The following is a 137,607-nucleotide window of genomic DNA, read 5'->3' as shown; positions in this document are numbered from 1 at the left end:
TCTTTTTCTTTTCCTATTGAAATGACAGGAGTTTCAGAATAATGTTTAATAGGATTGATGAGAGCAGAAATCCTTATTCATTCAGTTTTAGTCTTTTGCCAGATTAGTTGTAGTTTTGTTGTTGTTTGTTTGTTTTAATAAACCCTTTGTCAAATTAAGGAAGTTTCCTTCCATTCCTGGTTTGCTGTGAAATTTTTTTTAATTGTTTTTAGTTGTAGTTGGACACAATACCTTTATTTAATTTATTTATTCTTTTGTGCTGCTTAGGATCAAACCCAGTGCCCTGTACGTGCTAGGCGAGCACTCTACCGCTGAGGGGTAACCCCAGCCCATTGCTGTGAATTTTTATCATGAATAGTTGTTGTATTTTTTCAATGCTTTCTGTTCATCTACTGAGAAGATCATGTGGTTTTTTTTCTTTACTCTGTTAATGTTGTGAATTACATTGATTATTGCATGTTGAACTGGCATTACATTCCTGGAATAAATTCTTCTTGGTCAGGACGTACTACCTGTTTATAAGTGGCTGGATCTGATTTAATAATCAAATACTGTTGGGAATTTTTGTGATCATGTTTATGCGGACTACTGGTCTGTTGTGTTTTCTTGTGAAGTCTTTTGTTTACTTTAGGTATCAGAATAATGCTCACCTCATAAAACAAGTTTGGAAGTGTATCTTCCTTTTCTATTTTCTGGAATAGTTAGTGAACACTTCACATTAATTCTTCCTTAATTTTTTGTATAATTTGTCAAAGGAGCCATAGTTTTCTTTGTTCATGGGTTTTTAACTATAATTTCAATTTCCTTAATAGAAGTGGGACAATTCATATTATATCTATTTCTTTTGGGATGAGCTTTGGTGATTTGTGTCAAGGAATTTGTCAATTTAATATAAGTTATAGAATTTATAAGCATAGAAATGTTTACTGTATTATCACTCTTTTAATTTATTTAGGGTCTACAGAGATATCAAATTTTATTCTTGCTATTGGTAATTTAGATATTTTCTCTTTTGGCCCCTTGGTCAGTCTTGCTAAGGTTCATCAATTATAATATTTTCAAATTGGATGCATTTTAAACCCGAGCTCCCCAAATTCTGATATTAATTGTTGCAGATGGGTCTTTAAGAAGCCTCAACTTACAGCATACAAGGTACTCACTATCAGTATGGGGTAGTAAATTTCAAATAGGATTTAAGTTTGAATAAAGCTCTTAGAATTTGTGTAATTCAAACCTGTCTCATCATCTATGATATCATTTTACTATGCTAACTCAAAATCTTTTTTACTATCTAAACACATTTTGGCTGTTTGGGAAACTCAATAACTAATTCAAATGAGAAAAACAGTGCATCTTCATTTTCCTGAACACACCTTTATAAATCTCTGCTTACATTTTTAAATAGTTATATTTTCAGAATAATATATTAAATATCCTATTGAGTTTAATCAACAGAAGTTATTACAGTTCACAAAATTATGGAAATTTCAGGAAATATCAAATGCTTTCCATATGTCCTTTAATACTGACGACTGATTCATTTGCTCATGCTGACTTGAAAAAAATAAAATAGGGCTCAAGAAATGATTCAAGCATATAAGATACTAAAATCAGTTGCCCATTGACCCCAATATGCTAAATGCTAAGATAAATGAGTTGGAAAATGATCATCTTCTTTCTGAAGGCCCTAAAGTAATTTCTGTATGTCTAAGACCAATTTCTTCTTCTGTTTCCATAAAGTTGAAAGCAATGCCACCATTATATTAGATTCTAAAGGATTCATTTGTATTTTAAGCTATGGCTATAATTATCCAAATCAAGTCAAAGATAAATGTGGTGGAATACAAGAAGTTTTAAGAAATGTTTATTATAATTCCACTTTTATTTGAATACAGTTTTATTTACAAAGAGAAATTTACCTTGAAGTTTCATGAGATTTGATTAATTTTTCTACCTTTTTATTGCTTTTTAAATATCCTCAAAGAAGCTATATACTGCAGTATAAACACACCTTCTCTAATACACCACTTAAAGTTAAGTTGTACATAAATTTCATAAATTTCAATCTAGATTATAAACTACAATGCTTGAGTTTGAATGAAAGCAGTTAACATAAAATCATACATCCATGAGAGCAAGTACTAACTGCACTACACTAAATGCACAGCAGTTGAGAGATAAAAAGAAGTAATGTCTTCTATTTTTAAGGAAATTATACTACCAAAAGGTTATATACATATATATGTTCTACCAAGTTAATAGATGGCTTTTTAGAAGTATCATTATAAATATGTCTAAGAGAGTATAACTTAAAGAAGAAAGTTCCATATAAATTAGACTTTTATCAGAAGAAAAACCAAAGCATGTCTGTTTTGGCCTTTATTCGTCCTTATTACCTAACAGTGCCTAGAATACAATAGATACTCAATAAATACTTACTTACTGATTGTAAGACCAGTGGTTAAGTACATAGTTTTGGAAGTCAGAGAGATTATGGTCAATATCCTGGCTCATTCTGGGAGACATATACTAAGACTTACATTAAAGGCAGTATTATCCAGTTTATTCTATCATGTAAGTCATAAGACATGATTATAAAAGACTTCTATTTCTAAAATGAAATCTACTCTCAAAAGTTAAGATTCCACAAGTGAAAATAGCAAGAAGGTTATGCTTCAGGCTTTGAAGGGAACTTTTGAAGAAGACTCTCAGTGTTTGGAGCATGTTACATAAACATTCATCTGTATAGAATCAACACATTAAGGGGTGATACTTGGAGTATATAAACTCTAATATATTTGTTTAAGTTCAGTCCCAGTCACTAATGGTAAAAGAATAAATTTAATAAAAAGTGGAATTATATATCAAAAGCCTTATTGTAAATGTTTGTATACTTTGACTCATTAATTCCTCTTCTGAGAATTTATCCTAAATGAAAATCCAGAGAAATTCATTGGATATCTTGAAACAATTACAATAAAAGGGACAATCCAATGCCTAATAATAGAAAGTTTATGGAAAAATTACACTATGCCAACATCATTCACTATAATTATGAGAAGAGTTTTAACAAAGAAAACTGTCAAAATTCAGAATATAATAAAAATTATATATGCAGAATTCATTTAACTATATAAAAATAGACATGTAAAAAACACTGAAACTACTTCAATTTAAAAATAAAGACAGATTAGTTAAAAACATAATAGACAAATTCTTCAGACAAGGGCTGGGGATGTGGCTCAAGCGGTAGCGCGCTCGCCTGGCATGCATGCGGCCCGGGTTCGATCCTCAGCACCACATAACAACAAAGATGTTGTGTCCGCCGAGAACTAGAAAATAAATATTAAAAGTTCTCTCTCTCTCTCTCTCTCTCTCTCTCTCCTCTCTCACTCTCTTAAAAAAAAAAAATTCTTCAGACAAGAGGAACAACTAAAAAAATTAACAGATGATTAAAAATGTATGAAGCAAGTATAAATAAAACAAGTCTCAGGATATTATTTAATAAAAAGGGAAATTCATAAATATAATAAATGGACAAAAGATAAATATGTGTATGTGGGAGGGGCTTAATACATTAAAAAGACCAATAACAACTATAGAAGTGTACATATCAAATTATACAGCACCAAAATTTAAAAATAAAAACTGTTAAAATATATGAGAAATACATAGAAATAAAATTTAGATAGAAAATTTTAACATGCTATTATAAATTCAGAAACATATCAAATAAATAGAAAAACAAATAAGAGCAAAGAAATTGAATCAACTTATTAGCCATTGGATTACCTGCATGATCCTGCTTGAAAGAAGTCAAATTCACAGAAGCAGGTAATTATCAGGGGCTGGAGAGAGGGAGGAAATGGGTAATATTGGTCAAAGTGTACAGTTTCAGTGAGAAAGGATGAATAAATTCTGGAGCTCTATAGTACAGCATGTTGATGCTAATCAATATACATTGTATATACACTTGAAAATTGCTAGGAGAGCAAATCTTAAATATTCTCAACATACACACACACAAATTATGTAAGGGCATGGATATGTCAGTTAGCTTAATTGTGATAATCATTTCACAACACATACTAAATCCATATGTTTTACACTGTAAATATATACAATTTTTATCAATCATGCCTCAAAAAAATGCAAAATATTTAATTACCTATGCACTCCACGAAGAGTACATACTATGTATTTATTTATCTTGTTTGTTTTTGCAGTACTAGGGGATTGAACCCAGGGGCACTGTACATCTGAGCTATATTCCTACCCTTTATAAAATTTTATTTTGAGATAGGGTCTTTCTAAGTTTTCCCACCTGGCCTTAAACTTGTGATCCTCCTGCCTCAGAGTAGCTGATATTATAGGTGACACCATCATACCCAGCACTTCATACCATTTTTTAAAGTACTGAAGTAAAATTAATATAAATACATTCTGCAAAAACAAGTCACATCAGGATAATTTCTAAATTACAAAGCAAAAAGTTTGTAAACTAATAATAGAATTTCAAACAAAAGACCCCAACTGCCTCAAAATTAAAGTACTTATATTGAGTCAAAATTTATGAAATACAGTCAAATTTATCAAAAAGACAAATATAAACCAGGCACAGTGGCGCATGCCTGTAATCTTACAGTTCAGGAGGCTGAGACAGGAGGATTGTGAATTCAAAGCTAGCCTCAGGAATGGTGAGTAAGCAGCAGTGAGACTCTGTATCTAAATAAAATACAAAATAGGGCTGGGGATGTGGCTCAGTGGTTGAGTGTCCCTGAGTTCAATCCCTAGTACCAAAAAAGAAAAAAAAAAGAAAAAGAAAAATATATAACCTTTATTAGTGAAATAAATGAATAAAATTAATGAACTAACATTGAATACAAGAAGCTACAAAAATAATGTTTTTATCTCTATCAGACTATAAAATATTGGAGTTTCTCAAAGCAAGATCCTCTCTCAACCTGTTGCTAGGCAATTTCTTTCATTCCCACAGTTTCATTTGCCATCTGAATGGCAGGAGAAATAAAATGGATGGAAACAACAACAAAAAAGAAACCCCAGAAGAATAGAGAATGGAAATCACTTCACCAAAAGAAAGACAAAGCAAAGAGCAGAAGAAAATTTCAACAAATAAACAAACCTATAAAAAAACTCCTCTAGATGGAAACCAGAAAGATAAGTTACCAAAGTTTTTTAAAAATGAGTGTTATTGAACATGATGGAGAAAAATAAGAGAGAACTCCTAAAACCCAAAATAAAATAGAATGAAAAATTCAAACAAAAGATCAAAAGATAAGTTAGGACTTCCAGTTACTTCTCTGATGTGTAAAGAGCTTAGAAGTCATCACTCACACCTTCACAGCAAGAGAAAAACTGAACAAACTGAAAATCAATGTCTTTTGTGGTAATCCTCAAAGAAATGAGGTCATAGGATGGAACATCACCCCCAAACTGTAGAAACAAGTGAACATAGAGGATTCAGGTCAACTTAACCAAAGTGAATGTCATTGGAAACAGGAACTGATAGAACACATAAATGATAACATTGACAAATTAGTTGAGGCTGAGTGTAGACTAGATTGGGAATTAAAAACTTTTGAGGATCCAGTTGAAAAAGAGCAACCACACTTGTAGATTTTAGCTTATAAGATTCCCACCAGGTTCTGGTGATGAAGACTGGAGAAGGTAGTTGACAGGGGGAAAAGTAACCAGAGCAGTCTCCACACACACACAAAAAAAGCCTATCAAATTTGGCAAAAGAATTCATTGGAGAACTATTCTGAGGAGATAAACCAGGTCATGTCCAAATGAATAAAAAACTGATCTTTCTGAGGGAAAAATTCCATGTGTTGATTAAATTATTTTTAAACATATGTAAACTGTCTACGGACGACACTAAAGGACATATTTTCCATATTCTAGGAAAGCTGGAGAATAATCTAGGGGAAAAAAAAAAAAGAAAGCAAGGGTACAAGGAAACTAGAGATCCAATCCAGAATAATAGTAAAAGAAAAGCCATGATAAGAGTGGCACAGTAGGCCCTGAAAATGAGGTCTGAAGATAAGGCAGAATAGAGGATCCCAAGAGGGATCTCTCCAGGTTCAAAGGAAATGGAAACTCTTTGTGGCATATAGTATTTTCAGAAGATGGCCACATCTAAGTGTACCCCAGCCCCCACATTCCTCTTATAATGTGAGAATTACATTCCTCCACTGAGAAGTAGGCTTTGTGTTTACTCTTCAAACCTGGGTGAACTTTGTGACTGCCTTGAGCAAAGGAATATGGAAGAAGTGATGGTGTGTGCCTGAAAGCCAGATGGTAAAAAGCAATGCAGCACATACTTTGCTCTCTTAGATCATTTGGTCTGGGAAACATAAAGCATAAAAACATCAAACATATGCCAGAAAATCAGATAATAAGAAGGGAGAAAACAGTGGATAAATTACTTTAGTAAAATTTTAAAAGTTCCTATGAGGATAAGAAAGCAATTAAGACTTTAACAAAACAGAAAAAGTGTCAGTTGAAGTATACGCCATAAAAAAGAAAGTTGAGTTGTTTCACAGAACAGGTGAAAGGTTCTCTTTAGCTGCCATGACATGAGGACACCCAGGCAGCTCTGGAGATAAATCCAGAAGGAGACAAATCAAGATCCCCACCGTATAGCCAATACCAAGTGACACTGTTTTGTTTTTTCATGAGCTGGTCATTTGAGTACAGCCACAGAGTAGACAGAGGAGTGACTCAGAAAAACGAAGTTTATTAATCTCACAGGTCCTAAAAACAGAAGGAGAGCCCTTATGTAGGACCACATGAGAAGGACATCAAGGTGGTCAAGAGGGAGAAGACAAGGGAAGGGAAGATTTAAATGCCTATTGGCATTTCTCTATGGAAAATGCAGGCAGGACAGGGTAAATAGTTTAGGATTGGCTAGTTTAAGCAATTTCAGTAAATTCTAAGCTGGAAGGGTGGTCCCTAGTTAACTGTTACCCAGCCCTTGAGATCATTAAAGTGGAGAAATATTGCCTCCTGGAGTGCAGGGCTGGATAGAAAAGATATGGCTCTGTATTGGTTAGTCTGCATATCAAAGGCATGTTCCAGCTAGAGCCCTTAAATATTTAAGATATCACTAGCCCCAGGTGGGTCTGTCTTCTCCTAGCCAGAAAAGATGGGTATGGTGGGGCACACCTATAATCTCAGAGGCTCAGGAGGCTGAGACAGGAGGATCAAAGCCAGCCTCAGCAAAAACTAGGTGTTAAGCAACTCAGTGAGACCCTGTCTCTAAATAGAATACAAAATTGGGCTGGGGATATGGCTCAGTGGTAAAAGCCCCTGAGTTCAATCCCCAATACAAAATAAACAAACAAACAAACAAACAAACAAACAAAAACAAAAAAGAAAACATGATATTCGGTAATTTTCTCCTCCAACCCCATACAGCCATCATGAAAGTGGGTCCTGCAATACTTCTCAAGCCTTCAGATTACTTGTAGTCTCAACTAACACAGGATTGTAATTTCATGAGTGATCCCAAATAAAATCCAACCTGCTGAGTTCATCCTGAATGTGACCTACAAAAACAATGAAGGATAAATGATTATTGTTGTTTTAAGCCACAATGAAGTTTGGGGATGATATAATATACAGCATTAGATTCCTAATGCACTGTTTTGATAGGAATGTGATACATAAATAAAAAGTTTTAGGAAAAAATTATATCAGGTATAAAGCAAAATAGACATAACGGTTGAGAATTTTTCTAAAAGCAACGAAAGTCACCTTCTACTGATTGAAATAGCTCAACAATTTTTAAGTAAAGTTAAAAGAAAAAAAATCACACCTACATTTCATTATGAAATTTCAGAACATCAAAGATAAAGAGAACTTCAGAGAACCAAAAAGAAAAAAATAAATGATCTTTGAAGAATCAGAAGTCACACTGAAAGCAAATTTTTCATAGCAACAGAGGAACCCAGACATCTGTGAAATGTTTTCAATTTTGCTAAGAGAAGGAACTGTCAACCAAAATTCTGTACCCAGAAATTTTTATAACTAAAAACTTATTTAAAGTGAAAGTTAAATAAAAATGTCTTCTGAGAAGCAAAAACAGTGAATTTGCCACCAACAAAATATCACCAAAGGAAATTCCAAAATATGTGCTTTATGATCTCTAGTGAAAAACTTAAGGTACAATAAGAAAAAGTTATATGGATAAATTCAAACATACACTAACAGTATAAAACAATAATACTAATGTCTTTGTAATGAAAATAAGTTATAAATAAAACTTATTTATAGGCTATAAATGGAGAGTAGGTGGCTGAAATCAACTGCAAAGTTTCATGTATTGTTCAGGAGAGGAGTAAATACTTTAATTAAATCTAGATCTTGATTAATATGCTGAAGTATATCAATGTAATATATAAAATTAAATTAATATGCCAAAATATCTACTGGAACTCCAAGAATAATACCTTTTATTATTCGATAGATACAGCAATTATTGATAAGATTGATCCAGAATAATGAAGAAAAAATAATCACTTGGAAAAGAAGATTAAAAAAGAGGAAAAAAGCAGAAAAGATGAAACAGAGAGGAAGCACAAAATAAATGTTAAAAAACCCAAATATGTATTTATAGCAATTAAAATGTATATTTATACAAATATTAATATAAAAACATTTATACATATATAGTAGTTATATATATAAATAGTATATAAATAGTAATTAAAAATTCATCCTACTGCACTAAACACTCTTATTAAAAGGCAAAGATAATCAGAACATACTTAAGAAAAAATTATTTACATAATTTATATAAGACTATAAAAGTTTAAAAAGAAAAAGAAAAAATACCAGGAAATGTTTAAAAGAAAACTGGGATCAGTATATTAATATTAGACACAATAGATTTTATGATGAAAAGCATTATTAAAATAAAGAGGTTCATTACATACTAATGCTAGGAAGTTAATAGCCCTAAACTTGTATACTCCTAATAACATGGCCTCAAAACATGTAAAGCAACAATTAATAGACAAGATAACAGCAAGAAGAGATACACAAATCTTCCATAAAAGTACAAGATTTTAATACTCAGTAATTGGTAGATTTAGCAAAATAAAAGACACAGACAATTTGAATATCAGAATTAATATGATTTACCTATGTTAGCCTGCAGAATTCACCCACTGACTGTAGAATGCACTTTTTATCAGGCAAACATGAAGCATTTAGTAAAACTGACCATGTACATATAGTAATTCTCAATGAACTTGGAGGGTTTAGAATCTCAGGACTTATTCTCTGATGACAATGTGATTAAGTAAGAAATAAGTACTAGAATGATAAGAGTATAAAGATTTTAGAAACAAATGTTTTGGTTGTCATTCACTATATGACAGAGATAGTGTTACCTAGCATCTATATGTAACAAATTATATGCAAAACTCAAGGTGGATTTCACAACTAAATATAAAAGACAAACTATAAAATTTCTAAAGACAATATAGAAGAATATTTTTATGGCCTCATGTGGTAAAGAATTTCTTAAATAAAACACAAAGTCCTAGTAAAAGGAACAGATTTTTAAGTACAACTCTGCTAAAATTAAGAACTTATGTTTATCAAAAGACTTCATAAAGCAAGCAAAAGATAACAGCAAATTATCAACCAATGAGGAATCATGTACCAAAAATATCTAAAGAATATTATGATATTGTTATATTGTGTGCAAGTATGGATGTGTAACACCAAATCCCATCATCATGTACAACTATAAGGCACCAATAAAAAACATGTAAAAATATAAAAAAAGAAATAAAAAATAACATTATGATTATTTTTAAAAGACAATCAAATAAGAAAATTGGGGATGAGGGATAAGATGGACTTCACAGGAACAGAAACACAAAAATGCACAACCAAACATGTGCAATCTAATTGATAAATCAGGGAAATGCAAATTAAAATCCCAGTGAGAGAACAATTTACATCCACCAGACTGGTATAAATTCAAGGGAATGTCAGTACCAAGTGCTAATTAGAGTGGAAAACAAAAGGAACTTTTATCCACTCTTAGTAAAATTAAATATCAATACAATCATAAAATGTTGGCATTACATATTATTGGACATATGCAAAGATTATAGTCCACCAATTGTCCTACGAGGTATAGACTAATGGTGTCTCTTGTGTATGTGCATTAGGAGATGTGTAAAAATATTTACAGTGGCATTTTACATAAAGTAAAAACCTAGTAATAATTTAAATGTCCATTATAGATGAAGTGGATGTATATAAGTTGTGGGATACTTCCATAGGGATCACCATACAGGGTGAAATGAGTAGGCAATAATTATGTGCATTCACATAGACAAATCTCAAAATCTAGAGTCAGGCACAAGAGTATCAGTCACAGAAAAGTACATACAGTATTATTTCATTCATATTCACACACAAAAAAAAACCAGCCAACACCTAACAATGTGTTGTTTAGTGGTACAGATAGTTGGTCTAAAAACTTAAGAAAAGCAAAGGAATGGTTAACAAAAATCCCCGGAGGAGAGGTATAAATGGCATGAATGTGGAAATCACCTAGTCTAAGATGTTGGTCTCTCTCTCAGAAAACTAGTGAAAATAAATTTTACAAAGTTCTAAAATTAAAAAAAAATTGCAAAGTGATGAAACATACACATGCTGAAAGTAAATTTTCTCTCAACTAACAAGTAATAGTAAAGATTATTCTATTTGCTCTGAAAGCAGGAAACATAAAATAAACCTAATTATGTAGGATTTATATGACAAAATGATAAGAATTTATGAAATTATGTAGGACTTATATGACAAAATTATGACTCCTTTTATCAAATAAGATTTGAATGTAGAAACATACCATGTCCATGAATGGAGAGGCTAATTTTGCAAAGGTGTTTATAGCAGCTCAATTCATAACAGCTAAACTATGGAACCAACCTAGGTACACTTCAACAGATGAACTGATTTAAAAATATGAGATATTCTTAGCCTTAAAGAAGAATGAAATTATGGCATTTGCCAGTAAATGAATGGAGCTGGAGAATATCCTAAGTGAAATAAGTCAGTCCCAAGAAACCAAAAGCTGAATGTTTTCTCTGACATGTGGATGCTAATTCACAATTGAGGGGTGGGGCTGGGGAAGAAGAGTTACTTTAGATTAGGTAGAAGAGAGTAAAGTGAGGGGAGAGGGTTTAGAGGTAGGAAGGGCAGTAGAATGAATCAGAGATTATTACCCTTTGTACATGTATAACTATAAGACCAGTGTGATTCTACATCATGTACAGTCAGAAGAATGAGGAATTATACTCCATTATATATGATGTATTGAAGTGCATTCTACTGTCATATATAACTAATTAAAGTAAATTCAAAAATTTTAAAAAGCAAAGTAACTTCATAAAACTAGAAAAAAAATACAGATGGTGACGGTTTCATAATGTGTCCACTTTCTTTTATATTTCCCATTGGCATGGACAAGAGAAATTCTTAGACGAGATTTGGAGGTAGAAATAAAATTTTTGTAGTGAACACTTTATCAGCTGACTTATCACTCTGTATGAGTTTGAGTCTAGAATGCATCCTTCTTCAGTGGCTCTGACTCCTGGACCAGGTGTGTGTTTGGCCCAAGTCCAAAAGTGATCCACACCACAACACCAAAAGCAGAAAAACAGAAATTATCATAAAGATCTTGGTTTCTAATCATCAAAAATAGATGATATAAGATACTGGGTTTATCTTGTCCTTGCTCTTCCCATGTTACCCACATCTTCCCTTCCAGGTTACCTGTCCTGTGAACTCCTAGCTCCAGCATCAGATGTGAAGACAGCGCTTTTCACAGATTATTTAACCAGCTACTACAATGATAGGAGATCAAATGTTAAGCAAGTGTATGTGTTCCATAGTGGTTCTGCTCTCTGTGATTGAACCCTTTCTGATACAAAGCCTCTGAGGAAGGACTAATGTGAAAGATCTATATATGTATATATAGTATGTATGATAAAGGTTTAAATCTTTAACATATAAAGAAATGTGTGTTCCTGTGAGTAATTTTCTTAAAAATATAGCTGAACAATGAGGGAAAATGTGAATAGATATAAAGAAAAAATGTAATTTGCCATCAGACATATGAACTTAAAATAGAATTGCAATTGTATTTTAAAAAGTACAAATTTAAAATGGCCTATATAATCTGTAAATCATACTTCATTAAACATTGAAAACCAAGGTCTAATCTCACATAGTGACTGTGAGAAAGTGAATTGATAGGTGATAAATGTCAATTAGGCCAGACATGTTAAGACCCTTGGGGGTAAACAAAAATTCTAGAAACACAATTAGTACTTGGATAATTAATAATACTCAAATATATTCATTATAGTGTTACTAATGATAATATACCATTGCCTACATAATTATTTGTGAATAATTTATTTTCTAAATTGGTTAAATATATTACCACTCATTCATAAAATAGACTCATATGTCTCACACATTTGAAATATTAAAATAAAAAAGTATTGCCCATAATACTATGTAAAAGAAATGGTCTATAAAAACTGATAAAATGCCAGTTTTACTAAAAATTATAAAATATAAAAGTAGTGAAATAAAGGACTATAAGGAAAAATAGCTTAAAATATAAGTGATGATAATGTAAGGGATTATGGATTTTTTTCTTTTGCCTTTTACTTATATTTCTCTTTATACTTTTTTTATTTAATGTTTTATAATATTGGTTTTTAATTATCAAAAATAGAAACTATAACATACCAGATACTTGTCACTAAAAGGTGGGATTAGGTTTTATGGAAATACAATTGTTTTATGTATTAAGTTTATAATCTTACTTTTTTAAAAAATATACTTTTCACATTATAGTCTTATAGGCCAAATGAACACACTTGAAAGTCTCCAACATTCTTGCAAAAAATGAGTTGCTTTTCTTTCCCTGGAAAGTATACAATCTCTGAGCAGAAGATGAGTAGAAACAGTCTGACCAGTAAAGGTCTTGTTATTATTTTTCAGAACATGACTTCTAATGGTGAGAGCTTTAATTGTTAGAAAGTTCTCATCCAACTATCTCCAAGAAATTGTTTTAATTCTGCCTTATTGATCAATAAAGGCTGTATCTAATCCTTCTTCACAAGGTCGTCACGTACGACCTTCTAACTTTTGAAAGTTCATTCCCTCCAGTGTCTTCTCAGAGCTGTCTCCATATTCTACTTCTTTCTCATAGGTCATGATTTTAAGTGTCCTCAATTCAGAGGCCATACTTCAGACATTTGCCCTTATTTTCTAGTCAATGAATGAGAAAACTTTGCTGGCTATCCATAAAAAAGGGAGAAAAACCAACAGTAAGATTTCTTATCAGATTCAGTACTATTATCAAAGAGTTGAGTTTTTTTTCTCTTTCGAAAGGTGGATTTCCATGTTATTCCTGGAAGCCTGGTTGGGGCAGGGGCAGTTAGTATAGGTGAGTGTTTAAGAGTACATGTCCTGGAATCAAAACACTACTGCTTTATAATCTTGCACATGACATGTTTGTTTTCTTCTCTGTAAACTGGATAATTACAATAGTAAGCATTTCATAGGTTATTTAAGAATTAAATAGGATAATGTTGGAAAACACTTAAATCACAGTGCCTGCACAAGGCAAAGTTTTAACAATATTTTTAAGTAAAACAGCTTATATACATTCTCTAAGTCATTTGAAAAAATTCTTATGGGTTAGAGAAGAAGTGTATCCCCAAAGTTCCCGTGTTAATACAGGAATATTCAGAGGTGAAATTATTGGATTATTAAATCTGTAATATTATCAGTCCATCTTAGTTTGAATGGACTTACTGGGTATGACTCTAGGCAGGTGGAGTATGGCGGGAAGAGGTGGGTCATTGGAGGCTGGCATGGAAGAGTTTATCTTCCCCGCAGCCCCTTCACCTCTCTCAACTTCCTGGCTGTCATGAGCTAAACAGCTTTCCTCCGCCATGTTCTTCTGCCATGATGTTCTGCCTCATCCCTGGCCCAGAGCACTGGACTGAACCTATGAAACTGTGAGCCAAAATAAACTTTTCCTCTTCTAAGTTGTTCTTGTCATATATTTTGGTCACAGTGATGAAAAACTGACTAACACAGAAATGTATTCAAATTTTTATGTTTATGAAGACAGCAACTAGATATGATCAGAAAGCAAAATCTAACAAGATCAACAGTAATTTTGCAATGTTCCATTTTCTAATTCTAAACTTATAATTTGATTTTAAAACTGTGCTTTTATAAACTCAAGCCAATGAATATAGAACTTCACTTTAAAGAAAAATAAGACATAGCAACCAATTAGTTAAATTGAGGATTCTAGGTAACAAAAGAAGATAAGGTTTTATTAGTGAAGAGGAAGGGGTAGTTTTATAATAAGGAAAACTACTTATTGCATGCTCACCCTGGGACAAGCACTCATGGGAGGAGAAGGAGGGAGGGTTGGGGAGAGATGAGGTAGAGTGTGGACAAACCTGCATGTTAATCATTTTATGTGAATTGTTTCATTTATTCTCATAATCTACCTACAACATAGGTATTAGAAATATTTATTAGAAATGTTAAGTAAATACGCTAAGTAAGCTTATAAATGGCAAAGAAGGATTCAAATCTAGTTCCTAATTACTAAGTTTTAGCTGTGCTTTTGATAGTTTTGATTGGGAAAGCAAAAGGACAGGAAAGAACAAACTAAAGTCTGGGGTCTTCATAAATAACAGAAGTGACAGTGATATGGATTGGAGTGGGGGTGGAAGGTGAAATAAAAAGTGCATTTGTACTTCTTAAGACAATATCCATAACTCTCAGTAAAGAAAAGTGGATGTTGAGATTATACTAAATCAATTTCGCTTTAGAAAAAATTAAATTACAAAGGTCAATAAGTACACTTAAAAAACTAGGTAACATCTCAGTCCTTCTTTTTCCTTAATTCTGATTTCTGGGAAAGTTAAAACATGAAAGATACTAAAAACACTTTTTTTTTAACCAACATGATTTTCAAATTTGGTAACCCTAGAAAGGCCCATGTTTACATTAATTTTATAAAATAAAGTTTGGAACTAAGAAATGACTTTAACTGTTATTTCCTTAAATTCATACACCAAAGCAAACCTCAGAACCAGCAACATGTTTTAGTCCTGCCATGCTCACTTTCAGAGAGAGGCAGAGTCTAGCTGGGACATCACTATGCCAATGCTTTCTTCTTCTTGATGCACACCTGATTACAGGCTACAGGATCAAAGAGCAAACCACTGATGGTAACATGCTGCAGACCCATCAACTCATCTGTGACTGGAATCACTTAAAAGTATTTTAAAGGGCCATCACAAAGAGGATGCCTATTTTTAGAAATGAGTTTTCTTTTGATACAAAGAAAAATGTTGGCCATTCCCCTTATGTTTATAACAACATTCCAATTTAATCTTCAGTTTAAAAATTCTTTAATTATTGCACAACAGTGCTGTGTTCATTGCACAACACCCACATTTCTGATAGTAAAATCTAGACTTTTTCTGGTAACAACAAGAAAACTGGAAAGGAACATGGTATTGTACAGGTATCTGATTTTGTTCCCAAAGCATACTCTTCAAAATTCCATGTCCCTGTTATCCACTACTAAAAGTCATCCACACGCACATACGTAAAGTCTAAGCAAAAACCACCAAGAGGTGTGGTAATTTTTCTCAGAATGAGGATTAGAATCTAGTACAGAAAAAGGCCTTCCAATCTAAATTTCCTTTGTTGGTTATCATGAGTACCACTGAAAAAATAAAAAAAAAATTAAAAATATGCCAAAACACACAACTGCATGTTTTTTTTTGTCCAGTCACATATCAGAACCCAGCATAATTATTCTTGAATTAAAATCAAAATCAAATTAATAAGAAGAAATCTGTTCTTTTGAATACTAAGACTTAATTTGCTAGTGTTAGTAATAATCATTGTACTGGCTTCATTTTTATTTATAATAAAGATTAAATATATGACAATAAATTGCATCCAATCTGCAGCTATAATGCACCAATAAGAATGTAGGAAAAAAGTTTAAAGATTAAAAGATATCCTGTCAATTAAATACATAATGTGGGAAAAGTACTACATACTATTTTATATCTGTATATACCTTTGCCGATTTTATTTTTAGGAAATACATTGTTCTAATATAGTTAACATATTTTGAATTAAAATCAAAATCAGTAATTTTATTGTTTATTTTCTTTTCTCTTACATTATTGCATAAAATTCAAGAGTAAACATTTAAAAACAAACAAGCAAACATGAAACAAAAGGAGTTTGTTCACTCCTAGAAGACAGAACCAAAAAAACATTGCGTAAATTTAAACACACACACACACACACACACACACACACACACACACACACACAGAGTTCTGCTTCTCTACAATTTAGTCATTATAGTAGAATATAAGTTTCAAATACAAAAAAAACCCTCGAGTCTCCTGGTGCATCTTGTATTACCATCTCTTGTTCCACTGGCATTCCTGTGTTGGAGCAGAGTGTTCTTAGGATAATTTAACTGAAAGAAAAAAAAGAAAAAACTCAGTTCTTCTGTGTTGTCTATTCAAATAGTCAGAGATGCCAAAGAGGTTTTTGTTTTTTAAACTTTTTTTTTCCCCTCAGATGCTCCAGAAGGAAACAAACTGTTTTTATTATTACTTTTAACTTCAATAAATGATATTTCACCTAAAATTTCATTCCAGTTATCTAGAAAGACAATGTAGCACCTTACAAATGAAATGATTTTATTATGGGCAATATGCTTTTAAGTTTCTAATGGCTGCCAAATGACTAAGTAGATAAATCCAAAGACTAACAACCAATAAATATTACAAAGTTGTTTTGAAATTCACTTGAAATAATGTAAATATTATAGGTAAGTGTTAAGTAAAAGTGAAAATATGAAGCAAATAAGAAGTGTTATTGATTGTTAGGTCTCTCATTTGAGTTCTACAAATTCTCAAAGAACTGGGCATAAATCCAGAGCAAGGGAGTTTTGGGTAGGCAAATAAATACATTGTCTAATAATGCTATCCATTAAAATATGAGGTATACTGCCAATGTCTTGGCTGGGCACAGAATCATGAGCCACCACACACCTTGTAGATTCAAACAGCAATTCTTTATTCCCGAACTCACACCGGCCTCCACACACGTTCAGGGGAAATCTAAAATCTGCCCGCACAATTCACGTCCCAAATACTTTCTCAATTCCATGAGAACTCAACGGGAACTCAGGCAGCAGGAACGCCCTATTCCCAGCAGCAATAACCTTCAACCTGGAACTTCCCTCTAAACCCAGATTGTCTTAAACCGGGAACGCCTTAAACCCAAATTATCTTAAACCAGGATACTTCCTAAAACCTGCAGGATACACCCTAATCCTGGATCCACCCTGGTCCTTGAGCAGGATCACCTTTCTCAAAGACACATGCAATGTCCAAGGCAAGTCCATTTAACATGGGGTACGCTGGCAAGAAATTTCGATGCGTCATTCCTACTTGGCAATGGCCCTCAGCAGTATAGTAATTATGTAGAACTTTTAAAGAATTCTGAATCCATGAGATTATCAGATTATTCACATTCTACCCATTATTTTCTAGGACAGGTTATATGAACTCAGGAGCAGAAACTTAATTTTTTTAGGCAAAAGTGATAGCAGAAGTTACATTGTTCAAGTTTGTCAGTTTCCAAAGGTTCCCTCCTATTCTATAGCATTTACACGGACAGCAGCATATATGGCATCAATGCATTGATCTTTGAAAGCACAAAAATAAAGCTTGTGAACTACCATTAAGGGATTCATGCTTTATGCTTTGTTTTTAAAAGTTGTAATGATTTTTCAGCTGATCTATCTGCACTCCTCGGGTCTCCCTCACTTCCAAAGGCATGCACTTAGGAAACAGATGGCAAAGATTCAAGGCACACGTCTGTGGCTAGGAGTGGAGAAATGCTACTGTCTTATGCAGAAATGGACCAACAGCTCTGACCTTATTGGTCAACTAAACAAAGATACAACTAATCATGTGCTTCCTTTCTATGCAGACCATTTGTCTTTAAAAGTGAAATGAAAGCTTCATAATCTCTCATTAGAGAAAACCAGAGGTACCTCACAGCAATGTTTTTTTCCCCCTTTTGTCAGGCTGCTGTTTTAATATTTCCCAAACATTGCCTGTCTACCTGAATGGATGGATGGTGAGCAAGTAAATACCTACTAAGTATTTTTATGCTTACCATTTGCAGAGTACAGGATGAACAAATCATGCTTGCTGTACCAAAAGGGCAATATAGAGGCAAGATAAAAAAAAAAAAATCCACAAATAAGAGCAACTCAGTAGCATTTTATTCCTGTAGAGGAATTGCTAGATTTTAAATCCTGATTAAATAAGTGATTCAGTTGTTTTAAATTCTGTGATCCAGTTGTTTTTTTCTCCAAGTCATTCTGCACCCACCATATTTCTGGCCTCAAACAGCTGCTCTCTAGCACCAATGAGTGTAGAATCTAAGAGTTATACCCTTAAACAATTAGTCTTACACATACCTACTTTATTTACCTGAGATGGTGCCTACATGGCCAAACTGTTTCCCTGTTCACTATGTCAACTTCCAATAACATTCTCCTCATCTCTTCATTGTCTTCACCACACTTAAAAACAAAATCAATCAATCTGGCACTGTTCTCTCAATCTCCCCAGAGTAAATGGAAGACAGTACAAGAGACACAATTTTAAAAACCAAAATAGGAGATCCCTTAATGTTATTTCTTACAGATCTAACAGTCAAACAGTTTATTAAATACATGAGATGAAAAATTAGCAAGATAGAACAGTGTTTGTGCTGCCTCTCCAGGAACTTTACGCTTTGCCAGAGGATGGCCTGATCTCTGAGAATTAAAAATGCAGGAGTAAATTCTGCATGGGAAACACACAAAACAGTGGCCTGTTTTTAAGAGTCTAATTGAAGTCTCTTTGGAAGCTTTAAACATTTCACTCTAACAGATAGTTTGGCTCTGACCTTGACTACTTTTCTTACTGCTGGTCTTTATTACTCAGTATTAACTGCTGGGCTTAACTGCTGAAGCAAACTTGACTTAGGCTTTCAACATCTCCTGGGTTAACAGTGGCACAAGAACCAACAGGGTTTATTTCCAAAGTGACCTCTTCAAGGTGCTTAAAGTTATTTGAGAATACCTGTACCACTTTCCTTTGTTCACACACCCACCAGTTGGGAAGCAAAACAGTAACAGTATCTGCGGATCAACACTAGGCTAGCAGATGACAAAAGTTCAGAGTATTGAGAATCTGGAAGTTCAATAGCTTTGTATGCTGCCCAGCCATTTTCTTGATCACTGGGATGCTGAAAGGAAAACACCTGAGAGAGAGAGAGATCATTAGTATGATCTCTTTCCATTTTTACCTCAGCATTACCAAGACAGAGCCAAGACCAAGAGAAAATGTTTTGAAATTTTCATAAGTTGTAATATCTCGATAACTTTAATATCTTCAAAAGACCTTAAAACCATTTTTCAAAAATGTATCCTACAGCATTTTGCAAGTCTAAGTGTGTCCACATACAATAATACTATATTGTTTTAAGTTTCTGTCTGCCCTAGAACTTAACTTGCACTCATGTAAAGAAGGGCTGTGATAGTTTCTTGTTGTTTTATTTACTTACTTATTTCAGTGCTTAATTCTAATAGCCAGGCCCACAAAGCAATAAATGTCATTAGACAGATTAGGAAATCAGACAATAAGAATCATATGGTTTTGGTTGAGAGCACTCATCAGACTGAAAATTAAGGTTTTTCTCACAAGCAGATTCTTTTTAAATCTTTTACCTTCAAATCCATGTTTTTTTCCCTATGATATCATTCTGAGCAATATTCATTCATTCAGTAATTTACTGAAAGCCTAATAAGAGCCAGACATTGAGGATTCAGTAGTGAACAAGACAGATACTACCCATGAACAAATGAAAATGAAATTCTAGAACAGTCATTAGCTAACTAATTAGAAAAAATAATATCAAAGCTACAAGTGAGGTAAGTAATACAAATGAGGGCTGGGGATGTGGCTCAAGCGGTAGCGCGCTCGCCTGGCATGCGTGCGGCCCGGGTTCGATCCTCAGCACCACATACCAACAAAGATGTTGTGTCTGCCGAGAACTAAAAAATAAATATTAAAAATTCTCTCTCTCTCTCTCTCTCTCTCTCTCCTCTCTCACTCTCTCTAAAAAAATAAATAAATAAAAGTAATACAAATGAGAAAAAATCCAATACAAAAATCCAGACAATCTTTTTTTTAATTTCTTTTTTTATTGTTTGTTCAAAACATTACAAAGCTCTTGACATATCATATTTCATACATTAGAATCAAGTGGGTTATGAATTCCCATTTTTACCCCAAATACAGATTGCAGAATTGCATCGGTTACACATCCATATTTTTGCATACTGCCATATTAGTAACTGTTGTATTCTGCTACCTTTCCTATCCTCTACTATCCCCCCTCCCCTCCCCTCCCATCTTCTCTCTCTACCCCATCTACTGTAATTCATTTCCCTCCTTGTTTATTATCCCATTCCCCTCACAACCTCTTATATGTAATTTTTTTTAAAAGAGAGAGTGAGAGAGAGAGGGGGACAGAGAGAGAGAGAGAGAATTTTAATATTTATTTATTTTTTTCTTAGTTCTCAGCGGACACAACATCTTTGTTTGTATGTGGTGCTGAGGATCAAACCTGGGCCCCACCCACGCCAGGCGAGCGCACTACCGCTTGAGCCACATCCCCAGCCCTTATATGTAATTTTGTATAACAATGAGGGTCTCCCTCCATTTCCATGCAATTTCCCTTTTTTTTCCCTTTCCCTCCAACCTCATGTCTCTGTTTAATGTTAATCTTTTCTTCCTGCTCTTCCTCCCTGCTCTGTTCTTAGTTGCTCTCATTATATCAAAGAAGACATTTGGTATTTGTTTTTTAGGGATTGGCTAGATTCACTAAGCATAATCTGCTCTAGTGCCATCCATTTCCTGCAAATTCCATGATCTTGTCATTTTTTAGTGCTGCATAATACTCCATGGTGTATAAATGCCACATTTTTTTTTTATCCATTCATCTATTGAAGGGCATCTGGGTTGGTTCCACAGTCTAGCAATTGTGAATTGTGCTGCTATGAACATCGATGTGGCAGTATCCCTGTAGTGCGCTCTTTTAAGGTCTTCAGGGAATAGTCCAAGAAGGGCAATAGCTGGGTCAAATGCTGGTTCCATTCCCAGCTTTCCCAGGAATCTCCATACTGCTTTCCAAATTGGCCGCACCCGTTTGCAGTCCCACCAGCAATGTACAAGAGTACCGTTTTCCCCACATCCTCGCCAGCACTCGTTGTTGTTTGACTTCATCATGGCTGCCAATCTTACAGGAGTGAGATGGTATCTTAGGGTGGTTTTGATTTGCATTTCTCTTACTGCTAGAGATGGTGAGCATTTTTTCATGTACTTGTTGATTGATTGTATGTCCTCCTCTGTGAAGTGTTTGTTCATGTCCTTGGCCCATTTGTTGATTGGGTTATTTGTTTTCTTATTGTCTAATTTTTTGAGTTCTTTGTATACTCTGGATATTAGGGCTCTAACTGAAGTGTGAGGAGTAAAAATTGGTTCCCATGATGTAGGTTCCCTATTTACCTCTCTTATTGTTTCTCTTTCTGAGAAAAAACTTTTCAGTTTAAGAAAGTCCCATTTGTTTATTCTTGTTATTAACTCTTGTGCTATGGGTGTCCTATTAAGGAATTTGGAGTCCAACCCCACAATATGTAGATCGGAGCCAACTTTTTCTTCTATCAGATGCAGAGTCTCTGATTTGATATCTAGCTCCTTGATCCACTTTGAGTTAACTTTTGTGCATGGCGAGAGGAGGGGATTCAGTTTCATTTTGTTGCATATGGATTTCCAGTTTTCCCAACACCATTTGTTGAAGATGCTATCCTTCCTCCATTGCATGCTTTTAACTCCTTTATCAAATATAAGATAGTTGTAGCTTTGTGGATTAGTCTCTGTGTCCTCTATTCTGTACCATTGGTCCACCCGCCTGTTTTGGTACCAGTACCATGCTGTTTTTGTTACTATTGCTCTGTAATATAGTTTGAAATTTGGTATCGCTATACCACCTGATTCAAACTTCCTGCTTAGGATTGTTTTTGCTATTCTGGGTCTTTAATTTTTCCATATGAATTTCATGATTGCTTTATCTATTTCTACAAGAAATGCCATTGGGATTTTGATTGGCATTGCATTAAACCTATAGAGAACTTTTGGTAATATCGCCATTTTGATAATGTTAGTTCTGCCTATCCATGAACAGGTATATTTTTCCATCTTCTAAGGTCTTCTTCTATTTCTCTCTTTAGGGTTCTGTAGTTTTCATTGTATAAGACTTTCACCTCTTTTGTTAGGTTGATTCCCAAGTATTTTATTTTTTTTTTGAGGATATTGTGAATGGAGTGTTTTTCCTCATTTCCGTTTCAGAAGTTTTGTCGCTGATATACAGAAATGCCTTTGATTTATGTGTGTTGATTTTATATCCTGCCACTTTGCTGAATTCATTTATTAGTTCTAGTAGTTTTTTGGTAGACCCTTTTGGGTCTTCTAGGTATAGCATCATGTCATCCGCAAATAGTGATAATTTAAGTTCTTCTTTTCCTATTTTTATGCCTTTAATTTCTTCCGTCTGTCTAATTGCTCTGGCCAGTGTTTCGAGAACTATATTGAATAGAAGTGGTGATAGGGGGCATCCCTGTCTTGTTCCAGATTTTAGAGGGAATGCCTTCAATTTTTCTCCATTCAGAATGATGCTAGCCTGAGGCTTAGCATAGATAGCTTTTACAATTTCGAGGTAAGTTCCTGTTATCCGTAGTTTTTCTAATGTTTTGAACATAAAGGGATGCTGTACTTTGTCAAATGCTTTTTCTGCATCTATCGAGATGATCATATGGTTCTTATCTTTAAGTCTATTGGTGTGGTGAATAACATTTATTGATTTTCGTATATTGAACCATCCTTGCATCCCAGGGATGAATCCTACTTGACCATGGTGCACAATTTTTTTGATGTGCCTTTGTATCTGATTCGCCAGAATTTTATTGAGGATTTTTGCATCTAGGTTCATCAGAGATATTGGTCTGTAGTTTTCTTTCTTTGAGGTGTCTTTGTCTGGTTTCAGAATCAGGGTGATGTTGGCATCATAGAATGAATTTGGCAGAGCTCCCTCTTTTTCTATTTCCTGAAATAACTTGAAAAGTATTGATATTAATTCTTCTTTAAAGGTTTTGTAAAACTCCGCTGTGTACCCATCTGGTCCTGGGCTTTTCTTGGTTGGTAGTCTTTTGATTGCTTCTTCTATTTCATCCATTGATATTGGTCTGTTTAAATTGTGTGTATCCTCCTGACTCAGTCTGGGCAAATCATATGACCTAAGAAATTTATCAATGTCTTCACTATCTTCTATTTTATTGGAATATAGGTTTTCAAAATAATTTCTAATTGTCTTCTGTATTTCTGTAGCATCTGTTGTGATATTGCCTTTTTCATTCCGTATGTTAGTAATTTGAGTTCTCTCTCTTCTTCTCTTCGTTAGCATGGCTAAGGGTCTGTCGATCTTATTTATTTTTTCGAAGATCCAACTTTTAGTTTTGTTAATTTTTTCAATAGTTTCTTTTGTTTTAATTTCGTTGATTTCTGCTCTGATTTTAATTATTTCTTGCCTTCTGCTACATTTGCTGTTGTTTTGCTCTTCCTTTTCTAGGTCTTTGAGATGAAGTGTGAGCTCATTTATTTGTTGGTTTTTCCTTTTTTTGAGGAATGATCTCCAGGCAATGAATTTCCCTCTTAAGACTGCTTTCATTGTGTCCCATAGATTCCGATATGTTGTGTCTGTATTTTCATTTATCTCTAAGAATTTTTTGATTTCCACCTTTATGTCTTCTGTAACCCATTGATCATTCAGTAACATATTGTTCATTTTCCATGTGATGTAGGATTTTTCCTTCCTTCTTTTATCATTGATTTCCAGTTTCATTCCATTATGATCAGATAAAATGCATGGTATTATCTCCACCCCTTTATATTTACTGAGGGTTGCCCTATGGCATAATATATGGTCTATTTTTGAGAAGGATCCATGTGCTGCTGAGAAAAAAGTATATCCACTTGATGATGGTTGATATATTCTATATATGTCAGTTAAGTCTAGGTTATTGATTGTAATATTGAGGTCAATAGTTTCTTTATTCAACTTTTGTTTGGAGGATCTGTCCAATGGTGAGAGAGGTGTGTTGAAGTCACCCATAATTATTGTGTTGTGATCTATTTGATTCTTGAACTTGAGGAGAGTTTGTTTTATGAACGTCACAGCACCATTATTTGGTGCATAAATATTGATAATTGTTATGTCTTGTTGGTGAATGGTTCCTTTAAACAGTATATAATGTCCTTCCTTATCCCTTTTGATTAACTTAGTCTTGAAGTCGATTTTATTCAATATGAGGATGGCCACCCCTGCTTGCTTACGAGGACTGTGTGCGTGGTATATTTTTTCCCAACCTTTCACCTTGAGCCTGTGTATCTTTTCCAATCAGATGTGTCTCCTGGAGGCAGCATATTGTTGGATTTGTTTTTTTAGACAATCTTGAGAAAGGAAAATTCCTTGATAGCTGAGTTCTGAAGAAGTACAATACCAGAAGTACATGTATATGGAGGGAATTCATTCCCAGGCAGAGGGGCAGCATTGCAAACACCAAAGCACAGAGGATTGTGGCTCTTTAGAACAGAACTTCTCAAAGGTAGATTGATACTGTTAGTAGGTTATAAAATCAATCTATGGAACACAATCAACATATGTACATTAGGATAGAATAGAATAGACTAGGCTAGAATAGAATAAATACAATAAGATAGAGTGAAATAGAATAAAAATATCAGAGATCATTGCAAATACTAAGAAGGGGTATTGTTTTACAAAACTTTTACATCAGTTCTATCTATCTATCTATCTATTAAGCAGAGAAGAAAAAGAATTTAATTTAAATTTGAGGACTGTTGACTCTTCATGGAGGGTCATAGCCAGGCATAGTGGCACATGCCTGTAATCCCAGCAGCTCAGGAGGCTGAGGCAGGAAATCATGAGTTCAAAGCCAGCTTCAGCAATTTATCCAGGTCTTAAGCAACTCAGTGAGAACCTGTCTCTAAATAAAATACAAAAAAGGGCTGGGATTTGGCTCAGTGGTTAAGTGCCCCTGAGTTCAATCCCTGGTGGTAATCATCATCATCATCATCATCATCATCATCATCATCATCATGAATGCTTATAGAAAGACGAGTTCAAAAGCTATTGTACACTCATGTAAATTATGGGTGTCAATTTAGGGAAGAATGGTGGCATAGAAGTAGATTAAAAACACAACATAGGGACTGGGTTTGTGGCTCAGTGGTAGAGCACTCACTTAGCACATGTGAGGCACTAGGTTTGAACCTCAGCACCACATAAAAATAAATAAATAACAGAGTTACTGTGTCCATCTACAACTAAAAAAATTTTAAAGACAAAATATAAAATAATTTTAAAGAATACAAATGGGCATTTAAAGTATGATTTTTAAATTAGACTATGAAAGATAAAAATATCACTGAAATGAGAAATTCAATGGATGTGTAGCAGCAAATCAGACACAGGTGAAGAGATCAGTAGTGAATGGGAGGACAGACTTAAAGAAATTACCCAAAATCTGTTGCAGCAAAGATTAGAGACAAAAAAATGTGAACAAGATTTTTATGGTATAAGAGCTGTAGAAAACAAACAAAAACCTGAGGAACCAGGGAGAAGACATATGAAAGAACTAATTTTCAATACAAGACAAAATCACCCTCCAAATCAGGAGTCTCAGTGAATCCCAATCATTATTAATAAAAGTCATATTAAGATTCATTATAGTGAAACTGAAGAACACCAATGAAAAGGAGATCCTCAAAGCAAGCTCATAAAAAATTCTAATTATAAGAATATGGGCCAAAATAGCAAGCTGGAAGGAAGACTATTCCAATAAATTTTTTTCTTATGTTTCTGGGGTGGGGCAGATATATTAATTTTAAAGTTTTAAATTAGAAAGACTTGTTAAAATTTCTAAGGTAACTATTTTAAGAATAAAATTAGAATGTTTAGCTCCTCAACTAATTTAAGGAAAATAATCAACTAACACAAGGAGGATAAACTGAGAATGATCTCTAAGAAAGCAAGCAATAGGTTAAAAAAAAAAAAAAAGCCAAATGGAACATATTGGAAGCTATGTCACTAATCATAATTTATGTAAACAGATTTAATTCACCAGTAAATAGACACAAAATTGTAAGGCAGTCCAACAACTCCAGATAAACAAGAAGTTGGAAGCAACTTGTGTTCATCAACACTTGAAATAATAAATTATTATATATTTATCATATATGTGTGGAATATGACACAGATCTGAAAAGGAATGAATTACAGCTGAATATATCAACATGGATGAATCTGTGTTGAGAAAAACAAACTATAAAATACCAAGTGTGATTTCAATTAAATACAGATTGAAAACATAAAAAATAAGCATTCTTCTTAGGGATATATACTATAAAATCCTAAATAAAAAAATTATTGGAATAGGAATTATAGTGTACTTTTCAGAAACAAAGAGAAGAATGCAACTAGTGAGACTCTTCAGTTACTAGGACCGTTGTATAAGTAGCAAGTAGGAGGTACTGGATAAATGTACACTGATTTTTTCTTTAACTGGACATTTATGTGTGTGTGTGTGTGTGTATTATAAAATGTGTGTAACAGACACATACATGTATGTACTCATTTGTATAGTTCATTATAATTAAAAAGCATAAACATGTTTGTGAATTCATACTAAAAATTTAAGACACACAAGCAGATATTTATTGTTTCGTGAAAGCTTTTTCTTTGATGTGCCTGTAAAAGCTGCTAATGCATAGGAGGATTAATTTATTGAGTAAAAAAATACTAACAAAGAAGAAAATTAGTACCTTTTTGTGCTCAACATCTCACTGGAAAAATTTACCTGTTATCAAAGCATAAAATTAAACTCAGCATTGATTAATTTTTTTGCAAACCTCAAGAAAGCATTTTAACAACAAATGTTGGAAATGTGCAAAAGAAATGGCCACTTGTTATATCAATGTTTTTCCCCACCTCCAACTGATACTGGTAATCCATAGTGGCTTCATCTTTCAAGTTCAAAAAGTAGCAATGTGTGAAAAGCAAAAAGTGGTAGAAAAATTAATTATTCATATAATAAATATAACATAAAAGAAGCAAAATATAAATAAATTTTAAAAAAGAGATGTTCTTCAGTTTTGTATGTTCCAATAGTTTTGTTCTTTTTATTTTTTGGTGGGGCCACTAGAAACAAATGATGATACCACTAGGAAAAAAAAATGTATTTGCTCTTATGGAAGATAATAATAGTATGGAGAACAGAATTGAGAATCAGTCTGCTCACCCACAAGTTTATGAGTGTATAAACATGTGTACCATAACCCTTTGCAAATTTAAACTGAAAAGATTATAAAGCATCAATGATGTAAGGAGGGAGATTGTGCTACAATTGTGATACAACCTGTTTTCTATTCCTTACGTTAACATTTACTAGGTAGGCCTTGGGCAAACATCTGAGGATTCTTCCTCATCGGGAATAAATCATACTACATAAATTTCAGAATTTCCAGGCTTAAATGAATTATCCATCTCAACCTGTTTAGAGACAGAGGACATGAAAATGCCTTAGTAAATCCTCAGTCTGTACCCAAAGGACTTAAAATCAGCATATCATGACCCAGCCACATCAATGTTCATAGCAGCTCAATTCACAATGGCTAAACTGTGGAAGCAACCTAGATGCCCTTCAATAGATGGATAAAAAAACCTGTGGAATATGTACATAAGGGAATATTACTCAGCATTAGAAGAATAAAATCAGCATTTGTGAGTAAATGGATGGAGCTGGAGAATATCATGCTGAGTGAAATAAGCCAATCCCCCAAACCAAAGGTCAAATGTTCCGATAAGTGGATGCTGATCCATAAGAACGGGGGAGCACATGGGAAGATGCAGGAACTTTGGGCAAAGGGGAGGGTGGGGAGGGAAGGAAGTATGGGGGCAGGAAAGATTGTGGAATGAGATGGACATCATTACCCTAGGTACATGTATGATTGCACATATGGTGTGATTCTACATCATATACAGTTGGAGAAATGAAAAGTTGTGCTGCAATTGTGTACAATGAATCAAAATGCATTCTGCTGTCATATATACCTAATTAGAATAAATAAATTTTAAAAAAGAAAATGCCTTAGTACATGTTCATTAGCTGCCAAAACTCAATTCCTCCTTGAATTTTTACTGGTCCAGTAGGGCACATTTGATAACCTCTTAGCTGCTTGACTAGGTTGTAGTTTTTAAATAGAGTCAATAGTCAATATTAATAATGTCTCAAAGTAAGGTTTGACTCTTTGGTTTCTGATGAAAAGGGAAAAATGCAGATTTTCTCACTTCTTAAGTAGTCTAATATATACAATTCTATACGGCTTTGCAATTAACTACTTGTTAACAGATCAGTACCTGTGATTTATGGAATTATATCCTACTTTAAAGGATCTGTTTCTATCTTGTTACTAAAGTCACTTTTTGGTACTTTCTCTATGAACCTTGATCATTTTGTTCTAAAAAGAATCCACACACTACACAGTTCTTCATATATATATCTTCCAACCCTATCTTTAGCATTTTCACAATACTGGCAAATAATATATTAGCACTTAGCTTATTCTAATCAGTAATCTTGCCACTAGTTTCAGCACCTCTGGACTATGGTTTAAAGTATCAATACTCCAAGCCAGGGCTAGAAGTCGTAGGAGGTGGTCCAATTCTGGCACTTGGGTGTTTCTGTAAATAAAAATCTCATTGGAACACAGCCATAAGCATTCATTTACATGCAAAAACTGCCTTTGTGCTACAAGATAGTTGAATAGTTGCAACAGAGAACATATGGTCTCTGTTACAGAAAGCTTGTTGGCTTCCTGCTCTAAGTTTAGTATTAGGCGTTCTCTAAGTTCTTTAAATGGAAGATGCAATTAATTATTGTAGTCTCTATAAACAACTGCATGTTGGAGGTGGCCTAAAAGACAAAAAAAAAAAAAAAAAAGCGGGAGTGGAGAAAGAAAACGCATGTATCTTTTCTTTGTACCACTACATAAAAGCAGAAATATTTTATCTGTATTTTAATTCAATAACCAAAGGGGGAGGGGGAAGACCTTGTAAAGGAGATCCAATAAAGGCCGTAGACTTCTTAAATACCTTAGCTATCCAGTAAATTGTGTGTGTGTGCACTTATGTTGTCTAATACATATAGTCATTATAAAATTCAACTTATACTCCTATTTGGTCTCTGAAGCTACACAGTGATTAAAGAAGTATTTGAAGAAACCAAGGAACATCTTTATTTATAAAATCCCCCACATGGAAAGAGCCAAATATCTTTCGATGGGTACATAGTTAAAAAACATGGTACATCAATACCATAAAATCCAATAAAAAGCAACAAATCAGTGATCTATATGACAATTTCAATGGATCTCAAGGAATTGAATGAAAATATATGAAATATAATAATCTCAGGGTAAAGGTCTGCCTCACATGTGTGAGGCCCTGGAATTGTTCAATTCCTAGCACAACCATGAATAAATAAATGGAAGGAAGGAAGGAAGGGAGGGAGGGAGGGAGGGAGGGAGGGAGGGAGGGAAAAAGGGAGGGAGAAAAAGCTAATCTTGAAAGGTCCCATATTACATTCAATTATATCTGCAGGGGGTTACAAAAATCCATGGATGTTTAAGCCTCTTACATAAAAAAAAATAGTATTTGGATATTAACTAGGCACTTCTTGCCATATCTTTAGACTATTTATAATGCATAACACAATAAAATTACTACATAAGTGGTGAATTAAAGAAATAATCACCAGAAAAGTCAAGTCTGCATACAGAACCTGCAGACACAGGGGGCCAACTTGTCATATTCTCATTATGATAAAATTATAGTGATGGAGAACAGATTAGTTTTTCTTGGGGAATTAGAGCTGCTAGGTTAGTTATAGTTACAAAAAGGTCACATGAAAACAATCTAATTAGAGTATTGCACCTTGACTGCAATGACAGTTACACAAATCTATACATGTGATAAAATACTTTAGAGGCATTCACACACATTGTACCAATGTCAATAACCTGGTTGTTTTTTAAAAAAATATTTTTAGTTGTATATTAACACAGTTTCTTTATTCTGTTTGTTTATTTTCCTGTGGTGCTGAGGATCAAACCCAGTGTCTCACATGCGAGAGGCAAACTCTCTACCATTGAGCCACAACCCCAGCCCCTAACCTGGTTTTGATATTTTTAAGATTAAAAATAATAATAATAATAAAAGAGGGGAAACTGGGTTTAGCTGACACAGACCTCACTGTACAATTTTTTCAACTTTCTACGAATATATAAGTATTCCAAAATAAAAAGTTAAAAACACATACTTGCACATACAAGGAAAAAAATCACAACAAATGAAAATGAACCACAGCCAATTTTATTTAAATTCTTCAAAATGTACACTGAATATGTTAATTGCTTCTAAAATGTGTCACCCTTTATATATTGGCTTTATTATTTCATATTCCCCTTTTTCATGTATTCTTTACAGCTCTTCAGTAGAAGCCAGAATCTTGGGTTGCCCAGTTAGGTGCCTAAAATGTGCAGAAAAAAATTGACATGGTAAATAGAAAATACTTTCTGAAAAAGCTAACATATAAAAAAGTGATAAAGCATTAATATAACTTTTGGCAAATAGCAAAATATAACAATAACAGAATCATCAACACTGAAACAATAATCGATACAAAGTGATCCTGGAGTAAACAGAAAAAAAATCATAAAATTTATTAATAATTCAGTTATTCTAGACTTGGTTGAAAGATGCCATTCTAATTCTTCCTTTTCTTTTAAAATTAACCTTTCTCTAAAATCTTAATTAAATGGAGTACCTGAATGTTCCACAATTTCCTCCTACCTAACAACTTCCCAATGCCCAGCCACATATAATCTTAACATCTAAAGAGAATTAAGGATGATTTGGAATCTCAAAATTACAAGGTCATTCAAGTTCCTTCAATATCTAATATACAGGATCTCTACCAAAATAGGGCATTATTTTTTGACAGTTAAATATGAACATCAGATAAAAGATAAATGAATTTTGTAAAAAACCAGCATTAATAGGTAAAACAAGACCAACATTTTAATAGATACATTTCTTTTACTTAGAAAGAACACACATTTCAAGCACAAGAAGGCTACACATGTAGGTATGTTATCAACTACTAACTAAATGAAATATTGAAACCCTGAAGAAATGAGTTAATGAAGTCACACAGGAAGACAAAATTGTTTCAGTTCCTTAATTTTAACATATATAATACTTCATAGAAAATTATTTTCAGTTAGTAATTTCTTAAAACAAGATGTTTATGAAGTTGGAAAGATAAAAATCTGATACTGAAATGTTTTCCAAATTCATGCAGCAATTATGTTCTTGTTAAATCCCAGACAGAAAGAAAAAAATAAGTGGTTCTTACCTCTGACCTACTATTCTGATTCAGTTTCTTTTCAATATTCATGGCCAACATCTGGCTTCTAAAAGAAAGGCTTTTGGTCTTTTCAATCACTTGCTGATAGGGTGAGACTGCATTGTTACCCATAACCACATGGCCCTAAAATGAAGCAGAGGAAAATTGTTCCTGTAATGCTAATGACAAGTTTCCCAGTAAGGCATGAGCATGACATGACAATACTACATATTGTTGCACATATTTTTATATACTGTACAGAAATAACAATATTTATGTGCAAGAAAAAAACGAGAGGTTGATGTTAACCTCAAAGAACTATTATGCATTAAAAAAATGAAACAAAAATTCTTAATAGATTAAATGTACTAATAGAAAATTCCCAGAAGTAGTAAAAAAATCAGTGATTATGATTTAGTATGTACCATAACTAACACAATACTCACTAATTTAGAATCAATCTTGGCATCCAGTCTTGCATTTCTAATCAAATTCACAATCCATCTTTCAGCTTCTTCTGGAGTCATGTTCAGTTTATCTGCCAACATACTAATAACAAAAAAAGTAAAAACAGCAATGTTAATTAACCAGGCCAAAAACTTGTTTTACATACATAGTGTTTGATCCACTCTGGGCAGAGACTTCTGGGTTACAGTCTTTTACATACCATGTCTGCATTGTTCATATTTATGTCTACTGTCTTGTAATGTTTTCATTTCACCAGCCAGACTATAAGATCCTTGAGTGGAAGGTACTATGCTCTGCATTTATAGAAATCCTTCTGGTTTCTGGTGTACCACCTTATACATAACAATGTGAGGGAAAAACAGGTTTTATGATATATAATGATTATACAAAGTAAACCTATAAGGAGCATCAGTAAATAAGTATAATCTAATGAAAAACAACAAAAGCAAAAGGATACTGTGTATGATTGTGTTACAAACTCGGGTTTCTCCACAGAGATGTACACCACATAACCTAAATGGCTATCAAACTCTTTAAGTCCTTCATCTAAAAATGTTTTCTGACATCAATCAATCTGTATTTTATATTTTTTCAACTTATAATCAGATTTTAGATGACCACTGCAGTGCTAGATTTATCAGGGCTAAAACAAAGTACTAGCTTTTATAGCAGCTAAATCATCAGTCAGTTGATGGGAGAGTATCTATGTATGCATGTATAGTATTAAAGAATATAATATATATGCACACATATATGATATATGATAATATTACACAATAGCCAGCCCCTTGGTGTAATCACTGGTTTGATTAAAACATCAACAAAATAATTCCTTGCAAAAAGCCTACAATTCCTGAACTGATAGCATTCTCACCTTTAAAATGCAAATATTTAAGACATTAGTATAATTAACTCTTATAATTATGTAATTCTAGAGCTCCCAACCAAAATCTAACCTAAATTTACTTAATAAAAGTACCTTTATAAAAATAATTTCTCTGTGGTATCCTTATTTCATGTTTATTGACAGGGAGTTAAAATGTGAAAATTAAGTTGGGCTATCAATACAAAGGTACAAATTTATGAAGAGGTGATTTCTAAAATCCCAAAATAGGAAAGAGTACCGTTTTATTTAAACAAAAAGGTATTTTTTTTAAGGAAGAATTCTTATAATTGTGTTTTCTGTGGCTTCCTTTTATTTTTCATGGGTATTTGACTTGTTTTAGAGAAATATAAATTCCATTCTCATGTGCACTAAAGTAAGCAAATCTGAAGCTGCTTAATTTAGAAATAAATAACAAGTTTTCCAAAATTTTATACTCATATTTTTCTTCAGTTAGCAAAGGTAAAATAACTATTGAAATTGAAATCTTTAAGATCTATATTCTTTTAAAAAGCAGAAACAATTTTTACATAGCAAATAGCTATGTACAATCGGTATAAAAATTTTTAAAGTTACAATATAGAACCTACTTACAAGCTATTAAAGTAATAACAAAATATCGAGTCTTTTTTTTTTTTAAAGAGAGAGTGAGAGAGGGAGAGAGAGAAAGAGAGAGAGAGAATTTTAATATTTATTTTTTAGTTATTGGCGGACACAACATCTTTGTTTGTATGTGGTGCTGAGAATCAAACCCAGGCCGCACGCATGCCAGGCGATCGCGCTACCGCTTGAGCCACATCCCCAGCCCAAAATATCTAGTCTTGAAACCTAAGACTCCTCTCCTTGTTGCCTATGCCCAATTAAGAAATTCTTCTGTCATTAATCATAACTTCTCATCTAAAGTTCCTTACACATCTATTCTCATTTTTAAAGACTCTCATCTCCACAAGCCATACTAAACCTCTCTGTTCATTAAACACGCCATACTCTTAACTACTTCAGGGCCTTTGCACATGCTGTGAAATCTGCTTAAATAGGCCCACTCACCCTTTTCTTCACTTAGAGCTGTTAACATGGGTCTCAGCTAAAACAGCATCCTCATAAGCCTTCCAAGACACCTCTTCAAAGTATGATGCATTTATTTGGTGCTTTTATAACCAACCCCCTTCCTTTTCAACAGTATCAATAATAGCTATAGGTTATTTTGTTGTATATCTACTTTTTATTGTACACCATATATATGTAACCAAAGAGCATGCACTATATTCTCCTTCTTTACTACTATGTATCCAGCAATTAGCACAATGCCATTCACACAGGAGACAATTAATAATAGATTGAATCTTATTTTAGTCCCTTTCCTAGTTTAGCCTCCATTGCTATTTCCCAGTTCTCCAACTGATTAACCTCTTAAATCTCAATGTAATCTATTTTACAGAGCTACCAGGTTAGTCTTAAAACCCAACTAATCAGTTTATTCCCAAGCTCCCTTCGACCAGGTTTCCAATATCTCATTATTCTCCCTCATGAATACCACATGCAGACCAAACCAAACCACTTCTCTTCATTCCCTGTCATTTATTCAATAAAATATGAACTGTGTTAGATACTAACACTAAAATATCACCTGATCTCGGCCATTAGAGTTTTAAACAGGAGGGTAGGGCAGGGTATAATCACCTAATTCTGAAAATATATAAACTAAGACTAATGAAGAAAAACTTGAAGGACTATATGAAAGGCACAGTGTTTGCCAGTTCTAGTTCAGGGCTTTGCCAACAGTTTTCTTGAGGAAATTATATCTAACTTTCAATTTTAAGATTTAAAAAAAATCCATTTATGTAACTACACTATAATTCTCTTATCCCACCTCTTTCTTTAAATCCATATTCTAAATCTTATATTCCAACACGGCTGGAAAAAATTCAACATTGCAAGACCCAAATGATTTGCATGCTGTGAGCTCTAACTGCACTTTGGGGATTTACTGTTCGTACTGTGTTGTTGTCCTTTACTTTAGTGAATCAAGTCAAAGAAAAACCTGAAATAAGGTCTAAGAATTGTTAGTAAATTATTGATGGTGTCTCAGGTTATCTAAACCATCAATCTTTCCTACAGTGAATTAAATATGGCAATAGTCTAGTTTCTTTTAAGTAACATGAAAATACAATAAATGGAATTAATGATTAACAGAAATTCTCAAAGTCTACAATTCTTTTCCATTCTAATAATGTCATACAAAAATAGTAAAGGTTTGAAAAGTTTAAAAAATGTATTATCCTAGCTGGAATAATTATATGGTGGCACATGCCTGTAATCCTAGCCATTTGGGAGGCTTAGGCAGGAGGACTTCACCAACTTAAAAGACCCTATATCAAAAATAAATAAATAAATAAGGGCTGGGATGTAGTTTAGTGGTAAAGCAACCCTGGGTTCAATCCCTAGTACTAGAAGTGGGAGGAATTAATAATATCAGGAAAACTTAAATTTAAAGTAAAAAAAAAAAAAGTTGGCTTAAGTTGTCCTGATGTTATTAGGAATCATTCAATTTATCAATAAACTAAGTAAAAGATAAAATGCATCAAATGTAGAATAAGAAAAATATCTAATACAATCCAGATTTTAAACATTAAAAAAATAAATTCTACATTTAGATTACACCAAAAATCTCAACCTTGTCTATAGGTAACTTAAAGGAGACATGTAAATATTTTCTATAAATCTCGTTCATACATCTTTGATTACTTGTCCTGACAAATACCATACTGAATATTAAATAAGACAGAGTTAAGTACTAATTCAAAAGACAAAGCAAAAATAGTCTATACTCAGTTCAATTTCTTTAATTAAGTATGTTCACGATTCTAGCACAAAACACATTTTTGTTTTGGGCAGTAATTAATACCAATGGTCCCACTTAAGAACATATATATGTAAATCTTGATGTAGGGACTATCAAGTATTCAGTGCCTAATCTTTTTAGATGGGTCTCCCTTCTCTGAACTCTCCCATAGCCATCAACCACCCCCCCCCAACACTTCTTATCTTAAAAGATTTGGGTAAATAAGAATTTGGAGTCCAGCATTTCCTATGACTTATTAACTGCTTCTTTATATAATCTCACTATAAAAATGTTATTTAATAAACATAAACACTGCTGTTTCAGGCATTAAGATATGTGAACTTCTGGCCTAGTTTTTACTGAACGATATAGCTAATATTTCCAAAGAAAAGTATTTCAGGTCTTTAGTAAGTGTATGGTATGAAAATAAAAAATAAGTGTTAAGGGGCTGAGGCTGTGGCTCAGTGGTAGAGCGCTCACCTAGCATGTGCAAGGCGCTGGGTTCGATCCTCAGCACCACATAAAATTAAGTAAATAAAATAAAAGTATATAAAAAATCACATCAATCTTTAAAAAAAAAATAAGTGTTAAGTAGAAACTGTGTTTAACTGTGAAAGTGAAGAAAAATAGAAGAAAACTGAGAAATGTTAAATGCTGCATGTAATAACTGAAAATTCTCACTGAATTTCCAATATCTTCAGTAGTTAAAAAAGAGTGCACTACCTTATATTACAGTTAAAAAAGAAATACAATGATAATGGTCTTTGAAACTATCTCAGTCTAGCCATGTTCTACTTCTCTATCCTATCAATAAGTATAATTCTTATGCTTATTGATATGAATTTTTATGTGGTATATGAATTTTAGAAAAACTATTAAGATCTAACACGTAGGGCTGGGGTTGTGGCTCAGTGGTAGAGTGTTTGCTTGGCACCTGTAAGGCACTGGGTTTGATGCTCGACATCACAGAAAAATAAAAAAATTAAATACAGGTATTGGGTTCATCTACAACTAAAAACATATTTTTAAAAAAGATCTAAAATGTTACTTCATAAAATAAGTAATGACATCATAATTTAAAATCCGTAAGAGTAGTTGGCAAATACTTTCTTTAGTGAAAAGCCAAAACTAGCTCTCTTTAGGGAAATCATATTAATGTATGCATCATTGTGTTTATCATACACATTCAAAATATTACTTCCATACTTTGTTTTTTTATCTACAGTTGAAAACTGGTCCAAGAATTATTTTAAAACAGCTTTTAAATTTCAGACACACAACACATCTGATAAACTATCCAGTTATACTAAATTAAACCCACCATGGTAATCTCTTTTGACAGATGTTGCATATTTTATAATAAACAGATTTGTAACTTATCCTACAAATCTATAGGATTGTATATAAACTGATAAAAACATCCTTAACATGCATTTTTATAAAAATACGGCTATCACATGTGCTTATAGTCAACAAGTAAGAATGTTCCATATCATGACTGTAGAGTTGTTTAATAAACCACAAATTTCACTATTCTATTCAGCATTTAAAATGTGTCCTTTGAGGGACAGGCAAAAGGCCAGAAACATATGCTTTTCCCCCTCAAAAGATAAAATATCAAATAAATATACAGTAATTAGAGGTAGAGGCAAGCCAACATGAACTAGTGAATGGAATAATGTGTCATAATTAGTATTCAGTGGAAAAAAATCTAGTTTGGTGCTTAGGAAATTTCATTTAAAGATTTATCAGGGTACACCAAAACTTCTAAATTACTTGTTTCATTTTTCCAATACACTAAATATGTCCATGTACTTCTTGCTAACTACTATATAATGTTCTTCAAAACACCTTTCTTAATTTGCAGTTTTATATTCATTTGTGCATTTATTTAATATCTACTTATTCCTCTGTATTTTAAGATTTTTGAGGGGATACTCCCAGCTTTCTCCCCAGTGACTGGCCTGAGAAGACACTCTCTGTAAGTGTTCTTCTTTGAACTATACATATTGGTTATGCTGTTATTAATCAATTACTACATTGTTTATTTGTTCTTTCAAAAATTTGAATACTACCTTTTAGAAAAGGTTTTGCACATTCTCAAAATAAAATTATAGAATGGGAAGAAGCATGGTTGCAGGGAATAAGAAAGTGGTGGGAGGAAAGTAAGAACAATTCAAATTGAGAGGTCCTTGTGGTAATGGTACCTTGAATGTACCCATGTAAAACATCCAGGTTGCAATATTTTACTATGGTTTTGTTAGATGTTAATAATGGGAGAAAATGAACAAAGGACATGCATGGGAGTGGGGCCCTCCTATAATTCTTAAAACCAAAAAATGATGTTAAGATTTAGGAAAACACACAAGTTTGCATCAAAATTACTTAAAAGCCTTTTACAAAAATACAGTATAGATTTTACCCCTATTTCCGAGAGTGTTTTTGTCTTTTAGGTGTTCACCCATTATTTTTATTTCTTTTCAAAGATTATCACTTGATTCTGATATGTAATCAGAATCACTAATTTAGATAAAGCAATGATTCCCTAAGTATGACTGTAAAAGAATCACTGGAGAAGCTTTCACTCATTTAAGTGTTTACTCCCTATATTTTTATTAGTACATTATAATTATGCATAATGGTGGTGCTGTTACATATTTGTACATGACATAACAATATAATTTGGTTAGTATTTTTCTCCTTTCTTCATATTTTTTTTAAGCAATTTTGATTCAGAAAGTTTGGGCAAGGCCAGAAAATAAATTCTTTTTAAGTTGTTTAATTTCTCCAGATTAATTCAATGTAAAGCTGAGTTTAATAACCTTTGGAATAGAGCTGGGTGTGGTGACATATGCTTGTAATCCCAGCTACTTAGGAGGCTGAGGCAGAAGGATATTCAGTTCAAGGCCACCTCAGCAACTTAGCAAGGCCCTATCTCAAAATAAAAAGGACTGGGGATATGGCTCAGTGGTTAAGCACTCCTTGGTTCAACCCCCAGTACAAGAATAAATGAAACATTTTGAATTGAAGAATGGTTGCTTTTTTGCTATGTTTAAAAGTAAATATTAGTTCTATTGATCATTTTCATGAATTCCAAGTCCTTGGAATCTGAATCAAGAGGTTTGCTGCATTTGTGAAAGCCCAACATGAATACTTAATATTAATTATTTTCAGCTGCTGTATTTCTAATTCAGTGGAGCAGCTTTAAAAACATGAAAAAAGCTACCTTATTTATTATATAAGATATTAGATCACTGATCTCCCATTCCATTACTATACTAGGCTGTAATTTCATGGCAAAAAAAATGGTGACCAAATGTAGTGACTTTCAATTCTGGCTGTACTTTGGAATAACCAGGTATTCTGGCTATATCACAGAACAGCTTACTTTCAGTAAACTTGATTCAAGGTGGCTACAAAGAACTGTGTAAAACAAAGCTACAGAGACTCTGAGTTAAACACAAACTTTGGGATTTCATCTTTACCCTCTGGCTCAACTGACACTCTAAATGGCTAAATGGTCTAAACCTATTACTTCTGAAAATACAAACTGTTTACAATGAAAAGGAATTTATAGTAAGGTACAGAAACCTATTACCCTAGGTTCTGACACTAAATAAGACCCAAGTAAGATTAATGGCCTGAGCCTTAAGTTGCCCAGCTAATGGACTTACACTCTGTGTTTTGTAAACCTTTGTTTCAGAAGTCTCAAGGCTCCAAAATGAATTCTTATTTGTCAGTAGAAAAAGAGCTATGGGATAAGTAGGCCCTGCTTTGATCTGTTTGTACACATACACAAATATATGTAATACTGCATTTGAAAAAAAGTACTTTAGTTTACATGATGCATAGGCATCATGACCACTCAAGGTTTGAAATCCATGGTTCTACAACTTGAAATGTAAACTACCTTTCAAGTGAACCATGCTGAATAATAGAGATATAACATTCCCATCACTGCAAAAACATCTACTGAAGAGTCTAATCTAGATAACTGTAGTGGTGGGTTAAAAAGTTCCCAACATTTCTTTCAGCTCAAAAATTCTACCTTAATATTTGGAGAAAATATATTAATCTGTGTATTCTTTACTTTTCTTTTTAAAAAAAATCTATGTATTCTTACTTGTCCATGTTCGTGAAACATTCCACAGGGAGCTTTAAAGTTTGAACAACCCTAAATGAAAGCAAGTACTATCACTACAGAAGAAAAAGATTATTGAACTTTGGAAAACCACCAGGAATTTAGTCTGAAAATGTTTTAGAGACTTTGTCTAGCAGAAAATTAAAGGAATCAAAGAAAAAATAAAAATCTACACTATGATAAATCTGAAAATTATTTGGCAATAATAATACTACAGACCAGTTTACAGAAACATTTCTACTTTATTATCTTCTTTGAGTGAGCTATACATTTCTCCTAAGTAGACAGGAAAAATACTTAAATTTATTTCACTGCTAAACATAGGAAACTGAATCTTAAGAAATAAAATAGTGAACCCAAGGTCTAGAAGATAATAAAAGCAAACAGTAAGAATTTGAAAAAACCTTTGATTAAAAACACAAAGTTAAAAAACATTATAATGGACTGGGTGTGGCCTGTAATCCCAGCAGCTTTGGAGGCTGAGATAGGAGAATGGACAGTTCAAAGACAGTATCAGCAAAGGGGAGGCGCTAAGTAATTCAGTGAGACCCTATCTCTAAATAAAATACAAAACTGGGGTGGGAATGTGGCTCAGTGGTCAAATGCCTGAGTTCAATCCCTGGTACCCCTCAACCCCCCCCAAAAAACCCAAACACTGTAATGTTCAAAAATGTTAGCTTACTACTACAAAGAAGAAAAGAAATTTATTCACTTAACAAATATTTATACTATATATATATATTACACTGTACAAAGCATGCTAGGTGCTACAAAATTAGTACAGTCAGTGATAAGACATAAAAGGGAGAGAGAACCTTTCAAAGGGTTCACAACCAGGGTAAAGAAGTTCTAGACAACAAACAAAAATCCCCAAACACCCAAGTGATCACATTTTAATGATAAATGGAGAAAATTCCACAACGAACACCAAAATGCTAACATTCTTCTCTCACAAGCTCTAATTATAAATCTTAAGAAGAAACAATGCATGAATTCAGTTATTACCTCTTTATCTCAGACTATAAATGTATTGTGTAAGACAGATTTTTAAAATTATGTCTTCACGCTTTAGTAAAGTACAAATAAAACTAAATTTCAAGATCAACAAGAAAAGCCCCATGATCTCTATACTTCTAACTCTGGATAAACACTTCCTGATAATCACTTAACTAAAATAACATTAAAGAAAAAGAATTTGGTCTACACACAATTCCTCAGAGGCAAACATTAAAGTACTAAGTTTTTATGTTTTTTATTTGACTTCATCTGTGGCCAAAGGCAGTAATTATTTTTCAAACTCTAAAATGTGAAATTAGTTTCGAATAGGTTATGTACATTTCACAATTTTTTCCCAATAATTTTCTCACATAAAAGAAAATTTCAACTAAAATTCACCATAATTTTTCCATGTTTCAACATTTTAGGATGTCACAGGAGTTTACTATATGAGAATTCAAATAGGTAATTAAATAAAACAAACTTAATTACCAAATGATTACCAAATGTAGTGTCTTTCAACAAAACTTAAAATTTACTGAGGGATAACTACTTATTTCAACTACTGTTGAAAATCCTTTTAAAACTGGTAACTTTGGTTTTCTTCTTATGTAATGGTACAATAGTATTTACTCCTTACCAAGTAACTAAGAATCTTATACTACCTTAAACTTCTTATTTTGAAAAATTATGCTGTGCCACACACATGAAAACTAAAAATATTTCTGAGTCTGCAGCATCAAAAAAGTTAATTTTTTATAAATCTCTAATAAATTGTTTCCTTTTTATTCTATAAGTGAAATAAAATAAAGAGCCACGTAACTGGGATTCTAGTAAGTATAACTATTTTATAATAAGCGGAAAATTCCAGGAATTTGAAAGTAAAAAATACATATCAAATCAGGTTCTTACTTAATGCTGATACACTGGTGGATTCGACAAAAAGTCTCAAATATAAACAGACGGGCATTTTCAATGAAATCCTCAAGACAAGCCACCAGGAAGAAGTCATTCACAAGCACCTATGTGTGTAAAGTTAAAAAAAAAAAAAAGTTAATGATTCATACAAGCAATTTTCAAAACCTGACTCAAATGCTCTGTCTGCTTTACTTACTGTTCTAATCACTACAACTATACCACCTAAACAGAGTTCTACACCATAGCATCCTCAAGACACTACATATGTTCTAGCATCTAACAACTTAAACAAGCAGTAAAACAATGGTTGAGGAAAAAAGACCTCAAAACTCATTCCACTGATGACTTTAAATAACAGAGCAATCTTTGGAGAAAGAATAGATTTGTCTTGTCCTATATACAGAAGACCTCTGGAGATATCTTTTTAGGCTACTTAAATAACAGACATGCATACTTCTGTGACAGAAAAAAGTAGGCTTGGAAAACTAAAGGAAAGGTAGCAAGGGATGGCTCCTATTCCATAGGAAGAATATTTTAACTCCAAGAACAGCAATCAGGTAACATGGATTTATAGGAAGGCCTCCATATTTAGCATAGTGAATATACTCCAAAAATGTCACAGATGACAATAAATATACAAATTATCAAACTGGATTCTAATTTTCTATTTTGTCTAATGTTTGAAAATTATGTCTGGCCAAGTGCAGTGGCACACATCTGTAATATCAGCAACTTGGGAAGCTGAGGCAAGAGGATCCTAAGTTCAAAGTCAGCCTCAGCAACTCAGCAGGGCCCTAAGCAACTTAACTAAAAAAGTACCCTTGAGTTAAATCCCTGGCACCAACCAAAAAAAAAAAAAACAAAAAACAAAAAACAAAAAACAAACAACAACAACAACAACAAAAAACCAACACAACTCTGAATGTGTATTTCCATACATATACATATATATATATATGTGTATATATATATATATATTTAGAGAAATAAGATCTTAGCCTGTCAACTTAACCTGAGTACAAAAGATAAAACTGATGACTAGTAACTTGAGAATCTAGTAAATGGAACTATGCTTATCAGGTAAGTTCTTATTTTAGTAATTTAAAACTCATTAACTAATCCAAGTTTCAATTAAACAATAGAAACACCATAGTTATTTCATAACTACAACATTCTGAAGACAGCCACCAATAAAACAACAGTGAATCACAGTTGTGACATGTAATTCACAGTGACCCAGCCTATACATATAAAAGACCTACCTAATTAAGTATTCATGTGTGCATTTAAAATACCTCCATTTTTTTAAAGTTGTAGATGAACACAATACCTTTATTTATTTATTTGAATCCAGTGCCTCCCATGTGCTAGATGAGTACTCCACCCAGGCTACCATCCCAGCCCAAAATACCTCCACTGTTTTAACAAACTAACTTAACAAAAGATATACATATAAGCCAACATTAAAAATGTCTTCACTCTTAACATTTCCAAATAATCTGCCATTTTAAGATTAACATATTTCTGATTCAACTGATTAACTCTATAATATTCAAAAATTTAATTAGTTTATAAGTAAATATTTATACTCACCGATTCACATTCCCTCAGCTTTTTCTGAGCCCCATCAAAGTCAAAGTTAACATATAAGCATTCAACAAATTCTGTAATCGGGTCTTTATATGTATAAGACTCCTGTAAAATTAAGTCAAATGTCCAGTTAGATTGGATTAAACCCTGTTTATCAACTGCTCCTAAAAGATCCCACTCTTCCTGTTTTCTTCCTCTTTACCACTGATTCATAGCAAATAACCTAGCATCATCTTCTCAAAGCAATTGCTACAATCCTAATTCTAGATCACCGTAAAGTTGTAATACTTTTCAACCCCAAATTCTCATCTTAAAATCATTCCAAAAGCTTGACCAAAGTGTCCTTTAGTTTATAAACAATGATGAATTTTCCCAGGTACAGATATATTCTTTCTTACCCTACTAGTGACAATTACTTCTTTGTAATTTATTTTATTCTTGGATAAAATTTTTACAATTTCTCCTAATCCACGGTGTTTTATGGGGTTTTTTTTGGAGGGGGGGAGGGGGGCTCACTACAAATCAATCAGCAGGGCTGTATGGCTTATGCCCAACTTGAAGACTATTCTAAAGGTCACTCCTCTAGAATTATGCAGCTAATGATCTCCCAAACAAGCAGCTCCAGATAGCTTGTTTTTGCAGTAAGAGCAACACATATGCATTAAGTAGTCACCTAACAAACAGCAATAATCATTCATATCACATCTAACATAAGAATATCTTGGACATAAAGACAGTAAATGCTAATTTAAATCTCTTCTGACTTCTAAACTTCATGTATGCTTCTCTCCTATTTTCAGTACATTTTTACCTTAAGAAATAAGAGTCTTATTTTAGAAAATCAGACTAGACCTAAAGTTGTGGTACTTTAAAAAAAATAAAGATTTGTTTTACCTGTTGAATAACTTTTACTAGATCTTTTAGCACCTGCCGGCGTTTGCGAACATCTTTGTTTGTTATAACTGCAGTAGTCAAATAACGGAGAATATGTGGACACATTGTCTGAATTGCATTAAGATATCTAAGGTAAAAATAATAGTTAATATTCAGTAACTTATCTAGTTTTCTACGTCTACAACCCAGTGTGAGTTAAACACTTGAGCGCCCATCAGATGCACTGTTTTACTAGCCTGAAAATGAACACTGAAGAATAAATATTGTAAGGACATCACCTCCAAGGAATTAAAGAAAGCGCATTTAACTATAGTAATCTAAATGACAATCCAGCTAGTATTTAACTTAGAGTGAGATGAAAGACTCATTTAAAAAACTAAGTATTACATATCATTGCTGACTTTGAAAGGCTAAGTAGATGTGCTGCTGATATATTCTGAAAAACTACTAAGGTTATGACTTTTCATTCAGCCATTAGAATAATTATGTGAAAACTTTCTGCGTGCAAAACAATCATAATTAGAAAATCAAGCACTTACACAAATGTAACAATCAGGGATGAAATACTGGAAACAATAGGGAGAAGTCAACTATTACATTATTACACAATCTGGGTTAAATCAATAGCAAAAGCAATCAGAAAAAAGGGAACAGATGTCAGGCAATGTCAACAGAGCCTTGGCTAATATTTAACAAATCTTGCTATGACAATCAAGAATGGATAACCCCCTCTGTCATGCCATGTATTTCTTCTGAAAAATTCCTTAAACAACTCCTTATTTATTTACCTAACAGGTACTCAGTGGGCACCTCTGAGTGCCAGGTTTCATGCTAGTTTAGTGGCTGAACACTTAAACCCTAAAATCTCACGCCACATGAATTGCTCTCCCAGTATACCCCTAAAAACCTAAATCCTAGTCATCCATCAAAGTCCAACTTAAATATCTTATCTTCCAAGTTCTCTCAGTCTAGATTTTTTTTTCTATTTTATTGTACTGTAGATTCCCTACAAATACACTTTAAGAGGACCCTAGAATTCAACACTTAATACTATATAGTGCCACTCAACCTCCCTTAAATGCTCCCTAAACAAGGCAAGGTATAAAAAGAATCAATATCCATTCAAAAATATAAAAACTTCTAGGGGTTGGGATTGTGGCTCAGTGGTAGCGTGCTCACCTAGCACGGGTGGGACATGGGTTCGATCCTCAGCACCACATAAAAATAAAGGCATTGTGTTGTGTCCATCTACACCTAAAAAATTAAAACAAAAAACAAACAAACAAACAAACAAACTAGGAAGAGAGACCTAAAATGTACCAAATAAAAGTTGTATCAAGCCAGGCACGGTGGCACACGCCTGTAATCCCAGCAGCTCGGGAGACTGAGGCAAGTTCAAAGCCAGCCTCAGCCAAAACGAGGCACTAAGCAACTCAGTGAGACCCTGACTCTAAATAAAATACAAAATAGGGCTTGGGATGTGGCTCAGTGGTCGAGTGCCCCTGAGTTCAATCCCTGGTACCAAAAAATAAACAAATAAATAAATAAAAATAAAAGTTGTATCATCTTAGAAACTGAACCTGAGTTTCAAGTGGCAATTTAAAAAACTGTAATTCTCATTCAGAACAATTAATAATTCTCCACATTCTCTTGCCAGCAACCTCACATACAAGCATAGGAGGACATAATTGTTTTCTTACTATTAGTGTAGCAGACACTTATGAATTCACAAATAATTCATCTAAAATCATTATACAGCAATAATAAATTATTTAAGTTTATTGTATATGACGTTAAACTCATATTTCTTTTTTGCTTATCTTGACTTTCTATCATTATACCATATATATTTTTATTATTTTTTTTTTCTGGAGAATTACTTCCTTGGGAAATCATCTATTTCTGATAGAAACAAACTGAGATAATGTAGGTACATATTATATATAAAAAATTTTAAATCTAAATTTACTAATTCCTTCATCAACAATAACTTCACTTAACAAGGTTCAAATTTAGAGGTTCTGACACAAATGTTTATCAATTAATGCTGACCTGAAATGAGGCCTCACATACTTTTTTTTGGTAGTGCTGCAGATCAAACCCAGTACCTCATAAATGCTAGGCAAGCACTGTACCACTAAGCTCATACCCAGCTCTTTTTTATATTTTGTCTTTCAAAACATTTTTTTATAGACTGGTACTACTAAATACTGCTATTAATCAAAAAGCATATACTTTAATTGGGTTTAATATACTTATTGCTTATTCTATTAAATTCTTCTTTTGATATTGCCTTTAAGTGTCATTACACTTAAGATTAATCACCTCCAATTCAAGTGGGTTAAATTTTGAAATATGAAAATTTCCTTTGTACTTAATTGTCTAAAATTTTTGGAAAATGTTATCTGAGCTTGAATATACGGCTGTTGAAAATTGCAGAAATGAAGGTCTTTGGACAGAATAGAAAATGTATGTTGCTAGACATTACTTGTGACTCATATACGTTGTCACTGAAAGACTTCAGTATGAATTTTACCATTTTACTTTGTAATTTTATATTGAACAGACTAAAAAACAAAGACTGCAGCAAAAGTTAATAGTGAATCATTTAGTGTGTGACAGTAGTAGTTACGGGCAATTTTTATCACTTAGGAAAATGTCATTCTTCCCCTAGAGCAATATGGTCTCAATATCCTCAACTATAAACAACTATTTTAGCTTTTAAAAAGTTTAGTTTCTCTGGACACGTTTCTTTGGCTGCTGCAATTAAACAATTTTTTTTAACAAAATCACCAATGAGAAATAATTTTCCTTAACTGGAAAATTTTATTTTTAATACCAATTATAATCAGTCAGAACCAATAAGAAACTTACTTTGGTTGAAACTTCATTTTTATTAATTTTTGTGAGGAAATTCTGCTATGATTCAATATTTAAATTTTCTGAAAGTTGTTTTCTAACCAGTTGCAAATACTGGTATCGTGGACATATATGGTATTCTTTTAGCACATTATAGTGTGAACTTGTTGCTTTACTATCTAATCCAGTATAAGGAAAAAATTCCACTCTATTGTGCCTTAAAAGCACATTTAAAGTCCATCTGTCTCTTTGTGTTGACGTAAGTATTCACTTATAATAATAAAAATATATAAGTAAACAAAATGTTTCAGTGTGATAATACACATGGCATGAAAAACATCATTCAGGTATAACTGTAGCATCCATAGCAGTAGAATGGGAGACGAAGCATAATGTATAACCTCTATCTCAACTACTCAACTCCACCAGTATACTTCAAAAGCAGCCAAACAGTATCTATATACATATCTACACCTATATATCCTAGTAAGAGAAGCTGCTTTCCAATAAAAATTTATGGACAATGAAGTTTAAAGTTCATATAGTTTTCAAATCACAAAACATACTTAATTTCCCCTCAAGCCATGTAAAATGTAAAAGCTATTCTTAGATTGAGAGAGCATAGGAAAACATTGGCCATGGGCATGATTTATCAGCCAGTGATTCAGAGTTTGCAGACCCCTAATACACAGCATTGCCATGGTTCTGGATTTCCAAACAAAGCAAAGACACCCCACTTTTTAAGGCAGAGGTGATCCATTCATCCCGTGCAAGTATGTACAGGAAAACAGAGGAAGGTCATGACATAGGGATTAGGGATAATTCTTTCAAAGCTATCTCAATACCCATTCTTATGATTATCAATTATAATGATAATCAAATTTAAAATAATATTTAGCTCAGACACAAGGAAAAACATAAATCCATGTTAACAGCCTATATATTACCAGTGTATTCTTTTATTTTACCTCTCTGGTTTATCATCTTTTTTCTCTGTCAATCCAAATTGAACAGTCTAAATTTTCATTTGGATGTTCCAACTTTTCTCCAATTCTCACCAATGTATTCTTGTGTTACTTCCTGTGTTATTAGTTTGGACTATAAACTACTTGAAAATGGGCAATACCTCCCCATTTTTAAATCAAATTCTATCATTTTTTTATTTTAAATAAGAGCCTCAGTATTTCTTTTAAAATGTTATTTCATGGTAGCTAAGTAAAAAGGTTTCAGTTTATTTTTTTACTCTAGTACAGCCATGTTCCAACTGTACAATTTTACTGAAGTTTTCCTAGTGTTTCACAACCATAAGTCAGAAAATTTAGTAATCAAAAGATAATACAAAAATATGAAAACTAATGGCAGGACAAATTCGAGGTACCACCTAGATGTCCTGTTAATAATAAAAACTTGAAAATTCTTAGGATATTCACATTGTTTTTACATAGAAAGCAAATTAAACTGCTAAGAACTTGGCATCTTTCTCTTTCTAACTGGGGAACAAGAAGGCATTGTATTTTAAATGCATTCTTCTTTGGACAGCATTTACATTTAGTAGCAAAGCCTCACCTCTAATAGCCCAGGACCAGGGTTCAACCTTGCACCTGATATATATTATGTTACACTTAAAAGTTCAACATTTTTCAAATGTGTAAATCCATTTTAGATATAGAATAAATTATGGCAGAAATGATAATATACATGATCTCAGAGACTTTAACCTGTACTGGCATCTGAACTTCCACTTCAAAGATAAATGAATAAAATTATTTCCAAAATGTACACACACACACCCCTTCCCCAATTCATAATTCATTTAAAATATCAATATAACACATTTACACCATTCAGTTAAGTTACTAAAAATCATTAAGCTGTTAACAAATCTTTTGGTCATGGCATCAAACCATACTAGGCACTTTAATTTTTACCTTCATAGTTGTGCAGTTAAATATATATATTTGCCAGTTTCGACCAGGTCTTCAATTAGACAGTACAAATCATTAATTCTAAAAACTTCAAACCTTGATTACTAATTTTTTTAATACCCTGTATGACTAAATGGAAATGTACAAAGTACTCCTGCTGCATACTTACGTGTCATAATTGTCTTTAATAAAAAATACTTGAAGGACACATGAGGACCTCTTCATTCCTCTTTGATCCCAGTACCTCATTCCCCCTCCAAAACCTTCATATGGCTCTTAATGAAGCTTACTTGCTTGGAAGGAGGCTCCCAAGAAGGAGGGGGCTGCCCTTTTTACATCTTTTTGACTGCAAGACAGGGCTGTGTATTAGTGAGACAATGAGAAAAGTCCCAGGTAATGGCAGAAATTTGCACTCTGAACACGTGTGTTTTGTGTTGTGGGGGAAAAAAAATGCTTCAGTGATGATTAGCTCATTTTCTCAAAGAACGCGCTATTTTCACTTAAATGAACCAAAATCAAAGTTATTCAGATTAGGATTTCTTCTAGAAAATGGAGTGAACCAGTCCTTCAGAAATAAAAAAAATAAATAAAAATAAACAAAGAACTGTAAAAACTGGAAATACTTTTGCTGTTTGAAAAATTTAAAAAGACGCTTTAAGAAAAGTAGAACTGTGGAAAATTTTTTATCTATCACTGGAAGCTTTTCAGCTTTAAAATACCTAAAGCCTTTTCTAATGGGTTTGGCACTGATAGCAATCAATGCAGGGTTTTTTGATGTTGCACAATGTTAACACATTGGAATACCTGCACAACTCACTGCACCAATATTTCCAAAACAACCAATGTGTGTTATAAAGTCATGCATGGGTAAAATTCATTCCAAGTTGTAAAATACATGAATAAGTCTAGAATATCAATATAGTTATAGTACTAAGGGGTTGACCAAAATATTTAAGGGCCATTGGCTATTTGAAACATATTCCCTAAGATAACTCTAATGTCATTCTATTTCTCCTTCCATACATCCAATAGTGCTTCAGCATATATTACTAATTTGGATCACCAAAGAGGGAAGCTTTTAAGTTAAGTATGTTCCAATAGAGGCCTATTTGCTTCATAAAGTTAGAGTATACCCACATATTCACACACTTAAAAAAATACTTTTAGTTGTAGAAATAAATTTCTTTTTATGGGGTTCTAAGGATCGAACCCAACGCCTCATGCATGCTAGGCAAATGCTCTACCACTGTGCTATAACCCCAGATCTACACACACTTTTATCAACTCTGAAATAATAACCCAGAGTCCTTTCAGTGGATTCATTTAAGACCAAAACCCCTCAAAATTCCTTCCTTGGTTAACTGATATAATAATGCCACCTGGGGTATTCTTGAATGTAGAGAATATCCTCCAAGAAGAGTTTGTCCTTATGATTTTTAATTTTTAAAATATTATAGCATTCAAGTTTTATTTTCTTTTATTTTCAATGAAATTAATAGGTTAAGACTAATAATTTCAATATTTTTTACCATATGGTTAATTTTATTTTCATTGCCTTTGTTGTATTTTTCTTTGCTTTTTATTAAAAATTTAAAAAGTGAGCAAGTACTAGAAGCTATGAATTAATTTTGAGGGCTGGCTTTAAAATATTTCCTTTTGTAAAAATTTGATTTTTATCTTAAAATCAAAATCACAATTGTATTACTAATATCTATAACAACAGGTAATGAATTAAAGTTTAATTTCATGAAAGTCAAGAGTTGTCAGCAAGTGACTCATTATAGAATTTTCAAAGGGGATTCAAATACTTTCATCTTTCTAGTTTATATTTCCCTTAGTGCTTGAAAATGTTCTAAGAGCCAGATGAATTCAACGTTTCTTTTGGGCTAAATACACAATTGCAAAAAAAACACAGAAGTAGTTATACTACAAAGTGGCAGCATAGAAAGCCAATTCATATTGATTCCTATGGCTGAATTCAGGAAAACCTTTCCTCATCCTTAATCCAGCACTAGGGATCACCAACACTGAAGGCAGCTGTGACAGGATCCATGCTGAGGTCAACTCTGCTCATTCAGGTCAGGCTCATCTCCCCATTCTTCACTTTCAGAATATCAATCCACTCTTAGGATAAACTTACAGGTTTTAGTTAGGAGGGAAGGAAAATACTGACTAAATTATTACTAAATATTTTCTCATTTGCATGCATGTTTGATTAAATCTCCATAGATACTGAGAAATATGTACTCAAATATTGAGTTTGAAATTCTCAAAGCATCTTTTTTTTTCATAAGAATAGTCTGATGGCTGCATAAAGGATACAGGAAAAGGTACTTCTCAAGAACCAGGCTATAAGGGCCTACTCTCATAGCAGTAGTAAGTAAACAAGACAGCAGCTGAGACTAATTAATCACCAGATGAGAGGACCACAGAATAATCTAATAAAAGATATTAACATATTTAAATATATATTGGTCAATATGGAGGAATGAGAGCAATGTAAAGGATGCTGATAGTGAATGATGAAAATAAAACTTGGGAATGTTCAACCAAATGTTTAAGGTGATACACATGCAAAAATTGCATGGTCCTAGTAGCAGGAATATTCCTATTGCAATGATGGTTGTCTGTCCAGCTTAACCTGATGGTGCCAGGTAAACATTCTAGTCATAAACTAATTCTCTATTCTGATTCCAAGAATCTATAAAGCAACCTCTGGTTTGTTATATAGCTTCCTATGTAACAAGTCTACAAGATGAGAACATTCTGGTCAAATGCACCATATACTTAATCCTCTTAGCACTTATACTACTCATTTTAAATTACTGATGGCAATCTGGTTTATAAATCAGGTTTGTTTTTAAAGCTAGATTCAAATTTGTTCCTCAGAATATTGACAAATAAATGTTCAGAGCTTACCATGTCAAGGTCAGAATAAAGAAATGCCATCCTTACAGGATTATTTTAGTAGTCTGTTGGCTTTTTTTTCCCTAAACATTTTAACCTAGCTTTTCATTTCCTCCAATGTATAGACTATTGATTTGGTTATAAACTATAACATCCAGCAAAGAGAAACATGCAAAAAAATTTTAATTTATAATATTAATACTGAATTTCCCACAAATAGGACTTAAGAAAGGCTGTTGTATACACACTCGTGAATATGTCAGAGAAGGCATATTTCAATGTTATAAACACCCCTCATTAGAAAACAGAAATAACCATAATGCTGTATAAATTATAATTTTCATCTCTCACCATTTATTTACACTTATAATTAAAACTTTAGAATGCAGGCAAAGTTCAGACACTATCTCCTCACTCAATGCCATATCTGTTTTTCCTTTATTAAAAAAATTCCTATTACAGAAACATGCAAACAGTGATTAAATTATATCAATACTGAACTTAAGTTGCAATGTTACTATGAAAAACAAACTAGACTATTAAAAGTGTTTCTATTAACCAGAATTCAGGTAAACATTTAGTATTTAATGCAGAAATCACAATACATATCTCTTAAAAATTACTCCTTTATCCACACACACACACACACAAAATACTGGCACTTTTCCATTGTCTAAATATTTTAAAAACTGTATCAATAACTTAAATTTCTTTTAAATTCAAATTCCTGGTTGATTATGTTAACAATTTAACTGACAAGGTCAAATATTTCAATCTGAAAAATGTTCCCAAAGCAAACACTTAACAGTACATGCTTATTAATGTAATTCAGTTTAGATCTTTATATCCCATCAACCTATCCAAAACCATCAAGAGTATCATTTTACCTTCAAGACCAAAAATCATGGAAAAAATAAATAAATAAATAAAAATAGGCTGTTAACTTAATCTTCATTACACTATCTCTTTCTAAACTATACTTTTGTGAATTAAAATGTTGTTTTAGTGAGCTTTTTTGCTTGCAACTGAAAGACCCCACCAAAACAACCATAGAGGAAAGGTTTATTTAGGAGCTCAGTTTCAGAGGTCTCAGTCCATAAGTGGCTGGATCCATTCCTCAGTGCTCAAAGTGAGACAGAACATGCTGGTGGAAGAGTGTGGCAAAGGGAAGCAGTTCACATGCTGATCAGGTAGGAGAGAGAAATAGAGGCTCCACCCTCCAGATAAAAAAATATATATCCCATAATCATACCCGCAATGAACCACTTCCAGCCTCCAGTAACCACTCACTTAATCCCATCAGGGATTAATTCACTAATTAGGTCAAGGCTATAGCCCAATCATTTCTCCTCTAAATCTTCTTGCATTGTCTCACACATGAGCTTTTGGGGGATACCACATATAAACCATAACAAATGTCCATTTTTAAAAACACGTTAAAACCATAAATTTTGTTGTTGTAAATGTGTTAAAATCATAATTTAACAGTCAACTGTGAGCACAAAACAAAATGTAAGAAAACTATAAAATCTTTATTTAGGTTATTAATAAACAGCAAAAACATGGTTTAAGAGTGTTTATGTAAAATCTTGAGCTCGGTTTGTAACTCAATGGTAGCATGCTTGCCTTGCACATGTGAGGCACTGGGTTCGATCCTCAGCATCACATAAAAATAATACAAAACACACAATAAAGGTATTGTGTCCATATACAACTAAAAATAAACAAATATTTTTTTTAAAAAGGGGTATTTACATGAAATCTGGTTAACAATGCAGTTAATATAAGTCATAACAAGAAGCAAATAAATAGGTTATATTAATTAAGTAAATGTACAAATGGGAGCTAATTTTGCCACCACACTCTATAAAGCTCAGACAATAATCCTAGAATAGGTTTAAATTTTGAAGTTACAGATTTTAAGGTATGAAATAAATTCAAATGATCCAAAGAAGACAATCAAGCCAGTGCTAGAATCTAAAAACCTGTAATTTAATGAAGTAACATGGAGATACTTATTCTAAAGGACACAGAAGTGAAAATTATCTTCAAATATGAGATGTTCACATAAAGCAGACTTGTTTTAGAAACTAATTGAGAAAGAAGGAACCAAAGTTTTAGGGGCATTTGAACTCAACTGAAAGAGTAAATTTTTGAAATTTAGTAGCTAACAATGGAATAAAATGTGCATTTAGAATAATTCATAAAGCAGTGAATTTCTTTCTCTTTTTTTGTGATGGTAAATGAAAATTTATTAAATTCCTCATTAAAAGAAAATATTCTGAACCTTTTATTTTGATCCTGTAATGAATCACTTATGAGTGACAACATAATAAAGGCAGGCTACATACACCCACATACACAATAGCAATATATTAGCAAACAAGCAAAACAATAAACATAAAAATCAGGCACATAGTAATTATGGAATATAAAGAATATATCAATAAAGTATATTATCCATAATGCAAAATGATCCATTGCATGCCCTGTGTGCTATCATCACATCAAACTATACAAAAAAGTCAAAGTTTTGTAAATTGAATTTTGTAACAAAATGGGATGGAATGAGGCAAAGAAGAAAGAAAAATAAATACTCACCAAAAAAGTGAATTTCTTATTGTCAACAGATTAACAAAAAGCTGGATAGGACAAAGATGATATAAAAAGCTTTCTTCCCTAGGATATATGTATTTCTTTCCAATAACATAAACTAGAGCATTACTTCTAAAACTTTAATGTATAGTCATCTTTCAGTATTCACAGGAAATTGTTTCTAGGAGACCCTGAACAAACAAAAATCTACCAATGCTCAATTCCTCTATCTAAAATGGAGTAGTGTTCACTTATAAACTAAGCACATCCTCCCATATACTTGAAATCATCTTAAAATCACAGGTTAACACCTAATAGAATATAAGTGCTATACATGTAGCTGTTATACTATAATCACAAGAACAAAGAATCTGTACATGTTCAGTACAGAAATATTTTCCCCCTGAATATTTTCAATCTTTGGTTGGCTGAATCACAGATGAGGAAACCCACATATATGGGAGTCCAACTTTATATATAAATTTTCTAGCACCTTGTTAAACATGTTCCAATTAGCTCTTTTTTGGTGAGTCCTGAGATTCTACATGATACCCATGCTCCTGACTCAGGGACTTCAAAATAGTACTTTGAGGGGCCTACAGTACACTTTATAAAATAAAGCACTTAAGAGTTACATGTGAGTTTTCCAATTGAAAGCAAATCTACCACACAAGAAATAAATAAATGAGGAATAAAAATTTTTTTTTAATATTTTTAGTTGCATATGGACACAATACCTTTATTTTATTTATTTACTTTTTATTTGGTGCTGAGGATCAAACCCAGTGCCTCACAAATAAAAGGCAAGCTCTCTAGCTACAGCCCCAGCCCTAGAACAACAAATTTAAATGTTAACACAGTGAAATAACTTACTGTGGTTGGTAAAGGAAGAGATCAATAATATTATCACGACCTTTGGGGTGATTGAAGAAAACAAACAAAGACCAGTGAATGAGCCATGTTCGCTGCTGAAGAGACTGGAGTGGAGAACTTACAGACTAAAAGAATGGGGGAGGGGGGTGAATATAAAGAAAAAAAAATTAATATAAGAGAAAAAAAGAGACTAAATATTACCGATTTCAAATCTGTGATTAAAAACTGGACCCTTGTAAGGCATGTACTAGGGTCATTATCATCAAAGTCTGACCCCATTCTTCCTCTCTGCATGATTCTCAATCTTTAAATCCCATCACACAGTTCTTACAGACAGAATCCATAATGTCCACTAAATAATACTTAGATTATAAACTACAATCACTTCAGAAAACATTTTAATATCAAGGACTAAACTAAATTAATTACACCTAATACACATGTCATCATATGCACAGGACATTCAATAACAGGAGGCCCTAATAAATAATAACACTGGCATAGAATGAACAGGCACAGCAGCTATAGCAATATTAAAGACTGAGTTCTTTTCTATAAGAACCAAAAGAAGTTTGATCATTATCTCTAGTGGAGATTCAGTAGAACTGGTCAGTTCACAAATTCATACTGCTTTGTCAAGTCAAACAAAAGCTAATTTGAAACTTCAGTTCCCCCCACCCCATAAACTATACAGTATTCTTCCTTATCAGAAAATATCACATGTATGCATAAATCATTCTGAAAAAGTGCAACTCACATTATTATCTATGGTCTCTTTTAATCGTGTCAGGTCTTCCATAGCTGCATCCCAATTTTGCATTAAGATCTCAGAAGCCAGTTTTCCCCATAGTGAACTTAAAGCATTTCTATCTGTTGCTGGGACCTGTTTAAACAATCATAATTAATTATATTCTGACCCTCTAGAGGGAAAAAGATAATGTCATACCCCACACAGCCACCGAGCCTACAAAAAGATGTTACCTTTTCACCTAAAACTTTAGTTATCTAAGTCCTTACTAGATCATACTATTTCAAATAACTTAATTTACTAAAAGTATTTAATCTTTAATATCCAATCTAAACAGAAAATAAAGAAAACTTTTTAAACCAGGAAATAGCAGCACTGCTTTAACACAACCCACTTGAAATAATTTACATACACAAATTTTAGGAGCCCAAGACTTCAGAAATAAAGTGAGATTCACAGAAATTTATCTAAATATCACTGATTTCAAATCTGTAATTAAAAACTGGACCACTGGAATGAAGATGTAAGAAACAAAGACTTGTGGATCTCATTCACAGTGTAATGAAAATTATGTACAAAATGAAAAAAAAAAAAAACCCTCCAAATGATGACACAAATGTAAGCAGTTATATATAAAGAGAAAAAAAAAATAGTCCCACCAGTTAATAAAAATACTTACTGAAGGATTAGGTACTAAACAATAAGTTAGTTTTCCTGTAATCCTAAAAAGCCCCCCAAAAGGTAGATAATTTTTATTCATGAGGGGAACGAGAGGGTCTATAATAGAGATAGTAATATAACCCAACTCAGTTGTGTAGCTTAAATAACATATGTAGAAATTATATTCCCTGATAAATAGTAAGAACTCAGTAAATGTTATTATCAAAATGATGACAAACCACACTAAGATTCCATCTCACTCCAGTCAGAATGGCAATTATCAAGAATACTAGTAAACATAAATTTAGTGAAGATGTGGGGGAAAAGATACACTCATACATTGCTGGTGAGACTGCAAATTGGTGCTATCACTCTGGTAGGTAGTATGGAAATTCCTCATACTTGAAATAAAACTACCATTCGATCCAGTTATTCCACTCCTTGGTATATAACCAAAGGAATTAAAATTAGCATACTAAATGATACATCAATGTTTGTAATAGCTCAACTCACAATAGCTAAGCTATGGAACCAACCTAGGTGCTCTTCAACATATGAATGAATAAAAAAAAACGTGGTGTCTATGCACAATGGTATGTTACTCAGCCACAAAGAAGAATGAAATTATGGCATTTGCCAATAAATGGATGTAATCAGACTACCATGCTAAGTGTAATCCAATCTCCAAAAGCCAAAGACAGAATTTTCTGATATGAAGATACTAATACACAATAAGGGGGGATGGAGGGAATATAAGTTCCACTGGATTAGACAAAAAGGAATGAAGGGAAGTGAGAGGGGATGGGAATAGGAAATATAGTAGAATGAATCCAACATAACTTTCCCATGTTCATATACAAATAAACCACCAGTGAAACTCCACATCATGATCAACCACAAAAATGGGATCCTAATTAGAATAAGTTATATTCCATGTATGTGTAACACATCAAAATACATTCTACTGTCACCTATACATCCTGTATGTCTAAAAACAACAAATAAAAAAAATAAATTAAAAAAAAATGATGAGGAAAGGGAAATGATATATGAAACTACAGGTTAACTGAACAAAACTCTGCCCACCCTAAATTTCTTTTTTTGGTAGTACTAATTATCTCAAATGTACTAGAAAACATTTAGCAAAGTCTAAGAGCAAGCAAATTAATAGAGACTACATTTATAAATTAAATTCAAAAACACAGCCATGAAACCACTAGTTTTAATTATTATAATGAAGTATATCCACAACATAACTTGTACATGAATATCCATGACTATATTTGTTACAGGCAAAAACTGGAAGTAATCCAAATGCTCATTAACAGACAACTACATATTTAGATTTTGGTATATTCATAGAATGGAATACTACTTAGCAATAAAAAGAGTCCAACTTCTCATAAATACAATAATGTGAATGAATCTCAAAAAATTGCTGTTGAAAATAAAAAGTCAGACATGCACACAGACATACTATATCCTTCCACGTGATATTTGAGAACAGGCGAAACTAATCTATAGGAACATAAAGCTAGAGGTAGAGCACAACTACAAAGAGACCACAGAAAATACTCTTAATCTTAACAGGTGACAGTTATCCACCTATATGCATTTGCAAAATTTGTTTAAATTAAGCCAAGTATGACCTATAATACCAGCTACTCCGGAGGCGAATGCAAGAGAAGCACAAGTTCAAAACATGTGCAAGGACCTGGGTTAAATCCACAGGAGTGCAAAAATAAATAAATAACTACATAAATAAATGAGTAAATAATTTTAAAAAACCCACAAAAATCATTGTTCCAATTATAAAGGATTAAATGTTTAAATGTTTGATCCTTCTTAGGAAAGGAAATCTGGGAAATAAGATATTTCATCAAGTCTTAAGTTGCCATAAATTTTAAGACAGAACATTTTGTGTTTCCAAAACCAAAAACTACCAACAACTAATTTAAGTCACATTCCAATTTCAGATGTTAAAACACGAAAAACCATGTCTGAAAAATCAATATGAAATAGACATCTTTTATACTGATATTACAACAGGTTACATCAAAGCCAAAACCTCAGTCAAGACCCTAAAAAAGCCTTCCAAAGCCACCAGTACTCAAACTGCTGTTATTATTATTTTTTTTTTCCAGGGGGGATAGGGTCTTTGTATATGCTTTCCAGGGTAGTCTGGTCTTGAACTTGTAGGGGAGAGCTCCTTCTGCCTCAGCCTCCAGAGCAGTTGGGACTATAAGCATGCACGAGCATGCTCACTTCTCAAGCTGTCTGAGCTTCACAGAAAATTACTTTTACATGGAATGGTCTACATTTAACAGTGGATACACCCTCAGTGCCATATATACACATATATATCTACAAAGCTCTGATCACAAAGAGTTCTAGCATCTTAGAGTGATGTTTACTTCAAATACTTGCTTACTGGGTTATATTTTGAAGCCAGACCAAAGGGTACATATAGTGATGGCAGTTTTAATTAAATAGTTCAGTGTTAACTTTCAAAACAAAAGCATTAAAAAGTTCCTACCAACCTTCTCCATTTTATTTCAATTAACACATTTCTCAGTGCATAAGGCAAAGAAGCTTCACAATAAAAATGGATGCATCTAAGAATTCCTTACTGTATAAAAGTCTCCAAGTCCTTTTAAAATAAAGGCAGATTCTAGGGTCACACTGCTTTAATTTATACAACACTGACCTACAATAGGTCATTCAGAGAGTCAAATTCTAATCTCAGAGCATAGTTACAATGGCTCTTTCATAGCTTATGTTTCTCTAACCATAGATTTAAAAGAATAACCAACCACCAGAAAAGAATTTAGAAATGAACAAAGCTATCGCAGAAAAATTAAATAAATGAAAACAATGATGCTTTTCATCCCAAATGCAAAACACAATTTTTATTTTTGATATTAAAATTTCAAATACACAGATCTATCTAAAAGCAAAAAAAAGATAATATAATCTATTCTTATTCTTTTAATCTTAGCATTCTTAACCTCTGCCAATATGCCAACAGAAAGCACAAGATGAGACAAAAATTTAAAAATGAGTTGCACCTAACTTCTAAGAACTATTCAATCTCTATATATTCACTGCTCTTAATGTCAAGACATTATTTACATTAATGTTTTTTGTGTTCAGATCACAGTATTCACCACTCTACCAAAATGATATTTGAGTTCCAGCACAAGATTTGTTGGAGCAATGCAAAAACCTAAAATTAAGCCAGATTTTTTTAAGACACCATTTTTATATTGCCATATTTTAAAAAGTAAACATAAAAATTCCCAAAGTCTTAACTACCAATTGTGAAAATTTTCACACTAATTATAAAACCATACTATATAAACATAATGTTACTATTAAAATTAAAATGTTACATATTCTGCGATAAAAGCTTTTTGTAGAAGTATAGTGAGTTTTTTAATCCCCAAAAGGTTTATGTGTACTACTCTGGCTCAACTCCATGTCATTACAGTTGGCTCTTCATACCAACCTGCTTTCAAGGGTGGATATGCTAGAAGAGTTTCAATATCTGGATTTCCAGAAGTTACCTTAAGTTTCCATGTCTTAGCAAAATGGCACATTCACTCACTGACCAGCAACAATAAATTTACTGTGCTGGAACTCTAACATGACACTAAATCTTCATTCTCAAAATTCAATCCCAGCATTAACAAATGATATGAATAACCAATTCTTTTCATGTACCTGTAATCATACCAGGCTTCTGATTTTACAATCCTGGTTTAAGCTGTTTACATTTTCAAAGTAATCAACTTTTGCTCTCCTAAATCCCTGGTAATATTCAAAGTAAACCTGATGGAATTTTCTGATAAATCACCACAAGTTTAGCATCACTGATTACCTTCAATGCACTTGCAAGCTAACCACAGCTAATCTGCAAATGAAGAATCAAATTGTACATGAAAAGAACAGAAAAATAATTTGTTTTAAATCAAAGTTGGGAATACACAGAACAACTTTATGTTTCGAGGGAAGGATAGTGGATAACTTTAAAAACAAAGTGTTTTTGCACAATTTCAACATACGAATTGTATGAATCAATAACACCAATCTGTTCCCTTCCCCACAAAAAGGGAAAATTAAATTTTATAGAAAACAATCAAAGGTAGAAGCTATAAGTCTTTTCTTTGTGAGTCTTTTCCAACTTCCAGGATTATGGAGAGAAATTACAGGCTTTTAGGTACTTGCTTACTAACTGAAAGTAAGTAACAAATTGTAATTTCTCAAATGTGAGGCTACATAAAGACATTTCGGTTATACTAGAAGGCATTTATTAATACAATTAGCTAAACAGAAGAGAGAATGAAGAAAGTCTATCTGAAGGCCTGATTTTTAACTGGCTTTACACAACTCTCCTTCCCTAACAAAAGCACTGAATCTAGGCTAGGAATTCATTAAACAGACTTCTTCGTAACAAGAAGGGTACTTTATGGTTAATAGTATTATTTAAACTTATCTATATATCTCACATAATGGTAAAACCATTAATCATTGCATTCTAACAGTTGAAGGCATAGCTAAATAGAAAAAGTTACTATTAAAGCATAAAATCTTTTAAAAATACCATTAGATTTCCACAGATGTTTAAAATGTTTTAGGACTAAATATTTAATTAAAATTAAGAATCATGAATTTATTAAATAATAAACACCTAGGTTATGCCACTTACTAATATTATAATAAATCTATTACACTACAGAATTCCACTAATGCTAAAATTCACATAGCAACAAATCAGTAGTTCCTGCTTTTGGATTTCAAGGACAAGTTAATTCTCCAAATTTTGAGGTCCTAATGTAAAGTTTCCTTTTTTTTTTTTTTTTTTTTTTGCTGTGAAAGGTTCATTTCCTCCCTTCATTGCCAAGGACTGTTGAAAATGTGGACAGAACGAAATCTACACACGTCTTGAGGAACCAAAAAATTCTACAAAATAGAGGACACAGAAATAAAATAAAATACTTACCAACACTCTAAAAAAGTAAAGATATTCTGCTGCTCCTGAGTAATTTCCACATTCATACTGGAATTTTGCGTACCTGTAGAGTGTATCTAAATATTCCTGCCTAAACTAGGAAAAAAAAAAAGTAGTAGTTTATTTGTTAATGAGATTTAAAATTCGATTCTATAAAATGTGTAGAATAAACCTCAGTTAACTAAAAACTAGCCTCCAAACCAAACCAACTTTTTGAATAATGTAAACAAAGTGGAACTGAAATCTAAAAGAACTATAAAATGGAAAATACACAAATCCACTCAAATATGCTGTATGGACATCAGAAAGAGTATTCTGCTCCAGTGCTTTCTTTGTTATAGTAATTATTAAATGAGAGGTGAAACTTGAATGCAAGGAGCTAGGGTTGTGGCTCAGTGGTCAAGTGCTTGCCTAGCAGTGTTAGGCACTGGGTTTGATCCTCAGCACCACATAAAAATAAATAAACAAACAAATGAATAAATAAAGATAATGTGTCCAAACAACTAAACAAATTTAAAAAAACCTTTTGTTTTGAATGCAAGGTAAAGATTATACGCAAAGCATCACACTTTGAGTTAATACAGGAGAAATGAGATTAAGAAATGGCTAGAAAAGGTTATAACATTTTTTTACTTGTGAATTTGAGAACTTAAGAAGACTTTGATGTCAAGAACCCAAAGAATTGCTTAATTCTACTACTTAAAGCATTTCTAATTCATATCTAGTTCTGTTTTTACTTACTTGTGAATCCACAAAAGTACCCTGTGCCCTGTAATTCTTAGCTTGCAATTGGTACTAACAAATACTATAATATGATAATTCTGGAGTAAATGAATCAAAACTTTAAGAATCTGTTATTTAAAGGTAATTATAAACATACATTTTCTTATCAATACTACTTTTGAAAAACTAAATTTTCAAAAACATAACTGATATATTTAATATGTAAATGTGGAAATTATGAGTAAACCAAGATTTGAACCTATCTGCACAGCACTTGTATTTAATTAGCCTTATTAGATCATGAATACTTTGAAACATTTTTAAAAACACTTACCCCATGCTTGTCTGCCAGGTAGTCAAATAGCATCCGACCATCCCTTAATAATAAAAAGCAAAAATTATTGTATTTAACACACAGAATACAAGCATATCCGACTTCTAAGTTATTACCTACCCAAAGTTAATTTAAATATCTTAATATGAGAATTACAAACTTAAAAAATTCACTTTCAGATTTCTTTAGCTCTAATTTAAAAATTATAAATGCCGATTTACCACATCTAAAGTAAGGTCCTTAAGACATTTTAAATAAAACCAGAATAAATATGTTTTTATGGTGGTATACTTAGGTAGTAATCTACAAAGAATGATATTTGCTCTCTGAGATTACAATTTTGATGGGTAATACAGTCTTATAAAAGAGGGGCTCAAAAAATGTGCTACGTAAAATAGCAAGAATTAATCCTGTATATAAATGTTATCTCCCTCCTCAATCTGATATTTTTCAGAGGAACAGTGATTTGGCAAGTTTCCAAGATTAATAAATCAGGTCAAATTTACAAATTTATAATGCCTATGTCACATATCCTATATAATCATTATTTATAACTGCCAAATAACCCAATTTAACTTAAATCAACTTTGCATTAATTTAAGATGCTAACAAATTGCTAAAAGAAAAGTTAATGAAAAAGATATCAAGGGACAACGAACAGACAGGCATAGATGCCTTTCTTATGTTCATTTTTAAAAATTAAAAAGCTGTAGGGTGGGGATACTCTACCACTAAGCTACATTCCTAGTCCCTTTTATTTCTGAGACATGTTCTCTCTAAGTAGCCCAGGTTCAAATTTGCAAACCTCCTACTTCAGCTTCCTAAGCTGCTGGGATTATAGGTGTGTGCTACTAAACCCAGTTAAAAAATCTGGGAGTCTAATTTTATTTCAAGATTTAATAAGGAAGAAGGATGTCATCATTAAAATTAATAAGGGTATATTATAATAGTGAATATGAAGTTTGCATGAAATTTTAACATAATAGGATTTTAAGAAAACATTTCTGTGGATCATAGTAAATAACTATGTTATCATACTCCTTATGCCACTCAGGTATATAATCCCTGACTTACAGCTGACTTAGTATTTCTGAGAAAGTATGAAAAATAAGTTTATTCCTTTGAAAGATTCTACTCCTTTGAAAATAGATAGTTTATAAGTTTATTCATATTGCAAATGTTAACACTTGATTATTCATCTCCCATTTACCTCCTATTAAGCTACAAGGAAGTATTTTCCTAATATTTGGTGAACACATCTTATGTCCATCTTATTCATTTCCTAATACCATTATTTCCCAGCCTTTAAATGACTAAAGCATCCTAAGTATTCTAATGTACTCCAACACCTGGATTATTTTAGGCATTCCTTTGTAAGCACTTATATGTGGCTTGACAGTCTATAATTACTCATTTATTTCAAGAATATACAAGTAATTTAGTTATACTACATCTTTATAAGAAAGTTTTATCAGTGTATGTGAGTATAATATGCCATAGTATAGTATACTACAGCATGGCATAGTAATTATACAGTATTTGCTTGTTTTCTAAAAATATGTAATTAACATATCCTCAAATCACAAATAAAAACGTGGAGCTAGTCTCTAAATATCTGGTTTGAACACATATTATACAAACTAAAGCTGCAACATGTCAACACCTTCAGGAATATATTGATAGCTAAGACTTTCACAATGATATTATTTAATTTTAATAATTTTATTTTAAAATATTTCTAATATCCAAAAGGCTTCAATTAGTGGTATGTCTTAAATCAAACTAAGGCAACATTACTTTCTTTGGAAACCAAACAATAACTCTATTTTTAGCTAAAGGGAAGTTAGTAATAAAATAATCTTATCAGTTCCACACCACCTTCCTTGAGCTGAGCATTGAGAGTAGACAGATATGAAAGAATGTAGCAAGTGATAAAATGAGTTCAGGTTTCTCTTCCACTAGGCAACTTACATGCTTCATGAATTGCCCAGACAGGAGTTTTTTTTTTTTTTTTTTTTTTTCCGGATGGATCTTTACTTATTTATATGTGGTGCTAAGAATTGAACTCAGTGCCTCACACATGCTAGGCAAAGGTTCTACCACTGAACCACAACCCCAGCCCTGAGATAGAGGGTTTTTTAAGCAACATTTTGGTTGGGTAATTCTTTGTTAGGGAAAGAGGGTTATAGTCCTATGCTCTATAGAATGCTTAGCAGCATTCCTGGTCTCTACTTGTTTGGTGCTAGTACCATCTCTCCAGTTTTGACAACCAAAAATGTTTCCAAATAGTACCAAATGTTGCCTGAAAAGGAGGAGAAGGGATGTATGGTTACAGCATAATCAGGTGTGAATAACTGGTTAAAAAACCATTTATTAATAAGAAATACTGCACCCTGAAAAATAAAAAATTAATGAAAATAAACAGATGAAGTAATCATTTACATCATGAACTTTTACCATGGAATACTAAATAAAGTTTGATTTAAAATCTGTATGCATCCCCACAAAAGATCACTTTTAGAATTTATACTAAGAGATTACCTGGTTGATTGCATTTGCCTTGTAGTTTCTGGATCTTCAAACATCTTCACAATTGGTTCTGTTTCTGCCTGAAGCTGCTTCAACTGTGCAACAACTGTGGTTCTTTTTTCTCTCAAAGCTAATTAAAAATGCAAAACAGTAAAGTTAAGGAATGTTAAATTACACTGCTCACCCTGAGAATGCCTAAAATATTGTCGATTTACTTAAGCTATGCACATATTTATTTACACCAGATATAGTCACATGCTGGAGACTACAGTACTTCCCAGATTCACAATTTCTTTTTTTCTAACTCGGTGAAGGCACATAAAAGAAGGAAACCTCTTCCTCAGGAGATTTCAAGTTCAAGGCCAGACTCAGCTACCTGGCCACGCTCTAAGTAAAAACTGAGACCCTGTCTCAAATTAAACAAGAATTATTTGATTGTAATAACTTCTGCATTATACATTACAAAGTATACTATTCTACTATAGAACAGTGCTTCTTTATACACACAAGGGGATCTATGAACAAATTTTAAGAAATGTCAATCTAAACAAAGTAAACTGTACTTCTCTACTGACAGAATTTAAATGCTATTGTACATAGAAAATGCTGCAGTATTTCCCAAACTTACAGGACCACTTTTTGAAAGAAACACCTATTACACAGAAAACAAGAGTTTAGAAACCACTATCCCAGTAGACCTCCAACATGAGTACTGGGCCTCATCCATGAATCAAATGTATGAAATATGGTATGTCAAGAGGTATGTAATGTTTTGAACAACTAATAAAAAAAAAAAACATTTCTGATTAAGTAGGTCTAGGGTGTGGTCCCAAATTTCTAGTTTTAAGAAATTCTCTCAGGTGAACTGATAATGCTGGTCTTGATGACCATACTTGGAAAATACAGGCTACATCAGATGTCTCAAGATTAAAAACAACAAAAAAAAAGCTAACTGAACAGTTAGCAAACAAACAAAATTGCAACATTTTCAGATAATCCTAAGGAAACAATGTGATCCATAGGCACAACTTTGATAATATATAACATGAAGTGAAGGTATTTGATGACTAATTTCACATCTTTTTTCTTTTTTTGGTATCAGAGATTAATCTCCTGGCACTTTATCAGGAGCCACATCCTCAGGCCTCCCCCACTTTTTGATACCAGGGAACTGGACTCAGGGGCACTCAACACAGAGCGACATCCCAGCCCTATTTTGTGTTTTACTGAGAGACAGGGTCTCACTGAGTTGCTTAGGGCCTTGTTAAGTTGCTGAGGCTGGCTTTGAACTAATGATCCTTCTGCCTTAGCTTCTGGAGCCACTGGGATTAGAGGCCTGCACCACCAAACTCAGCCTAGTTTTTTTTTCACATCTCCCAGAAAGAAAAATAACACATTTCAGAAGCTCTCTAACCTTTACATTACCTTTCACCCAGAGAACTTTAAAATCACTCAATTCTTTTTGGCTAAAGCTCTTATAAATCACAGAATTACTGAGAATGTACGCATTCTCAGTCACAAAGTAAGTTTCAGTTTTAGTAACAAAACTCACCATGAGGAATATCATCAGAATAAAGGTTTTTGTACACATCCATAGCAAAGTCTACCATGTTGGTGTCACTAAGTAGATCCAATTTCCCTTGTAGTAATTCTTTTTCATTATATATCTGCAAGAGAAAATTACTTTCCAATGAATACATTTAAGTTCCCCAAATAAACTGATAATATCAAGATAAGCTTACCTAGAAACATATTTCATGATACCTTTTATAAAATACATTATAACTATTAATTCATCTTCTAACAAGAAAAGCAACCAATACAGAAAGTATCCTACCTACAGAGACATATCTTGCTTACTTGGAGGTAAAAAAAAGCCATTCTTTTTTTCTACCAAGTAACCTTTTGTCCTTTCTAGACAAGAATAAAAACCCATACCATTTCCCCTGCAAAGCACAAAGAACTGTCTCCTATCCATATCCAGTTAATTAAGAATAAGCTCTTAAGTTTGTCACCTTCTTGGTGCCCCTCACATCCACATGATGCCTACCCACCTCTCCTTAATCTTAATGTGGTCTCTCTTTTACCTCCACATATTTTCTCTCATTAAATAGTAACAGTCTTTTATAGTGCCTCCCCAAATGAAACTAGCACCATTTTGTAAGTCAACAATGTCATACTACATTTTTAGTTTGCAAAAAGTCTTGGAAGAAAACATACTCTGTAGTATAGGAACTAAATAGATACATACACAAACCTACATAAACAAGTAGTACATTAAGCAATATGCAAGTAAATCATAATATTTAGGGGGAGGCTTCAGCAAAAGAAAAGATTTCTGTACTGAATTTAATTTTACCAAGAAAAGAAAAATTCAAAAAGATACTGAAATATTTCACTGTCCACAAGAAGGTGGTCAAATGGTATGACCACAGCTTAAATAGCTCTGAGTTCAAAAGTGAACCTTCAAAACACAAAATTCACACAAAATAGTAGATAATTCAACTGAAAAGGCTAAAAGATTGAAATAGTCACTTCACAAAAGAGGATAACCAAATGACCAGTAGGTGTATAAAAATGTTCTCAACCTCATTAATTATAAAAGAAATGAATATTCAAACCACAATAAAAATCAGAAAAACTGTAGTTAATGTAGACATAGACTAACTGGAATATTCATACTCTGACAGCACGAGCACAACCACTTTGGAAGACTGTTTTTATCTCATAAAGTTTTTACCTAATATCTCATTTATCTCATACTTTGTGACTCAACTACTCTGCTCCTAGGGACCCAAAAGGGTGTGTATATTTAAAATGCATTTCTAAAAATATTTACAGCAGCCCTATTGACAAAAGTTGAGTCTATCAATGTCAAAATGAGTATACAGACTGGTGTATTAGTACAATGAATTAACATTCATCATTGAAAATCCTGACTGACAGAAGTTTCACACACTTAAGTGATAAAAGCCATATAAAGCAGCACATGGTGGCAAGTGCTAATTTCAAAACAGAAAAAAACTGATCTATCATCAGAATAGGGATTATAGTTGGTAGGTGTGAGTAACAGACAGATCAGAAGGCAAAGTTAGGATGTTTTGCAATGTTTGACATTATTGATCCAATGATGGTGGTAAGACAAATGTGTTCCTTGTTCACTTGTTTAAATCTACACCTGCACAGATCAACTTCTCTCAATTCTAGCACACAGGTCTATTTATTCTGTAAAGGGCAGAAAGAATATTTTAGATTGTGAGTCAAAAAGTAAAAATTAAGGACATTATGTAATTATAAGTAAAAAGCAGATCTCCATAATTTCTTTTTTCTTTTCACATTTATTTTTTGTGCATCAGAGTTGCACATAATAATGACATTTGTTGTTATATATTTGTATATGTGCAGAATAATAGAGGTCTAATGAGAATGAAATTTTTTTGAAGAAATACTTGATTTAACTGGCATATAAAATTATATGCAAATATAATTGCAAATGTTTGCAAATGTTCATCCACTACAAAATATTCTTATTCAGCTATAAATAAAAAATATCATTGGCAGGAAAATGGATGGAACCTGAGAACATTATTTTTAGTAAAATTGGCCAAACTCAGAATGTCAAGGGTCGTGTCTTCTCTCATATGTGGAAACTAAGAAGAAAAAGGGAAAGAATGGTGGTGGGGGGGAATCTCATGAAAATCAAAGGAAGATCAGTTGGAGAAAAGAGATCGGGGATAGGAGCAGAGGAGTAAGAGGGGAAAGTGCTAAGGAATGATATTGGCGAGATTATATTGTGTTCATATATGAACATGTAACAACAAATCCCAACATTATATACAACTATAATGTACCAATAATAATTATAGCTTGCAGATCACACAAAAACAGGCAGAGGCCTGTTATTTGGTTCCTAGGATATGGTTTGCTGATCCCTAAATCCCTAGTTTATCAACTTCTTGAAAAACAATTTCTTAATAGATTTAAGAACCTTTGTTTTTTTTGTCATCTCTTCCAACATCCATAATGAGATTTATTTGAAAACTCAAGTCTTAAAGTTTCTTTATCCCACAAATTGTGACAACATCCATCTAGTTCCTCATCCCTAAGAATTCCAACTTAAACTCATCACCATTACTATCATTACCATTAAAACACTTTGGTGCCCCCAACATATGTTCTAAAGCATTTCCTCCTCCTCCTTTTTTTTTTTTTTTGCAGAGCGGGGACAGGATGGGAACTGAACCCAGGGGAGCTTTACCACTGGGCTACATCCCCACCCCTTTTTATTTTAAGACAGGATCTCCCTAAGATGTGTAAGGCCTAAGTTACTAAGGTTGATATTGAACTTGAGATCTTCCTGCATCAGCCTTCTTCGTTACTCAGATTACATGTCTGCACAATGATGCCTATACTGTTTCCAACTTTTGTGTACCTCTTTTTGGTGTCTGTCACTTTCAACCTTGGTTTGGATATCACTTTTAGCTCTTTCAAAGATTTTCTTTTTAGCACTATTATTGATTTCTTCTTTTTCTCTAATCACGTACAATTTTAATGTCAACATCTAGATCTGAAAAATTCATATATTTTCTAGGTTCTGGCTAAGGTCAAATAAATAATGTTTCAAACCTAAGCAATAATGTTATTCAATCACATTTTGTGCTTTTCTCTGATCAGTAACTCTTAATCTCCAGGTAATATTTATCTACAAGCCTATCCCCAAATACTTCTCTATTACTCTTAAAATCTTCCCCAGCTACTCCCACTATGACAATGACCATCATTAGTTCTATAATGTGTGATTTTTGATGTCAGTTGAGGATCCCTGTACTTGTCTTCAATCAGTTTCCTTGATCACCATTTCTAGTCTTTTCCTCTGTACTCAAAACCCTAATTCCCTGTCTCCCCGTATAGTATGGTCTAGTATCCTAAGGGAAAATATTCAGGAATATTTACTCTACCTCCAAAGTATTAAATGCTTTATATGCATTACCTCAAGTAATTTTTCTAACAATCCCATATCAACATTTTATTCATGAGAAAAGGCTTAGTTAAAAGGGGAAAGAACCTGCTTTGAAGGGCACAGAGATATTAAATCATAGAGCTAGGATCCTAACCCAGGTCCAAATTCAGTACACAGAGACCCACACACTGCACTACCTATCCTTCCACTTCAGGAGAATAAAAAAGTAAGACATAAAGATGTATTATTTAACTATTTATTAAACAGCCATTAAAAGCCAGACAATTTCATGTGCTGAGAACACAGCAGGGAATGAAACAAAGCTCCTGCTCTCTTGGAGCTTATGTTATCCAACACACCACAAATATTAGCAAATTATTTTCCTTAGTGCAATACCCTCATGTATCGTGATCACTGACTCTACCCTAACTATCTAGACTTCAAGACTCAAAAGCCCCTCAAAAGTGGTTTCTGCCTACTAAAGGTAACAGAATCTCAATTTTGACAGCCCCTTTACCAAAACTTGACCAACATTACTTTTGCATTATATTATAAACATACAACTTTATAGCACAGGTTAATTTTTTTTAATGGTGAGATGCCTGGCTCTAATCTTAAATTTCTCACAATTCCATGCTCCAATACTTAGTAACTGCTAAATAATCTATCTAGTCTTCCTCTTCATGTATAAGAGCCAACATTCTCTCCAGGGAGGAAGGTATTGGGTATAGATATGTTTCACTGTAGGATCTTACTCTATTAAAATTTATATGTACACATTCCTCCCTTTCTTCTGTCTTGAAAAAATGAAAGTGTAAAGAACACAAAAAATATGAAGTTCAACTACTTTAGAACACTTCTACATGTAGTTGGTAAAGGATCTCAAAATATGGCCCATTTCTCCTCCTTGATCTTTGGTAAATTATCCTTATCTATCCAAAAAAGGAACAAGACAACAAACTCAACATTTTATTCAAGCTCTAATATGCAAGCATAAAAAGAAAGTGAAGGGAAAAATACATCCTTAAAGTTTTATATGGCAAAACATTTTTTGGACATTTGCTGAAAATGAACTTTGCTGTTTCTGAACATCAACAATCTTAATAGTTGTCTGTGTTTAGAAAAGGTTTATATAAATACCTGTTTAGTGAACCAGAATTACCTGGAAGCTTCGAGAAATTTATTGTGATTATGAAAAAGCATTAATTTCCCAATAAACATAATTTTAACTAAGCTTAATATTTCTTTTAAACCAATCTTTCTTTTCAGTCCAGTAAAACTTTTAGGATGGAAACATGCTTTAAGATTATGTTCTGTAGCTACACATTTATTCAAGGTATCTCAAGGAGTTAAAGAAAGGTTAGCAACCCATTCAAATTACTTGTAATCCATACACTTACACACTGGAAAACAATCTTTAAGTTAAAATTTGTGGTTTTGTGGAGTTTTTGGTCCCTGTCCGAATCTGACAACATCTGTTACGCTTCCTGGAAGTGACTACTTCAAAGATCAAGAAACAACGCAAAGAACTCACAATTTAAGTGCTAGGTATTTGAGTGTACGAACGATTCGATATGCAATAATCCAAACCCAAACGCACGGTTCCCACAGTTCTCCAAAGAAAAACCAAAACTTCTAACAATACTGCAATTTGCTTTTAGGAGCCGGCCCGAAGCTCCAGCGTTGCTACAGCAAGGCCAGGGAAACAACTTCCGAGAGACCTGACGCCAACGACCCCGGGCCCGAACCTCAAAAAGTGAAGCAAAGACCTTTCTTCCCAGAATTCTACACAGCCATCTCACTCCTTCCTACCGCCAAACTTCCCGGAGCTCATCAACTGGGACCAAGCTAAACGACTAGTAGTGGGTCCTTACTCTCCGGATGGGGGCCAAAGTGGCCGCCGCCTCACACGTGTATCAGGCCTAGGGCTACAGCCGCCGTCTTAGGGCCGTACCCGGCAACTCGCCCGCTCCCACACCTTCCTCACGGCCACAGTCGTCTCACCTCCTTCACGGAGAGAAACTCAAGGAGCGGAAAGACCAGATGACGATCCAAAAAGTGGGCGATACGAGTAGTCAGGTCGTACTCCGCCATCTTGCCAAAGAAAAGGGAAGTATGGTTCACTAAAACTTTATTGATACAGCCGACAAACGAACAGACAGACGCCTACTGCGCATGTGCGCTGCTTAAACTCGATTAGACCAGGGCGTGGTGTTCAGCCTGTGGAGCGCAGAACAATGGCGCATGCGCGCGGGTTCTTTTTTCCTCCGGGCGACTCTGGGGGCCAGCGGGTGTGCCAGCAGCCTCCGCCGTGTCTTCTGTAGCCGAGTTTGTCGGTGCTTTCTTTCTATTTCTAGTTTACGATTTACACAGTGATCCGCAGTCTGTTCCATTAATAATTATTGAAAGCTCAAAATGATTGTTCAGGCAATGGCGATTGCATTAGAGTGCGGCAAAGAACAAGGTAATGGGGTCCCTGCTCTCCAGGAAGTTACCTGCTAAGGAGTGCCTGAACTTTCATTTGGCAGTCAGTGAATCGTTTGTTAAATTGGTTGGTTTGGGTTTATAGTAATGAGCTATAAATCTGTGGGGGTGTTTGGATAGGACTGTTTAATTTGACAGACAAAACTCTGAATCAGGATGGTTAGAGAAAGTCAGATGGCAATTAGGGTGTTTAAGGAAAACAGGGCAACAGTTGAGCTGACACTTTTAGTAACAGACGGCGGTGATTAAAATTAGAATCAAGGAAAACATTAGACTAGGAAGGACTTGATGTGTTTCGGAAACGAAGTTGTCCTGTGTGTGTGTGTGTGTGTGTGTGTGTGTGTGTGTGTAGAAGGCCCAGGTGATGATTATGGTAAGGAACATGGACTTTCCTCACCCCCAAGTGTTCTGACATCTCTGTTGCTTACCTTCACAGTTCCAGGCCTTTTCATTTTGTAGAGCCTGGTTTTTGTGTGTGGGGGCGGGGGGCTGGGGTCGTCTTGAACCTCTTCTCTTATCTACAGCAGTGCCCTATGGGATAACGTTCAATCTAATGGCTTCACATGCAGTCTACACACTTACAATTCCTAAATTACAGCCCAAACACGGACTATTAGTTAATCCCAGACTCACCTATACCCAACATTTCAACATGAACACATCTCATACCTAACTCCCCCACGTAGCCACCAAAACCTATTCCTGCATTCTTCAACTCAGTGAATACTTATTCCATTCATCCAATTGCTGACCCCCAAACCTTGGAGTCATCCTTGGCTTTTTCTCTTACACTGTAAATCCAATCCACCAACAAATCCTTTAGTTCTAACCTTTAGGGCACATCCAGATCCAATCAATTCACATAATCTACCAAGTTATCCCTAGTCCAAACTATTGTCTCTCACTTTAATTTTTGGAGTAACTTCTTCACTAACCACTTTGTTTCCCCTCTTTATAGTCATCTGGAAGAGAAGAATATGTACATTTATGACAAACACAAGATAAATCTATTCTGGACTGGAAATAAATGTTTCAATATAATTCTCTTTGATATCATCCATTTTAATGCTGTTGCTGCCATGGTTTCATAAGATGATTGTCAGGTGGTATAACAAAAGATTTTGAAGAGAAACTGCCTTTAAAGTCTATTTCTAGGCACACCAGTTTTTACCCCATGAGACCAGCAGGTGCCTCAATCTGGGTCCCAGGTGACTTGGAGCCAGAGCTATGTCTCCACCCTTTGCTGTGTTCTTCAAACAGAAGCCAGAGAAACTTTCAAATTTTTGTTTAAAACCCTCTGAGTCTTGCTATCTCACCCAGAGTAAAGGATATAATAATATGATGCCCTAAAAAGCTCTAGGTCAACTGGACACTTAACCATTCTGCCCCATGTCCTGTAGCTCCTCCTCTTGATCACTTGACCCAAGATTTCCTTTCAGTTCCTTAGATGCTCCTACTCCTTCCATTTTGGCCTGTTATTTGCTATTGCCCTTATTTAAAGTATGCGTTGTCTGTTTGCCTACATGGCTTTTTCCTTATTTTTTTCATGTTTTGTTTAAATGTAATCTGCTCAGTGAAAATTTCTCTTGACCAATCTAAAAGTGTAACTCACCTGCCTACGAGATTTCTCATCTCCCTTTCCAGCTTAAATTTTACCACCATATTTTACTTATTTATTTTGTTTATTGTCAGCCTTGCTTCAGTGTATTATCAGCTCCACGAGACCAAGGATTTTGTCTATTTTGTTATAACTGCTTCTTCGATGCCTAAACAATACCTCAAAAACATTTTTGAGTGACTATATGAAGAAAAGAAGGACTAAGACTTTTACTTTGGAGAGTGATATTATATAAAGATTCCAAAATAATTCAAGCTTATTCTAGCTGTTTCATGATAAATGGGTTATAAAAGGGCAGGAATAAAAACAGCTAGATCAGTTTTATGTTCTTGAAGACTGGGTGAGAGCATGTGATAGTTTGGAGAAGCATATAAATACAGGTAGAAGAGATGAAATTTCAGATGCACTTTGGTGGTAGACCTGACAGGACTTGAGTTGAATGTGATGGATAAAGAATAAAAATGAAAATAATTTCTAGAAATACTCATCAATAGGAGAAAATATTTATACACATAATCACATATCAATTTTCAGAAAATTACACTAAGTGAAAAAGTCAGTACCCAAAGATTATATACTACAAGCATGTTATATGACATTTGGTGGTGGCAGGGTGGGGAATTGAGTCTTGGAGTACTGTACCACTGAGCTACATCTCCAGTCCTTTTTTAAAAATTTGAAACAGGATCTCACTAAGTTACTGAGGGCTGGCCTTGAATTTATATTCTCTGCCTCAGCCTCCACAATAGCTGCAGCATTCTTAAAAAAAACAAAATTATAGAAATGGAGAATTGATTAGTGGTTGACAGGAGTTAAGGAGAGTGTAGTGGTAGGGAAGGGAGGGTGACTAGAAAGACAAAAGCAATAGAAATCTTTGTGGAATGGAATGTTCTGGATCTTGACTATCTCAGTATCCTGGTTGTGCTATGGTTTTTGTTTTAAACAGTTTTGTTAAGATACAATTCACATACCGTACAATTTACTCATTTAAAGTGTACCATTCATTAACTTATTAGTATATTCACAGATATGTGCAACTATCACCACAAAAATTTTTTTTCTGGTACTGAGAATTGAACCCAGGGCTACTTTACCACTGAGTTATATCCCTGGTCCCTTTTGAGACAGATTCTTGCTAAATTGCCCAGGTTGGCCTCAAACTTGTGATCCCTCTGCCTCAGTATCCCGAGTAGCTAGATTACAGGCATGCACCACTGTTCTCAGCACTATAGTCAGTTTTAAGAAAATTTTCATCACTTCAGAAACAAGTTTTGTACCCTTTGATTATCATACCCCTCTTTTGTTTTTCTCCCCCCTACAGCTTGATGCATTCACCTCGAATCTGTATAGATTGCCCTATTCAGGAGATTAATATGAATGGGATTGTATAATTATGTGGCCTTTTGTGTCTTTTCAGTTTGTATGATGATTTTGAGTTTCATCCCAGTAATAGTATGATATCAGCACTTCTTTCTTATGGCAGAATAATATTTCATTGCATGGATATACCACTGATTGTTTGCCCACTCATCTATTAATGAACATTATAGTAAATAGTGTAAACTGCTAAATTGTGGGGGATAGTCTGTGTGACCTATAAGAGTTGAAAAATGATAGTTGTAATTTGAATTTTCCTGGAAGTCCAGGGACTAACGTTGTAACAAAGTATAAACAAGAAGAAGTGGAGTTTTAAAAGAGGAAGGATGAGAACCTGAACTCTCAGCCTTAGTGAGCTAGGGCATAGACGGGAGGGAAGCAGAAGCCAGACTGGGAAACTTGGATTTGATCAGATAGGCAAAGGGAGCCACTTATTAAGTTTTTAAATAGAAAAATACATGAAGACAGTGGTGTTTTGTCCTTTAAGATTAAACTGGAAGTGATTTACAAGATGGATTAAAGTGGTGACAGACTGGAAACTCTGCTGATTTGCCTGGCTTTTCCTTTGGAATTTTCCTTGCTGGTTAGTGAAAATATCTTGTTTCTTGTTATAAGGGAGATTTAGCCCCAAATATGGAAAATCTGACTTTCTTGCTTTAGTCTCTTCCTAGTGTTTTCATTAAACACAGAGGTATTACAGAGAAATCATAGGCTAGGCATCACCTGGTGCTATCTAGGTGAAATCAGGTGTAAGTTTTAATCCTCACACATTTATTAGCTAATTAAATGCTTTTCATTCTATGATCACCATGTCAAACTGTGGGAAAACAAGGAAACCAATCCCAGCCCATAAGGAATTCACAATTTAGTATGGGGTGGTGAGCATATGAAATGTAAAACTAATCATGGCACTGTGTGAGAATGTCTGTGTACACGATGTTCTTGGGAATTCTGGAGAGGAAGTAACTGAACTGTCAGAGAAGGTTTGAGCCTATTAGGGAAGGTAACATTTGACTACCTCTACTGGACAGATGTTCAGCAGGCTAAACCTGTTCAACAGGTTTGGCCACAATAAACTTGAGAAAAAGCATAAGGTGATCAGAGACTTTTGAGAAGATCTTAGTACCCGGAGGGTAGGTTATCTGGAGTGGCACAACATGAGTCTGCATTGGGAGGTTACAGCTGAATTATCAAAATCCCTGTGGACTATGCCGAGGAGTTGAATCCTCTTCTGGAGGCCAAGGATCCTTAACGTTCTCTTTACATCGCTCTCTTTGCTGTGCCCTCCTGTGTCTTGTGAAGGCTCATCATCTCTCAAAGACTTTGGCAACATTCTTTCAAAGTGTCTTCCTGCCCTGGCCCTGTACCTGTCCACCCTGCTAGCTGGGTGATTTCCATGGCTTAAATGTGTCCCCCAAAATTCACGAGTTAGAAACCTGACCCCAAATGCTGCAGTGTTGAAAGCCATACCTATTGGGAGGTATTTGAACCTTGGGGGCACTGCTCTCATCAATTAGTTAGTGCCATTATCATGAAAGAGTTTCCTATAAAAGTGAGTTCAGTCCCCTCTTGCTCTCTTTCACCTTCCCTTTGCAAGGATACCCTCACCAAATGCCAGCCCCTAAATCTTGGACTCAGCTTCCAGAACCATGAGTCAATAAGTTCCTCTCCATTCTAAGTTACCCAGTCTGTGGTATTGTTATAGCAGCACAAAATAGACTTAACAGTTATTGAAGTTGGATACAACCCTGTTATGGTATGTTCCCTCCACGTTTGTATGTTGATGTCCTAACCCCCAGTACCTCAGAATGTGATTATGTTTGGAGATAGGATCTTGAAAGAAGTAATTAAGTTAAAATGAGGTTATAAGTTTGGACCTTAATTCAGTATAAACTAGTGTCTGTAAAAATAGAAGATTAGGACACAGACATGTACGGAGGGAAGACCATGTGAAGATAAGGAAGACAGACATCTGTAAACCAAGGACAGAGGCCTCAGAAGAAACATCTCTACCAGCACCTTGATCTTGGACTCCCAGCCTCTAGAATTGTGGGAAAATAAACTTCTGTTGTTTAAGCCACTCAGTCTGTGACACTTTGTTATGGCAGCCCTACCAAAGTAATATATTCTGTCACTTCCTGTTTTGTATGGTATAAAGTCAGAACTTATTAGCATATTCTATAAAGTTCTTGAAGACATTATCTCTCTAGAACCCTACACTCTTCCTCACTGAGCTCTGCTCAAACAAGCTACCAACTTTATTGTTTCTTCTGTAAGTTCCTCAGTCTAAAATGCCTTTCTTTTTTTTAAATTTTTTTTATTGGTTGTTCGAAACATTACAAAGCTCTTGACATATCATATTTCATACAATTGATTCAAGTGGGTTATGAACTCCCATTTTTACCCTGTATACAGATTGCAGAATCACATTGGTTACACATCCACGTTTTTACATACTGCCATACTAGTGACTGTTGTAGAGGATAGGAAAGGTAGCAGAGTACAACAGTCACTAAAATGCCTATCTGCACCCTTTCATCCTATTCTCTTCATTTAAGATTTGGGTGAGGCATCACCTTCCCTATTCTGTGTTTTGCCTTGGTCAAACAGCTGAAGAAATCACCCCATCCTCCCCCACTCTACTGAAAACAAACTTATCTTAGAGCTCCTAACATTTTAGCCTATATATAAGTTTTATTTGCACCACTAGACTCAACTGTGGATATCTTCATTCAAATATAATGTTAGAGTTCTGATTACTGTCTCAGTACCTGACATATAACAAGTACTCAGTAAGTACTCGAAAAATGAATGAATGTACATTAAGTCTAGTTATCCAGAACTATATAATCTAAAAGGAAATTGATCCATATTTTGGTATTCCCTAATGAATACCTACTACTACTGTGGTGAATGCAATTTGAGTGACCAAAATGCTCATATCAGTTGATTTAATATCTCAGATATTTCTGAATAGCACATTGTTTTTAATCCATCTATACTTTTTATATACTACATGCAGATGCCTATTGCATTTTAATGCCTGCCTTCTTTAGTTATATTTTCAGTTAATACTGTCATTTTTTTCAGTTCAGCCACATTAAGCTTGAGAAAAAGCATAAAGTAATCAGAGATTTTGAGAAGATCAAAGTCACATAGCTTTTCTATGCCAGACACAGAGTTCAATTCTGAGGGGGAAAATATTACTAAATACTGTTTTTATAGAAAGGAATTCAGCTAGGCAGAGGACATATAAACCAACAATTATACTTCAGTGTGACAGGACAAAGATATGTGCATGGGGTGTAATGACAGAGTGGTTTAATTAAATTGAAAGCAAAACCATGTCCTACATTTAGGTGTTACTTCTAAGTTTTTTGTGTTTGTTGGCAAAATAATTATTGTTTCTTGGTGTGTATATCTTCATTAGATGACTTTTTCCTGACCTCCTTCCCTTGCTCTGGAGATACCTTATTGCAACTCCCTACGTGCTGTTTACACCTAATGCCTGTGTGAGAATTTCCAGAAGGCTCAAGCCTGCTGTCATCCTCATTAAAGAATCACACAGAGAGAAGCTGCCTTTGGAGGACTTTAATCCCCTCTTTCTTCACTTAGCACCTCATATAAAGCTAGGATTGACAGATAATTCTATCCTAGCTCTGAGGTCTTGCAATATGTGAAGGGAAGGATATTAGCAAAAGGGAGCTATCACTGTTCTTTTTCATCTGTCCCTAACATAAGGACCTGGCATGTGGCTGCCCCAGTCTTTGAAGGGAAGTAGCAACTCCCAGTAGTTGGGTGTATCTCAGAGAAATCCAAAAGAATTGTAATGAATCTGTAAGAGTTGACAAGCCAATATAAGCCACTAGCCAATTCAAAAACATAATTAAAATACCTGTGTATCTGTTAAAATATTTCTAATTCTAGTGTCTTTTGTAGAATATTCATTGTCTGTTTTGTCCTCTAAAATCTACAGTATAAATAAATACTGCCTGATTGATTAGCAGATGAGCATGGTTGGTTGACACAATTACTGATAGAATAAGTGATACTGAACTATAGTAGAGGTATTTTTTTTTTTTTTTTGGTACTGGGGGATTGAACCCAAGGATGCTTTACCACTGAGTCACATCCCCAGCCCTTTTTATTTTTTATTTTAAGGGGCTTACTAAGTTGCTGAGGGTCTCACTAGGTTGCTTAGGCAACTTTGAACTTGAAATCCTCTTGCCTTTGCCTCCCAAATCACTGGGATTACAGTCAGTCATGAGCCACTGTACCTAGCTAATATAGTTTTTTGATAGCGATAGTTATTAACACATTCTAAGGTGATAACTAACTTAAATTATCTGGCCAAAATGTTATTGTTGGAAAAAAATTGTGAAAAAAATACAGACTTCTTATTGAAGTAACTTTAAAATGAATTTCCCATTTATTTTATGTATTATGCCAGTGAGGAAATTAAGCTAGTATTATAAGCAAGTCAAAGTTATTACTGTTTTAGTTTAAAAATAACAAGTAAATATTGAGGTGATGTAGGGAGCCAGGCAGAATTTTCAACCTGGAACCCAAACAGGACAAGAGTTTTCAGGAACTCTAGAGACCCTAGGTTGAAGAGTTAACTAGCAAAAACAGTAACATTCCTCACAGGTGTACCCTTTGTTATCTGTTTATATATCTGTTATAGTTTGAATCCTAAATGCCCCACCCTCTTAAGGCCCAGATGTTGAAGGGTTAGTCCCAGGGAGACACTATTGGGAGGTGGTGAATGGTGGGGCCTAGTGGAAGATCTTTAGGTCATTGAGGGTGTGCCCTGAGGAGATTGTGCCTCTTCCTTGTTCTCTCTTGGGCTTTCTGGCCATGAGATGATCATTTTTGTTCCGCCATGTGCTTCTACCAACATATGCTGCCTTGCCACAATACTTATAGCAAGGGGGTCAATTGATCATGGACTAAAACCTGTAAGCCATATTAAATATTTTCTCTCTATAAGATGATTATGGCAGGTATTCGTTACTGTAATGGGAAACTAATACAACATCTATTCTTTCCACTAAGCTGTTAGTTCTGTAAAGTCAAGAATGAGGTGTATTTCTATCTTTACATTTCTATCTTTATATGTACATTTTGGAGGATATAAAATAAAGAGAAAGAGGCCTGAAGATAGCTCGGAAAGGGAATAACATGGGGGTTTCCTAGGAATATACTTGAATAGTCTAATACCAAAATAATCTGATATGAGACTATGTATATGGTTAGAGAAGTCTTCCCTGACTTTTCTATTTAGAATAGAATGACTTCCCTCCATTTCTCATCACTGTGTTATTTCCTTCCCAGCATTCATCAGTCTGTAATGGCCTTGTTATTTGGCTATAGGGTAACATCCCTTTTCACCTCAAGATGATTACGACAAAGCAGGAACCTAATATGTGGTCTTATTTATTACTAATCAATAAGGATTCATTGCTCAGTAACTATTTGCTAAATTGGGCACAGAAACCTGTAATTCCAGCGACTGGGAAGGCTGAGGTGGGGATTCTCAAGTTCACAGCCAGCTTGGGCAACTGAGACCCTGTCTCAAAATAAAATAAATAAATAGAAAGGGCTGTGGATGTTGCACAGTGGTAAAGCACCCCGGGTTCCTCAGTACTACAATAACAACAACAAAACTATTTGCTAAATGAATCTGAATGAATTCATATGTATGATTTAGGCTGAATGAATGTTTAGTTTGTGTCTTGAACATTTCTTACATGATAGAAAAGAGTACTTATATTCCAGCAGACAGTGGGCAGAATAGGAGATAAAATTCTTCAAAAAGGAGAGCGCAAGAAATGCCTGGAATCCTGGTGTTTGATCTCTGAAAGGGAGAGCTCTTCTTTTCACTCTAAGTGACAGTGGATATTAACCCCTTGCCAGAGGAGGAAGGGACCTGGGTCAGTGGTATTCTTATCTTTGAAGGCTTCCCTGAGTACTGGAGATAGGGGCTGAAGGAGTTGTCACCAGGAACTGAACAACCATGTATTTAGCAAGAATATTCTGTAGCTACCATGTGTACATATGTGCAATAAGAATTGTAATGCATTCCACTGTCATTTATTTATTTATTTTTAAATCAACTAGAAAAAAAGAAATGAGGCCATGGACACAAAAAAAATGTCTAAGAAAGTGGTTGTAACAGCAGCAGTTACAAAGCAGAGGTGTCTGAAGCTGCTGGAAAGGATTCGTGTACTAGTTGCACTAACTGCAACTAGTTATCTCTTCATCTCTTTGATTTAAAAAAAATCTTTTAAAAATTAAGAAAAAAAGTTCGCTCACTCACTTTCCATTTCTTTTTTAGCATTATCTGCTGTGTTTGTCTGCTCTTATATTCCTTTTGTTTTCACCTCTATTTCAGAAACATTTTTTTTCTTTTGTTTATCTTTCTTCGGTTCTGTCATCTCAAAGCTGAGCTTTTTAATGTTGTATTCTTCCGCATCTTGAGTTATTTTCTGGGTGTTTTCATGCCTATTTTTAAATGTCAGGTTACGGTTTTGAGCCATTTGGTGGACACATCTTCCTGTCCTGTTTTACTTGTCTGTAGGGATGAATCTAGTTTGCTTTTTATACAGTTTTTTCATAATTATTTTGTATGGGGTTTTCCCTCCCTGCTCTCCTGTGGTTATTCCTATAGGAAATTAGTTCTTTTTAGTTTTCTTCTTTCCCCCCCCTTAATATTTACAATGACACAGTAGGAGGAAATCTTTTCTGACTTCAGCAAGCTCCCCTTTTTGTTGTTTTGTGGTTAAAACCTCAGTGACTTGTTTCTGGATTCCCTGAACCTGTTCCCCCTGGAGCTTTCCTTTCCTCTGTCTTGCCATTTATTTTATTCTCTGCAGCTGCAGCTCCTCCTCAGTGTGGAGCCTTGTTGCAGATCCCAGCAGTGGAGAATCATGAATTTTGTAGTCCCTGCAGCGCTGCGTCTTGCCACTCCAGTGCTGCCCTGGCCCTGGTGCGCTGAGTGCTCACTGTCAAAGCGGTGGTAACACCGGCTGGGCTTGCACCTATTTCACCAGCTAGCTGTGCCATCCCTGAAGCTGGCTGGCTGTTTTCTTCACCTGGCACAGACTCTGGCAATCTTGTGACCTCTTGTTTGTGAGGTGTCCTTGCTTTATTGTAAATGTCCAAGCGTTTGGGCTTTGACATCCAGTTCCTTTTCTCCCTCTCTCCCCTCCCTGCCTCCTCTCTCTCTACCTTGGCCACACACCCCACCCCCAGCAGTCACTTTCAACTGCATTTAAAGCGGGGGTCAAACATGGGCCTGAGCATATATGACCTTCCGGACAGGCTCTTTAAATTAAAGAGTGGTCCTAAATATTTTTAAAATGTATTGTTCCCTATTTAGTTGCTTATTTCTTTTCTAATCATTTGGGCTATATTCACCTTCACCTTCCTCCTCCACTCCAAGTTTAAGTAACCTGTCTAGTACACAAACATTACCACATCACTCAAATTTATTACCATATGATTTGTACTTCTACCGAACAAATTAGGTAGGCATGGAAGGCCTCCATGACTGGGGCCTTCCTCCCCATTCTGCCTGACTCCCTTCTCCTGACCTTCAAACTCTGTACATTAATTGTATTGGACTGCTTGTGATCAAGCACATACGTATTCTGTTTCAAGCTTCTGTGCTTTTGTGTATCTTATTGCATTTGTCTAGAATGCCTTTCCCACTTTTCCAAATCTTCTGGCTAATTCTTTTTCTTTTTGGTACTAGGGATTGAACCCAGGTGTGCTTAACCACTGAGCATATCCCCAGCCCTTTTTATATTTTATTTTGGACAATGCCTCACCAAGTTGCTGGGGCTGCCTTTGAACTTGAGATCTTCCTGCCTCAGCCTCCCTAGCTATTGGGATTACAGGTGTACCCCACTGCACCAGGCTCTTCTGGCATTCTTATCGGACCTTCCAGAGTTGACTGTCCTTCTGAGATCCCACAGCATTTTGTATTTAACTTTATCTTGATCTATCTAGATCAATTTATCAACTTGCAAATGTGTCTGTCTCCTCTGCCTGACAGTAAACTAGGGACCATATCTCAATGGCCTTTATATCCCAGCCTCAGGCACTAGGCCTCACATATAAAAAGTAACATTGTGGGCTGGGGATGTGGCTCAAGTGGTAGCGCGCTCGCCTGGCATGCACAGGGTGCTGGATTCAATCCTCAGCGCCACATAAAAATAAAGATGTTGTTCCACCGAAAACTAAAAAAAAAAAATATTAAAAAATTCTCTCTCTCTCTCTCTCTCTCTCTCTCTCTCTCTCTCTCTCTCTTTAAAAAAGTAACATTGTCACTAATTCTTTCTTCTATTTATTCTTTCTGAGTTATTTTACCTCTCTTGATACTTCAGCTATACACTATTTTATTTACTTCTGTGCTATATTAAAATAAAATACAATGCTGGTTACCCCCAAATTCCTGTTTTGCACTCCAGAGCACTTATTCACCTTTTCAATTGCTTGGATAACATCTGTGCTTTAATGTCTCCTAGGAATCCAAAATCAACCAACCTTCTGCTAGTGTTCCATCTCTTGACTAGTAGCACCCTGTTGATCATGCCAGAAAATAAGAATCATCCTAACTCATTTTTTTTTAACTTCCAAACATTAGGCCTTTTTGATTCCACTTTCCAAGATTATCTTGTTTTTGTCTCTTTCTCTCCCTACCTACTATCACTGCATCAACTGAAAGCTATATCATCTTTCAGGGGAAACCATGAAAAATTTTAACTATATTCCTGTATGTATCTTGACTTCTCTATTTTATACATAACAGACAAGATAATTCTTTGAAAACTAAACCCTGGTTATTGTCCTTTGCTTAAACCAATCAATAGTTTTTAATTGTTCTTAGCAGGAACTCTGAAAATCTTTAAGCTGATCTATAAGTGCCTTTCTAACTTTTGTTCTTGTTTCCTTTAAGTTCCTCAAATTTCTGGCTTTTTCCCTGTCTGGATGCTCTCTCCATCCCACTTCCCCCTTACTGGGCCAAACTCATACCTTAGCTTTAATATGGAAAGTATTTTTTCTGCTTTCCTTTATAATCATATTACTTATGCATGCATCCCTAAATAACTGTGTAGTCTGGCTTTTTCTGATACTTTACATAACTGAAATCACACTGTCTGCATCATTTTGTGACTTTTATTTTATGTTCAACATTATTTTTAAAGGATTCATTTATGTTGCTCAATGTATAGTTTGTGCATTTTCACTGTTCTTTAAATATTCCACATTTCCATAAAATCTATTCTAGATTTGATGAACTATAGGGCTTCTGGTTTGGGACTATAATGAACTAAGAATAATGCTACTATGAACCTTTTGTACATATATCCTGGTCTGAGCACTCATTTATTCAGGGTATGGATTAATGGGGTGCCAAATTATGTTCTACAGTAGACATTCATGTTTATACTGTTAAGCCAGTTTTCCATTACTGTAACAAAATATTTGAGACAAACAAAGGTTTATTTTGGCTCATGTTTTCAGGTTTCAACCCATGGATGTCTGGCTTCACTGCTGTTATACCTGTAGTGGGGTAGAATGTCTTGGCTGAGAATACATAGTGGAACAAAACTGTCACCTCATGGCATCCAGAAAGCAAAGAAAAATAGTGGGAGGGCCTGGGGTCCCAATATCCCTTTCATGGGCATGCCCTCAGAGACCTAACTTCCTTGCACTAGGCCCTACCTCCTAAAAATTCCATCATCTCCCAATACCACCCTAGACTGGCAGCCAAGCCTTTTGCATATAGGCCTTTTGGGGACACCAAACTATAACACACTCCTAACCAAGAGTGTTTAAGAGTTATTGTTACTACACATCCTAACTGATACTTTTTAATTCATAGCAACCTGATGAAAGTATATTTTGTATACATGTATTATAAAATGACATTTTATAAATTGATAATATGGCAATATGTGGTCAATTGTTTCTAATGATGGCCACAACAATCCCTATTACCCAAATGCCCTTCTGCAATGTGATGATTTTATAGCTCCTCCATTAAACAGTGGCATCTCCTTCTCTTTTCCCTAAATGTGAGCTGGACCCATGATTTGCTTTAACTTATAGGTCTAGTCTTAGAAAGCCTGTCAGCTCCACATTTACTCTCAGGGATCCAGCCACCCTATAAATAAGGTCATTCTAGAATACTGAGTAATAAGAGACTACATAGGGGGCCAAATCAATCCCCAGTTATTCCAGCCATCTCAGCTGAAGTGTCAGACGCAGAGTAAAGCCATCTTAGACATCCATGTTTCAGTGGAGCTTCTGCTGAATACAGTTGCATAAGAAACACCAGCCAATACTATGCAAAGAAATAATAAATGGTTGTATTAAACTACTAAGCTGTAGATATTTTGTTATAAAGCAATATGTAGCTGAATCACAACATATCAAAAACTTTAAAATCTTAACTCTCTCTGTATCAGTTTCTTTCTTCCTATAACCTTTATATCTTAAAAATATTAGATGTCATTTTTAAATTTGTACACATTTTCATGGTAGTGTCATTGGCATGTTTTGAAGTAGAAATGGCCTCTTTGTTCTAATTTAAAAGATTGCAATAAATTACAACACATTCATAAGATAGAATAGCATGAAACAAACTACACTGAAAGGATTTTTGTTTTGCTTTGTCCATACATGTTTTTAATTGCTTCTTTTTAGTTATACATGACAGTAGAATCCATTTTGAAATAATTCTAAAAGCATGGAATATAACTTGTCCTAATTCAGTCCCCAGTACCTCCCTTACATTTTCCCTCCCCAACTCCCTGCCTCCTTTCCTTTATTGATCTTTCTGCCATTTACCCCTAGTTATTTTTTTCAATTAATTTTTTTGTGGATGTACATGATGGTGAGATTCACTGTGGCATACTCATATATTATACAGGAGTGTTATGTCAGACTCATTCCACTATCTTTCCTTATTCCAACCCTCCTCCTTTCCCTCATTCCCTGAAAGGATTTTAATGACTTTGGAAAATGCCAGAGAAAAATACCGGGTGATTTTTCTTCATATGTATAAATTTTATTTTCAAGTTGTTAAAAAATTGTACATAAAGGCTAGAAAAAATGAATACATTAACAGTGGTTTGGTGGTTTTGATTTGATTTTTCCTATTCTTTGAAAGTTTCTACAGAGCATATTATTTATATAAAGAGAGAAAAGAAACTAATGTTGTCTTTTTACATAAGAAGTTTGTAGTCAAACTTGACATGCTCTGGGGGAGAAATTGTCAAGATGTGACACTCTACCCTTGGTGGCAATCAGTTCAAATTTCAGGAGCAGACTCAAAAGGTTTGGTAGCTTGGATTTTTGAAATTTGAACAACATTGAATTTTTAACTGTTTAACTTTCTAAATTAATTTTTAAAACTCTACTGTTTTTACTCTAGGAAGTAGTTCGTAACAACATTGAATTTTTAACTGTTTAACTTTCTAAATTGATTTTTAAAACCCTACTGTTTTTACTCTAGGAAGTAGTTCGTAAAAGAAAAGGTATCTTGAGGTCTTGAAAGTAGAAAGTATATAATCTTAAAGGACAATACACGTTTAAGTTTATGAATAACTCACTATGGTCTTTCTAATTTTCATTTTGTTGTGGATGGTAGAAACATTATTTAGGAGACTCTGGTCCAAAGAAAGAAAAAAACAACACTAAAATGTAAAATTATACAGAGATAGCAAATGACATATACATTCTTAATCAGTAGGAAAGCATCTAGGTTTCCCAGTAAAATCATCTTTGAAGTAGAGAGTAAAGGAACTTCTAGAGCCATGAGTCAAGTTTGGCTTCTCTGCAGCAGTGTTTCTTCAAGTGGAGGTGCTTATTAAATAATCAGCATCCAAAGCCCCATCCCAGACAATTGTTATTGAGTCTCTGTGTGAATGTGGCCTAAAAATCCGGATTCTTCATTGTTAACATTCTCAGGGGAGTCATACATTAGAACTTGAAGGAAACACTGTCTTTGAGAGATTCTCTATGTTGATCTGGTTAGTGGTTACATGGCTGGAACATATGTAAAAATTCATCAAGATGTACAATTAACTTGTTTATGTTAGTTACACTTTATTAAAAAGTAAAAAGAAACAAAAATGTTTCTAAAACATAATGTAGCCAAATAAGTCATTTATTATTTAGCAAATTTTAATTTACACTAGTAGCCATAATTTATACATTTGTATTGTACTGAAGCAGATTGTTTTGCATTTTTGTTAGCAAACTTGGGCATTGGTCATTTTAGAAAGACTCTTTGACGTATTTTTGGTTAGATTAATCTACATTTTTTTTTAGTGGAAAAAGAATTTTGGTTTATAGCCAAATTTGTTTAGATACTGATATAGATAAAATTACTTTAAACGTTAAAATTTCATATTTCTTTAGAAAAATTATGATTGAAGTAAATAATACTTTTAAACCCTGTAGTTTTTGTTTTGTAAGTGTGAAAAAAATGCAAGTATGGGAGGGAAGAGAGGGAAAAAAATGGAAGAAACAGTTGCCCTCAGGACAAATATTCTAGCCCATACTCTCAAAATAAGACATTTCAGAAATTTTGATTCTTAAGTTAAATCTCTCATGATTTATTCTTTGATTGCCATTTAGAACAGCCTTCTTAACTGTGTAATAGCTATTGCAACATTTTATGTTTGAAAATATTTTTGTTATTGTTTATGCTGGTAATATTATTATTTTTTAATTTATAAATATTTCTATATTAGAAAGAGAGAAGCAAAAACCACTGTGATGGGAAGAGAACCTTTAGGATTTTGTTGCCTCTAATTTTGGTCCCTGATTCATCATGCACCTTCACAATTTTATTTCTGTGAGAAAGAGGTCTGTTTTCTCTTGGAACGCCACATTGTTTAGGGATGAAATGTTCGGAGTCTTTAACACTGTATTGGAGTGCCTCTTGAGTATTTAGCATCTGGATACAGCCGTCATCACAGTCATGAGAGATAGAGCAGGCCAGAACTAAATCTGTCTAGGGGAAATATCAGGACTAACACCAAATCTAACACAGCTCTTTCCAGTGTTGCAAAAATAATATATCAGTAAGACATCTCTATGAAAAACTTCTGCAGGCTTGTATCTAATTTGTATTATTGTCACCCAGCCCATTATATACCTGTAGTAGGAAATTCTAATAGTGAATGATATTATTATAACAATTTCAGGGGATTATAAATCATGATTTTCATAAATAAAATGGTTAAAGCCTATTATTGTAAACTCTGTTTTTCACATACATATATAATAGTATCTTTCTCTATTAAAATAATAGTGCTAAAATATTGAAGGACTTCTGAAATCTAATAAATTGTCCATGTTTTCTCAACAATGATTGCCTTAGCATCACCAAGAGAGACAAACTTCTAAAGGAGATGGCCCATCTGATTTACCTGTATACATTAAAAACACTTGTAATTCCAGCTACTTTGGAAGCTGAGGCAGGATTGTGATTCCAGGACAGTACTGGCAACATAGTGGGATCTTGTCTAAAAAATAAAAAATAAAACAACAACAACAAAAGTTTATTTCTATTGATATATTCTAAAAATCAGAAATATGTAATAAAAACATAAACTGAGAAGAAAATAACTAAAATGTCTGGTAAAACAGCCAATTAAATATTATTATGCATGTATAAAGATACATCAAGAGTGAGATTGACAGATTATTACATTTATTTAGCACAATGACTAGCTCTTGCTTATGAATATTACAGTCCAACCAAGGGGTACTTATAAAATCCCAATTTACAGAGGAGAAGTTGAGAAACAAGAGTTAGATAACATGCCCACAGTCGCACCAGAAAGACTTGAGGCCAATAAGTCTGACTTAGGAATTCTTATTCTTTATCACTGTGGTGTGTGTGTGTGTGTGTGTGTGTGTGTGTGTGTGTGTGTACTGGGTATTGAATGCTCTGCCACTGAGCTACATCTCAAGTTTTTTTTTTTTATCTTTTATTTTGAGACAGGGTCTCACTAACTTGCTTAGGCTAGCCTCACACTTGCAATTCTTCTGTTTCAGTCTCCCAAGTCACTGGGATTACAGATGTGTGCCATTGCACCCAGCCTCTTTATCACTTCTTAAACTCACATATGTCCATATAAATAGCTTTATTGAGGTTAATTGACAAAAAATGAAACATACTTAAAATACACACTTTTGTTAAAAGTTTTAAAAAACCATTTTAGATGTGCAATTCAATAGCGTTCACTTTATCTGATATGTAACAGATGTCCAGAACTTTGTATCTTGAAAAACTTATGATCTAAACCTACTAAGAACAATGTCCCATTTTTCCTTTCCCTTAGACTCTGGCAGCCATCATTTTATTTTCTGTTTTTATGAATTTGACTACTTTAGATAACCCATGTTAATAGAGTCAATAAATTATTTGTCTTTTTAAAAATTTGTTTATTTCATTTTGCACTATTTCCTTCAGGTTCGTCCAGGTTGTAGCATGTGTCAGAATTTCCTTTTTAAGGCTGAATAATATTCAATTTCATTTATCCGTTCATCTGTCAATGGATGATAGGTTGCTTCCACCTCTTGACTATTGTGAATGATGTTGCAGTGAACATAGGTGTGCAAATATCTCTTGACGACCTACCTTTCAATTCTTTTAGATACATCCCCATACATGGGATTGCTGGGTTATATGGTAGTTCTATTTTTTAGTTGTTTGAAGAACTGCCATGCTGTTTCCATGGCATCTGCACCATTGTTGTTGTTGAATTGTAGAAAATATATCTACATATCTATATATATATTAATATTAACCCCCAACATATGGAATTATATTTTGTAGTATGATTTGCATGCTTCTTTCCATTTTACATATTTTGAATATATTACTTAACGTTATTAATATTATTTTGCTATAATTCATAAAATTATAGCACACTGGCCCAAACTAGTCATATGGTCCTGCCCAATTTCATGGAAGGTACAAGATGTGGGGGAATATAGATTCTTTCGTAAACAGTAAATCTTTCTGCCACACCTAGTGGATAGGTTGAATTCAAAATGCCTTATTTGCTCTGAACTAGGTTTGCAAGATAAAATATAAGACACTCAGTTAAATTTGAATTTCAGATAAAAGATGAATATTTTTAGCATGAGTACATCCCTTAAAATGTTTGGGATATACTTATATACAACTCTTAAAGTGCTGAGTGTCTGAAATTCAAATTTTGATTTGTTACATCTGGAAACCTTACTTAAGGCTGCATGTTTCATGCATGACAAAAACCCATTAAAGTGAAGAATTATTATCCTCACCAAAAGGTGTTTAAAATCATATTTAAAAAATTCCAAGCCATATAGGCACATCTGCAGGTTGAACATTGCTAGCTAATTCCCAACTTCAGTTATGCCATATAGTAGGGTTGCTTTTGTTTCTGTATTTTTGGAGTAGAGGGGATTGAACCCAGGGGCACTTAAACATTGCACACCCCCAGCTGTTTTATTTTGAGACAGAGTCTCACAAAGTTTCTGAAGCTGGCCTCAAACTTGTGATTCTCCTGCCTCAGCCTCCCGAGGTATTGGGATTGCAGGTGTGTACCACCATACCCATCATCAATTAAGGATGTGGCTAGCCTTCTGCAACTTACTTTGGTTGCCTAAATCTCTCCTTTCCTTATTTGTAAAATTAGGAGTTTTCACTTGAAAATCTCAACTGTACCATTTTCTTCATAAAATCTGTTATCCTATGACCCTATCATGTTATTTCTGTAGTAATATGTCAGGATATTAATGAGAACATGGTACAAATACTCATATCTGAGCACATGTGCATGCTTGCATATTCTCTCTCTCTCTCTCTCTCTCTCTCTCTCTCTCTAAGTTCCCTAGGAAGCTATATACTTACCTGATGATGATGATGTTGCTTAAATAATTATTACAAAATATTCTTTTGATTGTCTTCCTTTAATGGTAAAATTTTTCCAGGAAGACAGATTTGATTTTTGGAGCCAAACAGAAGTTACTTGGAGCCAAGAACAATGGGTCCTCAGAATGAGACATATAGGTTTATCAAATAAACAAAACTGATTTATTTATTTTTTAAAATATTTTTAGTTACATATGGACACAATATCTTTTTTTAATATTTCTTTTATAGTTTTCGGTGGACACAGCATCTTTATTTTATTTTTATGTGGTGCTGAGTATCAAACCCATTGCCTCAGGCATGCCAGGCAAGCACACTACCGCTTGAGCCACATTCCCAGCCCTGGACACAAGATCTTTATTTTTGAGAATCTTAAACCATCAGTTAAAAGAAGTTAGTTTTAAAAGATAAATCCAAACATCAATTTTACTAATTTATCTTAATAAAACTATAGATGTTTTATTATACAGATCACATCCCTATAATAAGTGCATGGCCTCTGATTTTATAAGACTCACACTAAACTTAATATGTAAATTATGTAAGTTGCTATGAAAATTCACCCTCTGTCAAAGAGCTGGTGAATCATTGCTGCTGATGATAAAGTATTAAAAATACAATTCCACATGATTTATTACCAGAATGCTCTTGAAAATGACTTTTATTCCAAGATGCATTTCCTTTTTGGTGAACTTTTCAACTATGTTTAGGAAACAAAAATATCCAATATTGATGGTTTCCCTCACTCAACAGAAATAGATAGAAATATAGATCTAAATTATTCATGAAATGATTCTAACAGCTTCCACTTTACACTCTACATTGTAAAGATCATGTGAAAAATGAAGAAAACAGAAAAGTGTTTTTGTTTTAATGAAAAAGATAACTGCTCAAATCAAAGATCAATTATTTTACATTAAAATTTATACATTTGAAAAAAAACCCTTATATTCAGATAGAAATAAAACAGAAATCAATCAGTCAGTCAAAACCAGGTAAGTTCAGTTACATTTTTAAACCTGGACTAACAGGTACATTTTATTGACATACCTGTGAACAGTATTTAGATGATCAAGGAGGACAACTCTGAAAAGTCCCTACCAATCTTTTTCTCTTTTCTACCCAACCTCCAACCTTCTCTTGTTTTTATTTTTATAGGGTTCACATGTGTTTTTGCACTGTGTATGCATATATACTACATAACAAGAGCATCAAAAAGTCAATTCAAAATTATTTTGGAACACAATCTTGAAACATTTATCTAAAAGTCTTTAAATTTTACATACCCTGAACTATTCATTGTAATTTTACCAATTTATCTTAATAAAACTATAGTGTACTGAATTGTGACCTCCCAAAAGATATGTTCAGCCCTAATCCCTGGAGGTGTGAATGTTACTTTATAAGAAACATGGGTGTTTGTAGATGTAAAATTATATATATATAAATATATAAGGTTTATATATGTGGGTTATAAAATACATATTTTGTGTGTTATAAAATACATATTCTACATATATACATTTATATGTGTGTGTTGTCAGCTGACTTTTGTACTTAAAAGGCAAAGTACAACACCCAGGCCATTCATTACTTGCTACAGTGAACTAGAACCATATGTTTAAGATGGCCAAGATGCAAGACATAGCAGACTTGGATTTCAGAATAAAAGTTGGATTGAGGGTACTTAGGAGAAGAGTCAGAGTCACAACATACTTTGTATGTATCAGAAATAAAACTTTATCTGTTAATACTCTGAAGTATTAGAAGTGGTTTGTAATCTATCCTGACTAATCTTCCATGATAGACTAAATAATTTCTGAGTCTAAATTTGTTGTTTAATCTTTATGGAGTTGCCATCAATTTACCAGACTGGCTTGGAGGACTAAATAAGAATTATAGCTGAAAATCTTTAGCATCTTTGTGCTGCATGGTAGGCTGCAACAAATGAGAACTATATTTAATAATAAGAAGTCCATTATGAATAGTATCATTTATACTATTCATAACAATTTTTTTAAATTGGTATTATTATCATTTCTTATAACAATCTGATGTGAGACTTGGAGTGGTTAAGCAATTTGCTCAAGGTTATTTCACAAAGCTCTTCTAAATATAGAAGTAGCTCTTTATTCCAGGAAAGTCTGACTCCAAAATCCATATTTTTCAATTTATGCCACATAAACAATCATCTGTGACATACAGAAGTGCATCATTTTGACATTCATTTATTTTAAAAATATTTATTGATTGCTAGCCATGTAAGCTACTTGATATTAGCATTAGAGACACAACCAGATTAATCTTGTCATTAAAGAAATCTCAGTCTTTCTCAGGTAAGTAAATATTTCTTTGTGGATTAGTACAACAATTTAGGTAATTATGTAGTCCCATCAAAGCCTAAGCTGACTCCAGTAGGTGGTTCTGCAGCCAAGACAGCTCTTCAAAACTGTACTGAATTAGGATTGTATTTTTATATTCCCATGATGATGGTTCTTTAGATATCAGCTATTCTGAGCTGGAGGCATGACTTGGGACAAGGCAGTTTTCTTTAACTGAGGGAATCTTGAGAGAAAGATGACAGCTGAAGACCATCTTCTAACAGCATGCCCAGAAGCTGGGGAAATAAAACCTAATATCTACCATAATTCACTCCTTGCATTACTCGATATTTTCACTGGTTCTGCAAGCAGCTCTCCATTAACTTGTCTTCCTGAGGAAAATGTGGGAAAAAATAGAGTACTCACTGTTGTAGAAGGTCATAGGGCCAAAACTAATAAACGACTCCATCCTCTATTATGTATTCTAGATCCCTGTACCCCTCAGCTACCACCTATACTGGTCTCTGTGGACTCATTGATTGGTGGCATGACCAAGACTCTCTTCTCTGAGGCATTTGTGTCACATTTATCATGGCTTTCTCTGGCCGAAGTTACTACACTGGTTATTTACCATCAGAACTGAAGAAGTACCAAGGGTCACCTCAGTTGGTCACCTGGGGTTCCACATGTGTTTCAACAAGCCCTACCTCTTCCTGATGGTCAGAATTAATTTTCTCTGCAAAAGTGGTGACTTCTTATCTTGCTGATTGGACTCTGCTGCAGTTGGCCACAGGGCCACAACTAATAACTCTTTCCCTCACAAGAAGCCCAGGAAATAGCCAGTCTGTAATTCAACTGGACTCTTTCTGTGTACCTGTGGAAATGTACTTTACAGATCCCAGAAGCCTATATACTATAGTAATAAAGAGAACTTTAATTTCAGTGAGGATCAATTGTTAAGGTGTTTAAAAATTTAGTGGACAAAAAGAACAGGAAAAAGTACAAAAGAAGACCACAAAGGAAGCAGTAGGCTTGAAGAAGAAAAACAGAAGTGTGTGTCATCTCTGAAGTCAAAAGAAAAACATATTTCAAGAAATGGAGTTTTTTCAATTATTATCAAATGCTGCTCCAGGAAAAATACAGTAAGTTGAGGATTTAGGATAGACCATTGTATTCAGCAAGAATTAGGGGTCCTGAGGAATTATTTTTGGTGGAGAGGATGAAATGAAAACCTGAGTTAGAGGAAGTTATAAATACAAAAGGAAGAAAATAAAGTGAAGATGGTATTGAATAAAGATGTTTTTCTTTAAAAAGGGATAAGTAAAGAAGGTAGCTTTTGGGAACATGTGCAGAGGAATTTTAAAAACTTGTTTACTTTTGGTTTTATTTTTTAAGGTGGGAGATAGTGTGGTATTCAAGGAAACTGACCCAAAGGAAATGACAAAGATGCCTAATTATTTTTTGGTCACAGATGCTTAACAAGAAGTTCTCAGTAACTATCACTCTGATTATTTTATACTATTTTAAAAATCTGATTTTGATAACTATTGATAATTATAAATACCTAATTTATTAAATTTCTGATTTCTAGCAAGTGTTCAAATAATATTATCCATATAACCACAATCTCAGATGTCTATGAATGTTGCTATGAAAATTAAGAAACAAACTTCTTATCTCTTATGACTATATGAGAATAAAATTACATACATTGTTTTGGAGAAAGGATGTTGGTTTTGTAGTCCATGAATCTGAATATAAACTTGTTATACTCCAAAATAACTTAGAAGAATGATAAGGGTTATTTTTGAGCAGATTTTTGTCATCAGTCAATACCAGAATGACCTATGGTTATGCAGGATCACAAAACAAAAGAAATATGAACAACAATATGAAGAACAACAACACAGAGAATAAAGAGTACAGTCAATGGAACTGTTGCTGAGAATTACTCAGTAGTGGGTCAAGGACAGACCAAAGGGAGGACTCAGTGTACATATTTTATTATTTTGAGTAAAAGAGAACAGAAATTTGGAAATTTGTTCAATTTGTGCGTGAGGAAAAGCCATGGCTATAACCAGAGTCTTCATCCAAGTAAAAGATTACAGAGAATTATTGTCAGATGCTAGATTTTTTCCTTCCAGAGAAATGACAACCCTATACCTTGAAAATTTCAAGAACAGTCTTTGGAAATTCCTCTAAAATATTAAACTAATGCACTGGCAATTTTAGTACAAATCAGGAAATGCAGAAATTACACTACTCACAGTGATTTTCACTAAGTTCAAGGGCATACATGTAGGACTATTTATTCTAAATAAGCCCAGTTTGAGGAGCTAATAATATTTCTTTAGGGACTTAGTACTTGCATTTTCCATCTTCTCTGAATTAAGATTAGAAAATAAGAATGAGGGTTTGTGTACTGCATTTATAATATAATTTCTTAACACTGCCAAGATGTTTGGTGGAAGCCTGGTTTTGTATCAATATTTAAGGGAAGGTATTAAGTTGGAAATCATCTTGAGCCAAATTCAAAACCATGTTAGGTACTAAGGCTTTTATATATTTTATATTTGTGATGCAGCTAATTTTATTTTTTAAATTAATTTCCACAAATTAAAAGAAAAAATATTTCATTTATAAGGATAAATCTCCCAGTTTTTCACATGTTTATGTTAAAATATAAAGCAAAAGAGAATCATGCAAGTTAACATTTGATTTGCTTGTTTTTCTCAGTAAGTTTGTTCTCATACTGTGGTTTTTTATTTTAATTGTCCAAATATTTTAGGTTGGCTCCTTCTGGAAAATATGAATATTGATTTGGGAGCTGATAAAATACTTCTGAAAGTTATGATGGGATGTACACTTGCCAGTGTGAAAATCAACATGATGAACATATTCCAACATCTTCAACTTGGAAAAAATATATTCATTTTAAGAACTATGGCACATTAAATAATATGGTTTTTGTCATATGAGAACAGCTTGAGGAGCTGTGTGGAACATACCTCAGAACTGTCTACTCATAGGATAAGCAAAGGGATCTCTTATCTCCCATTGTGTTAAATCCTTCACACCTCCGAGATTATATGTAAGTCAAAATATCTGAGCATATTCCCATGGGCAATACAGCAAAAATTCCCTGATGCAGAAAGCAAGGAAACTTCACTGCCGTGGAGACAAGATCCTGTCACATCACACTTTTGCACAGCTGGTTGTCATAGCAACAACTGGGCTAGAAGTGCATTATGAGGACATGAGGTAGGGCACCAGAGATGGCTAAACACCATTTCACAATGAATTTTGAAAAAATAACATGGCATAACCATCAATAGATGTGATTACCTGCAAATAAATAGCTAAGGTGATACAGGAATATACAAGATGTACCAAGGTGACTATGAATGGGAATGACTAAGTCTAATCAATCATATTGCATTCAAGTGAAGCAAACATATACTATAGCTAAAGAATGCATACAATATTTTCCACTGTGTCTAGTGTCTATTAAAAGGAAAGCAAAAAGTACTATGGAAACTCTGTGTACCTTCAGAATAGCTACAAAGCATTGTGTACAAATGAACTGGTCAGATTTCTAATTTGCTTAGCAGCACAGTCTTTAGTGAAGAGGGACATCAGGCATTAGGCCATAGGATGTTAACTAGGAATATTATCTAATTTTATCTCTTCTGTTTCCACATTCACCAAATGCCTTGTGTTTCTACTGAGGATTCTTCATAAATTAGCATATAAGGATAAAATGCACTCATTTTCAACACAAGTAATTGTTTTCTCTTTATAGTCATATCTATCATTATGAATTAAAAAACCTAAACCATGTAGTATACACTAGTCTTTTGTGTGAGATGAAGAGGACTGGCCATAGTTGGGGATATTATTTAAGTGTATAGTGCACATGGACATGACAAGGAAACCAAGATGGAATGACAGGAAAAGGTTTATATTAAGTTGTAGTAGGAAAGATTCTAGGGAAAAGTAGAAAAGTTGTAGTAAAAGATTCCAATGGAGGCAATAAATGGCTTGGAAGGAGCAAAAGATGCAGAATATGCTGATTCTCTCCTCGGCTCCTTGGGCAAAGAGAGAGAGGTTTGAGAGACAGTAGTTTTCAATTAGTGGGAGGAAGAAAAAGTATTTGGGAAAAGGTTCAAGACCATAGCATGACTATTTTGACAGTAGATGGGGCTCTACAAGAGACTGTAAACCAAATTACCATCAATTTTCAGCAGTAATGTGGTAAAATGGTGTCTTCTACTTCAACAAAATCACTTCTCCAGGTTAGTAGTTTGGTTTGATCCATTATCAAAAGTCTTTGGAGATGGGAAATAAAAGTGATTCCAAAGCATTGTAAACTTAATATAAAACTCAACATTAGCAACTTTCAAGAAAATGTCTCTGAAGTAAGTGCTGCATTTGGTGTAAAACCTCATATGGTGGTTTCTTGATACATTAAAAAGTTTCCTCTTATTAGTGATGCTTTCATAGTTGGCTTGATTCACTTGATATCGATGATCTACACTGTAATAAAATTTAAGCACAGAAACTTAATCCAGTCTGAATTAGGAACCACAGCTTCACTGGGACTTAGCGTATCATATTGCAGCATAACATTCTAATATACATAATTTCCTAAATCATGCCTTGACTTTGGGGAGTACTTAAATATTCAGCTCAATTCTCTCATAAGTGTGCAGAATACAGTTAATGATATAATGTCCTCCATGAAGAAGGCAGAAGAGTTTTCATACCCAGGTTCTCTAGCAGAACCAGAAAATAAAACAACTATGTGAAAGAGCTCCCTGGCATAATTCTTTTAAAAAAAAGCAGAAGAAAAAGAAAAATCAACTTTTTTGAGTGCCTACTATATGTCAGCTTTTTCACTAGTATTTTAATATACTTTAATCATCAAAACATATCTGCAAATATGATATTCATTACTTCCATTTTCCTTTTAAGGAAGCAAAGCTCACAGATGTTGCTGAAGTTAACACAGCTATGGTGGAACTGAGAATAGAACACAGTCCTGTCTTTAATCTGTTCATACACTTGACCAATGATCTATGTCTGAATCTGCAAATATAGAAGTCTGCCTAAGAATTCCATACTGAATATTTTAGCATCATTTTTTTTGGGAAATTCTCTTGATGCTGTCAAAGATGACATGCATTCAAGAAAGTACAAAATCTCTTCTGCCTTCTTAAAAGCATGTGTTAACAGACCAGTGTTTGCTTCTTCACTGACAAAAGTTAAGATTTTGGGAACTAAACTCTAACTTGTTCATTTGTCTGTAAATTTCTGAATGGCAGAGACCATGACCTTGACTTCCAATATCCAATTTATACCTGGTTTAAAAGAATCTTGCACACAGTCAAGCCACGATAATAGTAGGTTATATTATAGTAGGTGAATTTTTATTCCATCTAAACACTGAAGACTCAAGCCCTAAATTATTTCAATTATGTATGAAATAAACCAATGCTTACACAATACAGTTCTTTATTTATTTGATACAAGTAAAAGAAGAAAACACTTGGCAACTGCTCTCTTCTACAGTGAATTTGGTTTGGCTTGTTAACTGAGTGGTGAAGGATTTGGATATGAATATTTTCAGTTGGCAGCAAAGAAGAGAAAGAATTCTACATTTTCTCCTTGACATTGTAAGTTTAAGGAATGCTTTGTGCTATTATTCTGACAGCCTTATAAATCAAAATAAGGAAGAAATGGTAACTACAGGTTTCAGGGAAAGACAATAACTGGGGAAGGAGACAAGTTATATTTTCATTTTCAAAAGGGTAAATTCTGTCAGTGGGAAGAAGGGGGAGTTCCTATTTTGAGGCTAAAATATAAAATATTAATTTCAGATAGCTCCAGAAGCAGATTAGAATTCCTTTTCATTTCATGAGGGAGTTAATAATGTGAAGATGAAGGTAACTACTTCAGATGAATAACTAAGTCACTTTATAGTGTGTTTTATATGCAGCCTCTAGAACAGCCTCAATGGACCCTGACTGTTGGTACTTATCCTTGTGTAATCCTTTCCCATCAACTGTGGGACAATTTAGTAAATAGACTAGTATAAGGTGGAACTAATGACGTATGATACAAGGGTAATATGTTTCTCTCTTTCCCTCTTTCTAGCCCTCCCTCCCCCCCCCCCTTCTTTCTTTCTCCAAGATCATGATTCACTCTTGGGGAAGCCAGCTGTCCTGTCACAAGCAACCATATGAAAACACCCATGTGGTGAGAAACTGAGGTCTCTTGACAACAGCCAAATAAGTAAGCTGGGAAGTGTATTCTCCAGCTCCATGTAAGCCTTTGGATGACTACTGCCCCAACTGACAATTTGCCTGCCGCCTCACGAGAGACTGAACTAAAAGGACTCAGCTATTCTCCTTGTGGATTTCTGAAACTGTGAAAGATAATAAATTTTTGTTGTTTTAAGCCACTAAATTTTGTGGTAATTTATTGTGCAGCAATAGGTAACTAATACAATGGGACAGGAGTCCCAACATGGCAGTCTAGCCTGAAAAAGATAGCCAAAAATGCATGTGAGCAAGAGAACGAGGCAAGAACATACAATGTTTCAGGAAGTCCATTAAAGTTGGTACCAATAGCCAGCACGTCAAGCCCTGTGATCAGGGAGCCAACAAAATTGTCACACTTAAGAATTAAGTTGGTGACTAATGTTTAATTCTAAAGGTTGGTAAAAGATGCAGGTGGATTGGAACTTAATGGACGCAGCTACAGAAATGCTATAATTATCTCACAAATTAGGAGACCCTATAGGACATAGAGGTTGGAAGTTGTCAGAGTTATGAGTTCAGTTAAACACATAGGCATCATTTTTACCCCATAGGAACTTATATTTTTAAATGGATAAGTTGATACGGGAAAGCATCTAACAGAATGTAATTTGAGATTCCAAGTGCACACTCCTCTCCCTCCACTGCATTCTCTTTGCCACCATCACAGCTCAAGCTCTCAGCACCTCGTGTCCAGCACTTAATTGCTACCAGCTTGTTTCTTGTTCTTTTGCCTTGTCTTCTCAGCTACACTGTAGGCTGCTTAAGGATCATGTCTCCTTCAAAAATCCCCCTCCAACCACAAGTTCTTCTTATTTGAAATGTGAGTATATGTGGACTTATTTCTGTATACCTTCTCTGAGACCACAAGAATGTTGGATCATTATACATGAATCATTTCAAGTTGCCACCATCTTATCTCTAGTAAGATTCAGGGTCCTCTGGATTATTTGTTTCTACCCTCTTCTGCTTCTCTGTACTATTGCAAAAGTTCTCCAAAATCTTATTCAAAATGTATCCTTTGTATTGTGGGTATTATTATGGGAGAATACACTGCCACAGATAAGCTAGACCTGAACTCTGATTTCCAGTCATTTGCTAACCATATACTCTGTACAATATTACAAAAAAGCAATTAATAATAATATATTTAAACTGTGGCAAATCCTGGGAATGTGTAAAGAATTATTCATGATGTGTCATGATATTGCCCATTTTGATCTGAAACCAACATGTAGGTCTATTCAAGCATATCTGATCATAAATAACTCTAGAAGCACAAGCATTAATTACTTTTTATTCATTCCTTCATTTATTGACTTCATATTCTTAGATGCCAGATTTTTCCTCTCTGTTTTGGTTTCTGGAAACTTCCTGGGATCCTTGCTAAGTTTGGCCCTGGAAAAGAGACCTAGTATTTCCAGAACTCATTCTCCTTCTTATCTTTTGCTCTGAAGGGTCTGAAACTAAACAGCCCAGATTGCTCATTCACAACAGGTTGAAATGTTTGAACTTTATTCTACAAGCAACAGCAGACACAAAATGTGTATGAGAAAAGAAGCAACTTTGCACATCAGAGCCAGAAAGATTCTTCTGTTGATAATGATTAGAACTGGTTTTCTCTGGAGGGTCTGATGTTGAACAACCATAGCTTTTGAGAGGAAGGCCAGGCATGGAATGTTGAGGAATGAGGTGCAATACAATGTCTCGTACCTGATTTTAACTGAGTGTCACTGGTATGAATTCAATGAAGGGGACATGATATAAAATGGCAGATCAGGGGGCCTCAGTTATGAAAGGATATAGAAGTAATCGTTGAAGGATTGAAAGGATTTAGATAAGTACTAATGCATATGATTTGTTATAGCAGCAGCTTGGTTGTAGTGGTGTTTCTCAAACTAAAGTTTGGATTTTCCATGATTTGCTCAAATAAAAGGAAGATTCGTGTGCTCTGTCAAATGCCTCCAGCCAAAGGCTAGTAGGAATACACGTACTATTGAAGATTGAGTTTATTGATTCATTGCAAAGAGAGAAACCATACATCATGGAGAACTATGGAGTGTTTCAGTAAAAGGATTTTGGAAAGTATTTGGACTTGTGCTAGGGGGCCTGGAGGAGGGTCCAAGGAAGCAGGGCTTTCCTCTGTATTAGATTTTGCCAGTAAGTCAGGTAATTCTATGATTTGGTATGTTTCTACCTAGTAGGCGGGAAAAACCAAGCAATGTTAAAATTGTGATTAGTAAAGAAACAACAATCACAGTGGCCAGGATGAGGGATATTTGTTCTTGTGGTTTAATGTTCCTGTTTTTGTCTGCATTCATACTTAAGGATCAGCTCTCATGATCACTGAGTGGCCTTGTCTGATGCTGGTGTTCTGGGAAATTGCCTGTGTTTAACAGGAGAACACCATGGCCTAGCTGTGTGCGCCAGGTCAGCTCTTGGATGTCAGGCACTGTTTTCCAATTTCTTGGATGAACGCAAGATACTGATTCACTGGCAGACAAGAAATTTCTATCTCTAATAAGATACGTATTGGATTCTGATTGAGAGAATCTGAAGACTGTGCTTGGTGAAACATTCCTATAGTAGGAAATAAGACTAGAAAAGGAGAAGAAGATTGTAAAAACTATTTAAAAAAACAGGCTAATAGGTTTGAACATAATTCTGCCAGCAATAACAACCATTAAAGGAATATGAGCAAAGAATATTGCAAAGCAGGAATCAGGAAGACTCTTCTATTGGAAGTGGGTTAGATAGGGCCTAAGGGATGGGGGTAGGCCTAGGATGAGCAGAGGGGAGAGAAGCAGAGAGACCACCAGCTAAGGAACTCCTGCCAGAGTCCTGGCCTATCAAGAGTATAAATTGGATTAAAATACTGGCAATAGGAATGGAAACAAAGTATTGGATGCAAAAGACATTAAATAAGAATCTGAAATCCATTCACAGTGAAACTAAAAGTCAAGGACTTACCTTATTATTCTTAGCCCTTATCTCTGTGCTTGGGGACACAGTGAGCATCCAGTCAATATTTAAATTTGAATGAATTAACCAATTAATAGAACTATGTAACTAAAAGGATATGGGGGAAGAGGAACAAAGAGAAATCAACAGTGATTTAGGGATAGTTTGAAAGGGAAAATTTATTTCAGAAAAAAATGGGTAACCAGTTTAGCCATGTTTAATCTTGTGATTGTGGAACACTCAACAGGAGACATCTAGCTGGAAGTTGGCAGTGTGGGTTTGGAATTTGAATTCAGAGAGAGGTCAAAGTAGCGGTTACAGGATGATTAAGTGGGAACATTGAAGTCATAGAAGTACATGAAAATTCCAAGGCTGGGTAGATGAGGAAAGAAAGGAAGACAGAGTCAGCTGCCCCCTGATTTTCCATGGCAATTTTTGTTCTCTAACCTAGAAGAAGGGTTGGTGTTAGGGAAAAAACTATTATGTCTATTTCAGGAATACCATGTAGGTCTTATTAGCATGGTTTCTAGAAGCATCAGACAGAGTTTCACTAGATCTGTGAGTTTTCATGTATTTAACCTAAGTTGAAAGTTTGTCATATTTAAGAAGTTGATAACAAAAGTGAGGCCAAGCTCTTTAAGACAGGTCCAGAAATAAAATTAATTTTCATATATCATAAAATTAAAACTTCATATGGGAAGTTATGAGTGTTGACAGGTAGTAAATATGGTGAAGCTTCTTTTGGTTGATTAGAGTATTTCACCTTTCTCAAAACACAATCTCTTAAGTAGGATTGGCCGTCTTTGGTGACTATGCCCTTCCATTTCATAGGACAAAGACTGAAAATTTAAACTTATCCAGTTGCTACCTAAATAGCTGTATTCTAAGGAGAAAATAAGAGAATATTCTTTTGACTTAACCAGATAGTACCATATACAACCATTAATGAGCTGTTAAATAAAAGTAAACACATTTGAGATAGCTCTTGCCTAGACCATTCTGAGTTTTGTAAAAACCTATTTCCAGAAAGATCACTTGATGTGATCTTGCTCATTAAAATCTAACCAACAGGTGGCAGTATTCTTTACAAGTGCTCACCATTCCTTCAACTGTTTCCTGTATATTTTGAAATATGAATGTTTCAACAGTAAACAATGATAATTAAATTACTAAAGACCAGATAAAATTTATTGGATTCACTGAGAAAATCTGAGATTTTACAAGGACAAACAAACAAACAAAATCTTCAAAAAGCAATGTAGAACACACAATACAGTGAGCAAGAGGACTTGTATACTTAAAAAGATTGCTATGATACTTAGAAGTTGGAGAGACAAGAGACTGAGGCATCATTTCCATACTTAATATATACACAGCCTTCTTTTCACTATCATACTGTCCACCTGAACAGTATAAAATTGATTAGGGCTGCTTCTTTTTCATTAAACACATCTTCTTCCTTCATCCAACTTCAGCATAGGGTGGCCCTTCAGCTTATTGCAACAGTATGTGTAATCTAGGGGAAAAGAACACTGGTCTGCATTTTAAGATATTTAGGTTTTAATTCAAGATACATCCTAATTATAAAAGTGGAAGAAATAAACATTAACTACGCAACAAGCCAAAATATATGTGATCTTGCAAGTGGCAAAGGAGACTTAAAGGATAAATAGCATTTGTTCCACTTTATGAACAAGGAAAACTGAGGCTCAGAGAAGCTAAATAACAACTCCAAGGTCGATGACTGACAACTAACACGTAAACACTTAAATTACCTTTGAAGTCTCTAATTCTTTCTATTTTATCAATTTCCTATCACTAAATACTGTTTATGTTTCTTGGTTGTTATTTGATAGTACAATTGGGAAGAAAGCTATGGAAAATTATGAACATTTTTCAAGACATTGGGATTTTTTAATGGTATTTTTTTACAGCATGAGTTAAATATGATACAAAGATCTGGAAGTATGTGTTCTAGTTAGTATATTTTAATCACACTAGAAGAAATTAAATAGCTACACTGTGACATTGTTGTTTTATACTTAAAGTTTAATGTGAGAGAAAAAACTGTATTACAACATATCATCAGTATCCATATTTTATTGCAGTAACCTACATTTCCCCCCTCTGGGCTGCATTTTCTAATACTCTTTAAGGATTTTAGAACCCCTAGTATTGTGTTTTTGCAGCCCAACTTTTTGACAGTCTCTGTGAAAATTCAATTGATGAAGTGGTTTGATCCCCACCCCCTCTTTTTTTTTTTTTCCAACAGTCTATTTCGCTGGAATATTTTAAGGCTGTTCTTACCATTTCCTGCTGGGTGGGACTTTTTTTGGCTATGCTGTTTGCTTAAACTATGAAGCCATTTCAAGTAGACGTGTTTTATCATCCCTTTTTCCCCTTCAGAGGAACCTCCCTGTAATTTAAGGTTGTTAATAACCTCACCGAAGTGACATTTTGAATATTTATTTATTTTTCTCATTGGAAACACAGAATGAAGGACAGTAGTTTTTCAGCAGTAGTTTTTATTTTACCCTATGGAAAATCTACAATAAACAGTTGATTATGTATTCTCTAAATGAAACTCTGTCATATAAGGGAATTATTTTAAACACAAATATAAATAAAGCTAATAATTTTAAAATATATAAGAAAAATAGCTAGTAAATACAGGTACTAATGCCTGAAAACATACCACGTCCATTTTGGGACTGAAAAACTAAAACACATTCCTTGAAGTTGCTTTTGGAGAGTAAAAGGTATTGGGATTAAGCCCCTTAAAAAAGTGTTTAGTAAATGTTGTTATCTTTCCCATGATCATATTATCAAGCCACTTAATGCACAACAAGAATGTGGCACATGAACTCCTCTACACTTCATCTTATAGCCAACTCTAGTGACATGTCCTTTGGGAACTTATTGAACTTGTTATTAAAACAGAACAAAAAATGTCAGGGACTACTTTAAGCCAACAAATACATTGGATAATTGAAGGTGAAGGCAATGGACATCTTTCCCTTTCTCAGAAACTAATTTGAACGCTATTTTATAAAATTATCCCAGTATTTCCTGCTCCATCTAGGGAGGAGTTCCACATTTTGAAATTCCCCTGCACAGTTGTCCCAACTTGCTAACACATTACCATTAGATACATTCCAGCATGATATTAATGAAAGCAGGATAAATCTTCTTCCACCTTACTCCGATTTCAGCTAAGGTCCTCATGTGTTCTCATGTTCTACTCCCATTTAGTCAAAGAGTGTGAGAGGATTGGGCACCCTGGACAAACGACGACTCAGTGCATATTATGCTCATGTGAGTGAATATTGTCCTCTCACTCTGGACATATTTCTTATTTCTTGAAAACACAGGGAAAGTACTGGGCTGGTAGTCAATAAATTGAGGTTCTAGTTCTAACTTCATTTCTAACATAATCAAAGCTTGGTCTCCCTTGTTCTGTTTCCTGATGGACAAAATGAGAAACTTTCAGGCTATATTGTTTCTAAGATGGCTTTTAGATCTAGGACTTCAACAAGGTTCACATGATCTGTATTTAACGTCAAATTCAATCGAAATAAGTACACATTTACTAAGTAAAACACTGAGCACTAGCAAGGGGTCTGCATGCATCTGCTGAGTGATGTTTTGAACTCTCTAAATTCTTTCCAAATGTAACAGCACCAAATAACTTCCTTCTTCTATTAGTATTAATGCCATAATAGAATGGCTACATATGTGTTCTAATGAAACATGTGGAGAGAGCTGTAACTCCGAAGGAAGAAACAAAATCAAGTGAAAAACAACTTTCTTTTGGAGGGATTTCAAATGTTTCTCTTTTCATTTTTATTTATTAAATATTTTTATTTCTGTGATTTATTCTTTAGAGCATTTTTAAATTCACCACAGAGAGAAAAATACAGAGATTTCTTGTACACATGCCCCATTTCCCTGGCTTCATACTTGGGCAGCCATTTCCATTATCAGCATCCCTCATCAGACTGGTGCATTTGTCATAATTGACAATAAACTTACATTGACACATCATAATCACCAAAACTTACAATTGACTCTTGGATTAGTACATTCCATGGATCTGTCAAATATATAGTGACACTCATCCATCATTATAGTATCATACAGAGTACTGATGCTACTCTAAAAATCCTCTATCCCCCACAGATGCATTTCTCCCTTCTCCCCCAACTTTTGGCAATCTCTAATGGTTTTACTGTCTCAGTAGTTTTGCATGTTCCAGAATGTCATATAATTGTAACTTACTATGTAATCTTTTCATATTGGCTTCTTTCATTTAGTAATATGCACTTAAGTTTCTTTTGTGTTGTTTCATGGATTAATAGCTTGTTTCTTTCTAAAACTAAATAATATTCCATTGTCTGGATGTAAAATAGATTATTTGTACAATCATTTATGAAAGGATAATATGGTTGCTTCCAAGTCTTGGCAATTATGAAAAAAGTTTCTGTGGATACTTATATGAAGATTCTTGTGTGGACGTAAATTTTCAGCTCTTTGGGGTAAATACCAAAATCATTATTGATAGACTTTATGGTAAGAGTTTTGTTTCATTTTATAAGAAACTACCAAATGTCTTCCAAAGTAGCCACACCATTTTGCATTCTGGGAGCAATGAAAGAGAATTCCTGTTGCTCCACATCCTTGCCAGCATGTGGTGACATCAGTATTCTGGATTTATTCCATTCTAAATAGGTGTGTAGTGGTATCTCATTGTTGTTTTAACTTGTATTTTCCCAATGACATATGATGTGGAGCATATACCCATGTGCTCCTTTGCCATCTATATAACATCTTTGCCAAGGTGTCTGTTAAGCTTTTTGATCCTTTTTAAAAATTGGATTGTTTGTTTTATTATTGTTGGGTTTTAAGAGGTCTTTAATTATTTTGAATAACACTCCTATATCAGATGTGTCTCTTGTAAATTTTTCCTCCCAATCCATGGCTCTCACTCTTCTGGCATTTTAATAGAGCAGAAGTTTTCAATAAATGATAATTAATAATTAATACTAATTAATTAAAAAAATTTATGAATCATGTCTTTGGCATATACAAAAAGTTATCACTCTGAAATATTTCCAATGTTTTCTTCTGGAAGTTTTATAGTTTTTCATTTTACAGTTAGGCTTATGATCCTTTCATCTACTTTTAAAATTAAAAATAGGAAATATTACCTTATATTCAATAAATTTAACAATTAGGGAAAATGACAAAGATTCATGAAAGAATCTTAGGAAATTTAAAACATGTTTTTATTAGTGCAATATACTTATACATAATAATATTATTAATTTTGACATAATCATACATTCATGGAATTTAATTTGCTCCACTCTAATCTCTAGCACTACCCCTTTCCCTCCCCACCTTCTTCTGGCTGTTTCCCTTCCTCTACTCCACTGGTGTTCTTTGTATTTATTTATTGTTTTTTAATTGTTCCTTTATAGATACACATAAAGGTAGAATTTACTTTGGTATATTCATATATATACACACACATTTATGCACACTCACACATATATATGGCACAATTTTGTCAATGTCATCTGCAGTTCCTCTCTTTTCCTGTTTCTCCCCTGCCCAATCTCCTTCCTCTACTCTACTGACCTACCCTTTATTTTCATGGGATCCCTTCCTTTATTTTCATGGGATCCCTTCCTTTTTTTCTTATTTTGTCTAGATTCTGCATATAAGAGAAAACATTTAATCCCTGACTTTCTGAGTCTGGATTATTTCATTTATTATGTTGTTTTCCATTGCCATCCACTTACTAGCAAATGCCATAATTTCATTCTTCTTTATGGCTGAGTAGAACTTTATTGTGTATATGTATCACATTTTCTTTATCCTTCTTCTGTTGGCAGGTACCTGGGCTGGTTCCATAACTTGGCTACTGTAAATTGAGCTGTTGTAAACATTGATATGCCTGTATCACTATAGTATGCTGATTTTAGTTATTTTAAGTATTTACCAATGGGTGGAATAGCTGGGTCATATGGTGGTTCCATTTCTAGTCTTTTGAGGAATCTCCATTCTGCCTTCCAAAGTGATTGTACTAATTTGCAGTTCCACCAATAATACATATATAATACATGGATGGACCTTTTCCCCACATTCTCACCATTTATTTTTATTTGTATTCTTGATGATTGCCATTATAATGGTGTGAGATGACACTTCATGTAGTTTTGATTTGCATTTCCCTGATTGCTGGATTTTTGACTATTTTTTTCATATATTTATTGGCCATTTGTATTTCTTTTTTAAAGAAATGCCTATTTAGTTATTTTGACCACTTATTAATTGGGTTATTTGCTTTTTTGGTGTTTTTTGAGTCCTTTCTTTATTCTGGATATTCATCCCTTGTCAGAAGAGCAGGTAGCAAAACATTTTCTCCCATTCTATAAGCTTTCTCCTCCTGTTCTTAATTGTTTCCTTTGCTCCGAAGAAGCTTTATAATTTGATGCTGTCCTGCTTATTGATTCTTGGTTTTACTTTCTTAAGCAGTAGAGGTCTTGTTAAGGAAATTGTTGGTCTCTACTTTTTGGCTGTAGCTTCTACAACTTAATTTTTAATTTTAATTTTTTTGTACTAGGGACTGAACTCAGGGATACTCGATCACTGAACCACAACTCCAGCCCTATTTTGTATTTTATTTAGAGACAGGGTCTCACTGAGTTGCTTAGCACCTCAAAGTTCCTGAGGCTGGCTTTGAACTTGCAATTCTCCTGTCTCAGCTTCCCAAGCTGCTGGGATTATAGGTGTGCACCACCACACCCAGCTACAACTTTATTTTTGATTATCATCTAAGTTTTACTTTCAGAACAGATGAACTATGTTTTTTTTTTTGTTTTTTTTTTATTATAATTTCCACTCCAGAAACACAGGAAAGAGATGGATGAGAACTAGGTACTCTGTGCATGACTTTCTGCTGTGCTTTATGTTAACCTAAATCTCAAATTGCAAAAGCAGAAGTGGTGTGTTTTGGGTAAAGTCTTTGTGTCTTGGGTAAAGATTTTTCAATTGTTCCATAAGAAACCTGGAGAAACAATTGTGTTTGGAAGTCTGGCTTTGGCTACCACCTGAGACTGGTATTCTAGAAGTACTGTGTACTCAGTCTCCTAGAGAAGAATGCTTGCTTCTTACTCACACACTGCTTTATTTGTAAGTTAAAGTCTCAGAGGAGCCTGCCTGTCTACCCAGCTGCAGAATGTGTATGCAATGATTGCATCTGTTGCTACGGAAACTGAAATTTAACCGATAAACTACACACCCCAAACAGATTAAAATTGACTTGGAAAACTATGTAGGGTTGTTACACAATTTATGATAAGACATATTTTTACTATATTTCCTTTTATTTAAAATGATAGCCTATGAAATAGAATTATCATAGAAACCTTTCTCCTTAACAGTGTATCGGTGGCAGCAAGATCACTACTGAATAAATCTTTAAAATGGTATAAAATAGTTGCACATTTCAGAAAATAAATGAATGGCATAAAATATATGTTAAACATATTAGACAAATGACATATTTGTGAAAAACTATAAGTCCCCCAAATCCAATCCTAAATATATTTGAATATATATTTGAGTTTGGTCCCTAGTACAATAATAAATTGATTTCTGTTGTAACAATTTATGATTTTAAAGCTACATATCTATTGTCTTGTTGTTTAATTACAGTATCAACCTAAACTTAATGAAAGTTACCATTTATTCAGCACTTCCTGTTTGTGGAAAACTATGTTAAGTTTCTCTCCTTTATTGGATCTTTTAACTTTGTCTCAGAGAGACAAGACTTCAGGCTGGTAGTGTGGGAGGTAAGTCCTGGTCTTAGGAACTTTTTAGCTATATGAACCCTGCTGTGCTCTACACACTTTCATTTCAACTAGTATGATAAATACACATTATAACATAACTGGCAGCCCACGATGGAGGTATGAGTAGAGCTTCCAAAGACATAATGATAAATAGAGTCTATTATACCCAGTGTATATTTAACTGGCAATCTTCTCTTCCTAACAAATCATAATGTAAGCTCTTAGCGATATAGAAACTAAAACTTCTACAAATAGTTCACAAAGGGTAATGTGTAAGTGGTGTGTGATGAATACTCATAATGATAAAAATCACATCTATGGAGAATAATCAATACTTTTGTAGAATATTAATTACTTGAAATGCAAATAGGCCCCTCCTCCTCCAGTTGAAATGAGACTATCATGCTTAGGTAACTAAAATTGGTCATGGTGAAAGGTAAAAAATTATGTAATGTAATTATTTAGGTGGCATGCATTTAGCAAAATCTTATTTTTTTATTTAGTCAATAGTCAAGATTAATGTAATTTGATAGCAATAATAAAATTTTGTTAAAAATTCCTAGGAAAGATGATCAAAGGTAATATACACTAAGGTAAAGAAATGAATTGGGATTGTACTTGAACACTTCAGGATTTTCATTGTGTATTGAATTTGTCCTACATTAGGATTTTTAAAAACAGCTTTCTGTGTTACATAGAGCAAGAGGACAGCTGATGAAAGACTTGTCCCATGGAATTTTTGAGCAGTTTATTTCGTCTCCTTTTTGTCTCAAAGGAGTACTGGAGAGTCTATTTTTCCCATTTGTTGCTCTGAAAGTTATTTTAAAGACAGCTAAAACAAAGTTCAATGTTCTAAATTCTGTCTCTGTAAATGACTTGTAGCTTCTAAAATAGGTCCTTCTAATGATCCATATACAGATAGATGGAATGTACAGAGGTCTAGGAATTATAACTGGATCTTAGTCTAGATTGTATTCTGCCAATAACTGCCTGTGGACTTCAGAGATTTCTGGGCCATGGTTTTCTCATCTGTCAGATCTCAGTAAGAAGTGCCAAATAATCTTTATTATTCCTTCCAACTCTAACTAGAATCAAACCTTGTGGCACAATGTTTCTGGCCAACTCAACCTTTATTCCTAATTTCTCTCTGCCTAGCCATTTCTAAGTACTGGTCCAGGGATAAACATGTGTCCAGTTCTGATCAATGAGCTGTTACTTACTGGGATTTCAGGACAGCTTTTAATAATGACAGCCTGTGCTGGAGTGCTTCTCGTGGTCTTTTGAACCTGTCTCCTTCCTATCTGCAAAAAATACAATGCCTAAAAGTGCAGCATTTTTTTTTTATTATGAAGTGACAAGCTAAACACTAAGGATGACAGAAGCAGAAAGATGGGAAGAATATGTGTTCCTACTGGTTTCCTTGGCAATCTCTACCAACTCTGGACTGCTTACACCTAGGTTTCTTGTTATATGAAAAAAATAAAGAAAAAAAAAACATAGTTTAACCCTCCAGAGTAGAGTTTGCCATGAATTGTAGCTGAACATATGCCTAACTGATACAGTGTACCACAATAAGGAGCACTACTAGATTGTTCTAAATTAAAGAAGGGTTCATATGAGGGACATGAAGATGAACACTTATGACTGCATATCTTAAATGCCTAAAATTAACAAAAGGCAGAAGACAAGCCCTGAAACAGGAACAATATAAGAAAGTATTGAGTACATTAGGAAGGGATATGGTTCCTATATTTTAAACAGGATGTAGACACATCTGATTTCAGAAAAAAGTTGTGAAGAATTCAGGAAGAGAGTCTGAAAAATCTCCATTTTATAATTCTAACTCATAATTCTTAGAAGTTCATGCTGTCTCCTGATAATGGCATTACTACTAATTAAATATAGAACTAATAAGTGAACATTGGGTTATAACTACTCACTTTATTATGCTGACCTAGAGATTTTGCTTTCTCACTAGGGTGATATATTGTTCTAGCTTTACTTTCATACTAAAATTATACTACAATATTGTTTTTATAAAGTATCCTTTTACTTAAAATTTCATATTTTAGGAATGAAGTTGACTGTGGTAACTTATTTTCTTCTGCGCCATCAGCTACTGGCTTATGCAACTATACTCAAGACCCAGTTTGTTACTGGGTAAAAATACATATTAAACTCAGTGTTTTTCCTTTCTTTATTTCATACATTTTAGCTACTGCTACCAGTGCTATGTTTATCTTACCTTATTGTTCAAATTTTTATTCAGACTATGTAATCTAATAAATGATTCAAAATAGATGATCTAGTAAATGAAAATGCTTACTATACTATCAGCTCTCTTTTCATCAATGTTTATACTTTTATAACATCTAACCCAATGAAGGCAAACCCATTCTGGTCTTGGAATCCTCAGGGAACTACTTCAATATACCAATGCACACACCTCCCATTTGGCCAGGTTTGAATTTGATCAGTCTGTAGTGGTATGCATGAGTGGAAGGTTTAAAACATCTCAGGAACTATTAGTGTGCAATAGAGGTTAAGAACCAGTAGTCAACTGGGTGTGGTGGTGTGAACCTATAATCCTAGCTACTCAGGAGGTGAAGGCAGGATGACTGTTTAAGCCTAGATGTTCAAGATCAACCTGGGCAATATGATATGATGAAAACCCATCTAAAAAAAAAAAAGAAAAGAAAAAAGAAAAAAAAAATCAGTGGTTTAACTCTTCATTCAAAATATTCAACATATATTACAGGGTGTCTGATATGGCAAGTTACTGTATAAACTACTCTTGGTCCTTTGTGATTAGATGATTAAAACAAATTACTTTATCCTTGAGGTAAAAAAGAAAATAAAGGGTTTTTTTTTTGAGAGAGAATACTGGAGGTTTTCAAGAAAACTATAGGCAAAGCTGATTTTATAAAGCCTATACACAGAGTCAGGAAAGCTGAGAGGAACCAAGAAGTTTCTCTCTCTATCTCACATACCTCTGCTTCTTTGTAGATTTTTTATTTATTCTTGGTTCTTCTTCTCCTAGCTATTTTGTTCACTCTGCTTTTATGCAGCTTGCTTTCTCTGTCTCTACAACTATGAAGGAAAATACTGTGGCTACCCACAATCACTTCATACATTTGTGCCCTGCAGCTGAAACTGAACCCACCTAGAGGGTGGCCTTCTCCTAATGTAAACAAAGAGATATCTCTGCAGGGACACAGCCTCATAGGTACATCACTACTGGTTATGGAAAAGAGTTCTTTAGATTCCTAATTAGGAGCCTTACCCAGGTTAAGAAGCTTTTCTGTTTATTTGTTTTGTTTTGTTACAAGTACATGGTCTCTGGAAAGAATCAAGCAGGCTTGGCAAGGTCAGATGCCATTCCAGATCTATTCACCTGTGTTCTCAGAAGAAGGGCAGTAGAGTGGAAGCGCAGGTGCAAAGAACCCGACCCTGTATGTGGAAAGGGATGCAAACAGAAAAAAGGATAATTTATAAGGTAGACAGTTATAAAAAGGTCTACTTGATGTCTCAAAGAGCTAACTCTGCTGAATATAGAAGTCTAAAATTCAAAATGTCTCTCCTAAGCTTTCTGTCCATGGAATTAGCATAAGGGAGAAAATGGGTAATTTATGACTGATGTGTTCTAGCAAAACATCATGAATTTGTACGGGCAACACAGAGAAGGAGGCAACTCAGTCAAGTACAGCTATTGGAAGAATGAAGTCATGAAGGTGAAAATGGAGACTATTTCAGACCGATTGGACTGCACGATTAGAATAGACGGGGGGATTAAGTTGGGGTCAAATTATGGAGATTTGAGAAGAGATTCCTTTAAAAAAAAGGCATTTTTTTTCTTGAGCAGAGGAAATATATGATCAGACTAGTGTTTTAAAAAGATGGATCTCTTCCAAGATATGTAGTAATAAAAAATACTGGATCTAAAAGAAAGAGAGGAAAAAGGTCTAATCTAGGTTGGGGTCAGTAAGAATAAAAAATTTTAAAAAGAGAAGACACTCTTGAGAGCCATAGTAATTTCAGGCAGCATACCAGGGGCAAGGATAGAGAAATTTGCATTAGGATATTAGCATATTCCCAGTGTTCTGGTTGCATACAAGTATGGTAAGGCCAAACCTCTCTAACAAGTTACTTTTTAAAGTACCTATTACATTTGTTTATTTCACTTTATTCATTTTATCACTCGTTGACTCAACAAACATTTATTGAACTCCCAACTTGATCAGACTTGATAGTAGGTGGCGATTCAGATAACATGAATAAGCCTGGTGTCTTCTAGTGAAGAGATAGACATGAAAACAATGAATGAAAAGACACCATGGAAAGTGCCACATTACCTCATAGAGCTTCTGGGAAGATTAAATGAGATCACGTCTGTAAAATGCTTAGTTAGGCACAGTGCCTGGTACCTAGTAAGCGCTCAATAAATAGTGATTATTATTCCACATAAAATCCCGTGAGAGCAAAAAGAAGGAGTGATGAACTGTCTTAGGATGCTGAGGACAGCTTCAGAGAGGAAGTGAGAAAATTTACCAGGCAGAGACAAAGATGGGTACTTTGGATGGAAGGACCTCAGGGGAAAAAGCATGGTAGGTTCTGAGAAGATGAAAAAGTATGGCCTACATGGCATGAGGGATGTGTATTTAGGAGTGTTAGATTTAATGTTGAGTCTAGATTTTTAGAGGGCTTTGAATACCCAGCAAAGTTTAGACTTTGTATTTTAGTCAATTAGAAGCAACAATTAGTTTTCAAGCACAGTGGGAAGGTTGCTTAATATAAAGCTCACCCTGGGAACAATCTGGAGGATAGACGAGGCAGGGCTGAGAGGTGAGAAATAGGTTAGGCAAAATTGTTAAATTGTTCAGGCAAATCATGTCAGGTAAGAACATGAATTAAGATAGCTATAGTGAGAATGGAATAGCAGAAAAATCGATATTTTAAAAACTTTTACCACTTCACTTTGAAAAAGCGTTTTATGAAATATCTAGAAATTTATTTCTAAAGTTCTAAAAGTATATGAGATTATGTTTGAAAACTTTTTATTTAATTCAAAATATATTGCATTTTTACTAGCTTACCCATTTCTTTTCATTTTTTTCTCTCCTCTCCTTTCCTGATCTTGTACTGGGGATTGAACCCAGGGGTGCTCTAACACTGAGCTACATCCCCAGCCCTTTCTTATTTTTTATTTTGAAAGTCTCACTAAATTGCCCAGGCTGGCCCCAAACTTTTGATCCTTCTGCCTCAGCCTCCAGAGTAGCTAAGATTACAGGCATGCACTACTGCACCCAGCTAGGTTTTTTGTTTGTTTTGCCTTTTTTTTTTTTTTTTTAACATGGGGACGTACTGTACTGCTCAGCTTGGCTTCAACCAAGTCCCTTATCTTAGCCTCTAAGTAGGGACTACAGGTGCAAGCCTCTGTGCCTAACAATATTAATCTCTCCTAAGACAAATAAAAGACTATACTTTAGGGTAAAAATAAAACAAACCTTCATAATTATAATATTCATTATAACTGCCTACATTAGACTACTTGCTTATGTAGTGTGCAAAAATAATCTCATGCAAATATTTTAAAGTTGTGCTCCAATTTTATCTAATCCTTACTGTTCAAGAACAACTGAGTTCCAGGATATGATAAGTGGCCCCAATGTATCATGACACTGCAGCAGACAAATCGAGGATTGCACTGAGTACAATTTATTGGGTAACTTAGTGACAGAAGTATTGTCCTAGGCAGCAGTAAAATCAAGTGGATCCCCACAATTAGAAAGAAGGACATACATATTGGTTAGGACAAAAGTGACTTTGTCCAAACCAGAGTACACTTGGTTTCTCTTAAGCTAATATAAAAGTGTCAGGCACATTACTAGTGCCAGAGTCCAGTTGTAAATCTCCATATACCACTCTAATGGACATATCACTATAATGGTTTTGTTTATTTATAGTATGCTGAGAAACTGCAGGGAAAATTCTGCAGGGTTTCTCTAAACTGTGACTCAGGAGGCTGCAGTGATGTCAAACTGAATCCATACAATGAAAATCTTATTTTTACATTTCAAGACTATGCAAAAAGACATAAGCAAAATCTAAGTATGGTGGTCTGCTACTTAAGAACATCCTTTAAGAATTTTTTTAATCTTTTTTGATACACATGACAGTAGAGTGTATTTTGACATGGTATACATACATGGAGTATAACTTCCCATTCTTGTGGTTGTACATGATATGGATTACACTGGTTGTGTATTTATATATGAACATACAAAAGTTATATCTGATTCATTCTACTGTTTTTCCTATTCCCATCCTCTCTCCCTTCCCTTCCATAATAGAAGTTCACTGGATTAGAAAAAAGAGAATGAAGGGAAAAGCATCCTTTTCTTAACCTCATTACATGATAGCTGCTCAGATGACCTACACATAGATTACACAAGGAGTCACTTCATCTTCCTGACCCCTGGAAAAGGTTACTGGATAATTATCTGAATGATAAGAGGTCTCATTAATGCAATTCTTGTGTACAGTCAATGCTCATTCATTGAAAACCCAATTAACTAGGAATTTCTAATAATGAGACTTTAAAAATAGTCCTTATTGTGATAACTCATCTTTACAATGAAAATCACACAAAAATTATTTTAAAACAAATGAAAAGCATTACATTTTATTTTATATGATTTTAGTTGTCTTTTAAAAATTAAATTTCTTCTTTGAAAATAATTGTAGATTCATATTCAGGTATAATAATCAATACAGAGAAATTGTTTTAGTCAGCTTTTTGATTGCTGTGACCAAGAACCTTGACAAGAACAATGTAGAAGAACAAAAGTTTATTTGAGCTCATGGTTTCAGAGGTCTCAGTCCAGAGACAGTCAAGTCAATTACTTTGGGTGCAAGATGAGGCAGAACATCAAGACTAAAATGTGTGGTGGAGGAAAGCAGCTTAGAACATGGCAACAAGGAAGCACAGAGAGAGAAAGCTCTACTCACCAGGGACAAAATATAAATGCCCTAGAATGCTCTCAATGACCCACCTCTTCCAGCCACAACCTACATGCCCACAGTTACCACCCAGTTAATCTATTCAAGTGGATTAATGCACTGATTAGGTTAAGGCCCTCATAACCCGATCATTTCACTTCTAAACTTTCTTGAATTGTCTCACACGTCAACTTTTAGGGGATACCTGATATCTAAACCATAACAAAAATATCTCCTCTTACCTGTTGCCCAGTTTCCTTCAATGGTAAGTATCACGCAGAATGATAAAACAGCAACCAGGATATGATTATTTATATCATATATGTCTATTTCTGGGTTCTCTATTCTACTTCATTGATCTATCCACATTTTTGTACATCAGTAGCACACAGTTCTGATTACTATAATTTCAGAGTAAGTCTTAGCTGGAATAGAGTAACTCTTTTTATTCCTCTTTTTTAAGATTGTTTTAGTTATATATAACTAATTCATATATATATATATATATATATATATATTTCACTTGAAAAACTAGAAACCCAGGTATATAATACATGAAAATCTTTATAAACCAGAATATTAAGTTAATTGTTAATATGTATCATTCTTAAAATTCTGAATAATTACTTTTAGCTCTCTAAGGTAGGATTACCATAAACTAGATTACAAAAAGGAATTATAGAATCTTCTCTGTAGGTATTTGAAAAACATCTATTCTCGTTTAGATATGTCATGAATATTGGCAAGCCTAACAATTCTAAGATATTCATCCTTTAAAATAATTTTAAATGCTAGCAGTTTTAATATGTTAAACTACTGGGGGTATTCTGTAAAATGCTCCATTCTATTGACCTTTAGTCATATTTACCTACCTATAACCTTTATAAAGCAATGAATAACTGCAAGCACAGAACATGAACAAATCCCAAGAGCAGCCTGTTGAAATGTAACTTTGTTTTTAAAGAATCTGCTGTGCTATTTGCCTTTGGAGAAGAAAGGCCACAGAAGTCAAACAAAACTTCAGAGATTGAGGCTCTGATATTAAATAAGCTGGTCAATATATCTTTATTCATGAGAATGCATATTTTCACCAGAGATGCCCATTCATAATTGCTTATTTTAACAAGTAGATTAGGTTTAGAAAAATGATACGAATGTGTCAGGACACCTAAGATAAATTTGCAAACTACTGAATTCACTTTTTATTGATTTTTGAAACAACTGACATTATAAAATTTTAAGCAATATTCTTTAATACTTGATACTGCCAATTTTCTTGTGATGTGAAAATTTTTACTTTCCCCAGACATATTATGAAAATTTCTGAACTGTCCTTAAATAATACAAATCATTAACAAAATAATCTTTTATTGCTGAAAAATGTGAAGTTTAACCCTATCAGAAATTACTGCAGCACATAATCAAAAGAAACAAATATAAAATCAAATTTTCACCACCAATGCAATGCTTCTTCTGCTTGGCTAGTAAAGTCTTTAAGCCAAGAAAAGAATATTCTTTGTAATTTTTACTTTTAATAGCTTTATTGAGATATAATTGACATAAAACAAACTGAATATATTTAAAGTATATGAAAGATGTATCCCAGAAAACAGGAATGTATTATACAATTAAAATATTGTTTAGATGGTGAATCATGTGTAAAGTGTTCTTACCACAACAAAAATTTAAAAAGTGTATGAGTTTTGGTATACAAACACCTTTTGAAACCATTACCATGATAATAAACATAACCATTACTTACAAAAATTCCCTCATGCCCCCTTTTAATCCTGTCTACCTCTCTTTCCCCAGCATAGGCAACCACTGATCATATATGATAAAACATATATTAGTTATAATTAGTATATTCTACAATTTTATATAATCGGGATCATGCAATATTTGCTTTTTTATTGTTTGATTTCTTTTACTCAGAATAATTATTCTGAATCTCATCCATGCTAACACATGTATTAACAGTTCATTACTCTTTATTCCTAAGTTTGATACACCAGTTTGCTAATCCACTCATGTGTTGATGGAGTATATGGGTTGTTTCCAAGTTTTTGTTATTACAAACAAAAACAGTATGAATATTTGTGTACAAATCTTTTTATATACATGTTTTAATTTAATTTTTAAAAAATTTTTAAATACTTAGTGGAAGAATGGCTGACTCACATAATAGGTGTGTGTTGAACTTTTTAAGAAGTTGTCTAATTTTTCCATAGTGGCCAAGCCATTTACTTTTCACTTGTGTCAAATGAGAATTCCAGCTGTTCTACGTCCTCGCCAGTACTGGAGATAGTCAGTTATTTTTGTTGTTTTGTTGTTTTTTTATACCTTTATTTAATTCATTTATTTTTATGTGGTGCTGAGGATCAAACCCAGCACCTCACATGTGCTAGGCAAGCGCTCTACTGCGGAGCCACAACCTCGCCCAATATATTCAGTTATTTTAACTGTAACATTTCTTTTAGGTGTTTAGTGGCATCTCATTGTGGTTCTAATGTGCATTTACTTAATTACTAAAGATGTCAAGTGTCTTTACGGATACTCAATCTATTTATATCTTTAGTGAATTATCTGTTTTATTTCTTTGCTCCTTTTTTGTTTGTTTTTGGTACCAGCAATTGAACCCAGGCTCACTTAACCACTGAACCATATCCCCAGTTTTTTTTAAAAAATTTTTGTTTGAGACAGGGAGACAGGGTCTTGCTAGGTTGCTGAGGCTGGTCTTGATCTTGTAATCCTCCTGCCTCAGCTTTCCAACTCACTGGAATCACCAGCATGTGCCCCTGTCCCTACCTGCTCCTTTCTTTTTTTTTAATTGAGTCATTTTCTTATTTCTGAGCTTTATGAGTTCTTTATATTTGTTGTGGTAAGAAATATATATATATATATATATATATATATATATACACACATACTGGATACAAGTCCTATATCAGATATGTGATTTGCAAATATTTTCTCTTACTCTGGATTGTCTTTTCATTCTTTTTTTAAAAATTGGTTCTTTTGGGGCTGGGGCTGGGGCTCAGTGGTAGCATACTTGCTAAGCACTGGGTTTGATTCTCAGCACCACATATAAATAAAAAAAAATAAAGATCTATCAACAACTAAAAAATAAAAAAATGGTTCTTTTTAGTTACATATGACAGTAGAATCCATTTTTACAATTATAAAAGCATAGACTATATCTTGTTCTAATTCATGTTTTTGAAGAGCTTAAATTCCATTTTATTTATTGTTTTTTTTAAAAGAATTGTGCCTTTGATGGACTTAGAAAATATTTATCTAACCTAAAGCCCAAGACCTCAAAGATTTTGTTTTCTAGATGTTCTATAGATTCTGTTTTTTAGATGGTCTGTGATTCATTTTGAGTTAATTTTATGGAGAGAGGTATGGAACAAAGTGGTTTTCTTTTTCCTGTGGATATTCAAATGTTACAGCACCATTTGTTGAAAAGATCAACCTTTTTACATTGACTTGCCTTTGCTCCTTTTTTTTAAAAAAAAAAATTGGTTTTCTGATGTAGGGGTTTATGGGCCTTCTATTTCATTAATCTATTTATCTATATGACAAGACTGTACAGTTTTAGTATAGCTTTATAGTAAGTCTTGACATCATACAGCACTGGTCTTTCAACTCTTTTCTTATTCACTTGGTTATCCAGATAACCCAGGTAATATGGCAGAGGATAGTATTTTTTTAAAAGGTCTCCCCTTCTTGGTCTATTCCCTAAAGACCTAAAAAGAGCATACTACAGGGATACTGCTACATCGATGTTCGTAGCAGCACAATTCACAATAGCTAGACTGTGGAACCAACCTAGATGCCCTTCAATAGATGAATGGATTAAAAATGTGGCATTTATACACAATAAAGTATTACTCTGCACTAAAAAATGACAAAATCATGGAATTTGCAAGGAAATGGATGGCACTAGAGCAGATTATGCTAAGTGAAGCTAGCCAATCCCTAAAAAACAAATGCCAAATGTCTTCTTTGATATAAGGAGAACAACTAAGAACAGAGCAGGGAGGAAGAGCATGAGAAGATTAACATTAAACAGGGACAAGAGGTGGGAGGGAAAGGGAGAGAGAAGGGAAATTGCATGGAAATGGAAGGAGACCCTCATTGTTATACAAAATTACATATAAGAGGAAGTGAGGGGAAAGGGAAAAAAAGAGAGAGAGAAATGAATTACAGTAGATGGGGTAGAGAGAGAAGATGGGAGGGGAGGGGAGGGGAGAGGGGGATAGTAGAGGATAGGAAAGGCAGAAGAACACATCAGACACTAGTATGGCAATATGTAAAATAGTGGATGTGTAACCCATGTGATTCTACAATCTGTGTACGGGGTAAAAATGGGAGTTCATAACCCACTTGAATCAAATGTATGAAATATGATATGTCAAAAACTATGTAATGTTTTGAACAACCAATAATAAAAATTAAAAAATAAAAATAAAAATAAAAGGTCTCTATTATTCTGGTCTGTCCTGAGAAAATGACATCAAAAATTCAATTCAAATGACTTCATGAGGGATGAGTTCACAGCTGATAAACAACGATGCATGCCATTCTACTTGTATCTTGGCCTGTGTTGAACATAGACTATGTTGCAATCATTGTGGCTGCAGTTTATATTATTTTAATTCTTGGCAAATGCTACTAAAATGTAGATAAGTGAAAAGTAAGTGCTAAGTATAACTTTTGGAATATATCTTTGCTTTTTGAGTCCTTGGTGCATCTAGAAAGAAGCTTGAATGAGTTTTCATGCAAAACTTTATCAAAGAGTTCAGCAGGACTAAGAGCTATTGTCCAACATGGAATCACATGTTAAAAGACAAGAAACACATCTGATCTTATCCGATTCCCTACAACAATGCTCGGTAGCCTTTCACTCTCTTTTCAGTTTGACCATTTGTTTGAGACCATTGTGAAATGTGATCAAACAATTCTATGACTTATCAAGTATGTACTATCATAAACCTGGATCTTAGAGGAAAGGGACCAAGGAAAGGGAGAGGGGAATGAAAGGAAAGATACTGGGGAATTATATTGATCAAATTTTATTGTTACATTGGGTACATGTACAAATATGTAACAATGAATCCTAATATTATGTACAATCATAATGTACCACACCTATAAAATATATGGGAAAAATCTGGGTCTTTTTTTTTCCAAAACAGATTGTCAGTTGAGTTTGTGAAATTCATGTATCAGTAATTCACTTGAGGCTAGACAGCATAACTGAAAGCTTGCTCTTTGGAATCAGAAAATTTGGTTTTACATATTGTCTCTGCCTTGTACTGCTATTTGACCTTGATTATGTTATTAATGATCTCTAAACTCCAACTTATTAGAAATTGGGAATAACATGGTGCCTGCCTGTTAGGATTGTTACAAACATTAATTTAAAATAATGTTATAAAACCCTTAGATTGTATGCACATATATACAGGTATTGTTCTGCTGTCAGTGATCCCAAATTTGTCTGCATTATCAACATCACTTAAAGATCTTCAAAAGCTTTCAAAGCACAGTCTACCCCTGACCAGTTATACCACAATCTCTTGGGATGGAACACAAGAACCAGTATTTTTATATCTCCTCATGCTGAATCCAATGTGTAGACAACTTGGGAACCATTATGCTAGGTGATTTATATAAATTATCCTATTTAATTATACAACATTCTATGAGTTGTACTTTATTTCCATTTTATAGATGAGAAAATAGGTTATCCTTGAATATGTTTAGTGAAGTTATCCAGCAAATAGTGCTTTAAAGATTCAAACTCAGGTTGGTGTCACTTCAAAATTCTGCTTTTAACTACCTTGCTATATTTCTTCAAGCAAGTTTCTTAGAGAATTATAAATTCAAATTTTCAAAAAATGCACATATACAACAATATAATCTATATTGTAAATATCTGATCCACAGTTTTCACTATACAACTAAAGGAGGGAACATTTTGATGCCATTCATGCAGTTTACCACAATCCATTAATATAATTTTACAAAAACATTGAGGATTTTTTAAAAAAGAATTTAACCTTTATTTTATTTATTTATTTGTTTCTTTGTGGTACTGAGGATCCAATCCAGTGCCTCACCCGTGCTAGGGCAAGCACTCTTAACACTGAGCTACAATCCCAGCCCTTACTGACGATTTTAAATCAGGGTTTTACCACCATATATCATGGAGTTAACTTTGGCAGATTATACACTGCAGCTTGATATGTGCTTCATTTTTTTCCAGTCTTTGCAGTAGCCAAACAAAGTCCAAACCACTAGTCAGAGCTTCTATTCAATGTTTTCTTGAGAATAATTCCCAGATGTGCTGCATGTATATTGGCCAAAATAACCTGATGACTACTTTCTGCAATACTACTCTGTTAGCCATAAAATGCATTCCTATGGGCATGTAATTTACTCCATACACGCCTAATTAAAGATATAGATGAACCAACATCACAGCTCTAGTGGGAACACAACAACAGGTTTTGGCATCTTAATAGCAGATGGCTCTGGATATTACCATTGGCTATTGCTCTTTCAGGCATGTAAACAAATTACAAGAACTGAGCAAAAAATGACACTTTTGCATACATGATGACATAATTATGGGTGTAGACTTCATCTTAGAGAGGAATCCCCAAAGAGCTTATGTCAGTACAAATTGTAAAGACACTATCATGAGAGTATTTTTAGGATTTTTTTACTCACCCAGTACTTGCAAAGAACCCAATGTCTTTTGACAGTAATTCTATGATTGTGAGAACTTTCTGCTTGACTAATAGGCAAACTATTCTTTACTTCTACTTGGCACTTTGAAGCTAAGCACTCTCCAGACTTTATCCACTGAAACAACAGTGGTCTGAATTCAAAGTAGCATACTGATGCCAATTAAGAAATTAATAATTCTTAGATATACTGGAGAGTGTTTTCCCACAGTAGTTCCAACACTACCAGATGGTATTTTCCAGTAGGTGATAAAGTACTCAGAAAGGTTGATTTTTTTAAGTTTAAGATTTTCTTTCTTTCAAAGGAGAAACAACTTAATTTTACTCTTATATCTATGAAAATTGCCTACTCATTGTAAAATAGCTGATCCATAAAGTTATAATGAAGAAAGAAATCACTTGAAATCTCACTCTGCAGGGATAACCTCTAGTTATAGGTTTTCCTTTCTCTGTCCTGTCATTATTCCATTCTATTATTGGTTTATCTATCTGTCTAAAACAAGATAATAAATACACATGCATGAAAACATGAAATGTTAAGGAATGCATAGAAATAAAAATGGGTATATAATGAAAATCAAATTTTCCTCCTCCATTTCTTAAATCCCTAAACCAGTTTCTAAAAGGTTAAATGTTTATGTTTTAATTATTTAAATTAATTGCCCCAAAACATGCTTTTGTTGCCATTTAAAAAAAATTATCAACCTAGATTTTTAGCTGTTGAATTCTGTGTATAAATGGTTAAGAATTTAGTTTATTCATGTTGTCATACTTCTCTTTAATTCCCTAATAGTTTTAATAATTGTTACTATTTTTATTTCTGTAGATAACTTTCTAATTTCAAATATTGTACTGAAACTACTATTGCCTCTTTTATCAACTTTCAAGTGCATCTCTTTACTTTTCATGTTAGTAGAATGATATTAACATAAGTATTCAAATTGCCATCTTACCTGTCTACCTTTAGAGTCTTCTGTATTTTTGCACTGTCGAAATTTATATTTATTTATTGTTCTGTTAGCTTCAAAATCAAGAGACTATATTAAAACGGTATCTCCATTATATCAAATAAGTATAATACAATTTTTCTAGGTTGTGGCAGTGAGTTTGCAACTTACCTCTTCAGTTTCTTACAGGTATCTTTTGATAAGCAGAAGTTTCTAATTTTGATAAAGTTCCAATTCATCATATTTTTCTTTGTGGTAAGAGCTTTTTGCATACCAAGAGACCTTTGCCTACCCCATTACTGCAAAGATATTCTTCATTATTCCTTCTAGGAACTTTATATGTTGTAATGTATATGTCAGGAAAAAATACATTTATATCTACATTCTTACGGTTTAGATATTTGGTGTTCCCTAAAAGCTCACGTATGAGACAATGCAAAAAAGTTTAGAGGTGGAATGATTGGGTTATGAGACCCTTAATCTAGTCAGTGCTTTAATCCTCTGATAGGGATTAACTGGGTGGTAGAGTGTGGCTGGAGGAGGTGGGTCCTTGAAGTTCGAATTTTGTTTGTGGTGAGAGGATCCCTCTCTCTCTCTCTCTCTCTCTCTCTCTCTCTCTCTCTCTCTCTCTCTCTCTCCCCTTTTGGTGGTCATGTCCTCAGCCACTTTCCTCCTCTATACTCTTCTGCCTTGATGTCCTGCTTGCCTTGGACCCTGAGGAATGTAGTTGGCCAAGTATGGACTGAGTCATTTAAAACTGTGAGCCCCAAATAAACTTTTCCTCCTTAAAATTGCCCTTGTCAGGTCTTCTGGTCATACAGGAGAAATAGCTGACTAAAATATGCATCTATATCTAGTTGTTCTAGTACCATTTATTGAAAAGATTCCTTTTCCCCCATTAAATTGCTGGGATCTTTGTCAATTGCCTAAATACATAGGAGGATCAATTTCTAGATTCTTTTCATTATATCTATTTGTCTTTTTTTAAAGACAATAACACTCTGTCTTAATGGAAATTTATAATGTCTTTTTAAAAAAATGTTTATTTTTTAGGTGCAGATGGACACAACACAATGCCTTTATTTTTATGTAGTGCTGAGGATCAAACCTGGGTCCCCCCCTGTGCTAGGCGAGTTCTCCACTGCTGAGCGACAATCCCAGCCCAATATAATGTCTTAAAATAAGGTAGTCTAACTCCTCTGATTCATTTCTTTTGACTTTTTTCAAATTATTCTGGTTATTTAGGTCCATATTTTCTTGCATATAACATTCCATGTTAGATCATTAATTTTCACCAAAAAACAAACACAAAACCCCCATTGAGTTAGAAGTACATTGATCTCATAGATCACTTTGGGTAGAATGAGCTTTACTATATAGAGTCTTAAAACAATGGCATGGCATATTTCTCCATAGTCTTTCTTAAATTTCTTTTTGCAATTTTGTGGTTTCAAAGTAGAGGTGTATTATACTTTTTCTTAGGTTTATTTTTAGGAATTTTGTGTTTTTAAAGACTATAATAAATAAAATTTATTTTTAAATGTCACTGACTTTCAAACTTTTAGCCTTGCTGAATTCACTTACTGAGAGCTAATAGATTTTTAGAGATTCATGTGGAATCATATTGTCTGTGAATGAAGGTAGTTTCATTTCTGCTTTTTCAATCTTTATTCCTTATTTAACCACTGATTTACATGTTATATCCATCTTTTCCTGTAGACATTTTAACATATTTTTCAGTTATTAAAGCCTTTCTATGCCAATTCTAACACTTAAGTCCTTTGTTGGTCCATTTATATTGACTACAAGTGACATTTTCCCATTTTTTTCTTTTTAATGGACACAACACCTTTTTTTGATTTATTTATTTTTATGTGTTGCTGAGGATCGAACCCAGTGCCTCATTTGTGTGAAGCAAATGCTCTGCCACTGAGCCACAATCCCAGCCCCACATTTTCCCATTTTTTCATGTGTCTAATAACAATTTTTTGTTGTTACACTGTAAACTACACTGAAGAGATTCTGAATCTTCCTCAGAAGAGTGATGAGTTTGTTCTGGCAGGCAGTTACATTAAAAATAGCTCACCTCCAATTTGAGGAGGGTCTACTTTTCCCTTGTCAGGGTAGGTCAACAATTTGGATTGGATGTTCCTTTGATGTAGGTATCCCTGACTCAGTGGAATGTCATAAAGTGTTAACCAAGCTCTTCTAACTTGTTTGTATTTAAGCTTCGAATGTCCTCTTGCCTGTGGAGGGCATCTAAAATGTCTCTTTAAGTTTCTGAGCATTTCCTACCTGTTATCTTCTAGCTAACTGCTTCAACCATGAATGAATGAGCAGTTAGCTAACAACTTTTTTTATAGTAGTACTAAAGAGAAATAATAATAATGGAGTAAATTTAACTAAGAAATTGCAAGATCTGTATACTCAAAATTATAAAACACTGATGAAAGAAACTGAAGACAACACAAGTAAATAAAAACCTATGTTCATGGATTTGAAGAATTAATAAGATGTCAATACTACACAAAGTGATATATAGATTCAATGCAATTCCTGTCAAAATTGCAATGTCATTTTTCACAGAAATAGAAAAAAAAAATCAATTCTAAAAGTTGTATGGAACCACAAAGGCCCTAAATATCCAAAACCATCTTGAGCAAAAAGAACAAAGCTGGTGGCATCACTCTGCTTGATTTCAAAATCTATTACAAAGTTATAGCAATCAAAACAGCATGGTACAGGCATAAAAACAGACACATTCAACCAATGGAAAAAAGATAAGAAGGTCCAGAAATAAATCCACACATTATGGCCAAATGATTTTCCATAAAGGTACCAAGAACACACAAAGGGGAAAGGATAGTCTCTTCAATAAATGGTGTTGGGATATCCCTATGCAGAAGAATGAAATTGGACTCTTTTCTCACATTATAGGTAGAAACCAACTCAAAGTGTATTAAAGACTTACATATTGATTTTAAGTCCTTTGGGTATAAACTGAGAAGGGATTAGCTGGGTCAAATGGTGGTTCCATTCCATGATTTCTGAGGAATACCCATGCTGACTTCCATAGTGACTGCACCAATTTGCAGTCCCACCAGCAATGTATGAGTAAACCTTTTCCCTCGCATATTTGCCAACATTTATTGTTGCTTGTATTCTTGATAATTACCATTCTGACTGGAGTGAGATGGAATGTCAGTGTAGTTTTGATTTGCATTTCTCTAATTGCTAGAGATATTGAAAATTTTTTCATATATTTGTTGACCATTCATATATCTTTTTCTTTGAAGTGCCTGTTCAGTTCCTTTACACATTTATTGATCGAGTTATTTGTTTTTTTGCCATTAAGTTTTTTGAGTTCTTTATATATCCTGGAGATTAATGCTCTGAGGTACAGGTAGTAAAGATTTTCTCCCATTCTGTAGGCTCTCTCTTCATGTTCTTGATTGTTTCCTTTGCTGTAAAGAAGCTTTTTATTTAATTCCATCCCATTTATTGATTCTTGATTTTACTTCTTGCACTTCTGGAGTCTTGTTAAGGAAGTCAGTTCCTAAGCCAATATGAGGGAGATTTGGGTCTACTTTTTCTTCTAGTAGACACAGGGTCTCTGTTCTAGTGCCTAGTCCTTGATCTACTTTGAGTTGAGTTTTGTGCAGGGTGAGATATAGGGGTTTAATTTCATTTTGCTATGTATGCATTTCCAGTTTTCCCAGCACCATTTGTTGAACAGGCTATCTTTTCTCCAATGGATGTTTTTGGTGCCTTTGTTTAGTACAAGATAACTGTATTTATGTGGGTTTTTCTCTGTGTCTTCTATCCTGTAGCATTGGTCTATGTGTCTATTGGTGCCAACACCATGTTGTTTTTGTTACTATGACTCTGTAGTATAATGTAAGATCAAGTATTGTGATGCATCCTGCTTCATTTTTCTTGCTAAGAATTACTTTGACTATTCTGGGTCTCTTATTCTTAAAAATAAATTTTAAGATTGTCTTTTCTAGTTCTATGAAGAATGTCATTGGGATTTTAATAGGAATTGCATTAAGTGTGATTAACACTTTTGGAAGTATGGCCATTTGACAATGTTAATTCTGCCTATCTAAGAGCATGGGAGATCTTTCCATCTTCTAAGGTCTTGTTCAATTTCTTTCTTTACTGTTATAGTTTTCATTGTAGAGGTCTCTCAGCTATTTTGTTAGATTTGTTCCCAAGTATTTTTTTTTTGAGGCTATTGTGAATGGGGTAGTTTTTCTAATTTCTCTTTTAGTGGATTCATCACTGATGAATAGAAATGTGTTTGATTGATGGGTATTGATTTCATATCCTGTTACTTTGCTGAATTCATTTGTTAGTTCTAAAAGTTTTCTGGTGGACTTTTTTGGATCTTCTCAGTATAAAAAATCATGTCATTCTCAAACTGTGAAATATGATGTATTAAGAACTATGTAACGTTTTGAACGACCAACAATAAAAAAAAATAAAAAAATAAAAAGGGTTGTGAATGTGGAAAAGAAGAAAAAAAATCATGTCATTGGCAAATAGTGATAGTTTGAGTTCTTCTTTTCCTATTCATATTGCTTTAATTTCTTTCTTTTATCTAATTGCTCTAGCTAGAGTTTTAAAGATGGATATTGAACAGAAGTGATGAAAGAGGACATCCTTGTCTTGTTCCAGTTTTTAGAGAGAATGTTTTGATTTTTTCTCCATTTGGAATGATGTTGGCCTTGGGTTTAGCATATATATTTTTTACAATGTTGAGGTATGTTCCTACTTTTCCTAGTTTTTCTACCATTTTCAACATGAAGCAGTGCTATATTTTGTCAAATGCTTTCTCTGCATCTATGAAGATGTTCATATGATTCTTGTCTTTAAGTCAATTAATGTGATGAATTACATTTATTGATTTCTGTATGTTGAACCAACCTTGCATCCCTGAAATGAACCCCAGTTGATCATGATGTACTATTTTTTATATGTTTTTGTATGCAATTTGCCAGAATTTTATTGAGAGTTTTTGCATCTATGTTCATCAGGGATATTGGTCTGAAATTTTCTTTCCTTTATGTGTCTTTGTCTGGTTTTGGTATCAGGGTGATAGTAGCTTCATAGAATGAGTTTGGGACGGTTCCCTCCTTTGCTATTTCATGGAATAATAATATAGCAGATCAATTCACAATAGCTAAACTATGGAACCAACCTAGATGCCCTTCAACAGATGAATGGATAAAGAAAATGTGGCATATGTACACAATGGAATCTTAGTCTTAAAGAAGAAAGAAATTATGGCATTTGCTGGTAAATGGATGGAGCTGGAGAATAGCATACTAAGCGAAATAAGCCAATCCCAAAGGAACAAAGGCCAAATGTTTTCTTCGATATTCGGATGCTAACACACAATAAAGGGGGGGGTGTGATAGAGAAGAATATAGGTATTTTGGATTAGAGAGAGGGGAGTGAAAAGAAGGGGAAGGGTTATAGGTTAGGAAGAATACCCTATGTGCACATATGATTACACAACTGGTGTAATTCTATATCATGTATAATCAGAAGAATGAGAAGTTATATTCCAATTATGTATGATGTGTTAAAATGCATTCTATTGTCATGTATAACTATTTAGAACAAGTTTAAAAAATTAAAAAAGCAATAAAAAGTAGATCTAAAAAGTCCTATGTGTTAGGCAAGTAAAAAAAGTCTACGTAAGTGTACATAATAGCTTTATCTACAACTATTAATGGTATAATAAACCATAAATTTTTTCTTGATTACAGAAAAGTTTAAAAAGAAAAAGACTAAAATGTAAGACCTGAAACTATAAAATGACTATAAGAAAACAAGTAAAGCTCCATGATACTCATCTGGGCCATGATTCCTTGTATCTGAACTCAACAGCCTAAGCAACAAAAGCAAAAATAAGCAATGGGATTGCATTAAACTAAAAAGCTTTTGCACAGCAAAGAAAATCATTAACAAATCAAGGTAGAGCCCACAGATTTGTACAAAGTATTTCACTTTTAATGAATAGTATTTAATCATTACTTTTAAAAACATGCCAGAAAAGCTAAGTGTTGTCTTTAATATTTTAATAGGAGGTTCTATTATAAATCTCTCTTTACAAATTGCTTGACTTTAAAGGAAAATCATAATTACAAAATTTGTATACTTAAAAAGTATTGAAAGAAATAATGCACAATAATTAGTCCATGCTCTTAAACCACTGCACTTCCTTCTTATACAAAATGTAGACATTTTCAATGCCTATACTCTTTCGTTCTTTACCTGTTTTCTAGAGCACTGTTAACATAATTTGTTCAAATTAATCACCTATTTGTCTAATTGCCTTCCTCTCAATCTTCATCAGAGAAACGGTAATACCAAAAATATCAGGAATCTCAAGGTGGATGAATGATGCATAGCTGTTTTTTTTTCCATTCTCAATTTTTCTATATTTTTAATTTTATGTGCAATATACATACACATAATGTAAGTAGTTAAATCATTCTATAAAGCAGCACTTTACCACCCCTCCCTTCCTACTCCTTTATGTCCTATTTTCAAAGAGCAATTAATTATTTTTTTGCTATTTTAAACTTATCTATATATCTCTAAGTAAATGATTTTATTGTTGCATCTTTGTTTTTTCAATTTTAGACATTATCTCATGTTAGATCTGGAGGCTTTGTTAGATTTGGTTTTGATATTCTAGCAAGAGATTTTCAGAAATGATGTTCTGTACTTCTCTCAAGCCATATGTAATGTTTATCCTTCCTTCAATGATGCTAACAGGCATTAATGGTTACTGTCAACACTAATTAATTTATTAGAGGTTGCAAATAATGATACTATAATTCCTCATTCTTTAATAATTTCTTTCCATAAAGTAAACTTTTTCAAAATCAATTATTTGTTTTCCCTGAAGTACAGTCTATTTTTAAAATGATTAATGAAGGCTTTTTAAAGAATTATTTGAACATATTCATTTAAATATATTGGATTTGCTTCTATGCATCACCATTATTAGCCCATTGATATTCAAGATCCCAAGTCAATAGTATATCTTGACACTTGAGTCCTTTGGATGTGACTCTACAGTCCTTGATACTTTATTGCTTTCTATTTGACATGACATTGCAGGCTCATCAGTATATTTCATGTTTTAGAACTGGAATCAACCATTTGTTCAAGATGTACTGATTCCTTTTAAGGAGAAATGATATTTATAGACCACATTCTGTATATTAAGATTGTTCATTTATTCTAGATTCACTGTTTCTAGAATTTAGTAGTAGACACACTTAGAAAATATGTATGATTTTGAAGACACATTTAGAATATTTTTTAAAAGATGAGTTTATGTTGATGCTTACAATTCAATTTCTGGTCTAGAGAGATTTTCCTTAACTTTATATGATTTATAAGTGTGTCTTCTCCTGTCAAAAATCTGCTATGCTAACATAGAAGGTTATTGCTGTAATTCACTCCTGCTCATAGAAAGTTGAGGATTTGAGGATAGTTTTACAGATTTTCACCTCTTTAATTCAGGCTGGTGGAATTTTTGGCACTACAACTCTTTCAGAAACATTCGTTTCCTGATGTCTTTGTTTCACAGAAGCTCCTCCTGTCATTAGACAGGTTCAAAATTAAGAGACATTCCTCTAGGCTTCATTGCAAGTAATTTGCACTCTTTACTGGCCAAATGAATGATTTCTTTACCCTGAGCCATTTGTAAAAGTGAAATGACTTATTAAGGAATCAGAGGTCTCAACAGAGGGGGTATCCCAGATCTAATACGAGATAATGTCTAAAGTTGAAAAAAATCAAGATGCAGCAATAAAATCATTTACTTAGAGATATATAGATAAGTTTAAAATAGCAAAAAAAAGAAATAAAATAATTGCTCTTTGGAATCATGAAATGAAAAGAGTAGGAAGGGTGAAGGGGTGGTAAAGTGTTGCTTTATAGAATGACTTAACTACTTATACTATGTGTATGCATATTGCACATAAAATTAAAAATATAGAAAAATTGAGAATGGAAATAAAACGGCTACACATCATCCATATTCACTGAGATTCCTCATATTTTTGGTATTATCCTCTTCTCTGATGATTACCACTTTAAAGAATCAGAGATTTTAACAGAGGGTGTGGTAATCACAAATTTAATTTGGTCTTTGTCCCCACCTTGAGTCTTTAATAATAAGAATCATTATCAGTTGTTACAGATATTACTAATTTGGTATACTTTTAATAAAAATATTAACTCTTCATATTATGAGTGATGCTAAAGACATTGTCATAGGTACATTCCAATACATATTTTGTACAGTTGCTCTTATTTTCTGCTCTTTATAATGGGCTTCCAAAAGATCAAAGATAATAAAAGTTGCTTCCACTCTTCCCCTTTAAAATATCTTTGAAATTATCCTAAAAGTTGCCCACATGCTATTATGGTACTTACTATAATTTGCTCAGGTTGCTAAATTTCTGATGTATTTTGAATTAAATAAACTCTCCCACATAAGAAAATGTAGACACAACTAGAGAACAGCCAGCCATGCCCTACTCTTGGTGTGTATGCTTAAGTTTTATCTCAATTTGAAAATGGTTCTTTGACTGAAAATGAGAAACAGTTGGATCCTTCAACCCTCTCTCTTGATTTCTGGATCTTCTTTTTCCCTTTCATTCTTATTCACAAACAGGCCAATTTTTCTGTGCCCATTTTTTTTTTCTTGCAGTATTTTAAAAGCAATTTTGAGCAAACAGTATTCTATCTTGAAATTTTTTTTGTCATACTTACAGGTAATTTGGGACATTTTCAGCCTTTTTTTTAAGTTATCCCAGGTGTCAGGTTTACCAAAATGTTCACCATTGCATAGTATAGGTTATCATTTTTCTAGCCTCATGAAGCATCAGGACTCCTCTAACAGGCATGGTGCAAATTCCTTGCCTGTTTTAGTGTATTATTTTTTAAGTTATTGTTTTAGTTTGTCACTTCTATGTACCAATTTTCTTACCAATTGACTTGTTGTGGCAATAAAAAAATCCTAAAATCTCAGGGACTTAGAGCAATAACCAGTTGTTTGTTGCTCATGTTACTGGGCTCTGTGGGTCTTTTGTGCTTGTCTAGTATCATGTGTCTTCACTGTAAGAACCAAGTCTAAGAAGCAGCCACTATTTCACTATTTGAAACTTACTTTTTTTTTTTTTTTTTACTGTAGAAGGCAGGAAGAAGAGGAGGTACAATTAAGGCTTCTGACCAGGCACACTGCACTTCGTATTTTCTCACATCCCACTGGTGAAACAAAGCCACGTGGTCACACTCAAAGTTAATGGACAAGGGGAATATATGCTGACCATAGGATAGGAAGAAAGAGAATAATTATGAACAAAAAATAAAATATACTACAAAATATTTATTGAAAAGCAACTGTGTTCCTTCTAACTGCAAAAAACACTACAAACAAAACAGTGTCTCTGATCTCTGGACATGCAGTTTAGTGGAGGAAAATTCAGCTAAGCAGAGAGGTAACAATAATGCAACGTGAAGTGTGCAGGAGATTATGCCACTCAATTCAGAACCAAGTGACTAGGCAGAGTTTACAGGAGAAAGGAGGAACTAAATTAAGACCTAGATGGGGAACAGGAGTTGAACAGGAGCAGTGGGTAGGAGGAAGATTCCTAATAGCTTGGCTGTTGCCCTCAGAGCAATAGTGAGAAAGGTGAAGAAAATATTTCAGTTGCAGTGCAGAATCCATTCCTGTCAGAGGCACAAAATAGTGCTTGAATATTTCATATTCAGATTGTGGGTTTAAAACTATGAAGTCATAAGCCCCATAAACATTCTCACAGCAGTATCCTGCTGTACACTGAAAAAGAAAAGAAAACAAAATAGAAACTGAGGCTTTCAGAGTTAGAATACCCCAGAGAGCAAAGGCAAGATTTTGTTATTGTTGTTTTTGGTACTGGGAATTGAACCCTGGAGCACTCTACCATGGAGCTATATCACCAGCCCTTTTAGTTTTTCAATTTGAAACCAGATCTCTTTAAGTTGCTAAGGCTGGCCTTGAACTTGAGGTCCTTCTGCCTTAACTTCTCCAGTTGCTGGAATTGTGGGCATGTAACCACCAAGCCATCGAGCAAGAGCACTTATACTTTTATATAGTCACACTAAAAAGCAGAAGTGATTTTATTAAACTGCCTGTTGGGCTGGCACTTTCCTTCAGCAAACTTTGTGGAGAAATCTTACAAGTGTTGAAAATAGAGTTGAATGTTGTTAATGTCATTATTTTACTATCAAGGGCAACCATTTGCAAGAAAAACATTGCCTTGAGGTTTTTAGTTTATATATCATATCAGAAAATACAGTTGCTTTTTTAAAAAAAATTTTTAAGTTGTAGATGGACACAATATCTTTGTTTTATTTATTTATTTTTTTATGTGGTGCTGAGGATCAAACCCAGTGCCTCACACATGCAAGGCAAGTGCTCAATCACTGAGCCACAACCTCTGCCCAGTTGCTTTTTTTAAAAATCAGTCATTTACATTAAACAGATCAACTGCAAAACCAGAAATTAAAATGCAATATTACTCGATCACTTTTCAAGGGCATGGATTTGAATTTGGTCTCAGCAGAATGAAGAAATCTTAAGAACATCTCTATTTTGTCTCTGAGCACAGTGTACTGCTTTGGGAAGATCCAGGACATTTACAACATGGACAGGCCCCAATGTCCCTTTAAAATATCCAGCTGGAGAATGTTAATGTGCTGATGACAAGCATAAAAAATAACCCTTCTGGTTCAGTTTGCACTGTTGTGCATGTATTTTAAGAGGGAAGAATCTTTCAAATGTTATCCATAACAGTATCTGGTAAAATATGACTTTGTAAAGCAGGCCAGGACACAGAATTTTAAAATACTCATCTTTAAGATATACTTCTCACTTGCCTTAAGTACTGGTGTAGTGCCATTTTCTGTCTTTTAAAAGATTAGTTAAAGGAGAAGTTGTAATTTCAAACAAAAGAAAAATCTAGAAAGAATCATTATGAGAGACCAAATGTCATAAATATTAACACACTATATGTAATCTTTGTATCACCAAAAACATTGCATACATGATGGCACATTTGCACTTCAGCATCGCCATTGCATGTCACATTGTTGTTCAAATCCATATCTCTGATCTTGACTTAGGCAAAAGTGTGGAAAAGGTCAAGTTAATGCCTTCCATCCACCTAGAATCCCACTGTTTTTAATATAAAATTATCTCTTCACCACCCTACTATTAACTATTAAATAGTCATTAACTATTTTTTAAAAGAGAGAGAGAGAATTTTTTAATATTAATT

The 137,607-nt window shown here is 33.9% G+C and overlaps 1 protein-coding gene across 2 annotated transcripts; it reads right to left on the bottom strand.

Moving 5' to 3' along the window:
- Positions 1-30,743: 30,743 nt before the first annotated feature.
- On the bottom strand, positions 30,744-72,772 carry Eif3e (eukaryotic translation initiation factor 3 subunit E). 2 transcript variants are annotated; one of them, XM_026384550.2, is made up of 13 exons: positions 72,662-72,772; positions 67,250-67,364; positions 65,710-65,827; positions 63,169-63,211; positions 62,103-62,207; positions 56,450-56,575; positions 55,693-55,817; positions 44,534-44,660; positions 43,643-43,744; positions 42,044-42,153; positions 32,248-32,350; positions 31,811-31,945; positions 30,744-30,922 (listed from the first exon to the last, which is right to left on the bottom strand). In XM_026384550.2, the coding sequence occupies exons 1-13, from the start codon at positions 72,749-72,751 to the stop codon at positions 30,884-30,886; spliced, it is 1,338 nt and encodes a 445-aa protein (XP_026240335.1). In that variant the 5' UTR covers positions 72,752-72,772; the 3' UTR covers positions 30,744-30,883. The 2 variants fall into 2 exon arrangements, with proteins under 2 accessions (XP_026240335.1, XP_026240336.1); XM_026384551.2 differs by lacking the exon at positions 62,103-62,207.
- Positions 72,773-137,607: the final 64,835 nt, after the last annotated feature.

Source organism: Urocitellus parryii, chromosome 7 (genome assembly GCF_045843805.1).
Source record: "Urocitellus parryii isolate mUroPar1 chromosome 7, mUroPar1.hap1, whole genome shotgun sequence".
Lineage (NCBI taxonomy): Eukaryota > Metazoa > Chordata > Mammalia > Rodentia > Sciuridae > Urocitellus > Urocitellus parryii.
The sequence above is the reverse complement of the archived record's forward strand: the minus strand, read 5'-3'. Positions and strand labels throughout refer to the sequence as shown.

Bases quoted from the DNA above. Each gene is read 5' to 3' on its own strand.
- Eif3e (XM_026384550.2), bottom strand. From the start codon at position 72,751: ATGGCGGAGTACGACCTGACTACTCGTATCGCCCACTTTTTGGATCGT. The intron at 67,365-72,661 runs GTGAGACGACTG...TTTCTCTTGCAG, and splicing joins AGTTTCTCTCCGTGAAGGAG to ATATATAATGAAAAAGAATT. The intron at 43,745-44,533 runs GTAAAACAAATC...TTAATTTTACAG, and splicing joins TAGTAAAAGTTATTCAACAG to GAGTCTTATACATATAAAGA.